Here is a 144179-nt window from a genome sequence, read left to right on the forward strand (position 1 = left end):
TCCAGGGCTGGGGCATCCACAGCTTCTCTGGGCAGCCTGTTCAGTGCCTCACAACCCTCTGAGTGAAGAATTCCCTCCTAACATCTCATCTAAATCTCCCCTCTTCTAGTGTAAAACCATTCCCCCTTGTCCTGTCACTACAACCCCTGACAGGCTCCCTCTTCGGCTTCCCAGTAGGCCCCCTGTAGGTACTGGAAGGCCTCCCATGAGGCCTCCCCAGGGCCTACTCCAGGCTGAACAAACCCAGAGTAATGGGCCAATTACCAAAGTTTATCACAGAGAAATTTGGGACTAAATCAAGAGAAGTAACCTAATTACACGACATGCCAGAATGTCTGCAGATTCCAGGGCTTAGATTGAAAGCCCTTCCAATAGGGATTATCTCTCAATTTCTGTTGTCTAGAATTTACAGAGACCCCAACTTGGTTCAAAGCTTCTAGTCACTATAAATAACTATATTAACTTCCATTACTACAAGTAATGAAAAAATAGCAGGTGCCCTTTGGCCAGTTAGAAAAAAAGTCATAATGAAATCAGCAACAGCAGTCAGCAACAATACTCAGTATTTAGGATGCTACCACACATCATGTTTGCTCTGGTAGGACTTCTGGTCCAAAAAAACAGAGTGCCCTGAAACCTAAAATTTTACATTTAGTGATGGCAGCCTAATGATGATGCTGAGCCTACAAGAAAGAAAAGATTTCCCTGAAATAAAGGAAAAAATGGCTCAAATGGTCTGAGGCTGTTCTCATGGAAACAAACAAACAAACAAACAAACAAACAAACAAAAAAAAACAACCAGGCTTTTAGTACGGATTTGACTGCAGTATTATAAACATTTTGTAATTCATTACTGCAAGTATGTGATTATGAAGATGATTAACGTTAGGCATAGTCATCTACTTGCCTTAAAATCTAATTAAAGTACTGTGGTTCTAATATTGAAGAACCTCTTGTTCTGCAAAAATAAAAAAAATGTTTTACAGCGACTCTAAAAACTAGTATAATTCAACATGTTCCTATACTTCTGGCATCTGGTGAGGCTACTATGGCCCTCACTCCATGAGAATAAATATTTTTTCCAGTCTGTATTGGTAATGTGTGGGCTAATTTCTCAAGGGGTTGGCATTTTCCTCAATTTGAATCTTCAGGGTTATCCGTATAGAGTAAAAACAACAAATTAGTAATTTCTAAGTAAGAAAAGTAACTATACTGAAAACGCAGACCATTATTCTGGGACATCCTACTAAAATATTATTTAAGTTTTTAAGGGATGTTCTTTACTATGAACAGAGATGGCCTCAAGAAATCTTCTATAAAAACAAATTGCTTTAGACACAACTGACTGAAATATAAAACACATCTTTCAAATAAATAATCTAAATCTTTATCTGGTCCATAGTGTATACTCATATTTTTTTCCCCTTTTTCATTTGTATTCTCTATTTCCTGAAGAGAAAATAATCAAAAGTAAAAGGTTTCAGCATCACAGGCAATATTTATGCAAGCCAGGAAGAATGTAGTTGCCTAAAAATTCCATATATTTTTCACAATCTGAGAAATAGCTCTATTTAAGTAGCAGAAATTCACATCAATCAAAACTCACTTCACATCATACCAAAGCAAGATTATTTCTTTAAGGATCTTAGACATATTATGACACAGCAAGTTTAGGTCCTTAACATTGTAATAGGAATATGAATACTTAATCTTATAAATTCTTGTCATACCACATTATTAATACATTCATTAGCAATGATTTTCACAAATGCCATTGCTTTGTTGAGGTTCTGATACTTTTCCAAATGAAGCAGATTGTTTATAGAGGTCATAAGGTATTTTTACAGTGACCAACTTACAAGTTTTGATGTCTAAATCATGCGCTTTGATAACACAAAACCCCAAACTTCTAGCCTCAATACACAGAATAACTGGAAGATAAGAAAACATAGCAGAAAAGAAAAATAATGACAATAAGGACAGTAATGCTTGTGAAACGTTTTACCTTCTACACAAGTGAGTTCTTTCTTTTCTGTTAAGGTTAACCAATTTAAAGTTCAGCTTAAAATAAAATTCAGAATCAGTCAATTGTACTGTAAACCAAAACTAACAATTCCCTTGGTGACATGACAACATTGAAGTAATTTTTTTACTTTGAAATACTTTTCACTGTAGATGGAATTTTACAATGATGGTACTTGAGCTACAGAAAGTAATTAAACTTTGAGCAGAAAATTGCACTCTGTATCTTTGTTAACACAAACTGGATGTAGAGAGATTGTCTTATTTACTATATTCACCCTTTTCTTTAAAATGGAACGAACAAAATTGTTCTTAGAATAGGTTGAGTAGTCTGTATTTAAAAAAAAAAAAAAAAAAAAAGGCAAAACCAAACAACAACAAAAAAGTAGTTTACTGATTTCAAGTACCTCACCTCTCCATGCTTTTTATTTGCTTTTTGTGGAAGGACCTGTAGCCTCTACACTATGGATCTTAACTGATCACAGAGCAATTCCATTTGTTTGAGTATCTGTGTTACTCCTGTATTTTATTTTCAGATAAATTGAGAAAAAAAAATGAACTTAAATCTTACAGATATGAAAAGAATTTTTACAGAATCATAGAATATACCTGGTTGGAAGTGACCCACAAGGATCATTGAGTCCAACTCCTGGGTCCCCACAGGCAAACTCAACAAATGGTAGACCCTATGTCTGACAGTGCTGTCCAAATGCTTCTTGAACTCCAGCAGGCTTGGGACTGTGACCACTGCCCTGGGAAGTCTGTCCCAGTGCCCGACCCTCCCCTGTCCTGGCTCCATGCCATTCCCTCGGGTCCTGTCACTGTCCCCAGAGAGCAGAGCTCAGTGCCTGTCCCTCTGCTCCCCTCGTAAGGAGGCTGCAGGCCACCATGAGGCTGCACCTCATTAATGAATAACCGATAAATAACAGATGCCTGAAAGCTATGTTTTTCATCTGAATTTCATCCAATGTTCTTGCTGCCCTTGGAATCACAGAATCACAGAATCACAGAATTTCTAGGTTGGAAGAGACCTCAAGATCATCGAGTCCAACCTCTAACCTAACACTAACAGTCCCCACTAAACCATATCCCTAAGCTCTACATCTAAACGTCTTTTGAAGACTTCCAGGGATGGTGACTCCACCACCTCCCTGGGCAGCCCGTTCCAGTGCCTCACAACCCTTTCAGTAAAGAAATTCTTCCTAACATCTAACCTAAAACTCCCCTGGCGTAACTTTAGCCCATTCCCCCTCGTCCTGTCACCAGGCACATGGGAGAACAGGCCAACCCCCACCTCTCTACAGCCTCCTTTAATGTACTTATACAGAGCAATAAGGTCACCCCTGAGCCTCCTCTTCTCTAGGCTGAACAAGCCCAGCTCCTTCAGCCGCTCCTCATAGGACTTGCTCTCCAGGCCCCTCACCATCTTCGTCGCCCTTCTTTGGACCCGCTCAAGCACCTCGATGTCCTTCTTGTAGCGAGGGGCCCAAAACTGAACACAGTACTCGAGGTGCGGCCTCACCAGAGCCGAGTACAGGGGGACGATCACCTCCCTAGCCCTGCTGGTCACACTGTTTCTGATACAAGCCAGGATGCCGTTGGCCTTCTTGGCCACCTGAGCACACTGCTGGCTCATATTCAGCCGACTGTCCACCATCACTCCCAGGTCCTTCTCTGCCTGGCAGCTCTCCAACCATTCCTCTCCCAGCCTGTAGTTCTGCTTGGGGTTATTGCGCCCCAGGTGCAGGACCCGGCACTTGGCCTTGTTGAACTTCATGCAGTTGACCTCAGCCCATCGGTGCAGCCTATCCAGATCCTCCTGCAGAGCCTTCCTACCCTCGAGCAGATCGACACACGCACCTAGCTTGGTGTCATCTGCAAACTTACTGAGGGTGCACTCAATGCCATCATCCAGATCATTGATGAAGATGTTAAAGAGGACCGGCCCCAGCACCGAGCCCTGGGGGACGCCACTAGTGACTGGCCTCCAACTGGACTTGGCTCCATTCACCACAACTCTTTGGGCCCGGCTATCCAGCCAGTTTCTAACCCAACGAAGCGTGCGCCAGTCCAAGCCAAGAGCAGCCAGTTTCTTGAGGAGAATGCTGTGGGAGACGGTGTCAAAAGCCTTGCTGAAGTCAAGGTAGACCACATCCACAGCCTTTCCCTCGTCCACCCAGCGCGTCACTTTGTCGTAGAAGGAGATCAGGTTCGTCAAGCAGGACCTGCCTTCCATAAACCCATGCTGGCTGGGCCTGATCGCCTGCTTGCCCTTCAAGTGCCGCATGATGACTCCCAAGAGGATCTGCTCCATGAGCTTCCCTGGTACTGAGGTCAAACTGACCGGCCTGTAGTTCCCCGGGTCTGCCCTCCGGCCCTTCTTGTAGATGGGCGTCACATTTGCTAGTCGCCAGTCAGCTGGGACCTCCCCCGATAGCCAGGACTGCTGATAAATGATGGATAGGGGCTTGGCCAGCTCCTCTGCCAGTTCTCTCAGTACCCTCGGGTGGATCCCATCCGGCCCCATCGATTTGTGCACATCCAAGTGCCGTAGCAGGTCACCAACCAGTTCTTTGTGGATGGTGAGGGCCACATCCTGCTCCCCATCCCCTTCCATCAGTTCTGGGTACTGGGTATCCAGAGAGCAACCGGTTTTGCCACTAAAGACTGAGGCAAAGAAGGCATTAAGCACCTCTGCCTTTTCCTCATCTCTTGTAACTAAGTTTCCCCCTGCATCCAGTAAAGGATGGAGATTCTCCCTAGTCCTCCTTTTTGTGTTGATGTATTTATAAAAGCGTTTTTTGTTATCTTTAACAGCAGTAGCCAGATTGAGCTCCAGATGAGCTTTGGCCTTCCTAATCTTGTCCCTGCACAGCCTCGCTACATCCTTATAGTCCTCCTTAGTGGCCTGCCCAATTTTCCAAAGATTATAAACCCTCTTTTTCCTCCTAAGCTCAAGCCACAATTCTCTGTTCAGCCAGGCTGGTCTTCTTCCCCGCTGGCTCATCTTTGGGCACATGGGGACAGACCGCTCCTGCGCCATTAGGATTTGCCTCTTAAAGAGCGCCCAGCCTTCCTGGACCCCTCTGCCCTTCAGAACCGCCTCCCATGGGACTCCACCAACTAGTGTCCTGAGCAGCCCAAAGTCAGCCCTCCGAAAGTCCAATACAGTGGTTTTACTGGTTCCCTTCCTGGCCCCGCCAAGAATAGTGAACTCCACCATTTCGTGGTCACTCTGCCCAAGACTGTTCCCGACAATCACATCCTCCACCAGTCCTTCTCTGTTTGTGAAGAGAAGGTCTAGCAGGGCACCACCCCTGGTAGGTTCACTAATCAGCTGCGTCAGGAAGCTATCTTCCACTTTCTCCAGAAACCTCCTAGACTGCTTCCTCTGGGCTGTGTTGTGCTTCCAGGATACGTCAGGGAAGTTGAAGTCCCCCACGAGTACAAGCGCCGACGATTTTGCAACTTCTGTCAGCTGCCTGTAGAACTCCTCATCTGTCTCCTCATCCTGGTTCGGCGGTCTATAGCAGACCCCGACCAGGACACTAGCCTTGTTGTCCCTGCCGATCCTAACCCAAAGGGACTCAATCTTGTCATTCCTAGCCTCGAGTTCTACAACATCGAAAGACTCTCTAATATAGAGAGCCACGCCGCCACCCCTTCTGTGCTGCCTGTCCCTTCTGAAGAGCCTATAGCCAGGCATCGCAGCACTCCAGTCATGAGACTGGTCCCACCACGTTTCCGTGATGGCAACCAAGTCGTAGCCTGCCCGCTGCACGATGGCTTCCAGCTCCTCCTGTTTGTTACCCATGCTGCGTGCATTGGTGTAGATGCACTTCAGCTGGGCCTTTACCTTATCCTCCGGCCTTGCCATTGCTCCCCCTGGCACAGCCCCAACAATCCTTGCTTCAGCCCCATCCCCCTTCTTACCTAGTTTAAAGCCCTATCAATGAGCCCCGCCAGCTCCTGGCCCAGGATCCTTTTTCCCCTAAAGGATAGGGACCCGTCTACGGCCATCAGACCAGGTGCTGAAAGAGGAGACTGGAAGAGGAGACTGGAAGAGGAGTGCTGGAAGAGGAGACACAGTTGTTTGATGGGAATATGAAAGTCTTACACTTTTGTTGGTTGGTCCACAGAAAATGAAATCCGCTTCTCTCTTCCAGAAGTGTGTAATGTCCATTCCTTTTATCCACAGCACTTCTTTATTTCCTTTCATCAGCAAATGATAAACATCATTCTCATTACATTTTAATTAAGGTACTAGAAAAGTCCAAAGGACTCGAGGTAATCAGGGGTATCATCATACTAAAGCAGGAAAAATTGAAAAACATGATGAGCCTTTTCAATTTCAGGAATAAAGTCTTAAGCTGGACAAACTTTCCTGTAACTCCTAAACCCACTGCTGATCAGACAGTGCAATAAAATATCCTTCTAATTAAAATTAAAAACATGAAATAAAGGTGGTGGTACTTAATCCATTAATATATGCTCTATGGAAAAGCTAGCATTTAAGCAAGGAAAAACAAACATCTTTTAATGTTTAGATATACTGCTATCTGGAACTACTTTCAAGTTCACTTGCATCTGATGTCAACTCAGGAAGAAACACAGAGTATTTACTTTCTTTCACAATTCACTGAGCAGGTGAGCAAAGATAAATGCCAAACAGAGAGGATAAAATTGTAAACATGCAACAACCGATTTATTTTAGTCCTGTTTGAACTGATTAATGCAAGCAATAATTATCTAGAGCTGGGACTTTGGACTTAGCAAGCAAGTGGCGTATGGCCACACACATGGTTTTCTATTCATGATTCCTTCATGCTGCAATATTAGTGCTGGTTTACAGGTATTGTATAATTCAGTGCTACTATAACTAGAAAATTGCCACATTCAAGGCAGCACATACTATCCTGATGGAAGAAAAGAGGGAGAGAGGAGTGAAGAGGAATACTACAGTTAATAAACATGTCTCTTTCAGTTGATCAGTCTGGTCATTCATTTTTTCCACATCCTATTGATGATGTCTGATAATTTTTGTATATGAGGGAAACTCGGAAACTCGAGATGACTGTCCAAATCTTAGCAGAGCAATTTTTTTTTCTAGTCCTTAAATGCTTTATATTGCTGCTTAAGTAGGTAGCTAAAAATATATTATTCACATATCAAAGGCAGTGGTATTTAATAAGTATATGCTGCCTTTGGACTCTGGTCAGAATCAAAGCAGCAGAGGGAAAAAGCAGTGGAGCAGAACAGAGAAGCAATAGAGACTGCTTTCCAGTGTAGGACTGAGAAAAAGGAATCAGGACCGACAGTTTCAGAAACAGCTTCTTTGCCTAACAGTCTGCAAACACCAAGTTTAGAAATTCATGTTTTCTCTTACATGATTATCATTAGGCACAGACACACTTCCATTTTAACATACCTGATATCTGGGGTACACAACCCAAATGAGTGCATGGACCATGTTGATAAGAGTTTGACTTACCAAATTTAGGGTTGACCTTCAAACCTTCACATTCTCTCAATGCACTAATACCCTTAGCTCTCACAGTAAACCTGCATGAGGTAACTACAGTGTTCAGACTTTTACCTAATCATGTATGCCAGGGTGTAAGTGCCTGTGAACTTCAGCAACAGCCACACCAAAGAGCTCTTGCAAGCCACAGTTGCTGCCCACTCAATGGCAAGCAGAGCCTGTTGTTCACAGCCTTTGGCCCCCCACGCTTCCTGCAGCATGCAGCCAACCCTCCCCAGATGCTCCAGTCATCTGGAGTCTTTTCTGGACACATCCCAGATGAGGGACAGAAGCACAAGCTGTAAGCACTGCTGCCCCAGAGCTGCTCAGACCAGCACGGCCACTGCCATGCCAGAAGCCTCACGTATGGGATTGCAGGCTAATTATGTGCTGAAGTTAGCAAACAGGTATTGTCAGTAAACGAAAGTGCATTAAATCAAATGCAATGTTCTGTGGGATGTATCTTACCTAAAAAGGGCAATGATGCAGGGCCATCCCGAATAATACCCTGCTATGAGACAACCCAGCAAGTAATGAGGAGCTGCAAGGTCAGGAATAGCAGTTTTGCAGGTTTACGCTGCCTTTCTGCAGCAGTGGAGCCAGGTAATGCTGCAAGACCCTCAACTGCCTTACTTGATGCTGTCACTGCTCAGCTTACAAAACTTGCAAAATGCCAAGGTTTTCCATATATCCATACTCCCAGTACTAATATCTGAGATTCTATTAATAGACTTTGATACAGCCATTGCTAGGCAGATGTATGTGCTAGAAGACAGAATGTATCTTAAAGCATTTACAGTTCTTCCATTGTGCCTTCTTTTCTCAAAGCAGGCAGGCAGGCAGGCATCTATTCTCTCAATTGTTCCAGCACAGGCTGTGAGCACAGCCCACCAGAACAGCTCATCTCCATCCTTCAGAGAAACCACAGCAGTTACTGCCTTGCAGATCTCCGTTTTGCCACTAACATTTTACCATTTGGTGAGACTGTGATTAAAGGGACAGTTCTCTTTTTTTCCTGTATTTGTAGATTTCTCAGCTCTTCAAAGCTGATGCTGAAACAGCTGATTAGAAAAAGAACAACACTCCAAAAAGCAACACTCTTCAAAGCAGAGTTACATGTATTCACTCTGATCAGAAAGAAACACATTTTGAGGTAGAGTGAAGTATATTGTCAAGTAAATAACTGTTCTAATGCCTACCAAACACAGTCTCAATCACAGGTTGGATGATTAATTGCTCTAGGGATTGCTCACAGCATCGTTTTTAATAAACTAAACCACTTTCTCACAGGCATTGTGTAGAACAGAGCTTAAGTAGTATTTCTACCCTCCATTCTCCATCAGCAGGTGCATGAACAAAAAGGTTAAGTGGAACAAAACCATTCCAAAACCTGGACCAGGCTGATAGGGTTTGGATATCGAACCTAAATCTATGGCTGGCTGATACTGAGTATGGCTATGAAAAAAAACAGAAGTTACAACATCTATTTGGCAGTCACTTATGTGAGAATGTTTCTCTTTTCAATTGCCTAGCTGAATAGAAACAGACAGTACTAGATAATGTTTAGGACTCTTGTCTAAACAGCATTTACCAAATGGAAATCATCTGGAAAATGTGGAAACATGCCTTCTCTGTACCCTTGTTCTTCTGTGTGAGAAATTAGGAAATGTTCCCAGAAAAAGAACAGGAACGATCATTGAACTATGACTAATAAATACATAAATAATAGTAAAAAAAAAAAAAAAAAAAAAAAAAAAAAAAAAACATAAAACACATATATTTCAGGAATTTAGAGTAATTAATTCTTACATGTACATGATACAAAAGCCCAGCATTAAAGGCAATTTCATTCCAGTCACTCTTTAAACGGCTGTGCAAGAAAAGTAAAACATTCAGCTGTTTACCCCTTAGAGCAGATAATAAAGTTGTGCCTTGTCACACAGATTCATGCAGTAGGTTCATACAGAAGAAACAAGCTGTTCAGACATTTTCTTTCTTATGCTTTTGTACATTTTACAGCTCTCCTAATTGGCATCTGTAGTATTTATTTAGAAAACCAAGAACATACACATTTTTATAAGATTAAATTAACACTATTTTTATCCTATGTATAATACACTACATAATACACTGCACAATACACTACACCTTTGAAAACCTTATAGTTGTAGTTAAGCTAAATAATAACCTACTGCTATCCAGCTGTTACCATAGTGCCCAACTGAGGCATTTTCTTTAATGAAATTGGGACAAAACATTCTGATTGTTTCTTTATTCAGGCACGAGGCACAGTAGGTGACTTAAGACTGCAGCTTGACGTACCATGGCTTTGCAGTCATAATTTTCTTCCTTTCTTCCTTCCTTCCTTCCTTCCTTCCTTCCTTCCTTCCTTCCTTCCTTCCTTCCTTCCTTCCTTCCTTCCTTCCTTCCTTCCTTCCTTCCTTCCTTCCTTCCTTCCTTCCTTCCTTCCTTCCTTCCTTCCTTCCTTCCTTCCTTCCTTCCTTCCTTCCTTCCTTCCTTCCTTCCTTCCTTCCTTCCTTCCTTCCTTCCTTCCTTTCTTTCTTTCTTTCTTTCTTTCTTTCTTTCTTTCTTTCTTTCTTTCTTTCTTTCTTTCTTTCTTTCTTTCTTTCTTTCTTTCTTTCTTTCTTTCTTTCTTTCTTTCCTATCTATCTATCTATCTATCTATCTATCTATCTATCTTTATTTTAATTTTACTTTATTTGCATATTTAGAAAGGTAAATGCCAACTTCTAAAAATAACAGAAGGAAACAAAATGCCAAAGGAAAACTTTGTGAATATACCTATTCTGATTGAGATGGAAATCTCTCTGTAATTTTTGGAAATGAGAGAAACATCCTAGCTTTTAAAAGGGTCTCTGACTCATTTATAGGAATTGTAGGATGCTCATGACACTTTTTCAAGCACACAAAAGCCTCATGAAGGGGTGAAGAATAAACTTTAAAAGAAGTTGTGTAGGACTGCAATATAGATATTACTCTTCAGCCCAGGAATTTGTCACACTTCAGCTAATAACAGGTATTACTAACAAAGATGAGCACCAAATAAGCAAGGATAAGGCAAAATTAAGTATGACTTTATAGCCCATGATTGAGGACTATTATTTGTTGATAATATATTAATCTGAAGAGGAAAATGTGCATGGTTATTTTTAAAACCACAGAATCACAGAATGGTTGGGGTTGGAAGGGACTTCTGGAGATCATCTGCTCCAACTCTCCTTCTGAGCAAGGTCACCCAGAGCACGTTGCACACGATTGCATCTGAGTTTGTGCCCATTGCCTCTTGTCCTGTTGCTGAACACCGCTGAGAAGAGTCTGGCCCCATCCTATTGACACCCTCCCTTCAGGTATTTATACAGATTGATCAGATCCCTTCTTAGTCTTCTCTTCTCCAGACTAAACAGGCCCAGCTCTCAGCCTCTCCTTGTATGACGGATGCTCCAGTCCCCTAATCATCCCAGTATTCCTAAATATTTTGCTTTGCCTCCATTAACTCATCATAATGTATGAATGATTATGTTTTAGGGGTTATATGTCATGCATCTTTGATAAGTAGAACATATTTTATGTAAATTCTATCACAAGGAGCTTTCTTGAGTACTTCAGAAATACTGTGGAACCAGGCCACTCTCAGAGAGGTACTGCAAAGGGACAGGAGGGAACAGACGCAAGTTGCAGCAAGGGATATTCCAATTTGACTGAAGGAAAAAACTCCTTGATGCTCAAGCACTGGGATGGGGTCCCAGAACAGTTGTGAAATCACCTCCTTGGAATAATTAAAAACTCTGTCACATAAGGCTTTGAGCACCCTGCTTGAACTTTTAGGCCTAACTTAGAGTGGGGCCTTGGAGCAGATTGCCATCAAACGTCCTTTCTGAATGAATGATTCTGTGACTATAAAAACTGTAAAAATGTAAATGGCTGATATAAATGTATACATATTTATATATAATAGATACTAGAAAATCTGCAATAGCTAACTTGTTCACAAGAGAATTTCTAAAATATATCTAAAATATATTTTAGCCAACTGTGAAACAGCTTAGATCTTTTTTTGTTTGACTTTTTCCTCATATCTATTTTAAACTGGAAAAAAAACAACAATAGCTTTGGTAAAGTTAATGGAAGTAATGGAAAGCAGATTGAGTCTAGAACAAATATATCTCTAGAACACAAGCATACTTTTATATACACTTTTCACTCCTTGATGATGTAGGTATAAATCTCTCTACATATATATATATCTATTTAAACATATAACTATATGTAAGTTATATCTATATAGATATATAGATATATTACCTGGTGGATGAGGGAAAGGCTGTTGGTATAGTCTGCCTAGACTTCATGAAGGCCTTTGATACGATCTCACACTGTATTCTGGAGAAGCTGGCAGCCCATGGCTTGGACATGTACACTTTTTGCTGGGTTAACAACTGGCTGGACAGCTGGGCCCAGAGAGTGGTGGTGAACGGAGTGAAATCCAGCTGGTGACTGGTCACCAGGGGCTAGTGTTGGGGCCCATCCTCTTTAATATCTTTATTGATGACTTGGATGAGGGAATTGAGCGCACCCTCAGTAAGTTTAGAGATGACACCAAGTTGTGGGGAACAGTCAGTCTGCTGGAGGGTAACAAGGCCCTGCAGAGGGACCTGTACAGGATGGGTCGATGAGCAGAGGCCAGTGGGATGAGGTTCAACATGGCTCAGTGCTGGGTCCTGCAACTTGGCCACAACAACCCCATGCAGTGCTACAGGCTTGGGGAAGAGTGGCTCAAAAGCTGTGCAGAGGAAAAGGACCTGGGGGTGCTTATTGATGCTTGCCTGAACACGAAGAGGCCGTGAGCCCAGGTGGCCAAGAAGGCCGACAGCATCCTGGCTTGTACCAGGAATAGCGTAGCCAGCAGGACCAGGGAGGTGATTGTCCCCCTATACTCTGCTCTGGTGAGGCCACACCTCGAGTGCTGGGTTCAGTTTTGGGCCCCTCACTACAAGAAAGACATTGAGTTTCTGGATGGAGTGTGTCCTGAGAAGGGCTATGAAGCTGGTGAAGGGCATGGAACACAAGTCCTATGAGGACCAGCTGAGGGAACTGGGGTTGTTTAGTCTGGAGAAGAGGAGGCTCAGGGGAGACTTTATTCTCTCTTCAACTACCTAAAAGGAAGCTGTGGGGAGCTGGGGGTCGGTCTCTTTTTGCAGATAACTAGTGATAGGACTACAAGGAATGGCCACAAGTTGCACTAGGGAAGATATAGGTTGCAAATTAGGAGACATTTCTTCTCAGAAAGAGTAGTCAGGCATTGGAATGGGTTGCCCAGGGAGGTAGTAGAGTTACCATCCCTTGGGGTGTTTAAGGAAAAGTTGGACATGGTGCTTTAGAGACATGATTTAGTGGGTAATATTTGTGGTAGGGGGATGGTTGGACCAGATGATCTTAGAAGTCTTTCCCAACCTGAGTGATTCTATGATTCTATATGAAACAAGAAAAATATACTGCTTCATCTGATGATAATTTCTGAGAAAAGACTTCATTTTTTGTGGATTTATAAGAAAACTTTACATAATACACTACCTATGCTCAGTTAGTATTCTTAATTATTTTTATTTAAAAAATGTAAAAAAAAAGACATTTGGAACTGAGAATTGCAATGCTTTGAAAATTGTTAATAATTCTGAGATACGTATTAATATATTTACAGAATAAAAACAAAATCTCAGGACCTGACTTTGCAATTCTTTACATAAAAGGATAATTTCACTTATGTCTAGTCCTCAAGTTTCAGCAGATAAAATCACTCACCAGCATAAATGTTCACAAATGGGGTTTATAAATGGATTATAAGTATATTACAAACTATTTACCACTGAAGAGAATTCCAGTACAGCAGCACCTACAGATAATGCATTTCATTTACTGTAAATGTTGCACCATTCATCACAACTTAATTACCCCACTTATGGCAAATGAAATGTATAGAAAACATAGCAAATATAGTGATGCTGACATGGTATATTTTTTTAATATAATTGGCTGTACTTTAATCCCAGGCCTAGTTATTTAATTATTTAAGCATTTAATAAGCTACTTAAGTAACAGCCCAAACTTTACAATAATGAAATGCTCTTTTAATGAGTCACCATTGAATGGCTGATCTACAAGACTCTTATGGTTTTGTTGTTGTTGTTGTCTGTTTGTTTGTTTGTTTGTTTTTTAATTCTTTTCGGTGACATTCACATTGCGAAATTTTAGAAACCATGAAATCACATAAAACTCTCATCCTTCGAAAGCTGCATCATACTTTAATGATATTTTAATTGTGTATATCCTAAGATTCAGATATCCAAAGATATTTCTAGGTCTAAAGTTGCAGACATGACTGTGGGACAAACGTACTAAAACCATATAGTTATGAGACCATCAATGCCCATGGGAGCCAGCTAAATGATCTGCTTTTGCAAAATCTTTTTATAGTTCCAACTGCACTTTAATATCTTTTAAAATTGGCTTTAATGTCACTAACCGCTGTGATCACTAGCTAAACTGTAAATGTTATATAATACTACTCATTTATTAGGGCTACATGGCATCGTACTACTCTTACAGACCTAGTCCATGGGCCATTTGCTACAAAAGTCCACAGACCTTGAATCACTAAAAATTGGCACTGCACTGAAGTCTCTGCATGAAGTAAACATACATATATATATATTTATATATAGATTGTTAAAAAGTAAGTTCATAGCCCTGGCTGAGAGGGAAGATGGCATTTTTAGAGAAATTCTCTTCTATTCATCACTATCTGTCAAGGGATCTAAGGTAGAGGTCAACAGATGTAAGCATTTGCAGAAGCAACAGTCATTATTTTGCATGACTATGCAATACTGAACATTTGTCTCTTCTCTACAACTGAATAATTTGTATGCTTTAAAGCCATATTCAGTTATGCAAGCCTTTATTTCAGTTTCCAATTATTTGTCTGTTAGGTTGTTCCCTTGTCAAATTACAAAATCCAAGTAAAAGAGAAGTTGGAGTTTCGAAATCTATAGTTGTGACACTGCTGCTGTGATATTTGCATTAGTATTGGAAGACAAAAACTTGTTAATATGAAACACTGTTATAATGAAAATAAGCGTAAGGCTGCTATACTGACCTGAAATGGCTTTTCTTATAACCCATAACCAATGATCTTGATAATGAAGTGATCAGCTTCTAACAAGAAATATATCAGCAAGCATGAGTATACACTTTCCATAGATTTTATAGCTATTACTTATTACTAGTATAAGCTCAGTTAGATTTTCAAATTGTTTCTGTCACATATATTTCTACATTGTGTGTAATAACTACATTTATCTTCAACCCATTCTGTGATGAATATCCTTTACAAAAATAGTTTGGTTTCCTTGGATGAACTTGGGATGTAATCTTTTTGCTCCTGCAATGACTAGATGTCTTTAGTCTTCTGTTATTTTCTCAATAGTCTCCTTTCATCCTCATCATGAAGGTAAAATTCAACTTGTTCACATTCAGTCCTTGCACAGTTTTGGGAAGACATAATGTGCTGCCTGTCCAAATTAAGTATTTCTTAACTTATATATCTTTGTTAGCAACTGAAAGAAATTAAGAAAAGCTTGGGGAGACTTGCAGGGATGTAAAACATCTAAGATGGGCATGCGTATTAGGGATCATCTATGTAGTTGTTTGCTGTACATTTAATGAATATCATAATTTATTAAAATATTTTATCCCCAATCTTGTCAAGGGGTAATGAAAAATATTTTAATTTTCAAAATAGTGCCCAAACAGGAATTGAAAAGCTAATTTGGTCATTTATTGGTAAAAAAGCTGTGTCAACAGATGAAGACTATCTGCATTTTATTTTGAAAGACAAAACCTCTACATCTTGCAACATGGTTTACAAAGGATGTAGAGATGGTTCATCATTTTGGACAAGGGTCCCTGCATTTTGAGTAACTAGGGTTTTAATTTTTTGCAGTTCCAAATAATTAGGAAAACTGAACACATGCACACACACACGTACTCTTTTGTTCAGTGCTTTCCAAATATGTAGAACTTGAATGACAAGTAAAATACCCTGAAAGACTCGTTGAGGGTGACTTAAGCTTCAGGTGCATTGCATTCTGAAAATTTTATCATCATCTTTGTTTCTGTTATATTCTTTCCTTTAAGTTTCAGTTCTGTGTGTTGGCCCTCAGTTGGTCGGCCATTCTAACTTTGTCCGTTTTGCTCGTGTGACAGTGGCTCACAGATCTGTACAAAGCTATGTGGTACTTGCACAGCACCTCGCTTTGGGTCACTGTCAATTAGACGAGTAAATTGCTTATGCGGAAAGCCACATCTGAAAAACGTTTAATCTATTTGTTGGAATAAAAGGCACGAGCAGATTGTTTGCGTGTGCTTGTTAACTCGCACCCTTAAATTGAGTCTCTTCTCTGTGACTCCAGGTGAAGAGTTACCCCCAGTGCTGTGATGATTTTGGGGAACAGCAGTTCAAAACAACGGTTTTGGGGAGCACAAAGGAGTCGTTCATACCCTTTCCATAACATGCTTTACTTTCTGAAGAAAATTGAATGTGTTACTGCCATCAATGAATCTGGAATCTGAATTGAGAGCCTACGATACAGGACACAGCCCACAAATTACGTTTCGCGTGCATTTAACGCTTCTAACCAGCCATCTCCGCACGATCCCTTAGCTCCGTCTCTAGGAGACCATGGCCTACATTAATTTCCACAGAATTACCGAGGGGCCCGCCCCATCCGTCCTGAGCCCCCCTTAGGGCCGGGGACGGCTGAGCAGTGCCCGCAGCCGCGGACTGGAGGAGGCGGCCTGAGCGGCCTGCAACCCGCGGGACGAGCGCTGGGGGACGGGGCCACAGCCGCAGGGGGGCGAGGCCGCCCGCTCAGGGCGCGGCTTCGCAACCGCGCATGCGTCAGTGGCTGCGAACGCGCCGTCTCCCAGGGCACAGCTCGAGCGGCTCCCGTCGTGCCCCGCGGCTCGCCGCGTCCCCTCTGACCCGCGGGCGCTGCTCCCCCATCCGGGCTCTCGGCGGCACACGGGGAAGATGGCGGCCGCGCTCCCCGCCGAGTGGATAAAGAACTGGGAGAAAGCGGGCAAGAACGAGTTGTGAGTGCGGGGCCGCGGGCCTGGGGGGGCAGGGGGGAGAAAAAAAGGGGGGGCCTGGGCCTGAGTGCGGCTGCGGGGGGCGCTGTGGGCTTCCTGGGGCCGGAGGGCCCGGCCGCTGCCCCCCTGGGCCCGGCTCCGCCGCTCGCTGCCGGGCCTCGCCGAAGCTCGCCCCCGCCGGCCGGGCCCGGCCCGCCTGTTGCCCGAGCGCCCTCTTCCTGCGCTGGGCCGGGTGAGCGGGTGCCAGCTCCTACCCCCCCCCCCTGAAGGAGCCTTGTCACCGCCACGGCCTGTCAGGCCCGGGCCTCGGCCCCCGTTCCGTTTTACTGCCCGTTGGCAGGTGGCCGGCGCTGCGTTCTGCGGCTCGCTCTAGGTGGGGTCAGTTGGCCGGCCCCAGTCATCCTGCGAGGTAACGCCTGGATGCCAGAGGGTCTGGCTGCAGCTTCCCAGAGCGATCTGGGTGTGCTAGGGGCTTCCTTTTCAGGGCTTTCCTTCTGTTTGTCTTAAGCAATCGCTGTTCGGCAGGTTTGCTAGCCATGTTGCCTGCTGTGTTCAAGGGTCGGGGGGTTGTTCACCACTTCGTCAATTTCTTGTTATTACCTTACCTTGGACGAGAGTGTTCTATTTACCAACCACATAGCCGTAAATGCTCAGTTTTTTGTTTTTTTTTTTTTTTTTTAAATTCGTGTTGTAACTAAAAAAACATCAAGTTTCAATCATAGGCATTTGGAGGATCACTATATGAGATACACTTTTGGATATTCACTACTTATGTTATTTTCTTTTGTTCATCTATTTTAGAAGGTTGTACAGCTAGGGTAATGATCTTAAAGAAAGAGGTAGCGTTGTAGGGAATAAACAACACAGAGGCTCTCTGCACAAAACTGTATTTTCCTTAGACCCTCCATTTTGTAATGAAGGGATGCCCCTCTCTAGCCATTGTTGTATTTGAATTGTGCTAGAACAGTTATGGTGTTGTCATGTCACTTTAATGTGTTTTGATATAAATGATGCAAGGTGAACGGAAGTCCGTTCAATAGCTGGATTTCTGACAGCAATAACTTACGTGTTCAGGAGCCCCCAGATGATGCTGAAGTTCATATTGATACCCTTTCAGTCTCTCTCATAAAACTCATAGGTTTTATGGCAATAGCTGAACGATATTTAGGCAACAAGTAGAGCCTTTTGATTGAATTTGAGTGAATGAACAACAAAGAATGAAGTATATAAATGGATACATCTCTTAAAAATGCACAAGTGGCTATAATAAAACAGACCCTGGTTTTGTATGGTGTTATTTTGTGAAATCCACTTGCTAGTCTCCTTCTATAATGGTTAAGTCATTTTTTGCCCTATGTATTTCAAATATGGTGATGATTTTTGTAGCTTCATTGTTATGGATATGGAAACTGTATGAAGATCGCATGAGGACAGAAATTTTATAGTTGATTTGGTAATGACGGTTGCACTGTTTGAATTGAATTCTTGGAACTTCAACAGTGGAAGGAACTTTAGGCCATGCTAACGCCTTCCATTTCCCCTCCAGTGGTACTCTGTACGGATGAACAGGGAGAAAATGATAACCTGTTGTGGGCCAATAAAATAGGCTAGATTCCTGTATTTGTGGCATTTATTCCAAAGTATTTATTCCAGATACTGCTTAAATGCAGTTCCAGACGTGATTTTATCAGTAGTTGGCAGAAGAAGCCATCCATTTTAAAGGAAATGTGATTACTTGGATAAGGGCTACCAATTTTTACAGTGTTCGTTTTATAAATGTGGAATATGCATGAAAGTATTTTCTGGAAGCAAAACAATGTATCTGTAGCTTTATATCTTAGACAACTTTTTACTAAACTAAGTTTTCTTGAGAGTGCTTCTTAGTGTTTAACTTTGTCTTTCTTTTTCCAAAGCTTTTAATCTCCCGTTTTGCTGGAGGAAAATAAAACTGTGATCTTTCTAAAATGAACCATTTAATAAGGCAGCGTTCTGGAAGCGAAGTAGTAGTGACCATTTACTTTGTAGGAATTGTTCTAATTCTTTTTTTCAAAGCTGTAAATGCTTTCAATTTAATTAACCCAGCTACCAATGTGTAATAATATCTAATACAGATACATGAATGCAGATCATGTGCTAGGTTCAAGCATTCTTTGTTACCAAAATGAAAAATTGGTCAGGATGTGGTCACCTTGTATCTTTTTTTCAGACCCTTCTCTGTCTAAGTACACTTTATTAAATTATCTGTATTAGTTTTGCTATTGCAAAAGAGAGATGGAGTTGACATCCGTGTGATTGCTTTATTATTCTCATCAGTCTAGACTTCTAGACCTATTTGTGTACCCATCTACTGTCCTTTTGTATTTAAATCACATCACTTTCTCCAGTGGCTTCCACAATAAGGTGTTCATCTATGACTGTAGGCCATTGATAATGCGCACACAATCATGCAATGGCAAACACTTACTGCTACAGGGATATATATATATATATAATTTTTTTTTGTGATGGATCAAATGCATCGAGGACCCCCTTCAAAGGGGAAGTCCAGCCAAGCACACCACTGAGCTTGCAGTTTCTGCACTATCTTAAGTTGCAAGATAAACTGGAGAAGCTCAACATTCTGCGAATGTGAAATTTGGAGACCTCTTTGAGGCACTCCCGGTGTGTTACTTTGCTTGCATGAGGAATGTCATAGCATGAGGAGCAATTAAAGGGCTGAGAGTCAGGAACACAGACCTTGGTTGTAGTTGTGCCATTCTGACTGCAAAATGCACTTGATTGTGCACAACAAAAGAACTACCCACATCAGTTAAGTTATGCATATACTTCCATATTTGCAGGCACATGCGCTTCATGATAATTACTGCCGTAGACCATGCGTGGGAGTGTAACTGAGTATATAGGACGTTGCGTGTGAGTTGGGAGGCTTAGGTTGGGTTTCTGGCTCTGCTATGCCATCTTGTTCTATAGGTGATCGACACAGCTTCATAGTTCCTGTTTAAACAAATCTACCCAATCTTAGTCCAAAACAAATTTGCTTTTGAGACTGATTTTTCAGAAGTGATTGTTTTTTTTTTTTTTTAATGTTTAGTTTCTAGGTTATCCTGTTATCTATTGCATTTCAAATTTATTACATAATTTTATATTCAAAAGGGATTTAGGTTGTGGTAGAATGGAGAAGTTCTGTGTCCTAAACATGTAGAAATAAGCTCCAAGGTTAGAATAATAAAATTTTCAAGGGAGCTTTTTATGTTTGGGATATTAAACTGAAAACAAACGGACAATTTTCCATTTTCTGGGCATTGTTTAGGTGGAAAAATACTGTAGTGCCTTTTTTTTGCTTGAGTTTGTTAATCATACTAATATTGATGGGTTTTATTCTACTAAGAAGACAAATGTTCTGGTTTTTAACTTAGGTAGTTGGCTAAGACTAGATGTCATGGTTTGATGGTACTGGATGGGAGGGCTTTGGCCTGGTCTTCATACCTCACTGCATCATTGACTTTGGTGTTTATCTGACCTCTTGGTGAGCTGATTCAGCTTGCAAAGTGGCAGACGACTTGTTTCTTAACTAGTTTTCCACCGGGTTTGTCAGTTGAGTTAACTGATTTAACTGAAATGAGAGCTAGAACTGTGTGACCAAGGACAGAAAGGAAAGGATGAAGGAGCTGCAAACGTGTGCTCTCGTTTCTCCCCAGCGAGCTACAAAAGAGCTGCACTGCCTGCCGGTACCTTCAGGGAAGGTCATCCACCTGTAGAGATTGTCTACCTGTATGGGAGAATATAAGCACAAATATTAATTTATATCCAAATATGAATACCAGCGCATTCTTTTCTACCACCAAAGTTCCCATGTAGACCTAAGGAAATTTATTATCTCCATCTCCCAAATTTTTAAGTTATTTCTTCAAATGTAATTAAAAATGGAAAGCAGATTGCTTTACAGGCTGATCTTTAGTGTGACTTTTTACATTGATCAAACAGGTCCTGTGTTACTATGAAGTTTATATGCTAGTATTTTGGTATTGCTGGAAATGGGATTGGAAGAGGGTTACAATTTGTATTTTGTATTAACATGTACTTCAGTGAAATCTTCAGTCCAAGCAGTCAGGGCTGTTGCTACTGTAACCTATGTGATGGTATCATCTTAAGTCATAGGGGTCATGATATGCATCTCGGAAGATAATTTTGTAGAATCAGTTGTTTTACATACCTGTTATTTGCATACAGAGCTTAGAAATGAGAGCAGGGTAACTTCATGGAGGAGTAGTCATTAAGATGTAGAAAAATCTGACTCTGAATTAATACTCCCAAGAACAGCAGGGAAAATCCATCCACACTTGAAAAGTAAGTGCATTTACAATTCATGAAGAATAAAATAAACGTACAGTCCTCTATTTTGCTGTGTCTGTTCAGGTTATTTCAAAACATGTTGCATTTTGTTCAGTAGCGTTAAGAACATCTTAGCCATACCCTCACTTTTGCTGAGCTTGCATGTTTCTGCTGATTACATTATACCTATACGTAAAACTGCACATTTTCCAGTTGTTTTTAAAAGGTGCATTTACCTTGTAGTTGCTAAATTCTGTCCTTTGATTCGTGGAACGGCTGTTCACTCCTGCTAGAGGGGTAATAATCTATACAGGATGCAAATAGAATGAGTGATGGATTGCTACAGAATCCTTTACAATTTATTTTTCCATGATAAGCCTCTATAATAATTGTACATACCTGCTTTATTAGATAATGTTGTTTTATAAATCGCTCACACAGGAAACTGTAGACTTACATAGCATCTTACATAGGAACACTAGCTCGGATACTGTCTTCTGTTTTTGCATGTGAAAGACTTACGATGAAAAATGTGAAGCTTGATTGAAAACTTGCAAATATGAAGGAAAATCTTATGATTTCCCTTAGTGTCTGTAATTTGGTAGGCAAACTGCTACCTCTTTTGAATGCTGTTGCTTTTTAAATGTGAAATTGTTTCTGAAGCCTCATCCTGTAGTGAAAGTGTAATGGGAGAGAGAAAATCCTCAGCAGCTTGGGTTGTACGTCTATTTCTATGCCTTCTGTGTAGTGAAGCCTACTGCTATAGAAGCATTTATTTTATAATGCAATGGACTATTATTTTATTGCAGTCTGTGTGGTGCTTAGTGTAATTTTTACATGGCTGACATTTTTGAGGGAGACCTTGATGGTAGCCAAGAAATCATCACAACAGGTCTTTGCAGCCTATGGTGGCTTCCCTTGGTGATGAGAATTTGCACTTACAGGTAATGTTCTGTCTCATCAGTGCAAAGACTGCATTTGGAAGACATGCAGGTGGTTTAACATTAACAATTTTGCAGGTCAGAGATCAGAAGCGACGGCAAGTCATAGAAATAGATGAACATTTCCTCACTGTCTAACAGTAGGTTAGTGCTAGCACTTCTGTGGCTCCTTAGGCTTACTAATATCACCTAGCTTTCTGACTTTTCTATGTGTAAGCACATGTAATGTTAGGAAGCATGTTTTTTTGAAGTATAAAGGCCCTATTCCATATCTGATATATTAGAAGTCTTATATTTCTTTGCTGTGTAACTCCTCTGAATAAATGTTTATGAAAACTAAAATGTAGTCAGGTATTTAAACTGCCAGAGTTAAAATTATTTTAGCCAGAATAACAAGAGCCCTGAAACATATGCTGGTTATTCAGTGCTAATATCCTAATATCTATATTTTTTATGTTTTCTTTTACTGCAGTTTGCAACTGTGTCGCACTCTCAGTGAAAACAAAAGCCATGATAATGTCAGTTTCAGAGGTAAGTTGAGTTTTTTTTTTTTTTTTTTTTTTCCTTCAAGTTAAATGAAAAGAAAGCCTGGAAACAGTTGATTATGATACCCATGTATGTATCTGCTTTGAATGTTCGTATACGTTGACAATTAATGCATGCTAAAGGAGAATCCACACCTAGATTTGTCTTCAGATGTCCAAGTGATCTCTCATCAGGACAGTAGTAACCAGTGTTAAGGTCAGCTAGTATTTGGTTTAAGTTGTAGAAAATACAATTCCATTTTGCAAACTCAATATACCACTAGATTTTGTTCTAAAAGCAAATTATGTAAGTACTGATACCTGCAAATATGATTGAGGACTGCAGAAAGTAATTCTAACAATACCTGTGTTATAGACGCTATCCCCTTTGTTAATGAAAAGCAATATTGTCCTCAAATTTTAAATTCTCACTTCAGGAAGTCTTTTTGAAGTTTTAAAGAAAAACTACATTTCGATTTGCTCTGCAGATTATACTGGGAGAAAAGCTTCCATGTTGCTAAGACAGCAAATGTTGCTGTACTGTTTAGGTGGTGGTTTGAGTTCTTGCTAAAGTAGTCATAGATGACAGTAATAGTGGAGAAGATAATTTATATTGAAATGTTTTGGTTTACAAGTAACAGTAAGAAAAATTTGTTTAGTAAAGCAAACTGGCTATTCCCAAAGCTTTCTAAGAATGTTCACCAGATGTTCATTATTCTAGACCAAGGTTGGCAATTCCTATGTTTTTTCTCTTTCTTGCACTTGCTGTCAGAATCTAAGATTCAGTGGGAATGGCTAGATACACACAGTAGCTGTTTTGAAGAAATTAATAAGACAGTAGAAAGGGTTGAAATCCTTCTGGTGATGGGCAGAAAAAAAAAAACAAACAAAAAAATCAACTGAAAATATTTGTAGTTTGAAGTACAGAGTTGCTGACTGCTGAGAACTTGAGTCCACGTAACTAGGATCCTGTTGAAGAGTACACTGACGCTTGCACTTCTGCCTTTTAGTTCCAGAAAGACATCTGTTTAAGTCCAGTATACCACAGGCCTGTGAGGCAAGGTCAGGGTTGGCAGTGTACCTGCATAACAAATTCTCCCCACTATGCGAAGCCGCTTGCAGAGAGACGACTAAGGCCGTGATTATGGCTGCTTTGGATTCATTGTAAATCTTTTGAATTTGGTACTGCCCTAAGCTGTGCTGTTGAATTGGCCTTCAAAGTGGTAAGGGTATTTTATATAGAACTGATGTAGGAACCAATCCTACTATATTCAGGTCTTGTGCATCTACTGTTCTTTGCCAAAAGCATTGTTATAAGTACAAGTAACATGTCTCTTTTTATTATCATCTATATATAGGGAAATGACAATAGTCTGCAGGCCCCAAGTTATTAATTAGTTGGTTTAAATGATTATGATAATTTAAAATACTAATGACTTCAACTATTATGACCATTGAAAATACTATCTGTTGAGGAAAATGTGGTACAATTGTAAATTGAAAGCGTGGGACTTTAATTTTTTCATATATTAAGAAGTAGATCAACATTGCTGTTTGTTAAAGAACAATCCTTTGTAAGTTTACCATAGCTGTTTTTGCAAACACCATATTTAACTTTGCAAGATTTTTCTCAAATGCACCTGTGTTTAGTATTTCAGTGTAATATAAGCTTTTGTAAAACACTGTACTTTGGTTGTGAGGGATTTCCATAAGTGGTAGTAGTAATAAATCCTGGTTAGACATTTTTCCCCAGTTAAATTGTGTTTTCTGCTAGAGAAATGGCTTTTGAAAGTATATATACAAGACGATGAAGAAAAAATTCTGAGCTGAAATATATAATCACGTGAATTGTAAGTTGTGTGTTAAATCAACTGCAAAGACTCAAGTTGTTATGCTCAGGACTGTAGTTTTCCATCCCATTTTACTGTTTTCGTAAGCTCTCAGGAAAGTAGATCATCTCTTACTGCCTGATTATGCGAAGTCTTACACATTGATGCTCAGATTTAATCTGTCAGCATCAGTAAAATAATCCCTATCTTCAAGTCCTCTTTACCTGTCAAGCGTCTGAAGACTACAGCATTCTTGTACACATGGTTTTGAAAGTTAAACCAAGGATTACCTACTGCCTTCTTTAATCATCTGCTTTGTTTTTGTTTCAACAGATATCCAACAGGTTTTGTATGAGCTTGCATATCATGTTATCAGAGGAAACCTAAAGCATGATCAAGCCTCTAATGTTCTTGGTGATGTTATAGTAAGTTAATATTTGTTTTAATTTTAGACTTAATATTTAGTTAAAAAGTCAGAATGAAAATCAAGCAGGATGATATTTGAGAAACTTGTTTTTTACATCTAAGAAGTTGTCCTTGTCAAGTCCTTTTCCTTCATTTCTGGGTGCTTGAAGTGTCTGTAGGCTGTCAGGGTTTCTGTTTATTCCCTCCTTTTTGTGGTGAGGAGTAGTTCTGTTCATTTTAGCATAAATGAATGAATTTTTAAGGGCATATGAAGACTGAAGTTTTTCATAAATGCTAAAAATAGATTTAACTTGCTTATGCAGCATGGCAGTGATGCCACCTACTGGTTTTCGTAATTTATATTTCTTGTTTACCATTTTACTATTGAGATGTTCAAGTCCCATGACCATGGTTAAAATAATGCTCCTATTTGATGCTGTTGTTTTTTATTATTGATGTATACTATATGCAACATATTGGGGTGCAGATATTTATATAGTATAAATATACTTTTAAATGTAATTTAAGTTCCTTTCATACATCTAGAATTCTAATCCTTTCATCTTCTGCATTTGTCCTATTTAATGTAGAAGGATACTGGAAATTACAGGAAGGAATAACAGCTTTTCTAGAGAAGCTTTAGTGTTGTAATTTTTTTTCTTATAAGCTGATTCTAATTTATCTGCATCTTGCTGTGAAATTTTTGAGGGTTTTTGCTTAATATAGAGGCTTTGACAAGGGCAAATATACCTAAGAACTTGTTCTCCCAATTAGTTATTCCTGGATGAGTGCAGACCTGTGATAAGGGTTAACTAACTATCCATTTATAATTTAAGAAAAAAGCCTGTTACTGGTTTGATGCCAGGTTTAATGCTATAAATCGATTACCCTTCCATATTAAGCAGAAAGGTATTCAACAGTAGGATGCCTCCTCTAGAGTCACTGTTTTCTTTTAAGTGTAGTCACTGGAATTATTGTATTTATTATGTATGTTCTTTTTTCCTTGTTAGGAGCTTCGGGAAGACATGCCTTCCATCTTAGCCGATGTATTCTGCATATTAGGTGAGTTGTGTTCCCTTCCTTTTCAGCATTGTGATAGATTTGGAAAAATACATGCTTTGTGAATTTAATAGCTCACTTCTTCAGGAAAACTCGTTAGATCTGTAAAGCATTCCTTCCCTTTACAAAATGTTTGTTGGTTCTTTCTCGGTGTATCTGTATCAAAGTTCTTAGTGTCTTTTCTGCTTTGTTCTGATACAGTTCCTATATGTTCACCTACTAAAGGCAGTGGAAATTGATCAGACAAGAAAAGTTGAAGTAGATAGTTAAGAAGAATGTTGGATGCTAGCTAATGGAGTCAGTGATTTAATGTAGTTATCGTTCTTATAAATATTTTAAATAAATCGGTGCATAGTCTTCTGTTCTCAGAATGCATTCTGTAAATATTCTATCTGCATTGTCATCATTAGTGAAATGGAGCTTGTACTAGCTGTCCAGAAACCTAAAGGCAGCTGGAATTGCTTGCCAAGTTATCTGCAAATGGAGCAGGCTTTAAAGATGTATGCCTCTTGTTCTGGTAATAACTTCCAGATTTTTGTGTTGTATAATGTTGATCCAAAGCTGTTTCTGGCGCGTTTTTAGAATTTCAATCCCAAATACTTTTTCAGATCATACTTTTAATTCCTTGTTCTATGTCCTTTTGTTCTTTTCAGCACATATCAGTGAATTTTGCTGTCAGGCTTCATCACAGGCACTGGTTTGAAGGTGTCTAGGGTCCTCTGGGCTGTCACAGACTATCAGATTTGTATGTGCAGCCTCAGTTCTGTAATACTGAACTGATACGTTTTTGACTACTTCATTCACAATGTTTCACTCTGTGTTTGTATCTTTTTTTCTTTGTAATAGTTTTTATCGTGCAGTATTGTAGTATCCTACTGATATCCTTTGCTGGGTTATAATAGGTTAGAGCTGGATTAGAAAACTTAATGGGTTGCTCCTTGAACTTAAACTGTTTGAATAACTGAAACTAGTGTGTGTCTGCTTTCCCCCCCTCAAATTATATAGACAGCTGCCCTGCATTTACTAGATTTACTAGCAGCAGAGAAATAGTATGACTGGGAGCTAAGTTTACTCTGGGGACAAATAAAATTTGGTATAATTTGCTTATTTTTCCATGAGTTTCCTCTAACACTTCTTCCACTCTAAGCTCTGTCTGCTGCTACCAGGATCCATTTTTTCTCCCTTTAATGGAGCCTTCTCTGTTACTGTGTCTCAATATATAAGAACTTTGGTTCTTGTTTTTATCCTCTAATCTGTATTCCTTTAAACTAATTTTTTTCCTTCAGATTCTTCATGGCTGAGATGCTTGGGTGCAGGGGTCTGGACTGATTTGGCATGTCTGTTTCCTCTGCTGCTACCCTGCTACATCATTGTTTTCTAGTCTGTTCGGGGGTCTCTTCCTCTGATTTTTGTTGTTGTCACTTTGTGGGTCTAGTTTTCCTGTGTATTTTTGTGCTCGTGTCTGTACGTACTTATTTTTGGTGATGTCTGCCTTTAATTCTTTGTTTATGGAGTTTTCTGCTCCTTTTGCAGCTCCCTGTTTCCTGTAATGAAATGTTTTCTGTTTTTCTTTTTTAAGCTACTTTAGACAGGCATGCTTCCTTTGTTTTATGGCCTCTCTTCCCACAGGAATGAATTTCTGAATTGCATTCAGTTGTTGACAATGCAAAAAGAATGGAAATACAGAATTACAGCTAGTAAAAGACTGCAGACTGGGCAATAAACAGCAGTTACTCTGAAGACAAGGGAAAAGAGACTAGAACAATGTGATATTAAGGCTAGGGTCACCCAGTTCTCTTCAGCAATTTGTATTTCTATTCTTTCCTGCTTATTATTCATTCTTAATATTTGCCATAAACCTCATTCCAACAAAGAAAGGAAAAAGAATTATGATTATGATATTCCTCTGGTTTCTATTCTACCTTTTTGTGGGATTTGTGCATGTGTGATGTTGGTCATTGAAATATTACGGGGATCTCAAGGTGAATAGGTAGCTGCATTGTTACAGGCGGCTACTGTGTTAAAAACAAGCTACTTCGCATTGTGTCGTCATGAGCATTTAACACAATAGTTAAGAACAGAATAAACTTCTAAATTCCGTGAAGATAACAGAGGCAAATTTCCACAAATATCATGGTTTTTTCCCCTCTTCCTTTATTCTAGATATTGAAACAAGTTGTTTAGAAGAAAAAAGTAAGAGGGATCATTTTACTCAACTGGTCTTAGCCTGTTTGGTAAGTTCAGTTGCACTTACAAATTCTTTTGGTAAAAGTATATGGCAAAATCTGTTTTTTTTTTTTTTTTTTTTTTAAATAGATATTCTTAAAACTACATTGTTGTAGTTCTGTTTTTTGAGGGAGTCTGTTAAAATGTTTTAACAGCTTGAGAAATTATACACGAATAAGTACTTTTTTAGCTGTTTTGTATTGCTGACAAGATAGTTCAGGCTGAACATGTTTTTAATTTTTTAGACAATGGTGTAGGTAGACCTGTTGTTTCACCAGATAGACCAACCTTTGGGTTCTTGTTTAAAGGAATTAACTCACTGAGCTTGTTATTTTCTCAGCTGATTTCAGGAGAAAATTGTATATGTACTGTTTCTTATTGACTACAGTTCATAACAGATGGCTAAGCAGTTTGAATGCTGATAATACTCTTTTATTGCAGTCAGTCTGTTCCTTCCTGTGATTGAAACTTTTCATTTGTATCTTCCATATTGTTAATCTGGTCAGGGAGGTCTCCTTAGGTTAGCTTTATCCATCATAAGAAAATAAATTACATTTTTATTTTTTTTATATTTATACATACATACATTTTATATATATATATATATATATATATATATATAGTGTATGTATGTATCTTGGTAACTTTTGTTCTTGCTGTTGACCTTGAGTTCTGATGCAGCTCAACCAGAAAAATTTACTTTGCCATTTTCAAAAAACATCGTTTCAGTTTTGATGTTACAGCCATTTGGATCTACAAATTTACTGTAGCTCAGGATTGTAAGATGCAAAGTATGTGAGTAGTTCGTTTAGTTTCCTGTTTTTAATGCAGTGCAAAATATTTAGGGACATCCAGGAATTCTGTGACCAAACAAACTCATGCAGTAAGGCTACTGCATTGTTTGTTTAATGAATACTTGTTGGACTGGGGAAGAATTATAGCATGGAGACAAGAAATGGTGAAGTGAGCACTTGCAGATATGATACATGCCATCAGAAACAAACACTGTGTTTCCAGGAATGAGATGTAACACAAGTAACTTCAATCCAGAGTTCTGTCCTGCAATGTGAATTTAAACTTTAAATGTTCCTAAAAGCATGTATGCTGATTTTCTTCTTGTTTCCTTAATGAAAACTTAAAAAAAAAAAAAAAAATAATAATAATCATAAAATATGTATAAGAGAAGTATTGGCAGAACGTTGGGAATCAGGTATCTTACTAGACTAATTAATCAGGAAGTGGTTAAAGTTCTCTTCTTTCTGTATTTTTCAGCTGCATTAGCTGACTTGGTACTTCTTTCTACATACCTTTATCACATGTGTTATGGGTAGAGTAATGTAGTCTCATTGTTTGAATCATTTAAGGAAGTAGTTTTGAGAGAGTGTAAGTTTCCTCTCCTCTCGGTTAAACAAATTTTGCTCCTGAAGTACATTTTGTTAAATTTCTCCTTTATGCAACCTACTTGTGCCTTTTGAAGTGGCATTCCTAGCCATCTGGAATAAGCTTGACTTGTAGGAAAAATCAGTGTAAGAAAATAAGGCATTTTTTCAGAGTATGAGAGAGTGGGTTTAAGCTTTGTAATATGCAGTTCTTGTAATAACATCCCTAGATGTTAAGCAGTGTATACTTTGTAACCAGCAGTTAGACTTTACAGCTTGTTTATTCAAGGTGTTCTCTATATAAAATGTACCTCTGTAAAATCCTAGTTTTAGTTCAGTTTCTCAGTTGTATTCACTTGTAAATGCATTCTGTTTCAAACTTACTATAAGGGTATATATGTATGTTTCTAGGTGTTCATAACTAGCAAATCTGATGTGTATTTTTGGTCTTTTTTTTTTTTTTTAGTATCTTGTATCTGATACTGTCCTAAAGGAGCGTTTAGATCCAGAAACACTGGAATCACTAGGACTTATCAAGCAGTCTCAACAGTTCAATCAGAAATCTGTTAAAATAAAGACAAAGCTATTGTAAGTTTTGGGGTAAGGGTTTTCTAGAGGGTGGGTGGGGAAGGGCAATGCTAATTAATCTGGTAACAATGTTTACTTTAAAAAAAATGTTTACTGTAATAAAATACTGTCTTTTCTTTAGGAAAAATGTTTCATTGCACTCTAACCAGTCACTGACAATAATAGAACATCATTAGCCCTCTTACGTTTCTCAAGCATGTGAATGCTAAAACCTGTTTTAACTTCACTTATTGCTATGACCTTTTCTTTGCTACAGGTATCCTGTATGTACAGATTAAATACTTTTTAATTTTATTTGTAATAAATGTAAATTTGTTAAGTATGAGCAAATATTTTTTTTACTGTTACATCAGTTAAGCATAGGTAGATGTATTTGATGTTCTCATAAATAAGCAAATGGAGTTAAGTTAATTTTGGCAACACTATAGATTTTTGTGAATGTATATTTTTTGCCTTTGCATCCAATGTTTCAGTCTCTATATTAAAGAAGAGCATTTAAAACTAGAATAGGTCCTTACTCACAGACTGATAAGGTGCTGAGCAGTTCTTCAGTATAGCATGTAAGAACAAGCTTTATTGTTAGTGCTAACAATCTAGCTTTTAAATGGTCTGAATTTGAAATAAAAGAGATTTATTTGAAGAATACTTGCTGCCTTGCAGATATTTGTTGTACTGCATTATCTCATTTTTGCAATAGCTGATATAAATTGCAAGTTCTTGAAAATATATTTGAAGTTATCATTTTGTATAGCAAGTTTAATATTCATAAGAATGTGAATAAGCTTTCACTGTGGATGTATTAATAGTGTTTAATTTCTGTTTATTTGCAGTTATAAGCAACAGAAATTTAATTTGTTAAGAGAGGAGAATGAAGGTTATGCAAAGCTGATTGCAGAGCTGGGGCAAGACTTATCTGGAAATATCACTAGTGATTTAATCCTTGAAAATATCAAATCTTTAATAGGTAAGGAATTTGTTGGAGAAATATGGGCACTGATTTTCTTAAATAGTTGTGCAACTCCGGAGGATGACCTTCGACTGCTGTTTGAGATCATCTGGGAATCAAATAACATGATACAGGCATGTAGTGTGGTAGTAACATATTGGCAGACGATCTTTGATTGGATTATGAAATTTGGATGCTCCTGATTCTTTGGCAAAGTTGATTTTTGGGAATGATGTGTAGTTAAAAATTAGTTGCTAAATGTATAGTACAGTCCCAAATGTGACTATGATCAACTTCAGCAGCCACTCGAAGAGTAGTGTTTTTTGAGGATGTTCTGACATCTGTTAGCAGGAAGATTAGAAAGTAACAAGTTAATGTCTTTTGCTATTTTAAGGTACTGAACTCAATGCGTGAATATCCTTTTAATCTTGAAGGAGCTGAACAACTGGTTCTCTATAAAGTGACAGTAGTAGTAAATATTTCTCCTTTGTCTAGTTCAATTTGTTTTTTTTCCATATATCTAAATTTAGTAGTAATAGGGTTGCAATAAAATTGCAAAATATGTTTGAAATAGGAGATGTTGGTAATTCTCCATATTTTAGACATCCTTTTTGCACAAAGTTTTATAATATTAATGTTTGCACTATTTCCTGTTCTATACAGTGCCAGTGCAGTCATGGTCCAAACGATGTGCTAGTATTTTATAAGGATAATTCTCCATCTATCACAGAATTTTGTTTGAGACTGGCAAATCCCTGTAGTAATACTACTTGCTTTGGAAGAGAGATAGATAATAAGATGGTTTTTGGTGGTTATTACAGTAAAAAATACACATTCAGTTTGAGGAGTTTTATAACAGCATTTTTCTGTCTTCTGGAATTTTAGGATTTGCAGATAGACTTCCCATAAAACATCAAATTTTCTAAAGTACTGATTTGCAGGAGGTCCTGACATAGTAGAAACAGCCTCTGGGGAAAGAAAGACCAATGTAATTACATAGCTGCGTAGTGGATGTGCATGGATGACATTTTTTTCTTATGGTACAAAGAAGAAAGTAGTGTAGATATGGATTCTTCTGATATAAATAATAGTATTTATTTTGTGGCAGAGAAAGTTTAGTGAGATACAGATACTATTTCAACACTGGCTTAAGTTGATCTATATCCTTGCTCTAAAATAAACAAGCGGTTCTCATTGCTAGCAGCAGTGCTGAGTTGGCATGACAGTGTAACCAGATGGGTCAGAATTTAGCTGCAAACTTGAACACTCCTGGGGGTGTAAAATAATGTTTTGGGTTTACATGGTTCATTTATGCAGCTGCATGAATACGTGTGGCAACACAAGGGGAGAAGTCTGTGCATTCTGCTGGCACTATGGGATTAGTGAGATTTGTTTTGTACTTTTCAAATGTTGACTATAAGAGGGTAACTTAAAATTTCTGTGTAAACTGAATTGAAAGTCCCATTGAATGTCATTGCCTGGTTTAGTACTAGACACAAGTCAAAATGATTGGTGTATTTGGAGGTGATCCAAATTATTTTGTTGTATGTAGTTCTTTTCTGTTAAAATTTCGCCTTGATTAAACTTCAAAAAGTAATGCATTTATAGATTAGTAACAGAATGAAAATGAAAAGTAGTGATATTAAGGTTTTCTGCTCTGTTCTTTTCCACTAGGATGTTTTAACCTTGATCCTAACAGAGTTTTGGACATTATCCTAGAAGTCTATGAGTGCAGGCCTGAGTATGATGATTTCTTTGTACCACTGATAGAGTCATACATGTACATGTGTGAACCACAAACTCTATGCCATATTCTTGGGTTCAAATTCAAATTTTATCAGGTAATGTATTTATTAATTGTTTTCATCATTGGTTGGTTAAGTGATGAACTGCAGCCAGTGACAACAGACATCTGCTGTAATTTTTTTTTAGTATGGAAATTAATATATGTTGTAGAGTTCCAGTTTTAAAAACAATTTCATGATTTGAATAGAATTTCATGATGTATTTTTGAGGAAGATGCTTTCAGCTGCCTGTCTGAGTTATGGTCAGCAATCTTGATCATCACACCTTCCATTTGAAGGTGTATAGTTATATAAGGACTGGCATTAACAAAGAAACTGTGCCTTATAAACAAAAGACTTGTCCACAGGAGTAAAGAGCATGTTTACAAGGTGGTTAATATTTAAGAGAATATTCAAGTAAGTTTTTGAAATATAGTATAGAACTGCATACAAGCACTATAAGATGCGGAGATGATTAAACCTTAAAATTTCTGAAAAATCTGTTTGCTTATTGCAGTTAAGTCTAGCCATAAGGCAGTATGGCTTTGGAGTAGTAGCAGGTAACTGACATGGCAGCAAGGAGAACTGTGTTGATGAACTGAGCTTCAAGTAATTTCATTTGTTTTCATGTCTTTTCCTTTCTTTTTAATTTGTAATCTTGCCGCCTTTAGGATCCAAGTGGTGAGACGCCTCCTTCCTTATACCGAGTTGCTGCTGTCCTGTTGCAACATAATCTGATAGATTTGGAAGATCTTTATGTCCATGTAAGTGACAGTGCTACTTGGTCAAATGCCAAAAACAAAGAAAAATTTTTTTTAAGTGTGCTAGATATCTTGTCCTATTCCTAAAGCTTAAGACTCATGACATACATGTACCTTGTAGTAGCTGTGTATGTACATTTAATAGCTGTTAAATTTCCCAACACTTTGTAATGTCACATATTCAGACAAGCACACACTGAAGTATTAAAGCTGATAGGCCTTCTTTGAATGATCTGTGTAGTATCCTCCAGGTTTGTTTAACCTCCTGCCTGAGTTAGGAGATGGGAGGTAATTGATAAGAGATTGGTTTTAAATGCCTTGAGTAACATTCCTTAAGAACTAGACTCTTGGAGTGTTTTCACTTGGGAAATTTTTTGAAAAAAGTGGTAGGATGATTAACTGCTTACCTTTTTCTTAATAGTATATTTTTTAAAAAACTCATATATACATATTCCCAAATCAGTCTGTAATCTAACCTACAAGAATTCTGAATTGTTATCCTGCAAGAGCAAAATGGAGTTGCAGGCTCAGATGTAATCTGAGAGATTTATCCTCTCCAGTCTGGCACTCTGTCAACCAACCAGCATACTAATTTGACAGATGGTAAACAGAATGTTACAGTTATCAAAATATTTTTACATTATGCACCAATTTTTAATTTCAGAATATCCATATATTTCAAGGCTCTTAAGTCTTCCACTGAAATCAAGGAAATGAGCTTTAATTACAGCTATGGAAATTTTGGAATGTAGTTCTGCTGTTAATTTGTGTGGCAGTTAATAGTGTCACTCACAATCTGACTTGTCAATTACTGTCTCTGGCATCATTATTTTTTTGGCTAAAAATACCTCAGGTGGAGGAGGAGTGGGAATGAGTATCTCAATCAGCATGGAGGAAGAGATGTGTGATGGTAATGCTAGTTTGTTAAGGAATGTTGGTGAGGTTACAAAAAGTGCCTCTATTCCCACCTGTGCAATCTCAGCCGGATCCTGTATAGGTATTTGTGTTTTCTGCCAGTTTCGCGGTGGGAACGGCCTCTGCATCTATTTGTACTGCTCACCCTTAGTCACATTGATTCTCAGCCTCATTTGCAATCTGCTTTCATTCCAGAATTTTCTCTGCCAGTCTCTGTCTAACTTTGTGTGTTCTGCATGGCATTTTCCTCTTTTCAGTCAGGCTTAATTTCACTTGATATGAGAGTTTCATGAAGATAATTAACATAGACGTTCTGAGCATTGTGGTATATATTATACAGTGTATTATTATATGGTATGTATTACATGGTGTATGGTGTGTATGTACATTATATATATGTGGTGGTATGTATTGTGCAGCTTCTGTACAACAGCAGCTGTCAGGCTTACACTTCACATCAAGAATGTCCTTGCTCCCCTGCCCCACAGTCGTGCAAGAACCGTTCTTTGCTTTTATTTATGCACAAATACATGTACGTAGCAGGCATTAGGTCCTAAAGATGTGATTTGTTACTTCTCATTCTACTTCACGTATTTCTTGGTGAATCTTAATAGATTTGTGTTATTAAATGAGGAGGGTGTAACTCTTTAAACCTTTCCAAGTGGGAGAAGAAAGAATCCCAAGTTCTATGTTGTTGGTGGAAAAGGGGAGCTTATGCAACCAATTGTTGTGAGGAAGGTGTGAATGATGTTATTCTTCATCTGTCTTTGATTTCAGAAGTCTGTTAATACCATGCTTCCTTGTTGGTATTAGGATAACGAGAAAAATCTCCCAAGGAATGTTTTATCTGATTAGTATCGAGGAAGGACACAAGTGCTGCTTGGGTCTCTGGTTATGAAAAACAGGAGTGAGTAGCTAACTCTCATTTTCAGAAATCATGTTTGTTCTGTTTTCTTAGCTTCTTCCAGGGGATAATGCCATCATTGAAGAACACAAGCGAGAGATAGTGGAAGCTAAGCAAATTGTCAGAAAACTTACAATGGTTGTCTTATCCTCTGAAAAGACTGAGGAAAAGGAGAAGGAAAAAGAAAAAGAGGAGGAGAAGACTGAAAAGGTTAGTGTGTGTGAGTAGCTTCTTTTCCAAGAAAACAACTTTAAACTGAACATAGTCATTGTTACGAAAATGTATTTTTTCAAACAAATATACAGGTATCCAAGTATCTGTTCTTGGAAGGCTTTGTTTATCTTCTGATAGCACTTCATTTATGCTAAAAGTGCAAGCATGTTCTTTGGGATTTGTTCTGGATTTCTGTACATTTTAGGCTTTTGGTTCCTTGACTAATTAATATGACTCCTCTTCGTTGTATCAGCTCCCCAGTGTGAGTACTGGCATTCACGTACTTCAGAGTCTTTTAAAAACTGTGTCTTCTAGGTTTTACGTTATAATCATAGTCGATACCTTCGGGATGCAGACGTAAAATGCATTTGTTATTCCTCTCAGTCAAGAATTGGGATGAAAAAAATTGCTAAACTTAAGAATGCCAGTATAATTAGCCTCCAGTGTAGAAAACACATTTTAATTGTACATATTGTATAGAAACTGTCCTTTGTGCTTTCCATTAGACCTGTATCTTTGTGTCAATGTGTACTTCTTACTTAAGGTGCTACTGTGTCATGTCTTGTCTGTGTTGCCCTAGGTATAGCTTGCTTCATTGTTTTTAAGCGTAGTTGAAAAACAGAAATTTTATTTCTGGGTAGCTTGTTTTCCTCTTCATTTCAGAGTTGTAACCATGGCTGAAGTATCTTTTTTTTTACCTTAAAAAAAATTTGCTACTTTCATTTGATAGTTTGAGTAATGGAAAGGGTGGACAAGTCCATCAGTATTGGTAACTACTGCTTTTAATTTTCTGTATCCTTCTGGGTTCATTATATCCAGCTGTTTTGTCTACTTACTCCCATTTGTTCTACCTTACTTTGATTATCTGTCTCTTTGACCTTCCTTCCTCCTCTTTTTTTTCTGCCTAGCTTGAAAAATCTAATTTCTTTGTTCCTTAGGCAGCTGATAAAGTCACCTCTCTCTGGTGCTCAACTGCAGTCACATCTGCTGCTTAAACTGATTCCTTTCACTAGCGTTAATTTTTGACCTCTTTTCCCATTCATTATTTCTGTATTGCTTTTTATTAAATGACATTGCTTTGGTCTCTTTTCTACAATTAGATGAGCTGCCTGGCATTTTCTGAAGCTCACATGTCATAATGTTCTGATGGAAGATTGAACTCTTGATTGGACATAGGGAGCATATACGTTGCTCAGTAATGTCAGAAGAATTAAGACAGTGTTCTTTTAGCTGAGCTTTATATTTAAGAACTAGGGAATTTTAAGCTGTACCAAAAACTGCAACATTTTTTTTGAAGGATTAGAGTGACGAGTAATGAAGTCTGAGTCTGTGGTGGGAAAATAAAGAGCTGTACTTAAGCAGTGTCTCTGACTGAATTTCTCTGAATGCATGCTGTTTCTCAAAAGGCTTGGTTCTGTAATAGTTTTGTATGTTAGCTATGCAATTTGTAGCAATGAGGAATGACAGGTTCCAACACTGGCAGTCCCATTATGAGTGATTTTTATCCAGTATGCAGTCTTAACATACTATTTTTGATATGGTACTGTGAAATATATGCCTGGATAAGGGAGAAAAATGTTTAACAATTTATGGCTTAACTATTTTAAATTCATGAAGTTCTGTCCTTTGAGTAAAATTTTTTATTGTCTCATGACTCTTAATATGAATAGTGTTGTCAAATGCATTATCTACTCTTGCCTTTTGGGATGCATTTGGTGTAACCAAATAATAGTGAAAACAGATGGAGAGGGAGATAAAAAAAAAAAAAAATCTTAAGGTCACAACTCAACAGCATGATGAGATTTGACAGCAAGTCTAGACTGACTCTTTTCTGTTGTGTGCTTTTGCTGTTGGAGAGTATGTTATGGAAGAGCACGCTTAAATTTAAGGACAGACCCAGTCAAGCAGTGTGTATGTGTAAGCAGTGCCTGCTTTGGAAATGAAGCAATATTCATTTCCATAGAAAGACTGTGTGGCTTGAAACATGGTTTCCAGCACAGTGGTAATCGCCCAACAAGGCAATTTGGTAGTATCAAACTTTATTATGGTAATACAAATTAAATAATTATGACTCTACTATATTTTAAACAACATGACTTCTAAGAAGTAATATTGAATGTGGATTTCAAGCTTCCTGCTTATACTGAACAAGGCAAAGTGTTGACGTGTTTCAGTGAAGGATCAGTGTACCCTTTTATTAACACAGTATAGAATGATTTTAAAAATACAAGCCCTGGCATCAGAGGAACTTTGGTATTGCATGGTAAGGAGTTGCATGGTGAAGTAATACTAGTGTATGCATTTCTGTTTGCGCCTGTACCTTTTTCATCTTCAAGAGGCTGATCTTGTTCTGATGTATGGATATATATTTTTCCTGAAGAAAAAGTGAAGCTACGTTACTGTGTGATTTCAATATGAGTATTGTGAAGACCTCTACGTTTTTTGCTCTGAAAACTTCCTCTGTTTGTTATATACTATACTGTTTGATGTTTTGGTAACTATCAGAAAAACAGTTGTTTATAACACTTGCAAGTAAGTTTTATAAATAGTTTTAAAAGGAAACGAAGTTCATGCAAACAATATGTGGTTTAAATTTTTCTGTAGTCTTGCACTTACTCTAGAAGAATCTAGTTTTAAGTGGCAGTGTGAAACTTAGGATATGAGCAAACTAAGAGACATGGAAGTTTGTTTTTAAATCTAGTTGTGCTAATTAAATTGTTTGGAAAAAGTTAAATTCATACTTTCAATCCAGGGTAACATACTATGCCAAGGATTTTGACATGCTTGCTTTGTTCTTAAAATGTCATGTGAAGAACCAAGCTGTAATAGATTATGACATATTGAAAAGTACATAATCACACGTATTTCGGAGCTCAGTGTCTTTAACTTCATTTTCAACCTTTTTTTTTAAGATGTTAGATTCCAGGTGGACTGGTTTATTATTGCTTTTGAACTGTTCTTGTTGTGTAAATGTCTAAAATTTGTTTTTACTTTTTACTTTATATATAAATATATATATATATATATATGTATGAACTAGTATTTTATCTGCATAATATTTTTGTGGAATTTCTTGTGGACTACAGCTGTGTGCTACCTAAGGAAAAAGATTTTATGGAAAGACTTTCATTGTATGTCTTGCAGCCGCCAGATAATCAGAAGCTTGGTTTATTGGAAGCTTTATTAAAGATTGGTGATTGGCAGCATGCACAAAGTATTATGGATCAGATGCCTCCGTTTTATTCTACTTCACATAAGCCTATTGCAATTGCCCTTTGCCAGCTCGTGCATGTGACAATTGAACCTTTGTACCGCAGGTAAAGTAAAAGCTAGTTTTCTGTTGCTAAAGAGTGCGAAAACTACATAAAGCTTACAACCATGAATTCATTAGTGAGCCTAACTGTATTTATATGTCTAAATACTTCTCATGCAAAATGCCTTACATCTTATTTTCAGGGTTGGTGTACCAAAAGGGGCAAAAGGGTCACCAATTTCTTCTTTGCCAAACAAGAGAGCACCAAAACAAGCAGACAGCTTTGAAGACCTGAGAAAGGAAGTGTTCAACATGCTGTGCTACCTTGGTCCTCACCTGTCCCACGATCCCATTTTATTCGCTAAAGTGGTGCGCCTCGGAAAAGCATTTATGAAAGAGGTTAGTAAGACAAAAAAACAAACATTCCCGCATACAAGTTCAAGAATTGGTCATATGACCTGTTTTAAAAGGCTGCTAGGTTGTTCTGAACTCCATTGGAATATAATTAAAAGCTCAGACAGAGGCTAGTGAATTTAGCTACCTTTCTGGCAACTTGCTCTTCGGTTAACCATTTTGTCTTATTTTCCAAGTCAACAGTAGAGGTTTCTCTCTGTTTGCTAATTAATAGCAGTTCTGAGAAACTTCAGAATTCAAAGTCTTTGAAATACTTTTTTATTATTAAAAACAAAACAAAATACCTTAAAAATCACTGTATTTCCCAGCTTTTTATTTTAACTTAAAATAGTGAAACACTTGATGATTGGTTGGTTTAAATAGTATTCAAGGGGGGAAACTTTCAGTTCTATAAGTTCAAATAAAAATATTGTTGACTTTGGCTACAGCTAACAAACATTAGAATGTCCTGAGTGTACATTGTCAACGTACCTAGCTGAGGGGTAGCTGTACTTGGTGTCCAGCTGTATTTGGAGGTGTACAAGTAAGAATTCAGATGTTAGGATTGAAGATGTTTTTATTTAACTTAACAGATTTTGGTGAGTTCTCTTATGTTCAGTTCCCAAAATTCAAGGATGGGGTGACAGAACCTACACTAAGTTGGACTTCCTAGTAGTCTTTCTTGTAAATCATGGTAACTTAAAGCACTTTAATCTTTTTCCTACTTCTCTATCTTTCTATGTGGTATAATTTCCAGCATCTTCTCTTCCAGAACTATGAGATTCCCTAGTGGCTAATATTCCTGTTTATTTCTTGCTGGCCTGTGAGAAGAGTGGTGTTTGAATGATATGCTGTATTGCAATTGTAGTGCAGTTAATATAGAAATCATATTTTCAAGGGAGTAATTCATATTACGGCTGTCAGCAGATGTTTAGGATGACTTTGTAATTAAGTTCAAGTACTGAAGATCTGTAAGACCTTGTTTCTCTGCGGATGTAGGCAATAGAATGGAGATTACTTGATTATAGTTTGGTTTATATATTTATATATATATACTTGGTTTACAATTAATATAAATATGGTAGTTCAATGTGTTCATGACAAAGATGAGCAACATCTTAGCTATTTGCTTTAGGTTGGAACTACGAAGAAATTCATCAGTGACAGAATGGTTAAGGTAACATAGGGAAAGTTATTTTTAATGCACTACTGCCATCAGCATGTTCTGGTTAAGAAACCTATATGTAACACAGATATATTTATAACTGGAGGTGATTTGACTAAGTTAACTCAGTAGTTTAAAATTGAAACTACTAACACTGCACTACAGCTTTTGTGCTCAAGTGTAGCTTTAAAATAATCATGCACTTACTGGTGTGTTAGCTTATGTGTTTTATGGTGAGTGGAACAAAAAAGGAAATATATAATGATGATTAAAATCTTGAGAGGGTATTGTGAGAGAATGACGGGGAAAATAATCTATAGCTGTTGGTAATTTGTGTTGGAAGTCCTGTTCTTCTTTAGGTAGAAGTTGAGTTGCATTTATTTTTTATTTCCAGTAAGAAAACAGTATTTCATATGTATTACTAAATTTCCTTGATGCTTGAGTTATCTTTTTCAACGTAAGCATTCAGTGTCACCACATATGTAAGCAATATATTTCATTTACGCATTTGAATTTTTGTTCAAAATAATGAAAATGCTTTGCTATTTCTCTGCTGATTCTGCTCACAAAAACTAAGTAGCTCTCAAATATATTAATTTTCTTTAGAAGCTTTTGGTAAACTCCATTAGTAATTACCAGTTTCACCAAGGAGTTTGTGTAGCTAATCTTTGGGTATACTTTTTATATTTCTTATTGACAATAAATCCTATCAACTGATAAAATATTGTGCTTTAATTTGTATGCCAGAAACTATAAATTTATACCGCAGCATAGTACAACATACTGCTGCTGACCTGCTCACTAGACTGGGGTTCAGGCATTTTCTGTTCCATAGTGGACTTCAAGATAGATATCTAAATGATTCACTTGCAAACAAGTACAACTAAATACAGCAAGCTTCCATATGAAGCTAAAACTTCTTTTGGTTACCTCCGTAGATCCTGTAAAGTTGTAGTTGCTGACCTTGAATTGTAGATCAGTATTCATTTTTCAGGGTTTTGGGGGAGACAAGAACACATGGTATCAGTGAGGTAATTTCATGAGCCATGTATGTGTAGTGCTGAGAATACTCTAATTCACTCTGAGTTGCTTTTTAAAAGCTGTTGAAAATACTAGAAAAAATATTTTTTTTTCTCGCAGGATGGCATCTGATTTTGAATTGTTAGAATGTTTCTAAATAAGCAATTCATTTCATGTTGTATATTTTGCAGTGTTTTCTAGAACAAATACTGATATTGACAGTCAAACACAATTTTAGTACCTAGTAACGAATTTAGATAAAAGTATGCTTTAGAGAAGGTGAGATCTTGATCGAGTGTAAATGTGTAAGTTAGAGTCAAAATTTTACATTATGGTGATAGACAAGATAGTAATGAATCTTATGTTCATGGTAGGTATTAAATGAAGCAAAAGTAACTTTATAACCCTGATGTTTTTTCCCCAAATGGATCAAATATTAGTGGTTTCAACTCTTCCCTGTATTATATATTTTTTTCTAAAAGAACTATTAAGTCTTTATCCTATGGATTTTTAGGTGTGTTTTAAAGCTTCGGGGGCTGCAAATGCTGCATGCACGAACAGCAGAGTAGATCAATGGGAGGATTTCTGCATGGGGCTTAGCTGTGTCCTATACACAATTCAGAGATGATGAAAGTAGGTATGAAGAGATTTGGATGGAAGAGGCCTTATCTGAACAGATGAAAGCGCTGCAGCGTGTAACATTGAGAGCATACACTGCAGCAGATGGTGCTAATGAAGATTGGGGAGGATATGTGTAGGTCTTTATATGTCCTTCCACCCACTAGGCCTGCAACTATTTTCATGCTAACCATTCTGGAAAAGTAAACATTTACTAGGCATGTGGCCCATTGGGTGTGTGCTTTTGCTGAGGTAACCTTGTTCTGAAACAGTAACTGTTATGTTAATTTTTCTGAAATTAACATCGTCTTTGTTTATAGTTTCAGTCTGATGGAAGTAAGCAAGAAGATAGAGAGAAAATGGTGAGTTTCTTAAAGACCTTTGATCTGAAAATGAACGTAACATTTCTAGTATAGCTAATTCTTACTTATTTCTTGGCAGAGCTTTAAATGTTATAATGATCTCATTCTTCCTGCACACTGCTTTTATTACATATTTTAGTTTAGTAAAATGGCAGTCTATTTTTATTTGTGGAGGTGAACTTGTGTTGTCAATTTTACTTCTTTCATCTTCTGAGGAGGAAGGAGTTCTTCTGAGAGTTGAACTGAGACTCAGTTTTAAATAAATGTGCAGCCTTTCTTCCTCTGTAGAATTTAATTCTTTACCAAATGTATGCTGAAGACTTGTCTTGACTTTATAGGCAGGTTTGAGCCAGTCACAATCTTTTGTATTGCTTTGGGTTTTCCTCTCTCCCCACAGATGCCTCACAATTAATATTGTTCTAATAGCCTAGTGCATTTTACTACCTGTCAGCTTAGAATCAGAGCTTCTCTGTCCTATAAATACCACTGTCATGGTGGCATCTTGTATTTTAAATCATTTATGCCTAAGAGCATAGAAAAATGAGAAATTAAAAATAGGGTAGGTATTTCCACTACAGTTGGTAATTTTGGTTTATTGGCTAACTCGAGATGGGCCACAGTGAAATCCGGGTATCCCACTGAGATCAGTCTTTTTATGAACAGGCAAGTTTTCAGTATGAAGTCTGTGTAGTTTTCAGCAGGTTCTTATTACTTCAGTTTCTCACTTGTCATGATTTCATGACTTCTCGAATCATGGCAGAGAGGGAAAAAAAAATCTGAACTGTTTCTAAAAGTACTAATAATTAGAACTAATTGAACTAAGAGTTCAATTTGATCTGAATAACTTAAAATTTTGAAGAACTTATTAACTGTGATCATCAGCTGTGATCCATGGTCTGCAGATGAGTCATGCAGTCTTCTGCAGATGTTTGCTGTTCTGTAGGCTTTGTTTATCCCATTCTTTCTTACCTCTGAGAAAGTTTCTGTGGGTTAAAAAAGATAAGTGTGTTTGAGGGAGTTAGTTGCAGACTGAGTCTGTCCATTTTCTGCAGGAGATTGTCATGTGGGTAAAGTGAGAGTCAAAAGAAACTGCTAAGTAGTGCATAAACGGTTTGGTTATGCCTCACTAGAAGGGAACTGCAGCGTAGAAGTGAATAGAGTGCATAGTTGAGAATTAGTTCTTACTACTAAGGCTGTTGGATCCATGACTGAGTTAAATGTTGCAAAAAAATCTTGGCTGGAGACATGGATAGCTGCTCATACATGGAAGTGTGAATTATGTGTGTGAAAAAACACAAGGACTTTTTTTTAGTCTTTATGTATTATATTGTAGCATGTGATACCATATTAAGATGATGCTCTTTTGAAATAATTTTTTTTAAAACTTTTGTTTCCCGTTGGGCTATTAGAACAACCACTATGTAAAAAAAAAGTTTATATTGAAAAATATGGAAACTGTTACTGTGTGCCTTGGGAACACGTAATGCCTTTAGATTTTTAACCCAGAATTCTGAAAATTTAAGTAAAAGCAAGGAGTACCTTCATCCATTGAAGTTACTTGCCAAAATCTATTTCCTGATGTTGTGTTTCCTACAAGTCCCTTATTTATCCATTTTTATGTATTTGATTCTGTAGTATGAATATAACACTTGGAAAAATGTCAGCTAAATGTCAGCAAAAGATTTTATACAGGCAAATAAAATACTGACAGTGTATGTGGTCCTTGATTTAATAATATCTCACATCATAAGTCTTTTATTAGCTAAGTCATTTTAGATTTTGTTCTTGTTAAACAAGTCATAATTTTGTGGCAAATGTGAAATTCATGTTGTTTTTGATACACATGGTAGTAACCCTGAAGTTTTTGTCTTTATCTCAGGAGATACTGTTTAGCTGTTTGCTGAGTATTACCGATCAAGTTTTGCTTCCATCTCTTTCTTTGATGGACTGCAATGCGTGCATGTCTGAGGAATTATGGGGAATGTTCAAAACTTTTCCATACCAGTACCGGTGAGTAGAATAACTTGTTTCTGTTCTTTGGAAGTGGCCTCTTATAAACCATGAATACTAAAAATAGTTTTCCTTTTATTTTTCAAGGTACCGTCTTTATGGGCAATGGAAGAACGAAACCTACAATAGTCATCCACTTCTGGTGAAAGTTAAAGCTCAAACCATAGACCGAGCCAAATATATTATGAAGTAAGTTATGTAATTCCATAAGTTATCAACTGTGATGCAGTGTATTGCATCTCACCAGCTGAAGGAAAAAAATACCTTGACATATACATTCCTTTTCTAATAACTCAATTTCATTGATGATCCTTGTTTGTAAAATATTTAATGTAGTATGCTTAAAAACTGTAAAGTAAGTAGTGAAATGGACTAATTTGTCACCAATAAGGGTATTTCATCTGCAAAATGACCCATAAAATGTTTTTTAAAAAGATTTCTATGCATATGCTGCTGTTGATGAACTGCTTTGCTTATGGGAATGTCTGAGCGCAACAAATTTTCTCTACGTATGCAGGCTCTTCAATCCCAACAGACTGAAAAGTCTTGTCCCAGTTTCTTTCTCTGTAGTTTTCATAGTAGAGCAGTAAATTGAATTAAATGGAAAGGTTTGTTTTCATCTTAAATTGTTTGAAGTTGCATGAAGATTTACTTTAAATGTGACATCTCAGGGATATGGATTCTCTTTGTATAGCTTGGGCTAAAAGCAAACTTGTTCTTTAATGACAAGACAGTAATTGCTACCTGGGCAAGACAGAATAATAGTTACTGGCTAAGAGACTTTAGTCTTGCAGATGTGAAATCTAGATAGGGTTATGATTCTCTTTTCTGACTTGGAGCATAGCTAGAGAAGACTGGAAGTTTGTTCCTTCTTGTACAGTGGATTTCTATTGGCAGGTGAGCCACACTGCTGGCAGTTAAGATTGCTATGAAAAGCCAATGAAACTAAGGTACAATTGTTTGTGTATGATCGTTTTGGCCAAACTCTTTAAAGGTGTTATCCAATTTAAAGTAATGTTCCTTTTCTGGGTAGAGAATTGAGACAGGGAACTCAGATAATTTGGAAGTTTGAAGTACAATTTCTATAGAACAAATAGAACAGTGTAGTTCCCAAAAACCTTGCTACATACCAAAATCTCTGCAGATTCAGTTACAATGGATTTCTTCATGTTGGAGCTGTTCTTGGAAGATGTGTACAGAACAAAGACCACTTTGAAAAATTTTGACAGAGTACTAGAAGTTGTGATAGTGTTGTACTGTTGTGATCACTGAGGCAGAAATGGTGCTTAAACATCTGTCGGGTGTGTACTGGAGACAAGTGAAGCTGAAATTGCTGAGGTGTTGCCTTTCTACTTCAATATTGATGTGTACAATTTACACTCATGGATCAACCTCAGATTTAGTGTTAAGCTTTTATCTTTATTAAGGAATGATGTGGAAGGCGTGGGGGGCTTTTTTGTTTTCAATAAATAGGGTGATGAATGCTAAGTGACTAATCTGTGGCTAATTTAAATTTGCATGAGAAACTAACAGTGTCAAGGGCTATTTTTGTAAGCTGTATCCGTCCTGCTGACAACTTCAAAATGCAAGGTGCTCAAACTTGAAACTAGACTTCAGTCCATAGCAACACGGGGACAATAGATTTGTTTTTATTTTCTACGCATTCTAGGACTATAGGCTTCAGATTACTAGAGGAATAATATTTCTACGTTTAGATTTCTTAAAAGTGCATCTTCTGGTGAGGATTTAATCACTGCAGCTAATAAAGCTCTTCATTGGATCTAGCCTGTTCTAATATTCTTTTAACTTTTCCATTGCAATAAAAACGTTCTCTTTTACAGGCGTCTAACTAAGGAAAATGTGAAACCCTCCGGAAGACAAATTGGAAAGCTCAGTCACAGCAATCCTACGATTTTATTTGATTATGTATGTAGTTAACATGTGTCTTAAAGACTTTTATCTGAACTCTAGATATTAGAGCATTGGAAAGCACCTGTGGTCTTAATGAGAAGGCAGTTCTATTTTCAACTTTTTTTACTTTTCTGATGCAAATTTTAATCACAGAATCACAGAATTTCTAGGTTGGAAGAGACCTCAAGATCATCGAGTCCAACCTCTAACCTAACACTAACAGTCCCCACTAAACCATATCCCTAAGCTCTACATCTAAACGTCTTTTGAAGACTTCCAGGGATGGTGACTCCACCACCTCCCTGGGCAGCCCGTTCCAGTGCCTAACAACCCTTTCAGTAAAGAAATTCCTCCTAACATCTAACCTAAAACTCCCCTGGCGCAACTTTAGCCCATTCCCCCTCGTCCTGTCACCAGGCACGTGGGAGAACAGGCCAACCCCCACCTCACTACAGCCTCCTTTAATGTACTTATACAGAGCAATAAGGTCACCCCTGAGCCTCCTCTTCTCTAGGCTGAACAAGCCCAGCTCCTTCAGCCGCTCCTCATAGGACTTGCTCTCCAAGCCCCTCACCAGCTTCGTCGCCCTTCTTTGGACCCGCTCAAGCACCTCGATGTCCTTCTTGTAGCGAGGGGCCCAAAACTGAACACAGTACTCGAGGTGCAGCCTCACCAGAGCCGAGTACAGGGGGACGATCACCTCCCTAGCCCTGCTGGTCACAGTGTTTCTGATACAAGCCAGGATGCCGTTGGCCTTCTTGGCCACCTGAGCACACTGCTGGCTCATATTCAGCCGACTGTCCACCATCACTCCCAGGTCCTTCTCTGCCTGGCAGCTCTCCAACCATTCCTCTCCCAGCCTGTAGTTCTGCTTGGGGTTATTGCGCCCCAGGTGCAGGACCCGTCACTTGGCCTTGTTGAATTTCATACAGTTGACCTCAGCCCATCGGTGCAGCCTATCCAGATCCTCCTGCAGAGCCTTCCTACCCTCGAGCAGATCGACACACGCACCTAGCTTGGTGTCATCTGCAAACTTACTGAGGGTGCACTCAATGCCCTCGTCCAGATCATTGATGAAGATGTTAAAGAGGACCGGCCCCAGCACCGAGCCCTGGGGGACGCCACTAGTGACTGGCCTCCAACTGGACTTGGCTCCATTTACCACAACTCTTTGGGCCCGGCTATCCAGCCAGTTTCTAACCCAACGAAGCGTGCGCCAGTCCAAGCCAAGAGCAGCCAGTTTCTTGAGGAGAATGCTGTGGGAGACGGTGTCAAAAGCCTTACTGAAGTCAAGGTAGACCACATCCACAGCCTTTCCCTCATCCACCCAGCGCGTCACTTTGTCGTAGAAGGAGATCAGGTTCGTCAAGCAGGACCTGCCTTCCATAAACCCATGCTGGCTGGGCCTGATCGCCTGCTTGCCCTTCAAGTGCCGCATGATGACTCCCAAGAGGATCTGCTCCATGAGCTTCCCTGGTACTGAGGTCAAACTGACCGGCCTGTAGTTCCCCGGGTCTGCCCTCCGGCCCTTCTTGTAGATGGGAGTCACATTTGCTAGTCGCCAGTCAGCTGGGACCTCCCCCGATAGCCAGGACTGCTGATAAATGATGGATAGGGGCTTGGCCAGCTCCTCTGCCAGTTCTCTCAGTACCCTTGGGTGGATCCCATCCGGCCCCATCGATTTGTGGACATCCAAGTGCCGTAGCAGGTCACCAACCATTTCTTCATGTATAGTGAGGGCCACATCCTGCTCCCCGTCCCCTTCCACCAGTTCTGGGTACTGGGTATCCAGAGAGCAACCGGTTTTGCCACTAAAGACTGAGGCAAAGAAGGCATTAAGCACCTCCGCCTTTTCCTCATCTCTTGTAACTAAGTTTCCCCCTGCATCCAGTAAAGGATGGAGATTCTCCCTAGTCCTCCTTTTTGTGTTGATGTATTTATAAAAGCGTTTTTTGTTATCTTTAACAGCAGTAGCCAGATTGAGCTCCAGATGAGCTTTGGCCTTCCTAATCTTGTCCCTGCACAGCCTCGCTACATCCTTATAGTCCTCCTTAGTGGCCTGCCCAATTTTCCAAAGATTATAAACCCTCTTTTTCCTCCTAAGCTCAAGCCACAATTCTCTGTTCAGCCAGGCTGGTCTTCTTCCCCGCTGGCTCATCTTTGGGCGCATGGGAATAGACCGCTCCTGCGCCATTAGGATTTGCCTCTTAAAGAGCGCCCAGCCTTTCTGGACCCCTCTGCCCTTCAGAACCGCCTCCCATGGGACTCCACCAACTAGTGTCCTGAGCAGCCCAAAGTCAGCCCTCCGAAAGTCCAATACAGTGGTTTTACTGGTTCCCTTCCTGGCCCCGCCAAGAATAGTGAACTCCACCATTTCGTGGTCGCTCTGCCCAAGACTGTTCCCGACAATCACATCCTCCACCAGTCCTTCTCTGTTTGTGAAGAGAAGGTCTAGCAGGGCACCACCCCTGGTAGGTTCACTAATCAGCTGCGTCAGGAAGCTGTCTTCCACTTTCTCCAGAAACCTCCTAGACTGCTTCCTCTGGGCTGTGTTGTGCTTCCAGGATACGTCAGGGAAGTTGAAGTCCCCCACGAGTACAAGCGCCGACGATTTCGCAACTTCTGCCAGCTGCCTGTAGAACTCCTCATCTGTCTCCTCATCCTGGTTCGGCGGTCTATAGCAGACCCCGACCAGGACACTAGCCTTGTTGTCCCTGCCGATCCTAACCCAAAGGGACTCAATCTTGTCATTCCTAGCCTCGAGTTCTACAACATCGAAAGACTCTCTAATATAGAGAGCCACACCGCCACCCCTTCTGTGCTGCCTGTCCCTTCTGAAGAGCCTATAGCCAGGCATCGCAGCACTCCAGTCATGAGACTGGTCCCACCACGTTTCCGTGATGGCAACCAAGTCGTAGCCTGCCCGCTGCACGATGGCTTCCAGCTCCTCCTATCACTTAAAGTGTGATAGTTTCTATAGTACAGCAAATTGAGATATTAAATGTTGAGAATAGCCCTTAACTAAAACTGCACTGAAATTTTCATTGCTTCTGTATATGAGTGAAATATCTGAGACAGCTGAGGTAGGTCTGAGGTACACAGGTGTGCTGATCAGGTTATTCAGGAATGATGCATCAGATTATTTATCTACCAGTTATTTGTAAGTTTAAGTATTAATTGTTTGTATTTAAGTATTAAGTATTTAACTTGAAGTTGTTTGTGTATAAATCATGTAGCAAAGAGCATTCTAAAATTTGATTAGTACAATTGGTGTTGTTTCATGAATTATTTTTTTTGGTAGTCTTAAAATAGCAGTAAGTTTCTATTGCTGCTTTCAACGTCTAGCATTTTGAGAGGTCTCAGAAAAAACAATCAGTGAAATGTTTTTGTGGTTTAAATGTTTTTTGTGGTTTGTTGGATTAAAAGTTAAAATTGTCCAATTTTAAAGAAAATGCTAATAGAAAATTGTTTTTTAGAATTTAGAGATGCTTTATCTCGTATTTTTAAGTATTTTGAGTAGGTTTTGAAGATGGGTGTCATTAAATGGTTTTGGTTTATTATGTGAAAGAAGGTATGCTGTTTGTTTTCCAGCTCAATGTGTCTTTTTCAAATTTTCAGATTTTATCACAAATACAAAAATACGATAACTTAATAACCCCAGTTGTTGATTCACTGAAATACCTCACTTCACTGAATTACGATGTGTTGGCATGTATCCTTTTATGTAAATTAATACATCTAGTACTGATTCAGTTGCAGTTATAGATGAATTAAATCTTTGTCAGTAAATACTGTTTGGTTACTGCTTTTTTCTGGAAATTTTAGTGAAGTTTTGGAATACCTTTTTTACACTTACAGGGTTACAGAAGACTTTCTACTTGCTCTTCACTACTTTCATACTCTGAAAATTATACTTTGAAGTTGATTTACTGTTTTTGCACTGTTCTTGAAGGCACAGCAAACCTGTAAATAATGGGTTAAAGATCTTAAGTCACCTTTTTCATGATTTTTTTTTCCCACCAGAACTATATTTTAGTGGATCCCTTGTATCATGCTTGCTGTACTTATATATCATATTCATACGTTACAAATTGTGGAGCTGGAAAAAATGTCTGTATAGCTTTTGTTTTGACAAAATGAGAAAAAATATTTTCTTTAACTCCACTAAAGACTGTATCATTGAAGCACTGGCAAATCCCGAGAAGGAGAGAATGAAGCATGACGACACCACTATTTCAAGCTGGCTTCAGAGTTAGTATTTTTATTACATTAACATTTAATACTTCACTGTCACTATGATCTGCTATGCCGTTGATCATTGTGATTAGTCTTTCACTTGAATCTGCCAGCTATTTTTTTGAACGGAAAGCTGGCAAGTTTAATCAATGGAAAAATATTTTTATTTGTATTACAAAAAATTATATATGTGCATTAAGCAAATACACATAGAACATCAGCAATGTATAACAAGATTCATTCACAGCTTCTGCTTCTCTTTGCTTTAGGTCTGGCTAGCTTTTGTGGTGCCGTTTTCAGGAAATACCCAATTGAACTTGCTGGCCTACTTCAATACGTAGCCAACCAGCTGAAAGCTGGGAAAAGGCAAGTCTTGCACAACTGATCTTCATATACTCCATTTTCACAATGTCTTTTTTGGATGTTTCTTCTGCTGATATACGGCACTCAATTAGTAGTTACTCTAGTAGTGGTAATGCTCCATTTATATTACCAGAAGTGTTAAGAAGTTTCAGTAGAGAAAATAATACGTTTGCTGGATTTTTCCGGTAATTGTATAGCTGTGCTGTGTTACTATTTGAAGCACTGGTCTTTTATCTGTAACTTACTTTAATAGTTTTCTTGCCTAACCAGGCAAAAAAAAAAAAAAGCCCTCCTGGTCTGCAATACTGTTGTAGAAATTATTGTACATAAAAAAAGGGAAAATGAAAACTAGCTATGATATAGAGGGATGCGATTGTTCAGACTTCAGATTTTTCTTTCCTGTAACGTCTTGTCTGTAGGGATCTTTAAAGATTTTTATAGTGTTTTAAATACTTTGATTTATGTAATGACTGTTCAATTGCTTCTTGGTATATCTATATTTATCAGTCAAATTTTTTTAAGGTTTGCAATTTGAGTCTTCCTTTATGTTCTTCTGTCCTTCTGCCATCATCACTTAGTATTACTGCTTCCTTGTTTAATTTTAATGGATTATTTCTCATTGCATAGGTGAATATTGACTTATATTCTATTATGAATCCCCATATGCTTACTGAAAGACAGCAGGAGATAACGCAGCATGTTATTTTAGGGTATTTATATCGAGAACTCTAGTTTTTTCCCTTCCCTGCAAAGTAGATGCTTTTTCTCGTGCTTCCCTGTCCCCAATTTGTTTTGTGTTCTGATGGTGATACAATCACATTGAGCTACAGAAGGAGGGTAAGTATTATTTCTTGTCTTTACCAAGACTTATATATTAAGACTAAGTATTTAAAAAACAAACGCAAACCCAGAATATTTAAAAAAAAATAAAAACAACAAACAAACGTATTTATATATTAGTACTTCTGATGTTAGAAATAAAATGGATTTACCACTGTGACCAGTTCCATAGGACTGCAGTATCCAAGTGTTTGGATTAGAGTATATGCAGGTATTGCACAGTTCCTAAACAGAACATGTATTTTTACTTGTTTCTCCAGCTATAAACAGTGTAAATTATTTAAATGCACAACTTTAAGACTGCATGGGTCAATGCATTTTTTCTAAGTAGGTCACAAATTTCAGAAGATAAAAAATACTGCTTATTTGAATGATTCTGAAATACCTGAACTGTACTTCTGTTGAGGATTAGTCATCGTCCTTAGAATTCATAGCATGGAATGAAGCCTGGTTGCTGGAGGGCATAATTATTGGAGTGTTTTGTACTTTCTTGTCTTAAATATCAGTTTCCTGTGTTCCACATCAGCTCCATTGACTAATTGTGCCAGTAAATTTCAAAACCCGTGTCATGTTGCAGAAATTTGAAAAAGAAAAATATCTGTGAATTCCGTGTTCACAGTAGGTGAAACAATATAGATACAGTATGAAGCATGTAAAACAACAGAAAGAGAACAATGCATTTTTGAGTAATCTGTTGATACTTAAAGCTAATAGAACTACACTCAATATTTTCAAAAACAATGAAATCCCTTTTTCTTAAGGGACTGTAAAATTCAGCTCTTGAATGTTTGTGCTGCTTTAAAATAACTTTTAACCTGAATAGAGAAATCTTTGTGTGCTCATCATGCTTTTTCCCCACAAAAAACAGTTAAGATGTCATTTGGTTTAACATGCATCATTGTTGCTTTCTACTGTGTATTGAATGTCACAGCTTCCATTTCTTAAGCAATTTTTCTTGTTTTTATCCCACTTTTCTGTGCAGCTTTGATTTGCTTATTTTAAAAGAGGTAGTACAAAAAATGGCAGGGATAGAAATCACAGAAGAAATGACGATGGAGCAATTGGAAGCCATGACTGGTGGAGAACAACTAAAAGCTGAGGTGTGTTCATGTTAGGTTTAATTAATAATAGCTGTTGCTTGTTAATGGTGTTCCTGAAGACTCTTGATTCATGATCTCTGGCAGTGTAGCTGAGAAAGGTGTTACTGCTGTTGTCTGAGACCTTCCTTCTCTATTGAGCTTACAGACCTTGCAGACAGGCAGCCAAGATAAAGTATATACAAGCCTCAGTTGCTGTGCTTCACAGCATCCCTGTATTAATGAAAGCAGCCTTCATTGTCTGCTGTTACAAGACAGACTGCAAATTACAGCAGCCAGTGAGCTTGTATGTTGTGCAGTCCTGCTGTTTTAGCCCAGTTCTGAGTGTGGCAACTCCCTGTTGAGTGGAGTAGTATCTTAAGCCATCTTAATGGTTCAAGCTGTTGCAGCCTCGGCTTCGAAGACCTAGTTGAGTCTGACCTAGACTCAACTCCCTAGGCAGATGAATATCTAGAATAATAAATAAATTCTGAAGTTTCTGAATTGAATAATAGCTGTATTGAATCATAGGAGACAAACCTAGGTCTGCAACGATCTGCTCAAAGATGCTGTGTCATGATGCCCATGACAAAGTGGCATTTACTGTGTAGAAAACTAACAGCATGCAAGACATGTTGCTTACGTTTGTTTCTTATTCCAATACTATATTACATCCTGCAACACAGGATCCAGGGAGAATTTTTTATTGACACACAAGAAATTGTATCAATGTTAATTCACCAGTAATTTCATGATCAGAAGCATGTATGGTTTAAAATTGTAATTCGCTGCTTCAAAATTTAGGCAACTTTTTTTCCTGTACTGTGCAGGGTGGATACTTTGGCCAAATCAGGAATACAAAAAAATCCTCTCAGAGATTGAAAGACGCATTATTGGACCATGACCTTGCCCTTCCACTGTGCCTGCTTATGGCTCAGCAGAGAAATGGTGTAATCTTTCAAGAGGGAGGGGAAAAACATCTGAAGCTGGTGGGAAAACTGTATGACCAGGTAAGTTAAAAACATTTATAAGCCTTTTCTTTGGTAACCTCTAGTGTGTCAGCATTTGGTATCAGCACAATATATAAACATTTTCAAAATTTGCAGTGATTTCATTGTTATAACACTAATGCCAACATAATTTATAATCTTTCTGAGTGAAAGATTGAAGTGTCCTTTGTCGTAGAAAGTAAGGACTTACATTTTAAAGTAGGTTATAGAGTTTTTCTATCTTATTTTGTTAGAGGGATTTATTTTTTTTTAAGAATCAGCCTGATTCCTTTGCTGCCTTAGGCAGTGGGAATGAGTTTCATTCTAGTAGAACAGAATGCTCTTACAGATCTGCTGACTCTTGTAAGGCTTTCCTTTAGGTGCAGAAAGAGTTGAGTCAGCATTGAGTGATAGAAGTATGTAGCATGGAAAGTTAAGCAGTTCTTCCCCCATGAGAAACTTCTTGGTGTAGTATGTGGTTGTAATCCTTGAAAAAGAAAAAGCAACCAAAAAAGCAAACAGACTTTCAAGACCTCCCTAGATTCATTTCCAAACAAAATCAAATTGTTCTCTCTTTGTGTCTCTCACATAGTGCCATGACACCCTGGTACAATTTGGTGGGTTTCTAGCATCCAATCTAAGCACAGAGGATTATATTAAGCGAGTGCCTTCAATTGACGTTCTCTGTAATGAATTTCACACACCTCATGATGCTGCGTTTTTTCTCTCGAGACCTATGTATGCACACCATATTTCAGTAAGTAAAGCTCTTTTTAATTTGTCTGCTGTTAGAGAGGCTATTCTACATTTTATTACTTTGTGTTAGGTTCCTGTGAAAGTTTGCTAAATAAAATATGCAAAAGCCTTATGAGGAATTATTTCTCTAAGAACAGATGAGTTGAAAGATGGTAACTTCATTGAAGAATGATAAATCCAGTAAAGGTCCAGTATGATATTCTTCACTTCTTTATGCACATAAATAAAATCTATTATGTAAATCTTTCTTACATAGAAGAGCTTTTGTGAAGTTGGATGATTTTTGTGTACAGAGACTACAAATATTTACCTTTTTATTTCTATCCACAGTCCAAGTATGATGAACTAAAAAAAGCTGAAAAAGGAAATAAACAGCAGCACAAGGTTCACAAATACATTACATCATGCGAGCTGGTAATGGCACCTGTTCATGATGCTGTGATCTCTCTGCACCTTCCCAAGGTCTGGGATGATATCAGTCCTCAGTTCTATGCTACGTTCTGGTCTTTGACAATGTATGACCTTGCTGTCCCACATAGTAGCTATGACAGAGAAGTCAATAAACTTAAAGTCCAGATGAAAGCCATAGATGACAATCAGGAAATGGTATGTTTTGTACATTTTTATGCTTGTTTAACCTTGAAAGACTTTTTTCATGAAATGCTATATTGAGACTTTTTTAATGACCAATCCCGTATATAAACAAAGAGCAACAGTCTGTTTACTGATACTGTTTCAAACTAGTACTTTTCAAAATGGCGTTCCGAAGACATGATTATTCCACCTTGGGTAGTGTTGGATATTAGTTTTTGTAGCAAATACAGAATTAAAAGTTATATTTCTGCATGCATGTGTCAGTGCTAAGGAGGAGGGTGTTACTTGCTTGTGATGATACCATTATTGATTGTCTGCCAGCAGGGACAAAACTTTTCCTGGAACTGCAAGTTATGCATGCACGTTATAATTTGTGGTCTAAATTTTACTTTCTTCCATGGAGTGAGGTAGACTGCGTGGAGGTGTGTGGGCTTTTTTTTTTTTTTTAAGATAAAAATCTCTGAAAAATCAACTACTGATTTGCAGTAAATGACAGGATATTGAAGTACCATATTGAGTTAAATCATTTAACTGTTGTTTCATCTATTTTATGTAAATAGATTTTTATGTTAAGCTTACCAAAGTGTAAACTTAATTCTGAGTAAGTTGGTCCATTTGGAGAGTTTTATTGTCACCCGACTCACCATTCTGATTTCTCAGTCATCTAATTTGACTCTTCCCTATAATTTCCATTTAAAAACACAAGAGTGGCTCCACTGAGTGAAAATTACTGGAAAAATCAGTCTTCTGGAAAACAATCAGTGACACCTGTATATGTAGTTTAGGTGATCACTTTTGTCACTAGCTATCCAGTGTTCATAAATACAATCAGGTGATTGTTAGAGCAGAACATTACTTAGTGAAACAGCTTTTTCACATTTTTTAGCACTACCAGGAATGTCATTGTTCTGTCTACAGCAAGAGTTAGTATAATATTAGATGAGTTTATTGATGTTTTATAGCCTCCAAATAAAAAGAAAAAAGAAAAAGAACGTTGCACAGCTCTTCAAGACAAGCTCCTTGAAGAGGAGAAGAAGCAGTTGGAGCATGTGCAAAGGGTTCTACAGAGACTGAAACTGGAGAAGGATAACTGGCTTCTGGCAAGTAAGTGTGTGTGGGGGACACGTGACACATTCTGGATATTTTTGTAGTCAGCACTGCCCCTAGAACTGAAAGCTTAGCTTGCACTAGTACTCTAAATGTTGATCTCTCTCTTTATGTTGAGGTCTGCCAGCAAGATAAACTTTTAGTTAGCATGTAGTATCTCTGTGTCCTTGCAAATGCTGAGTAGATGGTTTCAAGAAGATATTTTATTTCTTGCAATGTTGAGATGTCTTTTAATTTTGTGGTGGCTTAGAAAATATGAGCTGGACTGACTAGGTGTGATCGTATAGCTACAAGATGGTTTGCAGGTCAGTTTCTGCAGGTAGAATTCTACAGACTTAGTAGTATTGCAGGGAATAGGAACGTGAACTCCCAATGATTTAACTAACTTTGAGTGCTATGTTTAAGAACAATGTGTCAGTATTTGGCCAACAATATATATCCTATTCGGATGACAAGATAAATATTGTGTCAGTCTACTGGCAACATCAGATAAAATACCACCTGAATGTTTCATAAGGAGGCAGAACAAACTTATTTCTCTGAGAGCGCTTTGGTAGTGTTTCTTATGGATGAGGCATTACTAGTATGATTAACCCCAAATGTTTTCTGGTCATTTTTCTTCTCTGGAGGAACTTTTCATTTTTAAGCAAAAATGGTTGTCTGTCTGTCCCAAGGAGCCCAAGGATCCAGTGGAAAAGTATTTTATTGTCTAACTCATGCCAGATACACCTAAGCAATATAATAAGGAACTGTTGATGGTTACATCAAGAGAGATTCTTCTGTATAAATATTTAACATAGTGGTACAGAGAACTAATCAGCTACGTAAAATTGCTAGTTGAAAAATTACTACCTGACTGTGGCTTGGTCTAGAGTTGACTGCTACATTTGTCAATTTAAGGAAGTACCCAAAAGCATGTAGAAAACTGCACATGTAGGTACCGTGTATGTATATATAAACAGGTACTCTTAAAGCTAATGACTTCTGGGAGAGTAGATGTATACCTTATTGTTGGCTCTTGATTGCTCAAGCTTCAGCTGCAAGTTGTTTTCTGAGATTAAGTGTGAGGATAGATAATTTATTTCAATGTGGAAACTATTGAAAAAAGGTATTTGTAATTGTGCTATATGAGGAAATTGAAAAATACATACGCTGTAGTACTATCACTTATTGACATTTGAAATCGTGTTTGTGTCAAGACTGACTCTTGTAGACATGTCTGATACAGTGGTTACATCACTAACATTAATTTTGGCAGAATAACTAGGCTTTTGTAGTTCTAATAATTAAACTAGCTATTCTGCTGTGGCTGCTTGCTTAACTTGCATTTAGATTAAAATTTATAGCTCATAGAACAATCAATTGTGACTTGTGATTTTTATTGAAAAAGCATCAAAGGTACTAAAATTTAATAAAATCAACTTTTTTTTTAGTTCCATAAAAGCTGACAGTTCTTTTTGAACAAGCTTTATTCCATGAGCACCACAGAATTGAAGCAAGTAATTTCTGGTTGTTAATGACTTTGGTTGTTATGATTTGTTACCAACATGCAAAAACTTTGTCACGGTGAGGGTGATGGAGCACAGGAACCCTGTATCTCCTTCTCTGGAAGGAGAGAAGAACTGGTATCTCCTTCTCTGGAGATACTCAAGGCCCATCTGGACACCTACCTGGACAGCCTGCTCTAAGGAACCTGCTTTGGCAGGGGGCTTGGACCTGATGATCTTTCGAGGTCCCTTACAACCCCTTCAATTCTGTGATTCTGGTGAATCTGTGACTTTGGTGCTCTGCAGCCTGTGCAGGATCACAGCATAGTGACATCAGTTGCCCTTACAAAGATCATGACTATTCTTCCTCTGAAGGCATTCTTTTAAAGTCTTCAGTCTTCCATATGTTTATTTTCAGAAGATCTGCTGTAACAGCTTTTCTACACTTTCACATGTACATCAAACAATTAAAACCTTTTTTTTCTGAGTAGTGTTGAAAATGTAGTTATTTGGAGAATATGGATGTGCAATACTGAATTTACTGGGAAGAGTAGTTGTGCTAACCCATTAATCTACTGTTTTTCTTCCTTTTTCTCTCAATTTCATTTTTGAAGAGTCTACCAAAAATGAGACTATCACAAAATTTTTGCAGTTATGTATATTTCCTCGCTGCATTTTTTCGGCAATCGATGCGGTTTATTGCGCTCACTTTGTAGAATTGGTGCATCAGCAAAAAACACCCAACTTCTCCACACTTCTCTGCTATGATAGAGTAAGTAGCTAGAACTTCGTGTATGTGTATATATATTTTTGTTATAAGTATGGAAGACTAGAGTCCCACCTGTCTCCCAAAAGAGATCTCAACAAAATCTTTACGTTCATTTAATTCCAAAATCTATGTGAAAATCAAAAGTTTATCTTTGTGCTTCCTATTCTACAAACAAAGCTTTACTAGCACTTCAGAAGATTTTCAATATGTTTTGTTCCTGGTTTATCCTAACGAATCTAGACTTTAAGAGCAAAGTCATTAGTCAAACACGTTGCGTACATTTTGCAGTCTTGCATTGATCTGCATTTCTACAGCCTTGTCCAACCTTCCTGTTTGAGCTCTGTGGCCGTACTGTTGCAGCTTTATTAAGCTTGCCCCAGGAAGTAGCATCCTTAAGAGCCTTCTGACAGACCCTCGTGACAGACATGGGAGTAATTTGTATCACTGCTGAAACATAGGAATACAATGCCATAGGGAGCACTTCTGATAGCCACAGCAGCCTGACTCTCTTGAGTCAAGCAGGGTGCTCAGGGGAGGTGCTTGTTCAGACATGTCTCACAGTTCATGTAGCCATTTTTTTCTCTTGTAGAGAAAAAAGGTGGTGAATTTAAATGGGTTAATCTTGCAGGATGCATTCAGCTCCAGTGGTACCAGCTGACTCTACTGTTTGCAGATATCAGAACCTTTCTGGCACTTCCTGCTGTTAAGAAGCCAGATAATTAAGCTAGTGCATCATCTGTGTATTTACAATAGATTGGACTATGAGCTTCGATTAAGAGGATTTCTATGGGACTGTATAGTAAAAGACTGGTGAAGATAACTTTTTTATATGAGCATTCAATTAAAAAGTCTGTTTCTCTTTGAGTTGAGACTTGAAGTTGGGATCAGCTCTGATGTCATGGGTCCAAAAGAGCATTCTTATTCTGCTTGTGTTCTGTGTGTTTATTTTTTGCCTGTTCAACTCAATTAACAGTTTGAAACCGACACAGTTCCATGTCAGTGAAGACACTTTCCATGTGGAAAACTGTATCAGTAGCAGATGTATGCAGAGCTTAAACTCTGGACTTAAGTATAAAGGTCTAATAATTAAAATCTTGGGGGAAAAAAAAATAATACTTGATAAGCATCTGTAGACAAACCTACCTTTAATTTCTGAGTAGAACGTAATTTGGTTCAATCAAATAGCCATGGTTTCCAGATATTTCTGTAATATTTCTGTTATTTGACCTCCTTTATATTTAGGAAACAATTTAACAGTGGATTAAACGAGGGGAATTTGAATTTCTTGATGGTTCTTACTCCTTTGTAATTCAGTAAAGTCAAAGTAACTTTTCATTGCTACTATTTGCAGGTTTTCTCTGATATTATATATACAGTAGCAAGTTGCACTGAAAATGAAGCTAGTAGATATGGCAGGTTTTTATGCTGTATGCTGGAGACTGTAACTAGATGGCACAGTGACAGAGTCATATATGAAAAGGTATGTAAAGTTACTAAAACATTTTCACTTGTGAAAAGTGTTATATAACAATCGCTTCTATAATTTGGCCCAATAAAAATGGATTTAGTGAAATCATTAACTTGCTTTAAAAACATTGAACAAAACAAACATATTTTGATGACCTCATGTAAGAACAGTTTCTGTAATTAATGTCATGAAGTTATTTTTGTGTAGTGTCAAAAGTGAAGTTCCAACTTTCTCAAAGCCTGTCTTGAATTTAGGTAGCATATGGGAAACCCTCATAATATTTCTTACAAAAGCTAGATAAAGTCCAGGTAACACTTTCTCTTGCCTACAAGTAAAGTAAATAAATATTTCAACATAAATAAGCTTTTTTTAAAAAAGTATGCAAGCCTTGTAAAAAGTTTGTTCACGTCTTTAGCAGAATCAATAATCAAGAGCTCCAGTTATGTTAATTTCTGCAGAATTCCGGTTTTTATGCTTACTGGAAAAAATAATATTTTTAATTTTTATTTTGTCTCTTGTGTGCGTGCAGGAATGCGGTAACTATCCAGGCTTCCTAACTATATTACGGGCAACTGGATTTGATGGTGGAAATAAAGCTGATCAATTGGATTATGAGAATTTTAGACACGTGGTACACAAATGGCATTATAAATTAACTAAGGTAAATAAGGATGCTGAGAATCTCATGTTTTTTGGAAGTTTTAATGAAAAATATTGATTGCATTTAATTCGTCTTCTAGGCTTCTGTACACTGCCTTGAAACAGGTGAATATACGCATATCAGAAACATCCTGATTGTGCTGACCAAAATCCTCCCATGGTATCCGAAAGTGTTGAACCTGGGTCAAGCCTTGGAAAGAAGAGTACATAAGATATGTCAGGAAGAGAAAGAGAAGAGACCTGATCTATATGCATTGGCTATGGGGTAACAACACCTTACTTTAAGAAAGTGGTTAAAAGTGGATCATGAAAGGCTTCTAAAGACTTGGAACTGTTACAGTCCTAACACATTTGATTTTTTACCTTATCACAGAAGATTTTGCTATCCTGCATCTCAGGGCTGGCAGTGTGAATGAGAATTTTAATTTTGTGCTGGATGATCACTAATTCCTTTACAAGACTCTAGTAAAACACATATTATAGTAAAGATTTCCACTCACAAGAGCATAGTTTAATTGTAGAGAAATAATATAGCAGCAAGTAGATGTAAGGGAGAGTAAAATGAAGAAAGTCAAGGGTTGTTGTTGCAAAACTGCATAGATTTTGGAAGTTTACACAATTTGGAAGTGTTAAACTAAAATGCTTAATGATGGTTTTCATCTTTCTGTGATGAATACAGAATCATCCATGGATGCTTGAGGGACAGTTCAGGTTGCCCTTCTGGTGTTGTCAGTAGGCCATTTTTTGTGTTTGACAGCTGTATGTGTGCATGTGTGGTGGTGGTAGCAGCAAAGAGGGCTTGGAGGTAGGGCTTCTGTTGTGTGAGGGTTTTTCATTCCTATTCTTATTTTTTTGAGCTGATTGATAAAGGGGAAAAACTGCGTATCAGTTAAGAAAAACTGTGAAAAATAACAGACGAACTGTTAGATTAAATCCTCATTTAAAATTCAACCCATATTTTGCTTTGTTTGTGCATATTTAACAATCTGTGCGACTTGCAGCTATTCTGGGCAGTTGAAAAGTAGGAAGCCTTTCATGATACCTGAAAACGAATTCCACCACAAAGACCCACCTGCCAGGAATGCTGTAGCTGCAACAGTACAAAATGGGCCAGGTGGTGCTGGTATGCCTACATCTCTCACAATAAACACAGCTAAACTGGAGGAAAGCACTGCTGAAGAGACTGGTAAACAAACCTGATTTTTAGTAGAATTCCTTTTGATGTTTGCAAACCTATTCTCTCAAAACTTGGCTTTTTAAAATGAAAGAAAAAAATTATGTGATGCTAAATAGGGTCAATGTGTGTTCTTTGGTTGGTTGGAGGTTGGTTTTGCGGGGGAGTTTTGCATCTAATTACCTATTTTGGCTATTAGCTACATGGCTTTTGCATGACTATGCTTAGACAGTTGTTTCATTCAGTTAGACGTATATTGTTGAAATAAAATTGTTCTCTTCAAACAGAAAAACTAAAGGAGAAGTCTCAGGGTGCTGTGAAAGTTATTAATAAAGCTGCCAACACTACACCAAAGGTGACAACGAGCAATGGAAACAGTGCTTCTAATAGGTGAGAAATCCACTCCTTGATATTATCTGTCTTTAAACTCACAAACCTTTTCTTTCACGTACCATTTCTGCCAAAATATGTAGCTGTCCTGAGCTGATGCAATTGCTCAATGCATTCCATTTTAGTTTAATAAGGATAAACGGAGTAGTTACGCTTGCATGATGATTTTCTAATAGAGTGATAAAATAATGTGATTGACTGCTTTGGGTAATTCTATCAAATCATCAGGAGTAAAACATGATTACAAAACAAAAGCTTTCTATGTACCAATTGGTCTTTTTATTTTTGATGCAGCAAAATTATTAAGGAGAAAGATGATAAAGAAAAAAGTGGGAAGGAAAAAGATAAAGAAAAAAAAGAAAAGATTACAGCAGCCACTCCAGAGACAAAGGCACTTGGGAAGGATGGGAAAGACAAACCTAAGGAAGAACGGGCGAACAAAGATGATAAAGCAAGAGAGATCAAGGAGAAAACACCAAAATCTGACAAGGAGAAGGAAAAAGCCAAGAAAGAAGAAAAAGCTTCGAAGGAAGAAAAATCCAAGACAGTTGTTACCACTGTTGAGTCAAAGTCAGCTGCAGAAAAGGAGAGAGAAAAGGAGCCATCCAGAGAAAAAGATGTAGTGAAGGATATGAAATCCAAGGAAATTACTAAAGGAGGAGAAAAGATTCCAGTAGCTGGGTCCTTGAAGTCTCCTGTTCCCCGATCAGAAACATCAGAATCTGAGAGGGGTGAGTCTGTTGGTATAACTTCTCTCATTTTCTAGAACAGTAAGGACATGTCATTGGAAAATCACTGAAAGCCAACACCTCACACCCACCATGGTGAGAGAAAGTGCTAGCTATTATGTAGCCATGCTAGCAATGACTTGCAGACATCTTCAGTGCCTGAAGTACCTATTCAGGATATCTCCAAAATGAGAACTGCATGAATGTGTGAAGTTTCCCTTCAGTGATTGCTGATTTTCATTAAGCCTATCAGTTTGTAAATGTTTTGTACTGACATTCACGATATTTTTGATATAATTCTAGATGGCCTTTTATTAAAATATATTTTATAACTATGACGTTAGAAATTTTGCATATATCCTGAAGAGTGTACTCAGGGTTTGATCTTAACTTCTGAACCGAAAAAAAGGGATGTAGAAGGTTTCCCTCCTTAAGAAGGACTCAGTAAGCCTTATTGATTCTTTCATATATTAAGGATTAATAAGATAAATGTTGGTATTTTAAGTTCCTCATAAACAGAGGCTGATGTTGAGTTTTATAATTGTATTGCTTTAGGCAAAGCAAGTAAAGGAGGACTGGAATGCCTTCTATTTTGCTCAACTCTTCAGATAAAAATTTATGCAAAATTAAAAGCTTGAAATAAATGTAATTTTGTGGCAGTTTCTTCACATTTAACTTTTCCTGCAAGCTTGCATAACGAGGTCAAAGCATGCTGGTATCCCTAGGTAGCTTAAGAAAAAACTGCGCAGTTGAAAAGCTTGAACTGTAACTTAGATTTTGGTACTTCAGAGAGCCGTATTATTAGTTGTTTCCTTTTAAATGTGTTTAAATAATGTTGTTCTCTTCTTTTCTCAGAACAAAAACGCCGCAAAGTTGATACCCATTCTTCTCCATCACATTCCTCAACAGTAAAGGTTAGTATAGCCTGAGGAAGGCAGCGCCTATGTTAGGCTCACAAGTTTGGGATGCCAATGTCCGACTTCCTTCAAGTTTTGTGCCAAGTATACACTGGAGCCACTGGAGGTTTTATGTTGCATTAGAAAATGCATTCCTTTTCTTTATTGGCGGACTGTCTTTTTTCTATTAAAAAATATGTTTTTAATTAACCAAAGTAAAGCTTCAAGGACCTAGCACAAATTTTGTAAATAGTGTTTGGAAATGGCAAGAGAATTTTTACACAGAAGTGCCTCACTGTTTTAAGCAGTCAGTTTTTTTGGAGTGCAATGGTAGCTACAAGCAAAAGAGTCTTTGCAGCAGAATGGAGCATATTTTTCTGCACTTCTATTGAAGAATCTCTAGCACTGAAGATTCCTGGATGATACGGGATGTACGATACTTCTGAATTCATCAGGCTTCTTGATGAGCATCTTACCGATATGTGCCTTCTAAGGAGGAGTCTTGAAAGGAGTTCCATTTTAAAGTCTCCTTGGTGATCAGTTCTCCTGTAGTTGTGTATAATCAGTGAGCATGCAGCTTCTGTTGTACCTTCCCTTCGAGGTTTGTTTATTTCCAATGGGTTCCCACCATGTTGAGCCCTGCAGTACGATAAAACCAGATGTGGCAACCAAGCCTACTACCCAGCAAAGAGAAACCCCAAGCATTCAAGCGCAGCACAATACCTTGGGCGTAGCCTACTTGAAGACTCAGGGTAGCCATTCCTTGCTCCATATTTGTTTTATTTCTAAACCATCTATGTTCATGGAATCTTTGAATTTGCAGTACGTTGAACATTTAAAACTGTAAGTTACTAATACTTCATCAAGAGCACTGTGATGAATTATGTGGGCTTTTAAATTTCACCATCTTATCAACTTTAGAACAAGCTTTTCTTTTTTCTTTTTTTCCCTGAAGAGTACATCTTTTTCAATGTAAGAATTACTTAAAAGATTTAGGCTAATTTTGGAGATCTCAAGTTGCTTTTATTAATTTTGAGGAAGCAGGTGACAGTGATAACTACTCAAAATGTAATTAGTTTTTCTTGTCTATTTTTATAAATGGGCAAGAAAAGTTGTTCTGGAGTAACTTCTGTCACATTTAACTGAATGTGGAGAATATGCAGGTTTAAAAACCTTTTAAGCCTATTTCAATTGTGGTTCAGCAGTATTAAAGCAGTAATTAAGACTTTTTTCTTAACATTTTGTCATGGTGGGAGAGTGGTTTTTCAGTGTTTTATGGAGAATTAGGTATAAATACATTTCGTATTTCACATAAGAATTGGGTCTAGAGAGTAGATATGTCTTTTTTTTCTTCTTCCTTTTTAAGAAAATATTTTAGTTCGTAGATTCATTTGGTGTGAAGTATTAACATGAGATTTATTCCAGAAGGAGTAGCTGTTTTTTGTTTCGAGGGTACGACCATGCTTCCCAAAGTTCCTCTGGTTTCTGAAAACTATTCCAGCTTACGTGTCATCTCCATTCATTTTCTACAGGACAACCTCAACGAACTCAAGGACTCTTCAGCAAAGGTTTGAACCTTTTAGACACCACCAAAGTTTACTTTCATGTTTTGTTGCATAGAAAACACAGCCTTGATCTTGGGGCAAACCATATCTGAAAACTCAAATTTCGTTCCTGTAAATACTAGTATAGTAGTGGAGGGAATTTTTTCCAGTTTGCTATGTAGAACTTCTGTACAGGAGAGAAGGAGAGTTATTGTGTGAAAGCAACATTAAGAAAAGTCCCTGAATTTAACATTCTCTCAATATTTCGAAGAGATTTTATTTCATAGCTGACAACTTCTTCAGTTTTAGTTTGTAGAAAGGAATGAAAAAGAAGCACAACTGTCTTTTGGCTTCACTTAATTCCAAACAAGTAAGCAAGATTACGCATCTGAATAGTCAGTTAAAACTGCAAAACAAAAATGTTGGCTATTTGGATATTCTGAACAGAACAAACGTGTTTTCTGGTCCTCACTGATACTTGCACATTTATAGAACCCTCCTTATGATTAAGCCTTTTATTTGTCTCGAGAGGTAATAGAATAGTTAGAATAGTATTTCTTTTTTATCAGTATTAAAAACAAACAAACAAACAGTTATTTTAAAACAAAAAATACTTGAGAATTATCTGTGGAATAACAGTACTCTTTTACCTTGCAACTGTTATGTTATGCTACTGTTATACTGTATTTCTAAGCATCATAGGCAACCTCTTAAATTATTATCATATCTGTTTGCTTCCTGTAAACACACTTCAGATTCAAAAACTTATGGGAACACATACTAAAAATGCTTTCAAGATTTGAATAATGTTTTAGAGTATTAAATTTTTAGGTAGATTCTGCAACTAATATGTTGCTTTTATTTTAAAACTCAACCACTTACGTAGTGACAGTAACAAATACTGTGAACTTGCCAATATATCGAGAGCTTTCTGCTGCTTCTTTTTGAACACGTTTAATACATGTTTGATTTTATCCGGCTAATGGTTGGAAATGGATCAAATCTTCCATAGTTGCTGTTAAGATTTTAGCTTATGAAGTCACTATCAGTATGTAAATAGCACAAATGCTTATCGGTTGGAAAACGTTGAACACTTGAGCTTTCTGGATAACATGTAGGTTTATCTAGAATTACATGTATTTACTTAATATGTGATTCTAGATAAATCCGTCACATTTTTATATTTAAAATTATCAGTTCTATTCTGTATTATACACTGAACTAATGTTTTAGTTGTAGCTCCCTTTTGTGAAACAAAGTGTTCAGAGCACTTTGTGTTTTAATTCAAAATAGCTCTGATTTTTATAACCAATACTTGCTAGCTTTTTAAAATTGAATCTTTCCAGTGCCATCTGCACCTGTTTATATGAGGAGTCCACCTAGGAGGCATCCTTTGATTCTTAGACTTTAAAGTTGATGAAATTATAGTGTCTATAGGTTAAATATATCATTGTATATTTATAACTTTAAAATTAGAAAAAAAATTGACATTTGTTTTGTACTCACATTTCTTGACTATGTTCCCCATATGTGGTGTAGGACAAGTGTTCTTTACTGCCACGTACCTGTCTGGGGAAAAGGATGTGATACTCAGAAGCTTGTAAGATTTCAGAGTTCTGCTAACTCTCAGTGGAAGCTGAAGTCAAGTGTACTTATAGGCTTTCTTTATTCCTATCTTTGCCTGACTTTTTGGGGGGCAGACCTTAAAGCGTTGTCTTACATTGCAGGTTATAAAATAAATGCTGCCAGACTTGAGTTAGGTTTGTGTTATTCTTGTTTTGGCCTTTGCCCAAGTTATACAACGCATGGCAGTGCCCCAGATTTGATGTGGTTTCAGCTAACAGCATTTCTAGAAGCAAACTGATAAAGCTTGACAAGCCAAATACATGTTTTTGTTGTAAGGAGAGGTGGAGGGAGTAAAATTTTCCAAAACTCTGCATTGGAACAGTAGAAGAGCAGTGGAATCTGACCTGAACAGCCGTGTGAATGTAAGAAGCAGAATAGGAGGAAAGATGAGTGTTTACTTACATGGAAAGTATCTGTGGTAGACAGCTAAGTGGGGCTGCTTAGAGAAAACGTATTTGCCAAGTTATGTTAAAAGGTGAAAGCAGACAAGGGAGCAAGGATAAATTTGTGGAATAAATATGGTGGGGAGGTGACAGGTAAAAAAAAAAAAAAAAAAAAAAGTAAGGGGAAAACACAGAAAGGGATACTGAAGGCTCAGTCACTGGCATAGAAAGGTGATAACATTCCAGTAAGTGATAAAAAGAAAAAGGATGCAACACTGTTGGTGTGCTTTTTACCAAAACTTAAGGTTACTGGTCTGAGGTTACTCATTTATCAGAACTGTAGAAGGACAGGATTAACTTAAAAACAAAATTATTTGAAATTGTGTGTTTTGGTTAGTTCTAATGGATTCTAGAGTGTTCAACTGATGCTACTGTGCTTCTTTTAAAGATGCTACTGTGATTTTTACTCTTCTCTCTGTCCCCCCTCTTGCCTCACTAAGTTAATGTTACTGTTAACATTACTTCTTTCATGAAGCTGAATATTTATACATTTTACAGTTTATTAAAATTGGTTAGAAGAGAGTGCAGTAACAATCTAGAACACATTACAGAGCTAACATAAAGAATTTTGTGTTCAGCTGCTTTTATCATTGGAAGTTTAAGGTGGAGTTTTGTATTACTTTAGCTGAAAAACACATTATTTAAAGTTGTTGTAAATACTTTCTGGTTTAAGTTTATTCTCTAAAAATGAATTAGAACCTGTCTAAGAAACTGACTCCATTCATTCATTCCAGACAGAATTGCAAGTGCTAAGTCAGTCCATGAATCTGCATATCCTGTATCAGCAGTACTGCTGATTTGTTTTGATGTATCAAACAATACTGGTAAACAACTTCGTGTCTATTTAATATATGTTCCAGTTAAGTGAAAGGTTTCTTGAATTTTCAGTGCTGAGAAAACAAAGCTGTAAATTAAATTACATATGACTGGTTTGAAAGTGTCTTCAATCACTTTTCTAATCAAAGTATTAAGTTTTGCTCTTTGAGCTATGAGTTATGTTAGAGTAAGACTTTGCGTTCCTATGCATCTAGGAATATATATATATATTAATATTTGGTGATATTGCCTTAATTTAACAGCACTACATTAACCACACTACTCCAACACTGTCCAAGAGTAAAGAGAGAGAAGTGGACAAGAAAGATTTGGACAAATCAAGGGAAAGATCCAGAGAGAGAGAGAAGAAAGAGGAAAAGGACAGGAAAGACCGAAAAAGGGTTGGTGAAACTTCTATGAACTAGTATAGAAAAAGTTGGTATATACTTGGAAAGCTTACTTATTTGGAGTTCTTGCGGTAATAATCGGTGGTGTAGCCTGTGCAAGTAGAAGTGGTCCATATTAGGGTTGTTTTCTTTTTCATTACATTTTCAAAGGTAGGCTTAGAGTAATGCATTCAAAACTTTTTCCCTTCAAAACTTATCTCAAGGTAGCTTAAACAAGCTGAAATAACTCCATTACTTTTTAACTATTCAAAAAATAGTACTTCAAAATAACACTATTAGCAAGTGCCTACTTTAGGAGTATGCATTGATCTACTAATATCTGTGTATTTGGTGCCAGGATCATTCAAACAGTGACCGAGAGGTACCACAGGATTCAACTAAACGACGCAAAGAGGAAAATGGGACAAGTAAGTATTCTGTTTTGTGTTTGTATGTGTATTAAGCTTTTTTATTTGTTGTGAATTAAAACTTTTTGTTGCGTTTTTAGCTGGTTCTTCAAAACATAGCAAAAGTGAAAGTCCTTCTGATTCTCCTCGCTCAAATGAAAAAGAGAAAGAGAAGAGCAAATCAAAATCTTCAGGAAAGGAAAAAGGTGATTCAATCAAAGCAGAAAAGATGGAGAAGAGCTCCTCTGGTAGCAAAAAGGTAAAACAAGCCACTATCATTTAGATTATTTGGTGGTGGTGGTGTTTCTTGCTTGTTTCATTTGGGATTTTTTTATTCTTCATTTTTTGTTGGTTTCGATGGAATAAGCTCATTCTTTTCACTCCATTATAATGCTGTTTTATGGCCTAATAAAATACAGTGTAAATATGTAGGAAAATGCTTCTGGAATTTCTGGTGCCTTTTTGGCTCTAAATATTTCAGTGGTCGCTCCTGATAGGATAAATTAGGGGAATAGTTCTTGATATTAGCCAGGAAAATTCAGAAATTGCTAGAGTATCCAAAACCTAAAGTGCATTTTCAGACTGGTTTGGTGAGCAACTATGTAAAAGCAAGTCTCATTTAAATATAAACTAGTTTGCTTGTATTCGTGTTGTCAAGTACGTGTATTAAGGCTTTATGAAATCAGGTAAGTATGTAGTCGTCGTATTTACATTAAATAATAGTTCCTAGTTGTAACTCTTCAGTGATAGAGATTATCATTGAGCTGTAAGACAGTTAAGTAAATCTCAAATTACAGAGGCTGACTATTGTCATTCTGACTGGTGATTTTTTAACCTATGTGACTAATTTAATCCTTTTAGTCAGACTGTCTAGTGTATATTCTAAACTACTTCCCATTTGTTTTTTTTAAGGAATCAAGACATGATAAAGAAAAAACAGAAAAGAAAGAAAAACGAGAGAGTGCTGGAGGGAAGGAAGAAAAGAAACAATATCCTTTTACATGTCAAAGTTACAGGAAGGATACAGAAAAGTAGCTTCCTTTTTATTATACGTAATGATAAATATATATATGTATATTTTTCCTTAATCCTGAATTTACTCATAAATCGTCAGACAAGCACAGATAATGAAGAATGTTCTAGTCAAGGTAAAAAAAAAAAAAAAAAGTTTACCATGTTTGACTTGATAGCTCCTGAGGCTCCTATTGATTGGTAAAGGATATACACACAAAACAGCCAGTGTGTGAAAGGGCTGAAACTACAGTTTTTAAAAAGTCTGTCCTAGAGAAATAGCTAAATAGCTTTCCCTGTCATCAGTGTAGAGATTGAATAGATGCTCAAACTCATTTGGCCCCCCAAAAAAGGGGTCAGGTGGGATGGTGTGTTTGACAGTGTTGGGTGCAGTTGCATGTTTGGCACTTTTTCCAAGACCAGTTGCCATACAAAAACAAGCATGAATCACTGTGATCCTGGTAGTCTTGCTAGTCTACTTGTTGATTAAGAAGATCTTTGCCTAATGTGTTGGAAACTTAATTTTTTTATTCTTTCATTCTTTCATTTTATCTATACGGAGAGCAATAACTATTAAACCAAATCGCTATATAGTATAGTAAGTCAGTTCTTCATCTCCAGTTAATCTTTGTTATTTGATCAGAACTGAGGAAGAATAACATTTTCACTTATTTGGGGAGGGAAGTGCCCCACTGAATTTAAAATTTGTTCACTTCTAATCTTTCTGCATAGACCAGTGGGTGACCAGTGTGTTTATGTTGGGTAAATCTGAAAATAATTACTCTTCAAAACTATGGATATGGCTTCTATTTCCAATTTGTCCAAATGCTTTATAATTCCTATTTGTTCTCTATTTAGAAGTGATGAATTGTTTCTACTTCATTTGTCCTTGTGTCTCCTTTGAATACTCAAGAACCTACAAACTAAATTTCACCTAAATTTTTAATTCACTTGCGTATCTTTTGCTATTTGAGCTATTTGCTATTTGAGCTATTTGCTCAGAGTAATATTGTTCTGATTAAAGAACAACATATAAGGCAGAGATTTTTCTTATTAAACAACCTTTTTATATTTAAAAAGTAAGCCGGGGAGATCTCTTGAGAGGGGTGAAATACTGGAACAGGTTGCTCAGAGAGGTACGGGATTGTCAGCTTGGAGGGTATTCAAAACCTGAATGATGAGGTCCCCTGCAGGAGAAGTACAGCTGTGCTTTGCTTGGGTCTTAAAAAATAAAACAACGCTACAACAAACAAAACCCCAAACCAAAACAGTTCAGAGCAGAAGCTGTGCAAGGATGGCAAATGAATTTTGCCTTAGACATGGAAATACAATGTTGCAGGAAAGCTGCTTTCTCTTCTCCAATATGCAGCTTTAGTAGGGGAAGAACCTTCGTGAAATCTTCTGATTGTCTAGAAGTGTCTTCTGAACTTGGCTCCACAGTTGGATTGTTGCCTCAAAGAGGGATTGGAGGGATAGATTATTTGGAGAAAGGATCTTGATCATTTGACATTCCTTTGCCACTGAAGTCCAAGGCAAATGTGTGGAGGAGTTTTGTGTAACAAAGTTTGTACCGATACTTTACACTCTTTGGAGGGGATCTCAGACGTAGTCATTTTCTTTAAATGTTATTTTTTGTTGTATTTATTAAAAAAAAAAAAAGGGGGGGGGAGTGCTTCTTGGCAGATGAAACTCATTACTGAGGACTTGCAGCTTCTTCAATAGAAACGTGAAGTTTTATCTTGTCCAGCAGTTCAGTGTAAAGGGAGGATTGTAGTTGCTTAAAAGCACAAGTGTTTTTTAAGTATTCGTGACTTAAACAAATGCTTAGGTGAATGCAATTGCACATTGAAATTCATGTCAAGCATGCAGTGGGCTAGCCTGGAGCATCTGGTAGAAAATACTGACAATACCCTGTAATTTGTATAGCGAAGTATGAAAAAACACTCTTTGTAGCAACATGGTTATGGAATCTAATCTCCTGCTCCTGTTTGTTAAATCTCTTATAATATTCTGCCTCATGTACAACATCTGATAAACTGCGTTTATTTTAATTTAGATATAGTAACGTTTTGAGGAGGTTGTACTTCTAGAACAGTTTTCACCTTGACAGATGACTACTTGTTTCTTATTCATCTTTAAATTAGTATTTACACTGTATTCAGTATTTACAATGCAATGCTTATATTAACATAGTTCTTCTTATGGAATAAACTGGAATCACGAAATATGTGACTGAAAATAGTTTCATTTTCTCCCTCATTCTTTGAATTGTGAATGGAACAAAATGTGAGATGGGTATTCATTTAAACAGCATCTAACTCCAATTGTGTTATTTTCACTTCATTGTAGGTGAGCTTAAAATGGCAAGATATCCAGCTGTGACCAGAAATGTATTTTCCAGAGTGTAGATTGCACAGAAATTTGTGAATGAAGAGGACCCATCTGCATCTCCTTAAATTATTCAGTTCTCTGCTTTATTACCCCATGCTGAAGATTTAATTGTTGAGTTGTACATTACTGTATTTTAACTTGTTGCTTAGTTTCTTACACATTTATTTTCAGTACCTGGCTGAAAGTGTTACCTATTCCATATTTTAGCACAATGTGCTGCAAACAAACAGTTGCCATAGTGCAAATGAGGTTTCATGTGTACAGAGTTCCACTTTAGGTTGTCTAAAATACTGCCTGAGTTTAGTAATTCTTTCGATCTGAAATGCATTCTTTTAGATGTTTGAAAACCACAAATAAACAGTTATTGAACCTTTTTGAATTTACCTCATTTAAATTCAGTTTTTATTTATTACTTGGCCTGTTTTTTAATATCAGTGACTAAAACAAATGAACCAAGTGGGAGCACTGTTTTCATGCAATGCTTAGGAATTATTTGTATATTATGTGTACAACGTTGACTTGTTTAAAAAGAAACAAAGAATGAACCCTATCCCCTCCATCTCAACCTAAACCTGTGCTCAGTTGTCCCTTGCCACACCTTTTGTTTGTCATGCTGTTTTTAGATTAATTGGAAATGCTCTATTCAAAACTGAAATAAATGAAATTTCAATTACAGCTACAGGAGCTTTTTATCGCTGAACTTTAGTCTGAAAAGTTTCACAATGACATTTTTAAAAAAAGAAAAAATGAAAAATTTTTTTATCTGCTGAATTCTACCAGTGTAACCTTTTTTCTAAATAAACAATAGTTTTCTCAATGGGTCGTAAATCATTGTGTGTGGTTGCTTTATTACTTTATGTACTCTTACAAAAATTTGATACTGGAGTTGGAATTGTGAGAGGGTATTTTCTGCCTTAGCTTGCAAGTCTTCTGTACTTGCTGGCTGATCATGTTGAAAGAGTTAATTATATAGTATGTCAACAAGCCAAGCATGTCTGCCTACTGTAAAATGACAAATGTGTTGAGCTTCCTGAAAGCATTGCAGAAGGCTAAGATTTGCTTTTGTGCCTTCAGTCAAGTTTGTATCTTTCTCTTGAGATGTTTGTCTGTGATCCAAAGCTCACTAAAATCTTTGGTGCTATTGTATTCTTTTCTAGGTTTCCTGATAGAGTCAAAGTATACTGGCTTTAATATGTCTTTAGTTTCAGCAGTTTAATTTAATACCCAACAAAAAAAAAAGGGGGGGGGGAATGTCGCCTGACTTCTGACATAGCATGGTAGGTCACTTTGATACTGCTCAGATTTTCACCTGGGTAAGAACCTTCATGTCTAGAAGTCTTCAACTTTGCTTTTGTAACTAATTTTTTGTTCCCTGAGGCTGTGGATTTTTCTTAAGTAAAAATGATGAATAGCTTGTTTAAACTAGGAAAATGTGGATTGCAAGATAAATATCAATTTGTATTATTTGGAGAAGAGGCAATTCCTATCACAGAATCACAGAATTTCTAGGTTGGAAGAGACCTCAAGATCATTGAGTCCAACCTCTAACCTAACACTAACAGTCCCCACTAAACCATATCCCTAAGCTCTACATCTAAACGTCTTTTGAAGACTTCCAGGGATGCTGACTCCACCACCTCCCTGGGCAGCCTGTTCCAGTGCCTAACAACCCTTTCAGTAAAGAAGTTCTTCCTAACATCTAACCTAAAACTATGTCTTTCCTGAATGCATTGCTCACTATTTAAAGTTTAAAAAGGTGTAACTGGAAGCTGAGCTTTTTTGCCCTGGGCACAGCAGTTTAAATACCCGATGAATGTGTATTCACTGACAAGCAGGAACTGCTGTCATAGCTAGATTCTTGGTAAATTTTGGAGGTGGTGCATCCATTTTACTTATTTTTACAGCAGATTCATGCATGGGACTGACTGAAACTGAATGCACTTCTGTTTGCAGGAGCATTGTGATGCAGCTTTATGTAAACCCTAGCAAAGTCCTTTGCTTCTGTAGTCAGTAGCTACGGTAGAACAAGATGTGCTGTCCTCTGCTCACAGTTTCACCTTTTGGTGACGCTTAAATATCACGTCAGTTGAACTGGAATACCACACTGCATGATGTAGTTCCTCTTCATCCTTTATGCTTACTGTATCTTCTGTCTCCTTTTAAAATCCTGCTTCTCATCCATTTGGTAAGGATCTGCTGCTGTCTTTTCAAAGTTTTTGCAATAAAAAGGTGTTGGGCGTGAAGGAGAAGATCTGCTGTTAGTGGGAGATACTCAACAAGACTGAAATATTAGCAGGACCATAAAACATGACAGTCTTTGTCCTCATGTAACTTCAGAAGATGAGTGGAAGCATCATGAGCTATCACAGTTGCTGCGCAGAGGATGGAGTGAATTTTTCACCTATTTTTAAAAGGCTTGTTTAAATTTTAGTAGTTATTTTTAGAAGATGTAGCTATGCCAGTTTAAGACCACTTCCTTAGAGGAGGTCTTGGAAACTAAGTAGCTTGTAAGATTTAAGTGTTATAGTTATAAAGAGGTGATCTTGACAAGACCGAAATTCCTCATGAGTACAACTTCCTCTGGGCCTGATACATCCTCTTGACAATTGTATCAATTGTATTGACAGTCCTTTATGGATTTCATAAGGAGTGTCTCCTTTTTATGATCTCTAACAAAAGGGTAAGGATGATCACATTTTTTAAGGTTACAGATTTGGACTGACGAGCAGAAGATATATTTGTGGGACTGCTGTGGTTTGTATTACTGCCAGCCATGCTCCATATCAATTTCTGCCTTTATTCTGCTTACCTTTGCTAAGCAGTATGTTTATGGCAGCAATGATTCTCATAACTGCTTCTGTTGGCCCTGTCCTCTGACAAAGAGGTTCCTTGATGCTTATTACTGAAAGTGATACAAAACAACTGAAGTTAATGCAGGGAAATGAATCCTTGCCGAACACCCTTGGAACACAGTTTGCTCACAGGAAGTGTATACAAGTCAACTCTATCAGAGTAAGCTACTTTTAATGATCTGTCTGAGAGCCATGCTTAATAGAATTAAATGCTCAATACTCTGTGAGCTGTTATATTAAAAGCTCATAAGGAATTATGAATGATATTAACTTGCAATTTTAAATGATTAAAGTTTTTTTTTTTCCTTTAAACTGTGGTCAACTGCAGTTATTCTGTATGTGGCATGTCACACCTGTAGTGTTTTTTTTCCTGCCCTGCTCTCCACCTTGTCCAAAAAAATCATATGAAGCTAGGTGAAAGTATTTAGAGCTCTAATTTCTGAGACACTACTTGTTCAAGGAACTACATTGGGAACTACATCGGATTGTGTTTGCTTACAGACAGGATTATGTCTGTGTGCCTTCAATAGCAGACCAAGTGGATGCAGGAGGTTTGTGTTACCTTGAGAGGCCAAGTTTCTGTGAAGTTCTGCCGGGGTGGTTCAGAATTTGCTTACATTGACAATTTGAAAGTAGTAAGAGATGTAAGGCATGTACTGTGCTAAAATAATACTATGTTTTACAGCATTGAGGCCAGTAAAACTGCCTTGTGAGTTAGTTGCTTTAACTGGTAAGCAACTATTGCTGATCATTCCCCTCATTCCGACAGGATCCTGCATGTGCAGGCCTTGGTTGTCGGTGGCCATTATGCTATGAAATACTTTCAGCAAATCATTAGTGTAACCTATTTTTCCCTTTCCTGAATCAAAGCATGCATTAACTTCTCTGAAGAGTGATTGCTACTGTTTTGTGTTTCACATATTGAAGCTCCATCAGAAGGACAAAGGGACAGGCAAGCCTTCCCTTTTGTGCCCAAGCCACAGTGCCACGTGGGCTGCAAGCTCCTGTGCTGCTGTTGTGCTTCAGGCTCATCGCACAGTGGCAGTCACTGCTCCTGACCTTTTAAAACAGGAAGAACATTTGCTTTTTCTCCATTAGTTCACAAAATGTGACACGTGTTGGGGGAAAATATTACACTGGCAACATAAGGACTGTTAAAATAGCTGCAAAATAGTAATTTTCCCCTTCTAGACTTTCTTTCCTTTTCAGTTTAAGTGTCTGTGCCCAAGTGGTGAACCTGGGTGTTTTCAGAGGTGATGGGAAGCTGGGATTTCCAGGCTGGAGTGCCTGCTACTGTTGATACAAAAGCAGATAGGAGTGAGAGGAGACTGAGTATGCACCTGCTTCAAACCACTGCTTTGCAAGGAGTTGTAACCTAGACGTATACTTATATTTTTCTTAATTGCAAAAGAAGATTTTGGCCTACAGGCACTGTCCACAAATAAAATTGTTTTATTCCTGAGAGTGTATAGAAATGCTTCTTACATTGATTTAACATTAAGAAAAACAAACCTATAGCTAATAGAATATTTGCTGACTGCAATGGTAAAAACCAGACCTTCTTGCAACAAATATTAATACTATTAAACCCAGGAGCTTACTTCTCTTTTAAATATTGCTTTGTTGTTTTTTGTTTGTTTTCAGTATAATCCATAGAACTTGAATCAAACGTGGTGCATCCCTGGCGTTCTGTGAAGGTCAGTTTGTGTCTTCAGTCACCTGGGATGTGGGACAGGCAGGTGGCATCTTTGTGGCTCTACTTGAAAGCAAAGATTAAGAAATTGCAGTGCTTATAGATATCATCAGTTAAAATTTAGTGGTTAGAATTGTCCTTATTAACTAGAGGTTATTTCCAAATGAATCGGAAAGACTATGAATCCTTGTCCCTTGTGCACAGAAGACACAAGCAAAGACACAAGCACATGGGAAAGGGAACCAGGTAAGGATTACTGGGCTAATTAGAGGTGAGGAGGAATTATTAAAAAAGAGAGTAACAGAACTAAATAGGCACTTTTAATTGACTCATTAGGGTGATATGAAATGAAATACTTCCATTGCTGTCACTCCACTCCTTGGGATGTGCACAAATGCAAACAGGGTCAGGATTTGGCCTGCTGGTTGTGTAAATGACACCAGCTGGGGATGTACCAGCTGCTGTGGGGAGCTTGTTGCACAGAAATGGGATTAAGGCTGTGAAGAGAGGTGACACCAGGGTCTGAGTGTACTGTGGTCTTCAGGAAAAACAGGAGGCTGCCTGTAAGCTCAGGCACTTAAAAATGAATTGGAACAGTTATTTATACTTCAAGCAGCCAATGTTTATCTTGCCACCTCTGGTACATTCTGACAGCAGTGGCAGTGAAGGCTGTGGGACAACAACACTGAACCTGCCCTTGGGTGCTGAGGACAACAGGACAGCAGCACCTAAAAGGGATGGGAACCACTGCGCTTCCTGAGTGGCGCACCCTACATTGTAGCTAGAGAAAACCTGAGGAAAAAGTTGTTAAAGCCCAGTTTCAGCGTGGCAGGTCTGATGTAATATTCTAATTGCACTGTGTAATCCATGGTGTCTGTGAGAGGTCACAGCTTCAGCTACTTTATAATAAGCCATTTTGCTGAAGATAGCAAACTTCCCTTGTTTAAAGGGCAGGAGAATATTAAATAAATACCATTTATATTTATTTGTCTCAGCTCATTAATTTTGTAGGTTTTTGGTAATTAGCCTGCTCAGCCCATATTTGGAATTCAAAACCAATATTTGCTGAAGAGCTTTGCATGACATTAAAATACGATCCCAGCATTTACACAACACTCACCTCGCACTTCCAGCTTCAGCCCTGGTCTGTGTGTTGTTGAGGCAGGGTGGGTGCAGTGACTTGGTGGAAGGGTGCTGAGAGCTTGATCAGGACAGCTCCCCCTGCCCTAAGGCCTCACTCCCCAGGGAGCTGCCCCCCTTGGGCTATGAGCTGGGTGAGGAACCCCAGCTCCTCCCAGCTCCTTTGGGGGCTACCTGGCCTTGTGAGTGGCGCTTCCCAGCCTGGGTGGCCACTGAATGTCAGTGTTGCTCCAAACAACTAGAGTGACCATATGCAGGCAAAGCCTCTCAGCTTCCTCAGTGTTTGTGATGTGGTGGCAGGGACCTGGCCACTGTCCCTCACTTGTGCTTGGGGCCTTGAATCCAAACCTGTCACTGCTGGTGAGCAGAGAGCAGGCAGTGGCTGTGTAATCAAATCCTTGCTTTGTATCATACATTTTTCTACTGTTTACAGCATACCAACCATTGTCTGTGTGCTTGTTAATTGGTCAATTACTTTATTTATATGCTGAACATTACCTACTGCACCAGTCATTACCAGCACTGTGTCTGGGGTTCGTATCACGTTTAAAAGTTTTATGTACCCTACCTGGGCCTGCTTTTGAGGCCACAGGTGCAAGTGCAGGCCTCACTGCCCCCTGCTGTGTCTTCTGTTTTCTGGGCCTTTCTTAGAGCTTTTTCCCTTTGGCCTTTTTTTTGGTTAGCACTGCTGACTTCAGCTCCTCACTCCTGTGAGGAAACCAGAATGAGGTAAAACCTGACCCTGCAGCAAAGCAAATGTCAGTTGTTTCCTGGGGCAGGCCTGGTGCCACAGCTCAGCTGTCTCATCGCACAGCTGTATTTCCAGCCTCAGCAGTTGCTACAACTTGGCCTTGGGTCACTGTGGGTGTCCCCACTGCCGCAGCCCCTTACCTCAGCTGGCAGCCACGCTCCCTGCACCTCAGGTCTCCTGCCCTGGCCCCTTTACCCCTCCAGGCCTAACTTCAGAAATGGCTGCACAGCTAGGCCACCGGCTCCAAGTTCATCCTGTCATCCTGAAATCCTGCACTCTAGTGGTGTTTAATGAAAATGCAATGTTGGTGTTGGATTTTGGATGTTGGAGGGGTCCCGCTGTGGTGTGTGTCACCAGTGCATGGCAAAATGCGGCTGCAGCCACCCCCGGGCCGGGTGTGGTAGCAGCTGTGGGTGATTTTTCCCCTGTAGTGGTTGTGGCTGTGTCATGTTCTCAATTAATAGCGCTTTGAAATTTATAGTATCTATGAAAATATTATCTCTGTACTTAAATTCCTTAGTTTAATTAAAAAGATCTATCATTACCCAGAGCTTGTTTATGTATTGCTGCCTGCAAAATAGACTCAATTTTCCAGACTGAGATGATGAATATGAATACCAAATAATTTTTGTAATTTTATTTTAATAATCATGCATTATTATTTTAATAAACACAAACAATAACTTTAAAAAAAACAAGTTGCAGTGCTCTGCACCCACCCGCGGCAAGGCAGCTGTGCACCTTTATAGCGCTGTGGGGTTTGTAGTGGTGAGGCCTAGCAGAGGGGTGCTGGAGGAATGCGGTGCGGCCATTATACAGGCTGGGGCACCAGCCTGCCCCCACCCCAGACTCCATCCCCACTGCTGCACGTTGACCATGCAGTGCGTGGAGGGGCTCAGTCTGTGTCTCATCTACAAGTACCACATCCCCAGCATACAAGCTACATGAATTAGGTGTGGATTTTTTTTTGGTCCCGTCCCCCTTGCCCCGAGCTTACTAGCTCTGAAGCAGCACTACCCACATGGGATGTTGGGATGTACCTTGATTTTTTTTTCCCCCTTTCCTTGGCCTGCCACTCCCAGCCATCCCCATGGGTTTTTGCTCAACCTCAAGGCTTAGCCATGTGGGAGCTGTTGGGGACTCTGATGGAGTCCCCCCCAGCAGCATTACCCTGGGCCTGCTGCAGGGAACACAGGCTGGTTTGTGCCACTGTTGGTTTGGTTCATCACTGCTGGCCCGGATCTGCCCCTTCCCGTGCTCCCACCCTCCATGCCTGCTGCCTGTTGCACTCTGCCAGAATGACACCAAGAAAAAACAGCTTGTTTTTAGGGTGCCAACCCCCACATTCTTATTTCCCAGAAGCATCGTGCCCCAAAGCTTTTCCCTAAACAAAATAATTGTTGGTCCTAAATAAAAAAAGAGACAGACTTGCCTGGCCACAGTGTTGCCCATAGGCAGACAGCAGCTCTCCTTGGGGGAAAACATCAGCCAGCTCTTTCTTTTCTTTACAGTTTTATTTACAAAATGTATTAAAACTCTTTGTACAACACCTCATTAAAATGAGGCTCAGTAATTGATGTCCACACATGCAGTTTATGCTTTTACAGCCATTAGTTTGCTTGGCAATTTTTCTGCTCACTGAAGTGCAGTTTCAACAACCAAAAATAGGAACTTAAATTACACACATATACACACACACACACACAAAGAAAAAAAAAAAAGAGAAAGAAAAGAAAAGAAAAGAAAAGAAAAGAAAAGAAAAGAAAAGAAAAGAAAAGAAAAGAAAAGAAAAGAAAAGAAAAGAAAAGAAAAGAAAAGAAAAGAAAGAAAAGAAAAGAAAAAGACGAGAAACCCCAAAGCAAAACAAAGGAAAAGAATATATCGAACCAGGTCATTGTGAGACTACTGCTGAACTTCCGATAGCTTGAAGTTGGTAGCTGGGATTTGTAAGCAATTAACACATTTTGTTTTAGCTTTACATGCAAGGTTAAAAAATACTGAACCATTTACCAAACTCCTTTCACTGGTCTGAAGCCTCCACTCTTTAAAAATTGATTTGATAAACATACATTTTTATACAGCTTTTAAGAAAAATGTTTGTTTTAAATGCAACTTATAACTGCACAGCTTCGGTTATCCCTTGCTGGGAACGTGATTGCATTCAGAAGTTGAAAAAAGTCACAGTTTCATAAAACAAAACAAAACAAAACCAAACATCTTTGTTGTTCAATAGCTTGTTAAAAACTTGAACAATAAATTATTCTCTGATGAGCTTTTAAAATGATTTTATATTACATTTTGTTGGAAATACTTATTTTTAACAAGACTTTGCCCATATAGTATTTTTTTTTTCCTTTTAAATCCTATTAAAAGTTCAACTTTATCATCAGCAAACTAAACACCTAAGGGTCAGACTGGTTTAAATGAGATTCTTTTTCATAGTATGTTACTGATGAAACAAAACCCTACAGTAAACTACAGAAAATACATATTGTCGTATTAGAGGTAATTAGTATGCAGATATTTCATTGAATATTTCCCATATGATTGACAATATGTTTAAAGGTGTTTTTTTTTTTTTGGTCTTTTTTTTTTTTTAATTATTTTTAAAGATGACATTATGCAGTTTCCAGACAGAGGGTTGAGGCTGAAAGGCTGCTGCAGCTGCCTGTGGGATGGAGGTGGGTACCAGCCAGCCCTGCAGCATGCGCTGGACTGCAGGAGGGAATGGGAGCATCCTCCCGCCAGCAGCCACGGAGCCAGAGCTGGCAGGAGCTGCTATAATCTACCAATGCTAGCAGTAGTCATCTTAGGTTGCTGAATAATACTTGGGAACTGCGGCTCTAATTGGAGCTACTACCTTTTTACCGTACTTCGGTTTTAAAATGACAACTGTTGAGAAGCATTAGCTGAGCACAGTGCTAGTTTTGAGAAAATTGGTGTGAAGCAGAAGCAGGCTTGGGAAAAACTAACCTGTGCTTCTCTTGCTTCATTGCTTGATATTAAACATAGAATTAAAATGCAAATGCACAGCAAGAAAAGAGATATATGATCTGAAACTAAACAGCACGTAGCTTTTTTTTTTTTTTTTTTTTTTTTTTTAAAGCCACCAATGTCATTTTAATAAAGCACCTGTAGGTATGCCTGATGATAGAAAAAAAAATAAATTATAAGTAATACAATATTTTCTGCCTGCACTTAGCTACCTTGTCAAGAAAATTAATTTACTGATCTGGAAGCAAGACATGCAGTTCCACAGATTACTTTCTTTTGGATTTACAGATTCACAGTCGGTGACCTTAATTGTTTTTAATGCACATATTCTTTTCTTCAGGTGTTATTCACTGATATACAGAATTGCTCAAATTAGCTGGAGAGTTTAAAGTGGATTGAAAAAATAAACTATCAATCACACCACCGGTAAGTAAATACTTCAACCACCTTGCCATCAGCCCAGGAAGCAGTGCCAGGCCAGGCCGTGCATGCACAGCAGGATCTGAGGCTGGGTGTCAGGAAGAGTTTCAGAATTTGATGTGGCTGATGGCACTGGCTGTGGTTTGCTTTCAGGACATGAGTTCAGTTACTGTGCAGTGGTATCAAAGAATGGCTTTTGTTGCACTGATTTTTTTTTACAAGATTTTTTTTTTTCTCCACATACTAATGTCTTATTACCAGTCTTTTCCTTTTCTTTTTTCTTTTTTTCCTTTCCTTTCCTTTCCTTTCCTTTCCTTTCCTTTCCTTTCCTTTCCTTTCCTTTCCTTTCCTTTCCTTTCCTTTCCTTTCCTTTCCTTTCCTTTCCTTTCCTTTCCTTTCCTTTCCTTTCCTTTCCTTTCCTTTCCTTTCCTTTCCTTTCCTTTCCTTTCCTTTCCTTTCCTTTCCTTTCCTTTCCTTTCCTTTCCTCTCTCTTCTTCTTTCTCTTCTCTTCTCTTCTCTTCTCTTCTCTTCTCTTCTCTTCTCTTCTCTTCTCTTCTCTTCTCTTCTCTTCTCTTCTCTTCTCTTCTCTTCTCTTCTCTTCTCTTCTCTTCTCTTCTCTTCTCTTCTCTTCTCTTCTCTTCTCTTCTCTTCTCTTCTCTTCTCTTCTCTTCTCTTCTCTTCTCTTCTCTTCTCTTCTCTTCTCTTCTCTTCTCTTCTCTTCTCTTCTCTTCTCTTCTCTTCTCTTCTCTTCTCTTCCCTCTTCCTCTTCTCTCCCTTTTTTTTTTTTTTTTTTTTTTCTTTCAAGCAAAGCAAGAATATTTCAGTGATGGTTTGCATTGTTGTGAGTCTCAGAATCTTCCATAAGGCACTGAAGGAAAAAAATCAGTTTTTCCTGTTAAAAGTTCATTGCACCATCATCAATGTGTGTCATGCCTGACACCTTGGCTAGAGTACGACTGACTGGCTCAGGTGGTCTGAATCCGTGAAGTAGCCACATTCTCTGCTGCTTCTCCTCCTGTGTGCTGTCAGAGCGAGGATCTGTAATAAAAACAATGAGATTTCATTTTTCTCCTCTGAAAGGGAGCCTTTCATTGGAAGGTAACGAACCAACCTGCACAGGAAAGGAGGCAGCATGAGCGGCACCGAGCTTTAATAATGTCCAGTGAGGCTGGGAACAACTTGTTCTGCTCCTTCGCTTGTGGCCCAGATGAGATGTTGTGCTGCTGGGGTGTTCCCAGGGACCTTTCTCCCCTGGGTGCCCACGGCCTGCTTGGCAGCAGCCTCCAAGCCCCATGCAGCCTGTAGGCAGCTGGTATATATAATATGTATTGAAAATGAGCCTCCAAACCAGCTCCCTGGTAGCCAGGCAGAAGCAGGATGCAGCCTGTGTGCTTTGTGGCGCTAGTGAGGGTGTCACAGCCACCTCTCACAATTCAGTTCTGCTTTGCATGCTTTACATATCATGATTTCTAAAAGCGCTTACCTGATCTGAGTATGGCTTTTAAAAATAATGGGGAAGAGGTCTCAAGAAAAAGAGGTGTGAATTTTGGATTGTTTTTAAATTAACAAAGTTGATTTTTTTTTTTTTTAAATTAACAAAATATTTGGATTCAGTGAGCTGCTGGAATAGCAGACTACTGGGGAGAGGAGTCCTCACTGCAGCATGACCCCACCATCGCCATTGGTAATGCAGGCTGGTGACAAGCCTGCTTCTGTGCAGGGGAGAACTTTAAATCGCCAATAGCCCACACCATGGAAAAGATACTGCCACTGGTCTGCATTTTTAAAGACCATTTACAGCAGCCCTCTAGTGCATACAACAAAAGACCACACAGAAGTTAAAGCATAAAGAAAAAAAAAAGATTTTTAGTTGACTGAACTGTACTCGTACCCCTAGATTTTCACGCTTTCTGTGCCATACACGTTGTAGCCTTCTCTGTACGTAGCGTAATTCTGGGTATTGGTGGCGGGAGCAGGTTTAAAGTTTTGGGTGTTCTTGGTGAGTTTCATTCGCTTGGACTCTGCCCGAGACTTGTAACAAAACTCGATTAAAGCCACCATCATGGCAAGCCCAAGGCCTCCAACAAGAATATAGAAAACCCCGGCCACATTGCTCAGGCTCAGAGCACTGGTCTTGTCCTAAGAGAAACGAACCACACCATTAGTTTTGCTGTGAGAAAAAGGCAGACAGAAGACAGGTTACTTTTCACTCAGTCGTAGCCACAATGACCACACATACACACTTTCTGATCCGGAGTTCAGATTCCCCAAACCCCCACATGACCCGACAGCCTTACCCACGGCGGTCACATTGTGTGACCCGCTCGTCGGTGCCACTGGCCCCATGGAGCAGGGCCGGCAGCAGGGGCTGCTCCATCCAGCAACTGTTTGCTGTATGAAATCTTGGCCGTGTGGAAGTCGATAAGATTTTTGCTATTGACTTCCCCAGGCCTCTGCTGTCCCACAGAAAAGTTGCCTACAGCTGGGCACCACTAGTGGCCATGGCACCTTCAGGACACTCTAACAGGCAGACTGGGCTACATAAAGTAGCAGGTTCTCACTTTATAAAACTAAAACCAGAAAAAAAATACAAGCCACTGGACACCTGGCTTTGGTGAAAGTGGATAAAATTAATGAGATGCTGCTATACTTTTCTACCTTTTTTCCAACAGGTTTTAAAAAAATAAAAATCAGCCTTAGGAAGATGGTCAGCTAGGTTAAGGTCCAGCTGGAGAGCCCTAAGCTAACCCAGCACCTGCAGCGACCAGCTGAACAAAACGTACTGCTTGGGGTTTGCATCCTTGAAGGACGTGACAGATGGGGGAGAAAGATTTTGGTTTTAAAAATGGGATTTTGCAATGAGCTTAAATAGAAGTTCAATCCTTTTGCTGCCACAGAAAAGGGTGTTAGTGGTTCTTATCTGAGCTGGGGCAAGGTGAGCCTCCTTGCTGCTGACAGCCCCACTCTGCCTGGGCTTACTGCAGATGCCTACTATGACTATCTCCAGGAGCATCCAAACTTCATGCACTCAGAATAAAAGAGGGTCTACCTTGTTAAGTGTCTGTGCATTTCACAGGCAGTTTAGATGCATGCAGTTTTAGCAAGCAGCCTGCTATGAGCTCTGAAAATACTGCTCATGTGTACCCCCTTACAATTATCTGGTTTGCTGCTGCAGCGGCTATGCTCAGACTTCCTGGGATTGTAGCTTTATCTCATGCAACAGGTGCGAGGCTGTGCCCCAGGCAGCTTCCAGCCCAGCTGACAGCAATGTGTTTCATTGCTGGCTGGGCTGGAACTTGAAATGGTGCCTGATACAAGGAGGAGACTTCAAATCAGAAGCATTTTCTGTGGGAATTGTTACAGTGAGTGCTTTCAAAGGCACCAGGGAGCTAGGCACTCGGTTGCAACTGATTTCAGCAAGAGAAATCCTATAGGTGCCTTTGAAAACATCCTTTACTCCAACAACAAGCACAGCACATCAGTGTTTTTATGCTCAATGCCTCTTTCAGTATAGAAAAAAACAAAACAAAACTCTGTTTTCTTTTAACTTAGCAGCATAAATAAATGTTTGCTGCAAATCCAGTGTGGTTGATGCAGCCACTGCCGCCCATGCTGGAGTAACAGGTCTGCCCTGTTACTTTCCACCCCTAACAAGCATGTGACTGTTTTCCTAACTGGCTTGTATAGGATCTAATTTACAATTTTGCAACAAAATGTGGGGGCATTCAATCAAACAAAAAATAATAATTAAAAAAAAAAAAAGATGCTGGTCTGAATAATACACACTGGCTGTGGTGGAACTTGGAAATTCAAATGAAGATAGCAGCTTTGAGGGCTTTGGGGGATTCTCCTTCCATGTGTGTCCAGCAAAATACTAAATAGAAAAACATACTTACAACTTAAGTTTGTTATTGCATGAAAGAAAAATGCTGTCATATTCAGAAACAGTATATATATATATATATTCTTTTCTTTCAGCCTTCAAAATGTAAATAGCATCTTTTGAAAGTCATTCTTTGTATACACAAACAGTGGGTCAAAATGTGATTTCTAATCAGTACGAAAAGACCTTCAGCGACTGACCTTACTTCCGGAGTCCTTGGCTCCACATTCACCCTTATCGTACCACCATTTGTTTTTCAGCTTGTCTAAGATGCCTTGTTCACTGAGTTTCAATACTGCAAGGTTTACAGGAGTTCTTCACGTGGGAAATAACATAAATAACATTATATTATGTTATTTTATGTTATTCAAGCTTTAAACTACTTTAAAACTATACAAAGCGATAAAGCAGGGTTCCTGGCCACAAAGTATTTACACTGCAGGCAACTGGATCATCCCCTTAAGTTAATGCTAGAGCAACACTATATTACCAGGTCCTGCCCATATCGCTTTGAGTAATCGGCACTCACTGTTAAATGAAGGTAGGAGAAACAAAGCAAGGCCAAATCCCCACTTTTGCACAGCACCAGGCATTGGCAGTAGCTTTGTGGCTGGTAGCGGCTCTGGTCCAGCAGGACACCCCTGTGGCACTAACAGAGAGTGAAGCCCCAGCAGACAGCAGTGTGTGGGTTTGAGCCGCAAGGCCCCAAGAATCCCAAACACAGCTGGCACCCTGGGGAGCTGCAGCAGAAAATCAGGATGTGCAGACCTGTATGAAACACCTTTGTGAATGTCAAAGTGCTGGGTTTGCATGTCCAGGGTGGGCCATTGGTCTGTAGCCTCGCCGATGCCGTGCCACCTTTTGGGATTGGCACCGGGTTTGCGCTGACAGGGACCGGCTGGGTCCCAGCCAAGCCCTCCCAGGAGCCCCCTGACCTGGCTGGGATGAGCACAAGGTCCAGGCATCATGTGCAGCCAGGGAGAGCCCGGCCCCTTTAGGCACCTGCTATGAGCCCCAGCAGAAAGAGCAGCGTGGATGATTGCTGAGAGAACAGCTCTCTAATTTTAAATTTCACTTAAAAGCTATCCAGTTTGGAGAGATTTTATGCAATACATCTCTCCGCTTTGAAAAAGCATTGTGCAGCTGAGAATACAGAAACAATAGGGAGAAGGTTATAAACACCTTTCATGCTCTCTGCATATTTTATCGTGCAAATGCTCCCTTCCCCCAGTCCTATTCCAAACACTATTTTTAATTTGCATGCCTTTATAAACCCCTTACGGAGCATGGAGAATTTGCATAACATCCAATACATTATAGATTAGCTTTCACAACATTATACAGTACTGGGAAATGAGGAGGCTTAACATACTAATTAGGGCGCTTTATTATTTTTTTAAAAGCCAAGATTGCAGTTAATTGTGCACACGCAACTGCCAAAAAAAAGAAAAAAAAAAAGAAAAAAAAAAGGTAAACTATCGTAACTAAAGAGAGGGGAATTTGCCTATGGTATAGCAGGTGGGCAGGCAACCTGGGCTCCAGCACCCTGGGGCCGGGGACACTAAGCACCCCCCTGAGCCAACAGCCCATCCCTGGGTGCTGGACAAGGAGCAAATTTGGGTGTCACAGAGCATGAGGTGCTTCTTGCTGGATCAATGTCCTGGTACTGAAGGCAAGGGAGGTTTTTTTCCGTGCTTGCTGCAGAAAGGTGACTTTTCAGAGCTTGCCCTGGCACTGTTTGTTTGAGGGCTTTTTTATGGACCAGCGAGTTGCCTGTGACCTGTGGGATGGCTTCATCCCAGTTGCTGACCCCCTGGCCACCCCACCAGCGGCTCTGGGGATCCTTTGTTCTGTTCCTGGGTCTATCTCTCAAAAGACTGACATTTCTTCATCTTTTTCCTGAGATAATTTTGCACTTTCCAGCTTCTTTTTAAAATTAGATTTCTGATCAGGGGCTATATGGGTTGCTCAGTGAGGTCCTTAGCCTTTTCCCTGGTGGCTTTGGCTGCTTTTCCTCTGCCTTTAATTTATGATGGGATTCTTTTTCATCTTCCCCTGCGTGATTTCGAGAACAGCTCCTGATTAGTTTGGTTGCTTTTATCACAGTGAAATGTTAAGGTGTTGAGATCTTGTGCTCTTGCTGTGCTTCATACTCCCAGCAAGGTGAGATGCGGTGAATGGGATAAGGCCAGCGGCGGTCCTGTGGTACAGGACAGTGCCCTGGGGCACAGACTTGCTGTGGTTTTCCTCCTCACCATAACCGAATGACTTTTTGTTCTGTTGTTTGTTATTTTAACCTAGATTTGTCTGATCCTGGTGTAACCACGTGAGGTTGGGTGTGTTGGGCATCTTTACAAAACGCCACTGAGATTTTGGTGGCTGATGTTTACATAGGACTGGAAGACTTAAGTCAAGGGAAATGGTACCAATACCCTAATACTGACTAATATTGCCCTCGATGGCAAATTAAGCCATTTGCTATGGCTGATTTATTTAAGGGAGGCATGCCATTAAGAAGATTGGTGCCTAGCAGTTCTCACAGCCTTCACTTTATTAGTGTGCTACAAACATTGTTTGACACCTGGGACAGAGAGGTTGTTCACTGGTGTTTCAGCAGCTTGGTTTCTCTCTTCTTGGTTAGAAGACCCCACTTGGGTGCTGTCAGTGTGGGCATCCATCCCTTACGGCCAGCGAACAAGAGGTGCCAGTTGCTGCTGCTTGCTCAGTAGATGGGACAATGCTGACGGTGTGATTTTTGAGAGGCGCCGAGCTTTCACTCATTGAAATCCCACACCAGAACCAGGTCCCCCAGGCTTTTGGTTCAGTTTAAAAATCCTGACTTCTTCTTCCTCTCAATGTAGGAATTGCTATGGCACTTCCTTGTCACGAAGGTGATCTTCCACAAGATACAGCATTGCTTCCAGGCTGAGGATGTTCCCCCTGCTTACATGTGAGATAATCCCTAAGAAGAAAGAGCTGCTATGTGCAATGTGCAGAGCTTCTATTGCATTTCTCTTTCATTATCTGATTATTTTCCATCCTTGCCATCAATACAGAAAAGAGGGAACACTTTGATGCAGAACCCATCTGGCTCTCTCATTCCTTCTCTTCATGACACTGTCACCCTGTCTGAGGGATTTCTCGCCTGGCCTCCTTTTGCTGCAGCAGCTCAACAACATTTCATGTTAGTTGCTGTAATTTTTATTCTGCTAAGAAAGGCTGTGGCATGATGATTTTTCTTTCTGGCCTGAATGAGTTTGAAGTAGAAGAAGAGTAAATTAATCACCAAAGAAACAGTTCTTTATCAGTCCCAGATGTTAGCAGGTATAACTCATGTGCCTCACGAATTATAAATCATAACAGGTTTTAAATCTGATTAATGACCTTTTGGGCTCATTTTCATGATTCCACCTGCACCTCTATAAAGCAGATACACAAAACCAGAGTTCATATGCAAAACCATTGCTCCAGCTTCTATAGGCTTCAGGAGGCCACAGCAGGCTGAAGGTCCTTGTATACCTGCCAAAGCTGTCACATTTGTGCTGTTTGTGACCAATTCCCACTACTTACTAATATTTTGATGTGCCATTGCTGCGAGCAGCCCGTGTCACTGAATAACCTGTGCAGGAGAGGCCAAGCAGGTTCTTGGCAGAAGTGCTGTTAATTGGCGAGAAGAGCATCTCCGGTGCCAGCCTTGCTAGGAAAGTACATTTTCCAGGAAGAAACTGGGACATACTGATGTTTGCAGCACTGTGCCCTTGTGCTTGGCTTGGCCCTCAGACACTGAAGTGTGAAGGAAGAGCTGCTGAGCATTCAGCAGCTTCAGGAGCAAAAGTCACTTTGGGACAGGAAAATCTCACTCACTAACCCCTAGGCTTTTGTCAGCTGCATGTAACCGGTGTCTGAGTACCATAAACTCTCTGTAACACTGTAGTTATGTTTATTACTTGCAATCAGTAAAGATTTAAGTGGTGACTGGAACAGCTTTGGATAATTCATATCCCATTCTATGTTCTAATGGATGTAATATAAATGTTATACCCCAAAATGATCATTGCCAAGGATAGCAAATGAACACTGCAGACAGCACTCTGCTCCCCCCAAACCTGATGAAACGTTGCTCAGAATTAATTCAGGATTTTCACACCCAATCATTCAGAAAAAGGAAGCTGTAAAGAAGAAGCACAACAACTAATGACACTCAATAAGGGATTCCTCGGTCCCATCAGCAGCCAGTTTCTGATGTTTCTCAGATTATTTGTGTTCAGGGCTGCATCCCCTGTGCCCACCTGGGCAGGACATCTGCTGTCTGACATGAGGACAGAGCATTAGCTCAGTGCTGAGGATGAGAAATTTGGGAGCAGCGGCGATGGGATCCTCCTCACAAGGCAGATGGACGCTGGCTCCAAATGTACGGTACACATGGCCACCAGAAGGAGCCTGTCCCCTAGCTGAAGGGCCAAAGACACAACTTCCTGGTGTTCTCAGAACCACATCTCCTACAACGTGAAGTCCTGAAGAGTCGATAGAAAGCCTTTTTATTTTTTATTTTTTTCCTTCCAGCAGTGTATTAGATGCCAAATACCTCTGGGTGGAGAAGTCCTCTGGAAGCACACATGCACATCAGGGATGTGGCTTTTGTAGAAAAACTGTTTGTGTACCCTGGCATTAGCTGTTTGGGGTGCGTTAGGGTAGGCAACATCACAGAGCCAAGGGCACCTCTGGGCTCCGGCTGTGTCACACCACGCTGGTTGTAAATCTGGTTTAATATCTGGCTAGGCCAGATTTATGGCTGATCTGTGGGCTCAGAGCAACAAGAAGCCACAGGAGGCTTCTGGCAAATCTGTTCCTCTGAAGACTGAGAGATTAACGAAGAATGACATCCTCGCTTGGCACTAATGTGCAAGCCTTGCTGAGCAACATGAAGGCAGACTGTGAGCCACAGCCTTGTAAAGGGCCTTCACCTCCTGTGCAAATCTCAGCGACATTAAGTAGGCAAAAGCCCAACGTTGCATCAGGTCTCCATGAGTACATTATAAAGTTTTTTTTCCCCCCACTGGTTTTATTTTTAATCCCTGTTATTCTTACCTAATCTCTTTAATTTAGGAATTTGACATAGTTAGAGCACTACTTCCTGCAGCATGATTTTTTTCTCTTGTTTCTTATGACCACAGCTGTCCTTGCTGGCTGAGGCATCACCAGAGTTGCTGATGTCAACACAACCCAGCCAACTGAGCTGTAACATCAAAGAGTTTAGACATTGAACATTTGGGTTTCTAAAATCCATCTCATAATGACAGAGGAAAGGGAAGCAGAATAAGGTGCAAGCAAACAAGCAAAGTGCTTAAGTCAGAAAGCTTCTTAAAACCCTTTGGGGCAGAACCACTGAAAACACTGAATTAATTGTTCTTGTTGGTGTCACTGGCAAATCTTCACTCACATCGGGGGACACGGGGTGAAGCTGGTTGCAGAGATGTGATAAGTTCTGCCTCTCACATGACCCAAGCAACAAATAGCTGACGGGGACAGGGCAAGACCCAGACAGCTGCCCCGAGATCTTGTTTGGGAACCTAATGACCCCAGGACCGTCCCAAGGGGAGCAGCCAGTGCCCCTGCCCCATACACCACGCCTGGCAGCTCCTGCACATCACAAAGAAGGGCACTGGTGAGAGCAGACGTCAAGCCCCAGCTCTCTGCTTGACTTGACAGGGCACCAAACTGATCTAACTAACAACCGCCTTGGCATCATTAAAATATAAAGATAGAAACAATCCAGGAAGAGATACCAAATCCAGCACTATTCTCCAGAGGGCATTGCTTGAGGTTAAAGACCTGTCTAAATCAAATACGGGACTTTATCCCCCCAAGCTCTATAAATCCCAACCTGATCTGTAACTATTGAATGGACTTTTTGTCAGATCTTATTTCTGAAATAATTTCTGACTAGATAGAAAGCTGGAGGGTGAATGTATTGCCCAAGAGTTCTGCTCTTTCCTAGATCAGATCTCTCTCAAGATATGTCCTGTCATAATTCATCAATTTAGTGAAGTCTCTTTGCCACAGCTTTGTGTCTTGCTTTGCACCTGTTTGTCAGGGACAGGGAAGATTTAGGATGGAAATGGACTCATCATTAAAACTCGCTGTATGTGTTTAAAGACTATAGTTGCATGGTACTTGAAGCAGGCGTAAACAGAGCCCTGAAATACAGTCACTTGCTATTCCTCTTTATTACCTTTTGCTTCAAGGAATGGTCTTCTGTATTTCATACTGAGCATTTCATATTCACAGAAACAGCAGCAGCAGCAGCAGGCTTTTTTTTTTTTTTTTTTTTTTTTTTAAAGAAATGAACACTTGGTTGCACTCTGCCACCATTTCCGACCTTTGTCACTTCTTTCTGCCCTGTGTTAACCAGCAGTCGCAGGTGTGCAAACATGTAACATGCTAGGAATTGGAATGCTCTGCGGGTGGGCAGAGGAAGGGGTAGAAGTGAAAGCCATCTTGTTTGCAAAGACGGAGAGCCTTCAATATCAGGAGACTAAAACTAGGCACCCTGAGCCCCATACATCCCCAAGCCACTAAAGAAATACACCACATGCTGATGGCTGGTGTTGCACTCAGAGGCATCAATCACAGCATTAAATCCTCCAACAGAAGGTTTTTTTCTCACTTTTTCTCTCAACGGCTCAACCAGATGCAGTTCCCCTTGCTGCAGGCGCTGGCTGCAGGCTCAGCCATGGCTGTTGCTGACTTGGGAGGTTCAGGGAGATTGCCGCATGTTTTGCCTGTTTTGTGTATTGAATGGTGTCATGGGATGACAAGACTCTTGCATTAAGATGTAAATGAATTTTTAACATTTTTTATGATGTCCTACTGCCAGCAGCAGAGCCAGGAGGTGAACACAGGCAGTGCCATGTTCTATCGTATTTACATGGTGCAGCAGCCTGCGAGGACTCCTCCTACTGAACAGGCACCCGTGAGCCTGGGACAGTTTGTTTCTTGCTTTTTTAGAGGAAGGTCAGAGCACCCACTGCATCCTTGTGGAATCCTGTAGGGATTTCCTTGCAGGAACTAGGTGTGCATTTTAAAAACAGGTTTTAGCTGGTGCTGTATTTGCTGCGACATGGAAGACGAGCACAGACGCATGGTGCCATCACACCACCTACACATATGCTGAACAGACCTGTGCAGAGCCAGACGTGTCACCGCCTGTGACCGCAGGTTCCTCCATGCTTTGCGGATAGTTTGCAGTCTGTGTACAGCAGCCACTGTCTCTAGGAAAGTATATTTATACATTTCATAAATGTAGCTCAAACAAATTAAAGTCTGTACTAACAGGATCATAATTTAATAGAAGTGCCAAGTGCTAATGCAATAATACATGCATATTGGATTAGGAAATGCAAGCTGTAACAAGTCATTGTAGTTCATTTGTAGCAGTGCCTGAGACTTGAGATAGGGCTGCGGCGAGGGCAGGTGGCGCAGCAGCCCAGGAGGGCTCAGCAGCAGGATGGCAGATGCTTAACGTTACGCTCTGGCCCACAGTGCCTCCAACAGCATTGTGGGCCCTTCCTGGGTTTACCTGGATCCTTCCTAGCCTGGGTGATAAAAGCAAGAGACTCAACTTACCTTGAGTGCAGGCTATCCCCTCACCTTCTCTTTCTCTTGCTAGACATATCCACTTTTCCCCCCGTCTTCTATGATCTATTTTCCTCCTGTGATGGCCTCTTCTGCAGCTCCTGCTCCCAGCTCCTCAGGCGACTGTGGGCAGGTGCTGCACAGTCGGAAGCCCACAAGGCCCTCACCGAACAGCCTCGTCGCTGGTGCAAACCAGACATGTCCCAAGCACGATTACAGCGCTGGTGAGCGCACAAGTGCCTGTGTCCATCTGAGCTCAGTGCTGTAAGGTTAGAATTACTTTGAAGAAGAAAAAGAAAGGCATTTATTTTTCCCTTTGTATTTTATATGACAGTCATTAACAATGGAGAGGAAACAGGCAAGCCTGGAAACCCATACAGATGCTCAGGGCAGGGGCCCTGCTCTCCACCTTGGAGAGGTTGCTGGTTTTCCCTTGTCCTTTCTGCAGTCCCAGGGAACCAAGCCTCAGCTCCTCTGATCCTGATGCTTACAGTGCAGGATAAATGACTCATGCAAGCAATTTATGGAAAATAACTCTTAAGCACCACAGGCATTATCAAAATGAAGGCATGAATCACAAGCCTTTCACTAAGGTTTCCTACGGCCGTGAAGGCAGGACGTGCAGTTGCTCTGCTGCAGTCAGCACCGCACAAGCACACTTCCATGTCAAGGGAGCAAAGCAAGTCCCCATGGCAGCTACACCAAAGTTACACAAGCAAAACGAAGCAGTTCCTAATCCTTAGATGCCAGCCTTGACTCCACTAGCTCCTTCCTAGCCTGGGAAACCTGCTTGTCCTTAGTCCTTGTCCTGAGTCTCCTAATTGCATCCTCCCAAAACCATCCTCAAAGGACAGACATTTCTGCAAACCAAGGCAGGCTGTCTGCCCTTCTTGGCAGTGCTCTAAATGAGATGCTCCACTGAGCTCTTAAAGTGTTAAGACTTCATTATTGGTACAAAACATACACAGTTTTATTTGCTAATTTGCTATGAAATAATAGCTGTCAATTGAACACATATTTCAATGCCTTCCTTTGAAAGCATTATTTCGCTTTTTAAACTATTATTTTGCTTTGTCACTCATTTGCACAATACAATAATTTCCTATTACTTTCCTAGGTCTGAGCATGAATTAGCTCTGTGCTACTACCATTGGCTCTGACCAGCCATTTTATTTTTTCCAGATCATAACCCAGGCCTATAGAACGAGTAACAAGTAAATTCATGCCGATGAACATAATTTCAAACAAATTGGTCAAATAAACTCTGCTGCATCTTTTTAAGCCCGCCATTTCCCCAGATGTTCTCTATAAAGCACTACACGTTTGGCGGTGGTGCTCTTTAGATGTTAGGTATCATCTAAATTGATGCCTAACAGATTTCTTCTAAAAATATGCCACTTAAAAAATTATGCCACAAATGCTAACTGCTGTACCGCAAATGTATCAAAGCAAAATACCATTGAGAAATGGGGAAAATGAATCCCATCTGCTAATGGCCCTGCTCTCATCTCGGAAGGACTCAGAAATGCGATGCTTTATGATGTGTGGCTCAGAGGACAGAATTCAACTAGCTCTCTGGAAAAGTCATCCTCTGATTAAAAAGAAACAGCCAAAAAATGTAGTGGTATTGCATCATGTATCATTTCACTGATGCCTTCCAAAAGAGATATCAACCTAAAAAAGAATACGTTAGAGAAATTAAGTCAAATAATTAGCAAGGGCCCCTGCCACGTGAAGTTGGTAAAATGCTACATTCCAACAATTTCCTCCTGTGTTGGCTGTCATTCAGTGTTCCTGTGAAGGTACGAGAATACAAGAAATGTATCAACAGCAGAAATGTAGCAATTAATCTTAGCAGAAAATTGTTCCTATGCAACTGAATAATTAGTTTCCCTAAAGTCACTCATCCTGCTGTCTACATCTCATTTTTTCTATTTCTTGTTAAATTCCTATTCAGCCATCACTCAGCTCTGGGATGATAGGATTGTATAATAAACAAAATAATTAGTTTCCAAACTGGTAATAAGCTGTAACGTATTTCCTGGAATATTTTTTTACTTTTATTTTTTTTTTAATAATAACTGCTATTCTGCATTCTCTCACAATATCAGACTCAGGTGACACCTATAAGAGATTGTGAATACAGTGTAATTGTGCCATGAAGCCAATGGATGAAACTAAATAACTAAATTCATGCTCATTTAAGAGAGAAAAATGGGCAAATTTTGATGCATGTACCAGGATGCCTGTGTCAGCAAAGTCACTCTACACGTATTAACGTCACATATGGATGGAGCATGGCTCCCTTTGGTTTTAAGCAAGACCCAGCACTGACAGAGGGAAGCCCGGATGCTGCGGGGCAGCCCCATGCCTGCTGTGCCCGCCTGAGCTGGCACATCGTGATGGCACTGAACTGTCATCTGAGAACTAGCTCAGTCTCTTTAGTCTTCAATTACAAGTGGCCACAGGAGTTTTGGATGCTCATAGGACTAACCTTACACAGTTCCTGTCATGGAGTAGGTTTAGAAACTTTCTGAAAGGCCATTCAATACCTTCTCCAATTCCTACCATAAGCCTCAAAATCCTTCTGAAATTTCAAGTCACTGGTGAATCTTCCAGTGGCCATGAACATGTAGCAGCAAGAAGAGAACTCACAAATACAGCTTGGCATTATTGATGCCCTGACACAGGTGAGCTGCACACCAAAGCTCAGGGAGGACACACAGAGGGACCGGGGTCCTTCATGCTTTGTTGGTGGGCACTGGCACAGGCCAACAGGTGGCATACTTACCCCTGGCTTCATAGCTCTGCTTAAGATGCTGGCACCACCATTCATTTCTGCATGCAGTTCGTTTGCAGGAAGCAGGCAGGGCTGATTGCCAGTTCAGGGCAGCTATTCCCCAAGCCTGGGCCTCTACTGGCTAAGCTGAGAGAGGGGCTCTGTCAGCTCAGTCGGTAGAGAGAGCTGCCCTGAGCAAGCAATGGACCCTCTGCATCACCTCCCCATGACGTGCACCCACCGAGCAGCGACTTGGTCCCCCAGGTGCCATCTCCTTCACTCAGTTCCCCCAGGTATAGCCTTCTCCCAGGGAAAAGGGAAAAAAGAACAGCCCTGAAGCAATTTACATGGAATTCTCTACTCATAAAGCCACGCTGGTATGAGCAATTAGCTGTGTGGATGGGATGAGATCAGTGCAGGATCTGGAGGGAGGATGGAAGGGAGAGGAGCAGGGTGGATGGAAGGGCTTGAGGATGGCATGGCCACGACACTGCGATGGCTGAGGACATCAGTGTGATCTGCCGGGAAGGCATCCATATGTCTGTCTGCCTGTCTGTCCAAGTGCTGCACAGCTTGAGCCTGCAGGATTGAGTGCCTACAGAACACTGCCTCAAAGGAAAAGCCATTTTGACATAAAAAAGCCCTTTGATATATGCCATTGCTAGAAATAACAACTAACCCCTTCCCTGCCTGCCCTTCATGTTCACTCTTCTATCCTTGCTGGGCACTCTGTCCTGGTGTACCTCTCCCAGCATCTACTGAGCAGGGCGAGAGCTTGCTGATAGGTGGTATTACTCTTTTTCAAAGGACTTTCAGCACAAGCAGAAGCAGAAGGATGACCCTTTCCTAATTTTGACCGTTTTCAAAATCCTTCTCAGTTTCCTCAGGGCTGTAAGCGTTAGTTGACTGCTTTTAATTCAATGAACTTGCAGCAATGAAGTTCATTGACGCTGCTTGGTACAAAGGGTTTGCTTTCATGGAGGTGGTATTAGACAACACAGTGCTGGATCCCAGGAGAATATTAAACATTTAATATACCAGCAAGTATAACATTATATAAACACGTTGCATGAAGGATGAGCTGCAGAGCTAAAAAACATGTAAGAGCTCGTACTCATCTGCAGGCTGCTGCTGAGCACTGCAACAGCAGGCACTGAACAAGCCTGAATGGGAGATTTTTTCCTTCCTTTTGCTAATATCAGAGATGAGGAGCTGAGTAACTTCAAAGGAACCAACTGTAAGCAACTCTTATTAATAGAACACAGCAGTAATTTGCAGTAATTGTCTGAAACTGCAGTTTACTGAAAATACTATTCTTATTGATCTTGGACCAAAGCTGAAGCATTTTTATAAGGGGGATCAGAAGTTACTGTTCCTTAAGGAACTGGATTTACTAGCTGTAAGAGTGTCACTGTGAAAACTAATCTCAGTACTTTTCAGTATAACAATGTATTTGAAATTAAATTCCTTAGTAATTCCTGTACCAAGGTGAGCAAGAAAGTCCAACCTGTCCTAGCTACAGCTTCTCTTCACCTGAAATTGCCTGTTAGCTCTACAGGGTAGGGCTGGCAGTACTAAAGTGCACTCAGCTTCTGCAACGGGCAAGATCTTAAATCAATTTCAGGAGCATGGCTCCGGCACAGCTGCTGGGTGCAGCAGGGGACCTCTGCCACAAAAGGCAATAGCGGTGTTGTCAGTGGTGCCACCAGAGCTGGGGTTTTAAACCATGCTTGAAAACCACAGCAAATGCAAGTGTATTGTTCCTGTGTACTGTGGCAGTTGTCATATAAAAGGTAACTCTAAGCAAAACTACCCAAACCTTTCCTTAAGATGAATTTCTACTTTACTGCATCATTTTAATACACTGCATTGCTGCAAACAACATCTCTTGTTTCAGCTTCACCCACTGTAAGTGCTAACTCCTTACACATTGCTGTTATTGCCAGTATTTTACCATTAATGGGTGACCACCATCACTGCTTAACTTTCAGCATTCCATAGTTGAAATTAAATTCATTGATAATTCCTGTACCCAAGAGGACTGATAATATCCAGCCTGCTCTAGCTAATGCCACTACTGTGATCAGTGCTGAGTGACCGCAGACTGCACATGATCTAGCAGCCACCTTGTCCTTCCCTGAGCTATGGCACACAGCCCAGCTCTGGAGACCATACTTCAGCCACAGAACCCACTGGCACCAGTCTTGCCACCAAATCCCAGGTTGGGCTCTCTGAGGACCTGTCTCCAGAAGAGTCCAGGGGAAGGGAGCCCCTTCCAACACACAAAGCCTCTCAGCAATGCTTCTAACCCACAGCTAAGTCACAGAGGAGGTCCCAAAGCCTCATCCTCAGGATTTGACACAACAGATGGGTGCAATCGCATCTCCTTGAGCAGCCAAAAGTGCTGGCTGCGCAGGTCCCACTGACACAGAGCTTCTTTCTGTTAGTTCAATGAGGTTTCCAAGCTCGACCAAAACTGCTGCCGACGATAAACAACATGGTTTCTTTGCAAGAGCTACTGGGCAAGCAAATGGCTTTTTTTTTTTTTTTTTTTTTTTTCCCACCACAATTATTCTGATGGTTTTGATCTGCGTTTTTTTTTCCTTGGCGAGTACAATAACAGCCTTGCCGATTACTCTCCACTAAGGTACCCGATTGTGGTGACATTGAGGCTGACCTTGGAGTCACCTCCCCCGCTGCCGCACTCTCCTTTGTCGTACCACCATTTGTTTTTCAATTTGTCCAAGAGGCCTTGCTCATTCAGTTTTAATACTGCCAGGTTAACAGCATTTCTTGAAACGATAAAACATAACTTGTAAGAAAAATGCACAAATGCTTAGGAAATCGTAACGTATAAAAAAAGGAGCACAAGAGGACAAATTGGCTAAAATTTCACAGAACGTGGAGCTATAAAAATGTTTGTACAGCAAATACAGGGTTAAATATTGGAAGGTGGCATGGAGGATAACATTTGCTCAAAACTGAAGTGTGCGGGATGGGGAAATCGTCTTTGAGAAAAAAAGTAACAAGAACACCACATCATGCAGCTAACATTTGTCACATATGACAGGTTAACTCGGCTTTTACCATTTAAATTGAAAAAGCCATCGAACTGTAAAATTAAAACAGCAACAAACAATCAGAAAGGACAACACGAAGAGAACACTAAAAAAATGGATGCATTAAATAAACAAAACCGTAATTTACCGTCTTATTTAACTCCATGGAATATTGAAGATTTTTAAACTTTAAAAGTTACCTCAAAATCCACAAGAAAGAAAATGACAACACAATACATCAGGGTAGGTGGAATACTATAACAACATGGATATTGTTATATTATTCCACCCACCTTAATGCTGAGCCTTTGGGGGTGGCTACACCATAGCCCTTGGAATCCAGGTTCCCGCCGACTTTCATGGTGTCGCAGGGCTTGCGCTGCTCGATGTACTCGTTCATCGTCGACTCCAGCAGGAAGGCGAACTTCCCCTTCGACTTGCGTACCCTCGCCACCCCATCCGCTGTGGTTTTGGTGAACACGGAGGGCTCAGCTGACTTCATGTACGACCACATTTTCTCATACACGGCAATTTTTGATCTCTGGGAGACAGGAAAGGGGGGAAATGAAGAGCAACGTGGACACCGGGGATGCGTGGTGTCACCTGGGGCTGCTGCACCAGCAAAACCACCTGGGCACTACAAAACCATGGAAGGGCTTGGGAGGGGGGACACATTTCAAGCATTTCTTTCACTAATTTCTGTCACAATGAAAAAAATGCTGTGGTTGCCTTCCTGAGGTGGGTTTGCCTTCACACATATTGCTCTGCCACCCAGCCAAGGGGACGATGCTCAGCCCTGGCCAACAGCTGCAGAAGCATCCTCTCCTTTCCACACATCTCCTCAGCAATGTTTTTTGTGCTCACTCACAGTTAGGAAACACTGCTGCTTGCTTATTAAATGTTCCCAGCAAAGCAGGAGCCTGCTTTTCACAGCAGCAGTGTAAGGTTTATGATACAGGAAGCAAGAACAGCTCTAATGGCCTCTTACAGTGGTGCTCGCATGAGGGATATAAATAGCAGTAACAAAAGCCTTTCTTATGTAATAATCAAACTTTCAAAATTCAGTTTCCCATTCTCCTAAAAGATGGCAAACACAAATATTAGCAATGAGCTGAAGTAATTGCTGATTAACTGCTTGTGTGCCATGTACATATTTTTTAAAATTTGTCCTGTTTTTTGAGACTGAGCCATTGCTAACAGCCTCTAGATCAGCACACAGGTTTTGTGACTGTGGAAATGCTGAGAAATGCATTACTTCCCCCTCTCCCACCTCCCCTCCAGTACGATTTAAACTACCCTTAGTTGTTAAAGCCACCTCAAGGCTCCAAGGTGTCCCTATCTGGCACTACCAGTTAAGCTTCCCTCCTTGGTCGATAGAAGGCAGTAACACTTACCGTATTGCTCTCCAGTCCAGAAATCCCAAGGATTTATATAAGGCTTTCAGCCCAGGCTGTGTTTATCTTGAATTTATGCCTCCTACTCCTTGCCAGTTTCCTGTCCACAGCCTTCCTCGCAGAATGGGAATGAAACATGCAGTAGCTAAATCTAGCTCAAATTTAACAAACTTGTGGCAGAAGACTGTTAATGTCCATCAGCTTGATGATCAAGACACGTTTCCTCCTCATTCAGGACAATTTAATGTGTTTTGAATAATGCAATGCTTAACAGCCAGCCTGCAAACATTTCATGGGAAGTAAATCCTGCCTTCACCATTCTTCAGATTAAAATACCCAGCTAGCGTCGCTATGACAGAGAGCAGATTTTATTTTAATTATCCTTCTTGATGAGCTGAAAAATGCAAACCAATTAGAATCAGCACCATTGACAATAGGAAATCGGAGAGACGGCAATGCAATGTGGCTTCATTAGGAGCTAGCTGGCTGGGCGGGATGCTAAGAGCAAGCCAGAGGGATTTGCATGGCAAACACCCCTTGGATGAAGACTGGCTATGTGGGGAGGAGGCGTGTCCCTGAGGGGCTCTGGGAGCTGTCCGCAGGTGGTGCATGTCACTGGTGTGGTGGCTGCCACCTTCTTTGTGCCCCATGGGCATCTGTGCACAGCTGTGTGAGGTGCAGAGCTCGCCACTGCCCCCAGCATGGGGCTGACCACGGCCGGAGCTGCCCGCTCTACTCATGCAATCTGCTCACGCAGAAACGTAATAGAAACAGATTGCTTGGCCAACACACGGACTGCATAAGCAATGCTAATTCTGCTGTGTCCTAGTTTCAAGGTGCTCGTCCCTACAACCTTAATCTTCTTTTAACATAAATAATACAAATGCACCTGCCCATTTATATTTGGAAATGGGCATCTAAAGGACAAAAGGAAGGTAAAAATTTTGGTTTTACTGGTTCTCTTAAATCTCTCAGCCAGCTAAAGTAGTTTGGCTTCAAAAATAGTGCAGATACTATGTATGCTTCTGCTTGTTTTCCTCTGTATAGCATGCCTTTAATTACACAGATAAACCATAATTTCTTTTCCTTTTCATCTTCTAACTCACACCGGAATGCGTCTTTAATAAGTTCTTTCATGCTCTTTCCAGCTGGCCTGCCTTCCTTAAAGCAATTGCCAATACATCTGTGCACTGTTAATAATAACAGTTATCTGATGAGTGCCAAGCACACTCAGAGCTGCAAATGGTCTGAGCAAAGCATGGTCCCTGCTTCAAGGGCAAAGAATGAACATCATCATCCATCATTCAAAAACCCAAATTCCATGATTCAAAAATATAAAGCCACAGATTTATTTTAAACTTCAACAAATAAACTAGGTTTTAGAGTTTGCTACCTTCATTTTACTCTTCTGAATGATCTAGTTAATAAAAATCAGGACACTTCTATATGATCACTGCCCACACCTCTTTCTGCCAAGTGGGACTTTTGCAGTACTTTGTTATTAGCAAATTAACTAAATGAATACAGCAGTCTGGTCTGATCTAAGTAGACAAAAATGTGCAAGCTAGGAAGTTTAAAAAAAATGCATAAGGCAAGTTGGTTTTGGAGGGGCCAGAGTCCATGAAGGAGGGCCTGGCTGAGGTCCCGGGAGCGGGGACGGGATCTGTGCAGGATCCATGCTGCTGTGTTCTGTGAGGCTGGTGCTGCTTCTCACAGCCTGAGGCTGGGCTTGGCATCTGGGAAAGCACCAGGGTGTTTTTGCCTGCCCTAGGGACCATATTTTGCACCTGCTCCACTCAATGAAACAGCTGTTTGGCTAAAGGTGGTCAAACACACAAAGAGATGAAATGATAGATGGTGTTTGGAGTAAATGCTTATCCAATTTTCTAGCTGCCTCAAAAAGAAAAACACAAACAACACCCAAAAAACAACCCAACCAAACAAAACACACACAAAAAAACAAACAAACCAAACCAGAAGCCCCTAATAGTCACAGCTGCAAGGGGGTCTGGCCACAGAGGTGCCTGGTACACAAAGGATTTATGCTCCCACACAGAGTAAGGTTGGACAGATCTACACCACTGGTAGAGTTCAGTGTCAGTAAAACATTTTCCCTCTCATTAAAGTGTTACTTTTAAGGAGATATTTAGGAAAAAAAAAAAAAAAGAAAAAGCTTAAAAGCAAAGATTTAAGCCAATTCAAAGCCCCTAACTGCAATAACTCCCTGTGCTCTGCACCTCCTATTTCTTTGATATTGCTCTCAAGAAGTACATCACACACATTTCCTTGGGATTTCAAGGGTATATATTTTTTTTCTGAAAAGCAACACTTTCAGTGTTTCATCTAGGCCTCAGGACACATTAAAGCGCCTTTCTATGATTAGACCCTTGCTGCAGACATAAATAGAGCCTCTCTCCCCCCCCCCAGGCGATGCACCCACAGGGCAGTGCTTGATGCCACCAGGCCACGGTGTCACCATCAGGCTGGCAGCTCCTGCTGGGCCTGTCACCACCCAACGCCCAAACACCTGCCTCCTCCAGGTGGCAGTGGGCTTATCATCAAAGGAAGTGCCAAGTCAAGCCATCCACATTTTTAATTTAATTTTGCCTTGCAATTCTCCCTTTTTTTGAGCAGGTTTGGCTCCAGCACCTCAACAGATAACCAAACCAAGAACCAGCGTCAAGATGTGTGGCATGACCTAGGCCGGGCCTGTGTGCCCTGCGTGGCTGCATGGCAGCAGGACAGCAGAAGGATGGTGGCAGGTTGGTGGCAGAACAGTGGCAGAATGGCATTAGAGCAACCTACTACTTCCACCCTCCAGCATCAGCAGCTCAGTGCTGTCAGACCCAGCCCCACAGCGCTATGACCAGACACCTTGGTTCCTCATTTGCATACTCAAAACTGCCTGAAGAGATACCACAAAAGCCAGCACCTCTCACAGGGTTATTTGACATTGGTTAAATTTACCTCTAAAGAATATTTGTGGCGGAAGCCTTATCCTATTGACTGCATTACCTTCCACCCTTGTAGACATCTGTCTCACACTTTGGCTAAAAGTGACGTTGTGTCAGCTCCTCCACTGCTGAGTGTCATGAAGCTGTTGTATTTGAAAGCAACAGTGCTTTTCCTCCAGAGCTGAAGGCTGTTACAGAGCTGCCCTTTGCCTGTTTCAGATAGTTTAGCCCTTTCTGCCCCCTCCTCCGCTACATGCAGGTCTTCTTCAAAATTCCCTCCTCTAGCATGCTAATGGAATATTTTGTTAAAAGGATCAAAACTGGACCTTTGTTTCTTCTGATGGGCACCAGGAAATCATTTCATGGCAGTCAAGCACAAAAATGTTCTCTTAACAGATGATTACCGGTGATAATCCAGTCATGAGCCAAATTCACCTAAATCAATTTTACTTTTAAAATAAACTGCACATTCTTTCTTTTTTCAGTCTGTACATTTAACATTTCAGACCATACTGATTCACATTTTTTACGTCTGTCTTCAAAACAGAGAGAGAGGAACAAAGAAACAAGAGACTTGAGAAAGAGAAAAGATGCCCACGGTAACCAAGGACAAGTGGGAGAACATTTCATGACCACAGTGCTAATGTAACAAATGGGACTGATGGGCTGAAGAGGGAGAAGACTCAGAAGAATGCCAGTTACTATTGCCTGGTCTCAGGGCTGGGTCCAGGCTATATATAGGCTTTATATACTTTTGAGTAGGTCAGTATCCACTGAAATGTAGTAAATGCAACATGGACACGCAGCAGATGTCAGATAGACTGCTGCAAACTGGACGGTGCATCCTGACCACAGGGATAGGCAGGGACATCTATAAAGGACCTGCAGCAGCAGAGGTCACATGCTCTTCTACTATACCAGCCCTGTCACCACATTATAGCTCTCTAACAAGGGAAATTAATAGCCCTAAGTCAGACAGACTGACACAAAAACACAAAGGTCCATACTAAAAACAGTGCAGGTATTTAATCTGAATAATGCATGCTGCCTTTATATAGATTCACACCTCACTGATATGAACCGGAGTAGTTAAGTGTGAACCTGAGCTTCATTATCATCCGTCACCGCTTTTTTTCCACATGCACAATTAGCTCTTCTACAGCAGGTAATGAATCCAGCAGCTTATGAACCGTTAAAAAGCAAGTTACTCAACAGGAGTGAAAAGGGACCGGGAGACTGCCCTGCTACCACATCTGCTGGCTGGCTTTGGGATCACTTCAAGACCCACTGGTTCTGGGAGCCGCTCCCAGTGTGGCAAACTACAACCAAGTGGCTACCACTGTCCTGGTCTTCTGGACAAGATTTGATCGGATGGATGCCTGTCTGCTCCTGCAAGCGTGGTGCAGAGCAGCCTCAGGAAGGAGTGCAAGGCAGGGGCCGGTGCCCCTGGCCAAATGCCATCTCTGAAGCAGGCGGAGCCTGGCCTAACACTGCTGCTTTGACAACATCAATGTGATAATATTATTATTAAGGTGCCTTTGCCTGAGATTTCCAAGCTCTTTACTGTGAAGGAAAAAGTAGGTCTCAGAGAAGGCCCGAGGGCACATTAGTCTCCTTTCCCAGCTGTGGACATGAAGGCAGGGATGTCATTTACTGAAGGTCGTAGGGCACAGTCTAATAGATCGATGTCACAGCTTTTAGCCACAGATAACTTGTGATGCCAGCAATTTACTTACCTATATGGACAGAAAAATCAATCCCATCATTACATGAACCTCTTGTTTTTATTACATTCTGGGAAGAAGAAAGTAGGTCAGAAGCCACGAGTGAACACATGGTGCTTCTCTTTCAGCAAGCCCAGCCCCCACATCTGCCAAACCCTATCCACAGCATATGGATCTGGGGGACACTGCTGATAAGCAAGGCTAAAGCACGTGTATGTGAACTAGTCCTTATATTTGCAGGAATATACAAAATGTACGCATAAATGTAAAGGAAAGGGTGAATAGTTCACAGTCAAGTTTGGGATGGGAGACACTGTCACGGTGGTTTGTTGCCAATGCTAATGAAGTTCTAACTTCTGCTTAGAAGTAGTAATCTCCTTTCCCAGTTGAGGCAAACGAAGCTCAGAGAGCTGGTGGATCAGGCCCACAAGCCCAGGGCCTTCTGTTTCCTTCTAGGGTCCCCTAAGCGAAGGCTTGGCCAGGCCCTGTACAGGGGCTGTCAGGACAGTGAGCACTTTCTGGAGCAGTCACCCCTGAGCCCCCGGCTGCTTCCACCCCTGGGCAGAGCCTGGCTGGAGCCTGGGAGGGAGCTGGAGGTGGAGGAGGTGTGCAGGGAGGCCCATCATCAGCACTGCACATGCAAGGGATGGGGACGAAGCCTGCAAAAAATCCTTCAGGCTCCAGCAGCATTCCTGCTTTACCACACCTGACACTCAGTGTCCCAATTACAAGAGAAAAGTCCATCTTGTAAAAATAGCATGTAAGAATTTTCTTTTGAGGCTTTCTTCCTGTGCTTCATGGTCATTTTGAAAACATGGGCTTTAGCAGTGGGCAGCTGCTGTAACAGACACCTTGTCTCAGATGCACTCCGCTCACACAGACAGGCGAGCAAACAGTCACTCTGGCTGCAACGAGACTTCGCTGACATGTCAGTAACAGTCTGAGGAGCAGTATGTAAATCAAGATTTAAAACTTCCCTTCCTGGCACAATATTTAACTTCAGCCTGTGCCTAGATTCATCTCTTCGCTTTATTGCTGCCATCCATTCCTGCACATTGCAACACTGATCAGAAAATTAAAATGAAAGTCTTTACCAGGAGACAAGCTGTCTTTGTGAATCCTCCTGTGATTCATGGTCGGAGCCGTGCACGTTGAGCGCTCACCACGAGGAAGAGGCGACAAACGGGGCTGGTGGCACCACTGCAGACCAGTACGGTTGTGCTGTGTGAACGTCCGTCCATCTGTCTGTCTGTCTGCCCCAGGAGCAGGAGGCTGGTGTATGAATGGCTGGAGGGCAGGATTACGTCAGGCGGAGGGGCATCCTTCCAGCCGTGACACATTTAGCAGACTTGTCTTGCCTGGGCAACCAAGCAAGCCCCCAGCCCTGCACTGGGTTCAGCCCTTAATAAATTAACAGAGAACAGTGTTTCCAGCATAGTATCTGAACACTGTCAGACCTAATGAGTTTTCAGCTCCAGACAAAACAGGCCAATATACAGGCAATGAGGGAGAAACCTCAGCGGACTGCAAGAGGGGATGTTTCATATTCTCGTCATTAGAGTTTCTAAACCTCCATGTATTTTCTAATTATGCAAAAATAACAGTAGCAGCATTATAAGTAATTTATCAGCACCCATGTATTTTAAATGAATCCCTAACAAGCATGTATTAATGTGACATGGTCACATTACATAAGGTAGGAGAGACTTGAAAACCCAGGGTCCTCACTGTCTTGAGCAATGTCATTATCATTATCAGATAGCTGTTCTCCAAGAAGTAGAGCGTTCAAACAGCAAGTGATTTTCCCCCGAGGCACTCCCTGCTTCCTCCTCTAGTGCAGACATGATTATTTGATTAACCCTCTGCTATCCACTGCACTCATCCTGACTGTGGGCTTGGCTCCATGCTCACTGCTGGACCCGAGCACAAAATTCCCCTGTGCAATGCAGTTGGCAACCCTGGACTTGGAGAAATCAATTTCTGAACAGGATCAAGATGTATGTGAGCTGGAAAGCCTTAATAAGGAACACAAGTAGAGCTGATAGGAAAATGCCATCTGTTATTGAAGATAAGGAGAGATTTATTCAAATATTTGTTACTAAATGTTGATTGAAAGCTTCACTGAAGCCTGGCTTGTCTTTTGAAGTTAGTAGAATGGCTCGGGTACCTTAACCCCTGCTTACACACAAACACATCCTTTGCCAAGGAGCGGATGATGGATGAGCTGCTAATTTTACTTCCCATAAGGATACATTTTCCTTTCCAATCCATAGGCTTAAGGACATTAGATCACTTCATGGGAAACCATTTCTTTTATAATTATGTCACATTTGATTTCCTGTCATCTTTAAAACTGCCTGTTATCCATGTGGCAGAAGAGAGGCTCGACAAATTAAGAGAAAATAACCTACAAGTAGACCGTGCTTCACTGTGCAATGGAGAGCTGGTGAACTCCCTGCACACATGCTTTCATTTCAGTATCCATTCACACACTCACCTATGTCAAACAGGGAAGGGAGAGAAGAATATATGGGTGAATAAGCTTTTCATATTTTCTGTGTTGAAAAGCAGTTAAAACATAGCTCTTTTTCTGATTAATTGCTGCCACGTTGCGCATCAAAGATCAACGCAGCTCATATTTGAAGCTATCACTTTTCTGTGATGTTCTATTCTTTAAAGTCCATAAATAACAACCACACTTCAATATTTTTGTCAGGCATTTGTTATGATCACTGTGTTGTTTTGTTCGGTGCCAGGAATACTGAAAGCTTGAAAGTGCTAATCATAGTTTTATCCAAAGGCAAAAGGAAAATGTGTATGAATTCTGTGTTAGAAACAAGTCCTTCATCTTCACTGGCAAAATAAATTTTGAAATTAAAAATCAAGGAGTTTAACTACAATGAAACCCTTTGCACTGCAGGTACAGAATTCACAATGGTGGCTTTAATAGGCTTTAATGATGGTCTCAGTACTGTTGATTGCACAAAATGCACAAAAATCACATGGCAACTGTTGGGTCGTAATTTATGGCTTTCCCTCAACTAAACTGTTTGCTGGTAGAATTTATTTCCCTTGCCTCTCGTCTTCCTACAACCTTATCAGAGGAAAGCAATGAGCTCTTTATCTTCTAACTGGTGCATAATATGCTAGTGCTTCAGAGCCTATTAGAGTCATTATTTCTCCCTCTCTCCCTAATGAATTTGGGATTGTGCTGTGCCCCTGCCTACCTGACTTTCCTCCCTGAGGGACTGGCCTCACTGGCCACAGCTCACCCTCATGCTGAGGGCCTCAGGGTCTCAGGGTCTTCTCACTCTTTTGGCTGGGTTGGGATCACCGTAGGCAGTTGGCTCTTTGCATCCAGCAGGGACCCATGGGTGTCACCACAGCTGTACCTTGTTCATCTCATTACAAAGCACTGCCTGAAGAAAAGACACCCAAAGGGCTTTTAATGGAAGGTATTTCAAAATCCTTTTGATGAGTTTAAGTGTTTTTTTATTTGTTTGTTTGTTTTTTCCAAGGAATTTGGGGTTGATCTGTTAATTTGTTCTCTTGCTATTTTTTCAGATAAATGTTTACTTTCTGCTTTGGCACTAATCTTTTGAATATATATATTTTTATATCAGATTTAGTTTTATCAGATAAACAAGTTATATTTAAAGTTCTTTTTAAAAGAAACACAAAGCATCTTGCCAGGACATGGCATGCTTTTCTGTCTGCTCTTGCTGATTCATACTTCATGAAACCAAGAAGAGAGGAAAAGTGAAAGTGGGGACCATCTTAGGCCCATTCTTAGTATGACTTTTCATATCTTAAAAATGTTTTTATATCATATATTTGTGTATGTATGAGGTCCAGAAAGGGCTTGGATTTGAGCCTGACTCAGAATGAACAACTTTTTGAGAAAACTGCTGAAAAGGAATTTTAAGTGCTGAGTATTCCTGCAAAGAAGTAAGAGAACAGTATCGCTTCCTAGCACAACATTAATTAAGAGAAAGATACTACTAAGTGTCTGGGTAGGGTATCCAAATGCAATGAGAAGTGAAGTCTTCCCAAAGGAGGCACCAGAAAAACATGTTTCATTGGCTCTTTGATGTCCTCAACTCAACTATTGCTCCCGTGTGTCCTGAAGTAACAGAGAGTTTAATTTAAGCTGTGAGTTTCATACAATGTTGAAAACAAATCCTAAAAATAGTATCTCAAGTATCTAAGCTGTGCTTGAAGGCTGTCATCCTGTTTGACTTCTCCAGGCACTGAGCCTGAAGTCTTTAAGAAGAGATTGGACTGTGCACTTAGTCACATGGTCTGAACTTTTGGGTAGACCTGTGCGGTGTCAAGAGTTGGACTTGATGATCCTTAAGGGTCCCTTCCAACTCAGGATGTTCTATGATTCTATGATTCTCTTTATCAACAGCACAAGCAATTTCAGTGTCAAATTCTCTGTCCCCTACTAATGAACATCAGTGCCAGGCAGGAGTAACCAGCTGTAGCAGAACAACCATCATATCCAAAGGATCTTTGGCCTTTCTGCTGAAACTCCTAACAGTCCCAAGAAATGATGCCATTTCCAGGAAAAAAAAAAAAAAAGGAACTGACTTGAGAACAGCAAGTCATTTCATCTGAGGCACTGGCGAACTGTTGGATAGCAGTTGTTTTGTCAGGGACATCCTTAAAACCATTGTTGAGGAAAATACAAAGTTGTACAATAAAATATCAGTCCTTTGAGGCCTCCTTTTTTTTTTCTCTGAGTTTTAGTTAACAGTAATTAACTACATTGGCAATGGTATGATATGAGATGCTTCAGTTTCCCACAAAAAAAGAAAAAGACCTAATGGAAGATCTTGCTAAATGTCACCTATCTCAATATTTCATCCTGTCATATTACATAAAATTCAAGGATACCTTCTGAAATTTCAGGTTTTCAGTGAAGTGTACTGGTTGGTCAGCTGTTTACTAATGACCAAACATCTACCATATGAGTTATTTTAAAGAAACCTTTCAAAAGCCTCTTAATACAGATATCTGTTATAGAATGTTAGCACGTTATAGAATGTGTTATATAAAAGAAACCACAATAAACTGAAGAGCAATTTCTATTTCTAAATGTCTAGAAACATGTTCTTCTACAGAAATTTAAATACAGCTAAGTTTACATAAGAATTATTAATTAGTTGTAAAGTTCACGCCTTTTGAATAAATGCATCCTGGAGGTCAGAAACCTATTAGACTGTGGTATTAAACTTAGGCTCAGTGCTGAATTTGGATTAAATGATGTTATATTGATTTGATGAGCTGCTCATATATGCTGAAGCTTTAATTGAATGTATTAGAAAATATTAATTTTAAAAGATATGTCCTTAAAGGAGCAATGTTGCTATTTGTAACTGCTTTCTAGTACAGTCCTTCGTTGGTTTTCAAGAAAAAGAAAGTTATTTTTGAGCCTTTAATCTGAGACTTTATGCAAGTAAATATCTAAGAAGAGGTTCTTCTCATTTTCAGTATGGATGAATGCCCTTTGAAAGCCAAAAGGGAATTGGTGTAATGTATTGATTGCCATTTAAATGCTTTTATAAGCTAATTAGTGCAAAACATAAAATGTTTCTGAGCAGAAATGAGCAACAAACATAAAAACATAGGAAGGCTCATTTGTTTCTTATATATACTGGGCGGACAAATACCCTGATGCAGAGAGTCACCAACCACTGAGGAGAGTGAACAGAGCCTGCTGTGAAAATGTTACAAAAAATATGCTCTAATGTTTTAACTGTAAGAGCAACGTCACACTGACAAGTGTTCATCATGCATGCTCGAAACAGCAATGTTGTATCTAGCTTTAATCTACATTGCTGGGTTAGCATCTATCTGGGAGACACTGTGACATTTAGGGAAACAGCCAACACTACAAAATAGGTCACTAGCTGGAATCTGACCAGTTGTGAAGCGGCTAGAAGTCATTACCATCTGTTCATGTGAAATGAGGGGCTGGTATCGGTCCAGTTCCATGTAGATAGGTATCCACACTGTAAAAGAAACATTCCAAAGTGATCCTAGTTGGAAATGCAGCTGGCAGAAAGGAGCCATGGACTGAAGGATCTAAAGAAGCTATTTCTAAAACTGTGTAGATGAGATGGTGGGTACATGAAGCTCTTTTATGTGATATCCTTCTGTGATGCATTAGGAGATTTTCCCTCACTGTGGTCAGTCTAGCACCTTTCACTGGCCAACAAAAGGCATGAAGATCAATATCTGATCAGTATCTTTGTTTAAGAAATGCCTTAGCATTACACCTCTATTAAGAGATAAACCCAGAAAAGCTTCTCGATGGGATCTTAGTATCACAGAATGGTTTGGGTTGGAAGCCACTAGACCAGATTGCTCAAAGCCCCATCTAACCTGGCCTTGAACACCTCCAGGGATGGGGCATCCACATCTTCTCTGGGCAACCTGTTCCAGTGCCTCACCACCTTCACCATTCTACTGAAAAATTTCTTGTATTTGATCTAAACCTATCCTCTTTTAGTTTAAAACTGTTCCCCCTTGTCCTGTCACTACACTCCCTGACACAGAATCCCTCCCCAGCTTTCCTTGAGGCCCCCTTTAACTCCTGGAAGGCTGCTTTAAGGCTTCCCCAGAGCCTTCTCTTCTCCAGGCTCCTGGGACAGCCTTTGCCCTGTGCCTCCTGTGTGAAGCCAAGGCCCAGCTGCAAAGCCAAGTTACTGTTTTTGGTGCCTCTATGCACGTGCTCGCATCCAGGTATCTTCTCCCATCACCTGGGAAGATTTAGCAACCTCTCACGTGTCACAGCCACAGTGTGCATACATATGTACGGGAAATTAGAATAAGCACTGCACTAACTTGCCCATGTAGCTATCCCCTCAGTTATAATCGTCCTTTCTCGCTGAATAGTTATGATCCTGACCCACTCAGCCAGCTGTTCTCAAATTGGTTAAATGCTGGTGGGGAATGGCAGGATGAGGATATTCCCCTTGCAAGGGGAATAAACATTACAGTAAACCCAGCAGAACCCAAGGCTTTTTCTGGCTCAGACCACTATCACTCCCAGTGGTGCTCCAGAAGCGGTGCAAAAAGAGCTCAGAGGGAGAAAAACAGCCCAAAGCACAGACTGAGCATCCTCTGTGCAGCAGGCACTCAGAAACCAAGTGTCCTCCAAGAGTTATTTCAAGTTACAGCCATTATTACCACCTTACTAGGTAGCTAATAAAGACTATACAATGAAGTATTTATGTGAGTGTATGTATTTAATATATGGCAAAGTTTTTGCCCTTCTTAAATCAACTGAAGAAGATTAATTACAACAGTTTTGTGGCTGCATCACTCCGCTCAAATTAATTACTCTGCAAAAGTTAATACAACTGAAATGATATTGGGTGCCTTGAGACTGTCAAGAAGAAACAATCACAGTTTGAATATAATTTTAAAAGTAATGAAAAAAAAAGTAAGCACAACTTGGGGCCCATTCTCCTCCCCATTTTGGCCCCCCTGGACCTCACTGAATGGGCATTATGCCCGGATCTGCTGCACCAGGGCTCTGCTCTCTTCTCTCCCCACCTCATCCTCCTCTGCCCTGATGGAGCTGGCAGCTCCTGACAGATCATCCTCATGTAGAGCCCCACTTTCTCCAAGCACCATGATAGTCACAGCTCATTCCAAGACTATTACCAGCACAACAAAGCATTCACACATTCACTAGACTTTGTATCCTTTCACAAGAAACATTCATTCCTTTGATCTCCAGGTGAGAAGAGATTTCCATGTTATGTCAAACTATTACGGAAATGAAGAAACACCCTCAGACAATCACTCTTCCTGTATTAATGTAACGAGATACTCCTAGGAAGATCTTTTTCCCCTAAGCACACGACGGTGCCTGTAAACAGCACCAATATTTCTAAGCAAATTTTACCACCTTTTTTGACAGGTCCACTCAACTCATTTTCCTGTACAGATAATACTGCCGGAGGATGACAATTAATCCGGATACAAAATTTTATACACTTATGTCACCCTTAGCAAGGTCACTGTTTATCTTACAGGTTTTTAATACAAAAGAGAAGCTGTTGTAATGCATCTGCCACCATGGCTAAACAAGAACTAGCAAGTACCCATTTTTATAGGAAGACATTACATATAGGTAAGGCTGAGTACAAAAAAATTCATAAAATATCTTTGTATTCACTGCTGGCTTTTTTTTTTTTTTTTTGTCAGATTTATACACACCTGCCTATGTGTGTGTAGTCTTGTATCTCTGATGATGTTATTTATCTTACAAGAGTCTCAGTTTTTCCAGTCTTTGATCGCTACTTCCTTTTTTATGTGTAGCCTAAACATTCAACATCTTAAGCAAATTCAAAGAGCCATCAATATTTAACCAGCCTACAGCAGCAAGGGTATTACTGCTCCCTCTTCCCTCACAATTGCATTTGACCAGGATATGTGATAGGCACTAATTAGTGCTGGCTAATAATTAGACTGACCACTTTTCTATACAAATAAATGCTGGCTTGAATGGCATTTGATTGGCACTGTTGAGAGAGAGCTGGGAGCTTCCTGAAAGGGCTGAGCATTTCAGTTCACCATTGGAAAGACCAGAAATAAAAGGTCTGGAGGCATTTTTAGATACAAAAAAGTAGTCTGAGGGCTTATTTAGAAGTTCTAATAACCTCCTATGAAGTTTTTAATGACCTCCTATGCAGCTTGTGGTTTGGCAAGTGGAGAAAGAAAGGACGATCTTAAATAAATGTACATACTCCCCCCCATCCTCAAATACTGCAAACCCAGCATTTCTATCAGCAAAGTGAACACACGATAGCATGCTGAGGTACAATTATTTCACTCCTGGCTGTTTGATACAGCCACAGCCAGACACTCATGAGCAATGAAGACACAGCAACAGCAGCAATCAGTGCCCCACACAGAAATGGCAACATATGCTTCCCACCCCCTTCTCATTCTGGCAAGTAAACACCGATGCTGGATGACATTAATGGCTGCCAGCTAGGCAAACAGAACAAGTAGGTCAGGAGAGTCATTTCTCCAAGAGTTTTCTTTGTTAAATATTGTGCTAATGACTGCATTATTGCTCATCAGAGCAAGGCTTGGAAACTGGTGTTAGAAACCTTTCCCACAATAGCAGAGGTCAGGTTTTTCATCTTAGGATGTTTCAGGTTGAGCAAAACAACCAATTCTTGATAAAATGCCTTTTAAAAAGCATCTTTAAAATCTGAACACAGGCTTGATTGCACAAAGCAGATTTCATCAGAACAGCTTTACTGGTAGGTAGAAACAAATGACTGAAAACTATGACCCTGTGTGTCAGGCACATACAGTTTAGAAAAGCTCTAATGGAGATTTAACAGAACTGCTTTAAAGCATGCAACTTACTCTAAAGAATTCTTTGGTTGAGCCTGAATCCAAAGTTCCATAGGCTATCTCCGTTTGTTTAGCCAGATCCTCTGCGCTCTCTATGGGAGACACCATCCTTTCCACCGTAAGGAAGGCAGCAAGATTAGCAGTGTAGGAAGAGATAATGATGAGAGTGAAGAACCACCAGACTCCTCCGACAATTCGCCCTGAGAGAGATCTATGGAAAAACACATATCATCAAATTTTGTCGAAGATATTACTTGATTTATTTTTGTTGTTGAAGAGAAATTCACATGCACAACCCTGTTGTCCTCATCCTTCAGACATCTGTGGAGAGGCTCCTGATAGCCTTCCTCAGGAGAGCAAGCTCAGCATGTACCTATTCTTAATTAGTTAAACCCTCTTAAGTCTTTCAGTGGAAACAAGGACAAAGAAACAATGGTTCTTCTGAGCCCACTCCATCTGGAGGCTCAGGCAGCAAGAAGTTCTTCTGACTTCTACAGACTCTTTGCTGGGGACGTCTTTTGCCAGAAGACTTTTGTTTTCTCTGTTTGGCCAGCCTTTCCCCTTGACTGATTTGCCTGCTGTGGCATATCAGCATCACTGCCTCTTTGGGGTCTGACCAGCCATAAGGAAAAAAATACCTTTTACTCTTAAAATGTAAGATGTGGTGAACAGCAAAAAGGCATGAGCAAACACCCAATTTAATATAATAAAAATGATCCAGTATGATCGAGCATCATGGCCTAGCAGGGATTACACACTGAATCTGCATATTGAAGTGGGGAAAGAAACTGATTTGCTTTATATTAATTGAAATTTGCATGCCTAAAGCCCACTGTTCCAGATCAAGCATATTCCAGATTTTTAACCACCAGAGCAATGTCATAGTAAGTTGTAAAAATAATATATATATGTATTTTTTCAAAGAAGAAAACCGGAAGGAATAAAACCCTCCTATGTATTAATGCACAATTACAAAACACCTATGAGTTAGGAGATCTAGACTGTGTGTCTATAAAAGCTCTTTGCTGCTTTAAAGCAATTGAACATCAGGCTCAAAATGTTTTTTGGGGGCTGAAGGACACCAGCACCACTCTGCTCAGCTGGGTGGGGAATTTGCTTGCCATGCACAGTGCACATTCTTCAAACACAGCGTGTTGATCAGGAATCATTTCAGGAGCTGAGACAGAACTATTTCATATGTTTTCCCTTAATTCTTTATCCATATCAATGGAGGAAGATTCAATCCAAAATGTATAAAATCCACGGAACCTGGGTGTTGCACTCCTCAATTTGTGTGAAGGGAAGAAATAGAAAACAAGAAAACTCTTACCTGTTTGTTTGTTTCCTTCAAGCCCCTCAGTGCCATCCCCAGACAGTGGGTACAAGTTGTCCTACCAACAGATGGAGATGGGAAAAAAGCAAAAGTCTGGTGCTGGGTCCCCACCCTGCCCACACAAGGGGGGTTGGCCAGTAATCTGCCTAGTCTTGGCCAGAGCCTGAGATCGCCTGGGCCATGAAAAGATCTCATTAAATTAATATGAAAAGAAGGAAAGAAGGAAAGAAGGAAAGAAGGAAAGAAAGAAGGAAAGAAAGAAGGAAAGAAAGAAGGAAAGAAAGAAGGAAAGAAAGAAAGAAAGAAAGAAAGAAAGAAAGAAAGAAAGAAAGAAAGAAAGAAAGAAAGAAAGAAAGAAAGAAAGAAAGAGAAAGGAAGAAAGGAAGAAAGGAAGGAAGGAAGGAAGGAAGGAAGGAAGGAAGGAAGGAAGGAAGGAAGGAAGGAAGGAAGGAAGGAAAGAAAAAGAAAGAAAGAAAGAAAGAAAAAAAAGAAAGAAAGAAAGAAAGAAAGAAAGAAAGAAAGAAAGAAAGAAAGAAAGAAAGAAAGAAAAAGAAAGAAAGAAAGAAAGAAAGAAAGAAAGAAAGAAAGAAAGAAAGAAAGAAAGAAAGAAAGAAAGAAAGAAAGATCCATCCAACATTAAAGAGCACACCAAAGAAAATTATTGCCAACACCACCAAAACAAAGTGCTGTCTGGAATAGACCAGAGGAATGTGGATCTAAGCTAAGCGGTGAAACACAACTGCTCTCCACTCTCCTCTCCCCAGGACACAGAACCTCTGCTCCCACTGGAGGGGCAGGCTCTGGCTGGCTCCTATGGGTTACCAGCCCCAGGGACTGCTGCACTAGCTCCATACCGATAGGCCAGGTGGTTCAGATGGTTACATGGCTTAAGGAAGCTTAAGGAGCAAAGCATCACCTCTATGTCCATCAGGAAGCAATGACTTTCAAGGTATGAACTCTTAGAGAACTCGCCATCACTCTGGCCTGTGTGTGCTTCCTCAGGGCAGGCACACGTCCGATGGATCACCAACATGCAGAGGAAGCATTTCTGCCCTTCCCAAGGGCCTCCCAAGAGGTTAAAAGGCTTCCAAGTTTTGAGCTGGGGCTGTGCTGCAGCAGTGTTCAACAGAGGGCTACTGAATGGTTGCAAAAGTAAATTCCAGAAATATAACACCAGAATAATGGAGCAAGTCAAGAAATCTACCTCGCCCTACATTCTTTGTAGGTGTCAAGTGAGCATCTTCTGGGATTTTACAGAATCACAGAATCACAGAATTTCTAGGTTGGAAGAGACCTCAAGATCTTTGAGTCCAACCTCTGACCTAACACTAACAAGTCCTCCACTAAACCATATCACTAAGCTCTACATCTAAACATCTTTTAAAGACCTCCAGGGATTGTGACTCAACCACTTCCTGGGCAGCCTGTTCCAATGCCTAACAACCCTTTTGGTAAAGAAGTTCTTCCTAACATCCAACCTAAAACTCCCCTGGCGCAACTTTAGCCCATTCCCTCTCGTCCTGTCACCAGGTACGTGGGAGAACAGGCCAACCCCCACCTCGCTACCTGTAGAGAGTGATACGGTCGCCCCTGAGCCTCCTCTTCTCCAGGCTGAACAAGCCCAGCTCCCTCAGCAGCTCCTCATAAGATTTGTTCTCCAGACCCCTCACCAGCTTGGTTGCCCTTCTCTGGACTCGCTCGAGCACTTTCATGTCCTTCTTGTAGCGAGGGGCCCAAAACTGAACACAGTACTCGAGGTGCGGCCTCACCAGAGCCGAGTACAGGGGGACAATCACTTCCCTAGCCCTGCTGGCCACACTGTTTCTGATACAAGCCAGGATGCTGTTGGCCTTCTTGGCCACCTGAGTACACTGCTGGCTTGTATTCAGCTGACTATCAACCATCACTCCCAGGTCCTTCTCTGCCTGGCAGCTCTCCAACCACTCATCTCCCAGCCTGTAGCTCTGCTTGGGGTTGTTGTGCCCCAGGTGCAGGACCCGGCACTTGGCCTTGTTGAACTTCATGCAGTTGACCTCAGCCCATCGGTGCAGCCTATCCAGATCCTCCTGCAGAGCCTTCCTGCCCTCGAGCAGATTGACACACGCACCTAACTTGGTGTCATCTGCAAACTTACTGAGGGTGCACTTGATCCCCTCATCCAGATCATCAATAAAGATATTAAAGAGTACTGGCCCCAGTACCGAGCCTTGGGGGATGCCACCAGTGACTGGCCTCCAACTGGATTTTACTCCATTCACCACAGCTCTTTGGGCCCGGCCAATTTCTAACCCAACAAAGCATACGCCAGTCCAAGCCATGAGCAACCAGTTTCTTGAGGAAAATGTTGTGGGAAATGGTGTCAAAAGCCTTACTGAAGTCAAGGTAGACCACATCCACAGCCTTTCCCTCATCCACCAAACGCGTCACTTTGTCATAGAAGGAGATCAGGTTCGTCAAGCAGGACCTGCCTTTCATAAACCCATGCTGACTGGGCCTGATGGTTAAGGCCCTTGTTGGCCAACTCCCTTACTAGTTAGGGTCTTGCTTTAGCTGCTTTGTGAAACTTGATAACCTACACACCAAATCAAACTCTCACATCAGCTAAAACTTAATTTTAGCCATCTACAAAGCAGTGCCAACTGAACTCGTTGAATAAGGCTCCCTTTGGAGCCATCGCAGAGACAGAAAGGAGACAGACACCCTCGAACAAGATTTACCTCACTTGCTATAGTGTGGGACAGATCTGAAGATGCCCATCTGTCTCCAACAAGTATGGAGAGAAGTGAGATGTGCTCCTGACTGGAGCACACTGTACTGCTTTTACATGGCTATGTCAGGTGAAATTCATTCCTCTTTCATTCATTCTTTCAATACATACTTTCCATCTTTGAGATGAAGATAGGCCTGGATTTGAATTCCTCCTCCCTGCAGTGAGGTTGACAGCTTCAGAGCCAGACTAAGGAGATTAAACATTCACTTGCACACACTACAACTAGCTTTATCTTGCTGCTCTAGGGTCCCATGGCCCTCTTGCTTTACAGCACCTCTTGAAATAGGAAGATGAATAAAAGACTTGACAGGGTCTTTGGACAAATTTCATGGAACAAAATGGTGTGTGCTCATTCTCCCTACAGTTTTCCTTAGGAAATGTCTTACTTGTATCAGAAGCTGCCCCTTCTGCTTGCAGGACAGATGCATTGCTGAGGTGAAGATGTGCAGGAGGAGAAGCATTTTCCAAACCAGTGAAACCTCAGTCCCACATTGCTGCAATAACAAAACGTATGTGTCGAGCTGCCTGTTCATACAGTGTATTATGCACAGAGAACAGTAAAAATATCTTGCCCCTGAGATCTTGCAACCTGCATGACCTAAGCAGACAGATACAGGACAAAAAATGGAGAACAGCTGAGAGCAGGGGGAGGTGAGCATGACTGGATTCATTGAAGAGGAATGCACTTCCCCAGGCAAAGGTCCTACATGCAAGAGAGGGGTCTTGCTAGAGGAGGACCAGAGCAGTTATCAGAAGAGTTGAGGTCACTTGAAAGAGAAACGGATGTCACTACTGAGTTGTTTTTCCCAGAGACTTCCAATGAGCATGACAGGGAAGATTAAACAGCTGCTACCATGAAGTGCTCTGGGATAACATAGCTGTAGTTGATGTCAAGCACAGGACGGAGCAAAAGAAAAACAAAACAAACCACAAAGCTGATGCCAAAGGACAGACAGACAGACAAAATCAAAGAACAAGAACGCAGTTGAGCATGGCCTGGCAACCTCCTTTTCCAAAAGCACCCCAGATCCTCCCAGTCCATCTGCTGATGCGAAGACTCCTTATACCCACTGCAGGGGCTGGTGTAGAGGGATGAGGGAGAAAAAGGGTTAGTATATAAACACCAGGCTGGTAATAAGAGAATATTTGTTTGTTTTGTACTGCGAACCACAGAAATGTTTCTCCATTACTCAGATAACAATTACAGAAAAATCAATCACAGCTTTTAATACCAATACCACTTTTTCTGATGAAGATGTACCTGTCCAAGTGTGCAGTGTTGTAATTTGAAAACAAACAACTAATGCTTTATCCTAATGTGTTGTTTTCCAAACTGTTTCAATAAATCAATACATTGCACAACATCATTTTAAAGTGAATTAGTGTTAACAAACAAGAGAGAGCAGAATTATTACACAATTATCAAAACAAGGTCAGATGGTGTTTTCAAAAGGAAGTAAACAGGAAGAGTGCATACCTTGAGAGGAAATTTAAAAGGAAGCATGGAGTCAAATGAGAGCAAATTAGTAACAAGAGAAAGAAATTAGTAACAAGAAAAAGAAAATAAATACTCAATTTCACATTCAGTTGCTACATTCAAACAAAATCCCATTTTTTAACAAAATAGCTTAAAGTTTCTACTCATGGCCATAAAACATATTTGATTTCCTATAACAAACAGAAATAATACACTTTTCACACTACTTAATTTTTAATAGGGCTCTTATGATCGATACAAGATAGCTGGTATATTGATGAAAAGCCCTGAACAACCTAGTGTAAAATCTGCTTGCCTAGACCCCCCCTTTCCACTCTGAGCTCATGCTACAGGGTACCTGCCAAGCATGGAGCTCAGTCCTTTGCTCATAAGCCCAGCAAAACCTCTGCCTTTCCTGCTGGCCTCATTTGGCCAGGAGGCACTCACCTAGGCTGTTGAGACAGAACACAATAAATAAAAGCATCTAAAGCTCTGCCTTCAGATGCTCCATTCTCTCGTCATAGGAACCAGCAGTGGGAGTTTCAGGAACATCAAGTTACCCAGCTCTCATCGCTGTTTTGAAACTCCCACTAAGTCATTCCCATGGCCTTTAATAGGAGTCTCTTGAGACCTGCTGCAAAAATATGGGTCTAGAAATATAGCCTCTTAAATGACCAAGCTCTTGTGATAACTTTTAATGACCCCCCTGTCTTTTTCCATCAGCTATTAATTAATCTAGCCTCTTTGTTCCACAAGAATAAAGAACAAAATTAAAACATGCAGTCTCATACAGATTTCAAAGATACTTTTGCTCGGAATGGTGTTACAAATGTGACTGTTTCCTCCTGATTCCATTAGCCATACACATCTTACATTAATCAAATTTAATAATCCACTTTTGATCCATCAAAAGCGAATTTTCAATACTTTAGCTCACTATGCAGAAAAATACAGCAGCCTTTGATAGCAGAACAAAACTACTGGAACAAGTGTCGGTTCCATCATAGGATGAACTAACCACCGTCCTCTGGCTGCTTTCTGATTCAGCTGAGATGACTCCTATTAAATACAGATTGGAGAGTATAGGGATATATCCTCTGGAATATCCACACAGCATACTCACCAAGGATAGATCTAACTAGTCATTAGATGTCACAGCTGTTCTGCACAAAGGCAGCTGAAAGAGCCTTTATCAGCAAGTATAAAAGTGATCTCTCCAGACTGCTTGTTGGCATCTCTCTACAAGTGCTGCATGCTCTCATATAAGACATTTATTCAGACAAAACTCACAATGGAAGAATGAAGCCCCTTTTAATGGCAATAGAATAGTATGAAACATTCATATAGTCGATGTATTGTGAATGGCATAACCTTACAAAGATACGGATTCAGGATGGAATACTTGGGAATAGTCCTTTCTATGGAAAAGAAATTTGGCATTAAATCAACTTAAACCAACATATCATTCAAAGGAATGGTGTTTCTGGAATTTAAACCAAGGTATTAAATTTCTCTCTCTTTCTCTCTCTCTCTCTCTCTTTCTCTCTCTCTGTGTCTTTCCTGTAGCAATGCACATAACTGCCTGGAATCTGTTATCATGAAAGATAACAAAACAGCCAGATAGTATCTTCTAACGAGGACCATGAATTAATATTGACCTAACAGCTTCTGATGGACAGATAAAATAAATAGTTTTACTGCTCTCTCTGTTTTTTGTAGGTATTTCCAAGGCACTTATCATAGTAATATTGAAAAAAATAGTGTTCCACTCGTTATATAATGTTATATATGGCTGAGCATGTCAGAGTCACACGAGAGCTTAACAAAAATCCTATGCACTGCTATTTGCTGTCAATAAACAGACCTAGCAGAAACTGTATAATGCCTACAGCTTTCCATGTGATGTCCCAGTGCTTATTTCCCGGTCCTTTGTATTAGGCACACACATGGTCAACAGCAATTTAAATGTTATAACTACCCATTACTTTTAACAGCAAGCAAAGTTTCATTACAGAATTTGGGAATAAAGCAGAGATTGAGCATATAAACAGGAGAAGGAGGCTGGCAGCTGTAGCAGGACAGTGAGACAGCACACTGAAACACTGAGAACTGTGATGTGGGGTCATAACCAGGCAAAAATATCACATGTATGTTTTATATGGGAGGTATATGCAACTGTCAGCTACATATGGTATCTACCTGCTGCTATCAAGACTTCTAAAACATATGAATTATGTGCATCAAATAATGACAGGCATCTCTGAAAATCCTGGACCTCACTGCAGTCATTAGCAGATTTGAATGTGCAATGACTGTGAGCTTAAAGGATCATTATTAGATTACGACAGGCAAGATCATGATCATTTCCATGAAACTTCCTTCCATGAGGTTTTGTCACTTTTTTCACTCTTAGACCAGGAAAACTTGTTAACTTTTGAATAATATAAGTCTTGCAAAAGGTACACAAATATGGAAATTACTAAGGTGTATTTTGAATATAAGTGCTTAGTCAGAAAATATCTGTCTCTCTTGATTTAATTAGCAACCTTGTTAAAGGGAAAAACTGCATCCTGTTTGTACTAAACAGGTATTTTAATAATTAAAATAGCTGTAAACTGGATTTTAAAATATTTTCATAAAAAATATAATTACTGTTCTATCACTAAGAAACTAGATAATTTTACCGCTTACCACAGGCACATCACTGAAGTATTTTAACAGTGTATAGGTGGGAACATAATATATGTATTACTAAAAAATATTTGAGGTATGCATTGTTCAAATAGAGAGAACTTTACTATTCTCTGGTGGTTTTCAAAATGCTTCTTTGAAAAAGAAATGCAATTCTACAATGGTTAATAGCAGTGCTTGCTGTTAAAATAGAACTAATACCAAGCACGTTTTACTAAAGCCTTATTCAGAAAGACTGCCTTCTTGAATGAAAAAAAAATCTTTATGGAAACCAGCAATGCTTATTAGACCATATTGACTATGAACACAGGGAAAATGCATTAGGCCAGATATAAATAACAATGCACACACAGGATACACACCATAACTTCTAGAGGAGCACACATGGAGACCTGAACGTATAGAACATGGTAGTAAGCAAATTACTAATAGATGAAAAGATAGTTCAAGAACAAAATTAGAGAAATGAAGGACAAAAAAAGCAGGCAAAAATAGCAGAAGCCATGGCAGGAGTGAAGGTGTTTTAAAGTGCTGTTGCATGTGGCTTTTTAAAAATAAATAATTCAGATTTTGCAAAGCATAATATGTTATATGCACCAAGGAGATGACCGTAAAATGAGATATGCAGCAAAAACACGGTAGCCCTCCAAGCATTGCTGAAAACAGAAAACCCCATGCATTTTACAGCCTCAACATGGTGTATATAAGTTTGGCAGAAATGCATAAGTGGCATTATAAGGCAATGACACTCACTTTTGAGGTGAATGTTAGCAAACATTGGATTGATGATGAAGCTTAGCATTGAATGGGATGTCAAAACAAAAATTTGCAATTGAAAAGAAAATTGAAAACGTAACATATATGCACCATGGCATCAAAAATGACCATAAAATGCAAAAAGGTAATGGAATGGTATGGAACAAACCTTGGAGAAATATCGCATCCTTGCTGCATAAAGGCACCCAGGGAAAACCAAAGGCTATTAAATATTCCAAACTCATTTGGAGGGTCAGGAGGATTCTGAGGGTCACGTGGCTCTTCAGTGCTGTCTTCCAAGTGCCATTCATAAGGGCTGAATCTGCTGACTAGGAAAAGAACTACGCTGACGCCAATGTAAGCAAAGACTATACACATCCAAATTTCATAAGCCAAAGGATCCAGGAAAGAGAATACACCCGGTTTAGATTTCTGAGGCTTCTTGATCATGATGGAGATTCCCAGGCTCATAAAGGGCTTGGAAAAGTCTATGACTTCTTCTCGCACCAATGTTATAGTGAGGGGGGCAACAGCTATATCTGCTCTCTGAAAAGGGAAAACAAAGCCAAGTTAGTTACAGAACAGTTGCAACATGACCACAATCTAGAGTCTGACGTTAATGAATCAGATGATGAATTACAAGAATGAGTAGGAAACATTATTTGCAGCCCATTTTGCTGTCATTGAAGTTGTTTTAGGACTACATGGACAGAAAATTTTTAACAAGAAAAAATACAAACATGTCTGTGCAAGGCCCTCAAGACAGAGGGAGATATATACCAACATGTATTTATGTTTCTGTTAAGTCAATGGATAAATAAACGTTACTTTCACTGGACCATTAAACTACAACTAAAGCTATATTTTCCGGGATAACATAGGAAGTCAATATAACTTGCATATAGAATGTCATTTCAAGTCCAGATCAGTAATGAACTGTATTTAATGTACAAATGTACTTAAATAATAGAAAAAAAAAACCACCAAAAAACACAAACAAAACACAATGAAACAACAAATGATTGTGTTTGGTGCTCAAGTTCAGGTGGATTACTGATGGCTTTTAAATCTCCTTTTTAGTCATTAAAAAGTTTTTTGACATTGTCAATTTTTAATTCCAGGAAGGGGAGTCATTAGGGGAGAAGGGGAATAATTCTAGGGCTAGTTTGTGAGCATGCCCTTTTCCCTTTTACATGGGTTTATCCTTGTATGCCTGATAGACACAGTGTGATGGCAAGTGCTTGCTTCTTGACTCCTACATCATTTTGTAGTAATAGCCTGTATCCATCCATCTGTCTTGAGGACATGGGGCAAATTATGGGTTTGTTATATCTGGATGTTCTCTTTTTCATTCTTAAAGCAAGTTCTTACTCCCTTACTGATTAGTCCAGGGTCCTTAAAAGGAACCTGAGAGAAGTGATTAGTCATTGAATTTCAGCTGGATTTGGGCACTACCCCTTATATATTGCTCTGGAACTCCACTGCAATAAGGGATAGATGATGGAAGAATAGTGGGCTGATAGAACCAGGCAGTTCATCCTTTCTGAGGTCACTGAAGAGCAGTAATACAGATCTGTGAGTCCATGAGAAGTAAATAGCCTGGATTATCTGAGCAAAATGCGAAACAGTAGTTTTGAGTATAATCTATGCCGTTTTATTATACAAAACCTCAACTCTATAGATCTGTAACATAGACCATTCTCTGAGGATGGGTCATATGGAAGCACAATCTCATCTCATTGCATCTACCATTCACCAGTGTGTCGGTATTTGCAATGAGGCAATACCTGGAACCCCTTCCTTTCAATCCTTACATCTCTGCTGGATTCCGAGGGAGGGTAAGAATGAGAAGTAAACAAAAAAATAAAAAAAATGCTTAGTTACTTTATTAGAAATAGCATTCCAGAATAGATTTTCAACATATTTAATTTTAATTTTATTTTGGTACCAGAAGGAGTCAAGTCATAACCTGATAACCTAACCTTGATTCAGCAAAGTACTCAAGCTGATGTCATCAATTAGAGGGGACTAGGATGTTTTTTGTTGTTGTTGTTGTTTTAAATTAAAAAAAGTCTTTTTGCACATTAAGAAAATGGTTTAATTATTCTGACTCTACATACCTTTTTTTTGTTTGTAATTTTCTGCCTCTTTTAAGCAGCCTATAATTATTTGTGATATTTGTCCTTTTCAAGATGGCCTTTCATTCATAATTAAGAATTTCATAAAGAAAAAGTGATTCTTAGGGAAAGTTCAACTTAGCAGTAACCAAGCCATTGTGCACCTTTAAATCAGTGTTCTATATCTAACTAGTAAGTATGTATCTGACAGAAAAATAAAACCTTATTAAGTAGAAGTTTGAATAAAAGTGAAACATTAAGGAAATGTCAAGAAGTGATGAAAATCTTTGCCATAAAATAATTGAATATGCCTTTATGTAAATCTGATGGTGATGTTCGTGACTTTCAATAATAACTGATTTTCTGATCTTCCTACTTTTTTTGTTTGTTTGCTTATTTATTTATTTTTTTGTGTAAGTTTAATAAGCAGCAATGGCAAGGGCTTCTTGGAAAGTTAACCTCAGCCTCACCACCCTGTACCAGATGGTGTCGCAGAGTCCCTGGGCAGTCATGCCCAAGGCACCTTCTCAGTGCCGTAAGGCTGGGGCTGACAGCAGCCCTGCCTGCCTTCTCTGTCTGCACACAACCTCCAGACTTGCTCCAGCCTCTCAGGAATGTCTCCTAACAGTTTGCACTTGTGTGTACAACCAAGAGGTTTGGAATAATTTCACTGCTTGGAATAATCAAATGAACCATGTCTGTGTACTTAAGGAAGCCATTTGGAAAACACAGCCCATGGTGTACATCACTACAGCCCCCCTCAGCACCTTTAGACATTCATGCATGCTGGGACACTGCCTTTCCCCTTGAGTGAATGTTTTCCTCAAAGAGAAAACCCTCCAAATGATCATGCTGCAAAAATCTAGTTTAACATAGCGTGCATCTAGAGACTGAAAGTACTGGTTGCTGTTGAATGGCTGGGTGTTTACTGGCTTTGCAGATGAACATGTTAATTGTCCAAGTATTAGGGAGACTTGGGGGCACATGGGTAGAGTGTGGTAAAGGGACTGGATGGTTCTGGAAGTTGCTCACTGATGAATTCCTCCCAAATGTGTATTTGTCTTTTAGGCACTGCTTATTGAACTACTATTAAATATTAAACGTGTGCAGTCAGTAGGTATGAGATGCACACAGAATATCAGTTCTAAATGTAGAGTCCACTGCTGGCTGGAAGACTAAGCACTTTGACCATGGCTACCGTGTTTCATGTTGAACTAATGAGGTACTTACAAATTAATCCCTATTAGAGCAAGCTGAATGAATCAGGACACCTGCAGAGACTTGGCAATGACTCCACAAGAAGTGGAGCTGAGGTGGGAGGTGGGAGCCTTACCACCTGTCCTTGTGCACATGGACAGCCAGCTTGTCAAGGCAGGAAGAGGCTGGATCAGCTATAAGCATGTTTACTTTTTGTAGCATTTTCCTGGACTTGGAGAAATTTAATTCTCCCAAAGTAATATTTTAATTGCCAAAGTGGAGCTCTTCCTAAGTGCTGATGCAGCATGCAATAAAGCCTGTATCTCTTTCATGAGCAGCTGAGCTCATGTGGGATGTTCCTGTGGGGTCTTTCAGAGGATGAAGCTGATGCTCTGTTTAGCACTGACAAATTAGTTTTTAAATGCCCAATTGTTACCATGTTCTCATTTGTATCATGCATGCATTTCTTTGTAAATGATTTTAAGTTGTGTTTTAATATTACTAGGGATAGAAACATTTATTTTTCTAAAACACTTCAGTCTTCCTGCTTTCCTACCATATTTGATGGGACTTCTACATATTGGGAACACCAAGAAACATCCTCATGTCTTAAATGAATATGCTGGCAATTGTTTCAGCAAAGGGAACAAGATGAAAATGAAATTAAGTCAGGTATAGGGTCTCAGGAAACCATCAACAACATGGGCTCTGAAAGTGGCCCAGCAAAAATCCAGCACTTGAGCCCCATTCCCCACCACTTCCTTGAGTGTTAGTTACACTGGAGAGGTTAAAATCAGACCACTCTTTGCTTAATTATTTAGATATATAATATTTGAAATGGAGAGAGCTTATGGAGAGCTCTAAGCACCCCTAACGGATTATTAATAATTGCAGCATGGTTGTGAATCTCTTTCCTTGTTATGGCTGCAGATAAGCTGAACCCATAAAAATTGAACTAGATTAAAAAAAAATAATTGCACAACACAACCACAAACATGCCCTTCCCTGTGCAGAGGTGGAGGGGGGGCAGTTAAGAACCTCAACAACTAAGCTTTGCTAATCACTCATGACTAATGGTGTTTCAAACATCATATTCACTGCATTTAAGCCGGGAGAGAAATGCCATGGATTCCTCTGAGGCTCGTTCTGTCTCTGCCTACCAGTGTGGGAAGACGGATTTAGGGAGGACATGCAGCACAGAGGCACTGCCCACTCTGTTCAAAGCTGACCCCAGGGGGCTGCAAATCTCAAGACTCTTAAGAGGAGGGAAAAAGAAAAAAAAAGTAAATGGAAATATCCCTCTGCGTGGAGAAAGAAAAATGATAAGATGTTCCACCTCTGTAATCCAAAAGGAGGGATGGAATTCTTCTGCTTACAGACCTAAAGATGAGCCTTACTATCTTTAAAGGCATGCACTAGAGGTAGCAAGAGATACCAGCTAGGCTCCTGCCGGTACGTGTTTTCTGGTTGTTCATGTCTGCAGGGCTGAAGAATTTCTTTGCTAGTGCATCACTTTTCAAGAAGTGGGTCTGGGCTATGGTCACTCTGCAAGAGGTTTGTGCTACAGGGTGCCCCCCAGCATGCACCTATGTTCAGACTGAAGCAGAGGGACACCATGCCAGGTGCTGACTGCCCGATTTCCATCAGGCACCCCAAAAGTGAATGCAGGCACACAGTGGCATCAAAGAGACCATGTTGGGGTGACAACTGACTCTGAGCAGTGTATGACTCATTTGGGCACTAAGGTCTTCAGGTGCCAGGACAGGGTGTCAGACAGAGCAACACATCACCTGCAGTGCCTGCCGGTAAAAGCTACCTTGAGAATGGAGTCCACTATACCCAGGGATATCAGGGTGTGTTGAGGGGCCAGATTATGAGGATATTGTGCTTTTAACACTTATTTACAAACAACAGGTGAAATTGGAGCAGCAACAAGCCACATTGAAGTATTACTGTGTATTAGTTGGGTAACATAAAAAAATGATTTTGGTATTAAAACTGCAGTTGGCCTCATCTGCTGTTAAGTACTTTCCATGTCCAAAGGATGCCCACAGTTCCTCCCAAGATACTACTGTTGTTTTTGGAAAATGGAAAAAAGCAGCACACATCTGCTTTTTCATCTCACGCCTCCCTCTCGGGGTGCACAGTGGCTGAACCCTGGTAGCGCCACTGGTGTGACACCTCCTAGTGCCTTTTGGTGTTTGTACCTGGCCTTTGCTACTGCCTGAACCAGCGGCAAGGGGTGGGTGGAGGGCTTCTCCTGCCTGCTGTGCAGGGAATGCTGCCATTGACTGAGAGCATGAGGAAATATTTTTGAGGAGTGGAATTAGTCTTCTCAGCTACTACTCAAAAGCTGTCCACGTGGTCTTTTTGCTTCTGCTTTGAGGGCTGTGGCAGCTGGTCAGCCCGTTCAGGGCAGGGATATGTGTACGTGGTCTCACTCGGACCGACTGTGGAGGCTGCGCACAGCTGGGGGACTGCCTTCCCTTTACACCCTTGCTTTGTTCCTTCACAGTGTTTTACATATTCCGAGGTTTTTATAAAGGCCTTTTTGTACCTGAGGAGAGTTTTAAAGGCTGTAAGGTCCGTCTGCTCTTCCCACTCCCAAAGCACTTGTAGTTACAATTAAGATACATGTTAAACCTACTGCCAATTAGCCTCAGCAATGTGAAAAGCATCAGGCCCCGGGGAGGGAAGCCTTTCCCTGGCTGCACACTGAAGGAAGAGCAACGGCTTAGTTTGAGAGGGGAAGAAGCAATAAAAGCCTGCACAGGAGAGCAGCCCATTGTTTGGAGCACAGCAGCGGCAGGCACAAAGTCCCATGCATGCCTCTGCCTGCTCAGTGCTGGAGGCATGCAGGTCGTTAGCGGGTGGATCACAGAAGGGGAGTGCTTGCCATGCTGCTGAGGTTTAAATAGCAATTCACTCGTGCAAACTGAGGAGAGTTTAACTGCTTTAACTACACAGAAGGCAAGTGTCTGTCTGATCAGTCCCCAGTCCTTGGGTGAGCTTCACTGTGTTGCATCAGTATAGGCTGGCTTCCCTATTTCATCTCAGGATATTAGAAGGAGCATAAATCAATTTATGTATTAATAACATGGCTATTTAGCTTCCTCAACATGTGTGCACCTTAAATCTTAATGGGGAATATGGCTCATGTGTAAGTCAAGTTTTAGGCTTGCACAGCAGTGAGAAAAAGTGGCACCCTGGTTATGCAGAAGCATGAACTTGGTGATGACAGCAACGAGAAACCACTTTTCACCAGGAAAGTCTAAAACAAAAGAAATTACTGATCTGGAAACAGAAGTATTTAATAAACTTATTCTGATACTTCTAAGTCTCAGTTAAGAATGAAAAATACTCTTCTAAATAGAAATGTGCAGGAAAAAGCTCTAACTACTTGCTTTGTTACTGTTAAAAGTTTCTACTGTGTTTTACAAATTTCTCTGAGTTTGAACTTTCTCTTATTTTTTGCAGTGTCCTGAGGCTGTGAGGACCTGGCTGCACTGCATCCTACAGGAAGCAAGAGTGACAGTAGCAAAGAACTGGCACACACTAAACGTTAATTACAGTTAATGAGGGTTTTGGCACTGAAATGCCACGCCATTCACTTCCTGTGATTGTGCTAAGAGTAGTTTTAGGTAAGTGTTGTGTGCATGGGGCTATGCAAAAAAGGGCACAGCATTAAAAAAAAATTGGTAAGACTTCCCAGCAGAACCAGGTGGTGGTTACAAGCTCGTCGGACCACGAATATGCTGCATTTAACATAGGAAACACTTGAGACAAATGCAATCTAGAAGATGTGTGTTTGCTGCCACAGCTCGGTTCAGCTGCTGGATAACTGGTACCAAAACCTATCAGGCCCCTTTTATTCCCCCATGTCTGTCTTCCACACATGCTAATAAAGGCATTTAAATCTAATCTCCCTCTTGTCTTCCCAAAATGGAATCCGAAGGAGTCAAATACGACAGTCATTTTGCAGACAAGGCTCACAGGGGCATTAGGGGAAATGTACAGTTTTCATTTCCTAATAGAGTTTTGAGCCCCTGAGAGATAAAGGAAAGTCAGAACATGAATGAAGCACTTGTTCCAAATAATTACCACTTCTAGAGCATTTTTCATCTTCAAAGGGCTTTGTGCACATCCTTGTGAGTTGTGTACATAGCCCCCTCTCAACAGCTGGAGAAAGAGGCCATGGTGTTGGCAAACAGGGCTGGGGAGTTCTGTGCTGAGTTCAGGGGCTGTTCCCCTGCTTACGGAAAGCCGGGTGGATCTCTGCGCAGCTCAGCAGGATGGGGAGCTAGCCCAGCAGTGCCAATCTGCAAGCATTAACCCGGGCTTCCAGTCAAACCTTGAGGGATGCAGCTGACCTTTGAATAATTGAGCCTGCAGTTAAGAGGCTGGGTAAACAAGCTCACAGTGTGCAGAGAGGAGCTGTTGGAGGCCAGGGAGGGAAACGTTCCTCAATTTTTCATTAATGAGAAAACACAGATGAAAACTCTGGGACAGGATACAAAAGAACAGACCTTTTTTTTTGTGGGGAAAAATGACAATGGCGGGGGTGTTTCAAGGTATGGCGGATGGTGCCCTGAGGCTGTACTTTGCTGGTGTGGAAAGGTCACAGGTGTGGCTGGGTTGAGAAGTGGCCTGGGCTCAGTCTGGTGCTATGGAGGCAGAGATTCCTGAGTGAGGCTCATCCCAAGTGGCTGTAGAAAAGGCAGCTGCTACCAACCTGCTTATCCAAGCAAAGGCTGGGCTGAAATAGGAATATGGCTCAGGTCTGCGAGCCCTTAATACAGATGGATTCTGCATCATTCAGCAGCTGCACAGCCTAGTCTTACTTGGCTCACGTCATGGAGGCAGTGGCCTGTATCACACCTTTCCTCCTCTGGCATAGATGGTCCCTGTGCCCTGGCTGTTAGTAGTAATTTCATATTCCCTTTGTTAATTTCTATTTAATTTATTTTTTGGCGTATGATATGACTTTTCTTTTAAGTGAATAAACTGTTTCATTGCTTGTCACTCGCAAATATATCAAAAGGACCCAATTACAGCTAATACCCTTGATATTGCTTGAGCTACACACTGAGAAACTGAGGATTTATGTTTTCATTGCAATGCAATCATGCTCGAAACTAAACTAAACATTCCCTTCAGAAGTTCTCAACAGACTTGTGTTCTCTAAGAGAGGTAACACTTTTCCCGAATCACAGAATTGAGGCACTGGATGTTCAAAAAACTTTCATAATGTCAAATCTCAATGCAACAGGAAAGTGAAGATACAAACCAGGGTTCCAGACCCCTGTTTACTTTCATCGGGAGATTTCCCTCCCTCCCCTTAGCACAACACCACAAAAGCATTGTTGCTTGTATAAAATCTTTTGAAATTGAATAGGCTACAGAGTATGTAAAAAGGGATTAGGACTGACTGCTCCAGAGGAGGAAAAAAAAAAAACTTTTTGAAAATCCAGCAACTACTTTTAAAAACGACTGATTTGAAAAGACTTATCCCACCACACAGTTTGCAAGAGATGATGATATGATGTTATCACAGAGGAATTTTGAGGTGACTTTTAGAAACTACACTCAGCAAGGGAACAAAAGGAGGCAATGGAAACATCACTTCTGCTCAGATATTCTTAATAAAGGAAAGCTTGTTAAAAATAAACCTTAAAGTTTGGGCGGAATCACAAATCACCTTATTAGCATTTGTGGGGAAAAAAAAAGAAAGCAAAGATGACATATCAGCTTGTAAAGTCTTTTCTGCAAAGCCAGCTTTCTCCCCCTTCCATCTGCTTTATTGTATCAGCAGTCCAAAATTCACATTTCCAAAGAAGTTTCTAAAATGGCAATTCTGGACTGTTTTTGCTGTTTTTGTTCTTACTAAAGAAAGCAATGTACACCTGATATAGAAATATAAAGAGGAATGTAATGATTTAGACTTTTTTTTTTTTTTTTTGTCTGACAGCTCATTTTAAAAGACAAATCCAGGGTTTAAAGAGAAAAAGTTGTGGGTGATTTCAGGCCTGCATTGCTTCCTATCCTGAAAAGCACGCATGGGGATAACTGAGCCTTTAGTCAAACACAATCTGACATCAGTGATCCGGTGAGGCTCAACATCATAGGATCAGACCTTTAATAGCAGGGGCAACCCTCATCACTTACAGGACTGAGAGAGAAAAAGGAGACATTGCAACTAAAAAAGCAGCACATGAAGGGAAAACTGGAAAATCTGCTGTACATAAGGAATTTGAATTTTTCCCAGTGCTACTTCTCAACATTTTGTGGATTCTGGTTTGGAGAACAGTGACAGAATGTGACACTTTCCAACAAAGAAATGGTTAGAAAAACTGTGCTATAAAAGCAGAATTACAAAGAAATACCTATAATTTTAAATGTGGTATTCAAACAGACGATCTTTATTTTGCAGTTTATTAACTTTGAGCATAACTTTTTATAATAGAGAACATGAAAATGAAGGTTAAGAGAAACTTACCCCATAGACCAGTTCACCCACCATGCCATTCCATATCTTAGTCTCAGGGTCCCTAGCTCCGTATTTCCCATCTCCAACAATTGACAGTTTGTATTTTATTCCAACATGTTTTGCTATTTCAGAAGCTAAGTCTACACAATATCCTTCATATCTCTCATTCCCTTCTAGTTGTTCATGGTTTTTCTTATACATTACATATGGTGATTCCTTTGAAACAAAAGATCAAAAGTCTATGAATTAAAATACAACTTTAAAACACACAAAACGAGAGCTGTTATTATCCTTACTTTATACAACTGGTAAACATTTACAATATTTCTTTACTTTGGTACAGAGATCAGGAAGACAGACTTTTTTAGGCTGAAAATCCTTGGCATGGTCCTACAGTCACACATACTACAGATTTTATTCCTACTGTGGACCCATTGAAGACAACAGGACTATTCAACTTTAACAGTTACATTATTGTCTGTAAGATTAAGCCTAATTTTTACGTTATTAGACAGTTGATTGGCATCACTGCAGTAATAATTCTGTTTTTAGTGTTTAAAGAACTGACATACCCAACACCTGCAGCATCAAAATAATTTTCTAAGGCCCCCATGGCATAGAAAGGGGCACTGATGGGGATATTTTCAAAGCAGCCTAAGATAAGCTAGGCTAAAATCCTTGGCAGTGGTTTTTTGTCACTAAATTCCCTTAGCCTTCTTAGAAAATTCTGGCTGAAATGCTGATTATATCTCACTAAATTCATAGGAGCATAAAATACAGTGCTTCAGGAAATAGCAAAAATCAGCTCATGCTTAATAGAATTGTAACAGGCATAAAAGTCACAAATAATGCTGCACAGAACACATTTGGTAGAGGCACTGGGTCTGACACAGGTGCTGCTGTTTATGAGACACAGGAAGAGCACTACTCCTTTGGAAGTGCATGGGTATAGATAGCTTTACTCCCAGTGCTAGAGCATTTCCTGTTCTCTACAGGCTTCCTTGTGCCTCCCTTCCTCAGTCCACAGGGGTTGAGTTTACAGAAGCTGTACCTGAGTGAGGTGTGCAAGATGTGACCTTAGAGCAGGGAGGCCAGACCCTGCAATAATCATTTACATACAGGCATAACTTCACTTATGTGAGGCATTTGACTGAGTTCAAGTGTCTGAGAAGCAGAGAAGCACACTGCTGAGCTCAGTGGGACTCCTCTGAGTAAAGTTACTGATACGCATAGAAGCTTACACTGTCAAGCCTTCAGCACGTATCTTGAAGATACCAAACTTTTCAGTCACTTGAAGACATTTAGCGTTCAACATTTGCCTCTTGATGAGGTGTCTAACACATCTCAGGAGCCATGCATCTTATTTCCTAAACACAAACACACTAAGAACATGAAACTTACCAAGATAGTAGTGACTACTATAGTTCTGTTCTCCACGGATGAAGTGTCATTAGAGGGCAGCTGATCTAATGCTGGCACAAATCTTTCATATTCATTCCAATAACCAGACTATAAAAAGGGAGATTGTTAATCTCATTACATATTTTTACAAGGACTCTGGTGCATTAATTTATAACAAGAACTGTCAAAATATATGATTTTGTAAAATTTATGCAGGGCTACATGAGCTTTAATAAATACAAGCTGAATCTAAGTGAAAATACATATTAAATTCTCACTATCTACGTTCACATTGTTATGGTGCCTGTAGAATAAGTTCCTCTCTATCCACAGGATAAGGATTAACTATAAATGGGAAAATAAACTCCATAGCACTTTGAGTAAAATTATTTGATTTTGAAACATTTATCCATATTCTGCTGCAGTTTAGACAGTGCATACAGTACCTGTAGATGTGTCTGAACTAACTTTCGAGTAGATGCACAGCCACTGTTAGCAATGCAGGCACAGTAGCTTAATCTTCGAGGTGGGTTACAAAACCCTTGGTTAGTATGAGGTGACTATTTGTCATCTGACTTGTGCTGACCTTCATAGTGCTGTGGCTACATTGCTATGCTATTACACCATTTTTTATATTTCTGCACAATATAGCAGTAACACTTATGTCTGCGCTGTAAACCTTGCTGAATGGCTGGGCCATGTCCAGAGGTATTTTGTTATCAAGTATGTGCAGAATTGATTAAGGAGTCGCACTGGTGACTAAACAGGTTAGGTACCTATCATCAGGTGTCTATCATCAGGACTTTTCTGTCTCATACACTCAGACTCATCTCTCGATACTCCTGAGAGCTTGCCTATCTAGTTATTTTTGAAAATTTGCCCTAAATTGCTTTTATAACAGGGACCTAGCCAACCACACCACTTACAATCTATACTTTATTTAGGAGACAAGAACAAGTAGTGACAATCCTAATTAAAACTCAAATTATGTTCTATTAATTTCAGAAGGTTTCTAAAATACACTTACTCTGTCTTCCCTATTGCTCTGATGCCTCTTATGGAGAGGAAGGGGAAGATGGAGAGGAATTTACGATATTGGGCTGAGCACAGGGACATGACAACAGGTAGCATGCTCAGCAGTGGAAAAGCTCCACGTGGCTTCTAATGGAAGAAGTGGGGCTGGAAGTTGAAATGGAAACCTATGAAGATATTAAGCAGGATGAGTGATTTGGTTCAGGAACAAAATAGAACAAGGTTCCTGGAGGACAGCAAGAAGGTAAGGATTCCCCTGGGTCCTTTTTTTTACAGAGGCTGCATAGTATTTTTGAGTTCCATTAATTTGTTGGAATAAATATTTCTGAAGGTATGGAATTTAAATGCCTATCATGAAACTCACCTTCCTTGATCCAGCAGCCTTCATTTCATACACATCAATTGTGTAATTTGTTCTCCGCCCATAGGTGTCGAACTGGATGTTCCCTGTCATTCCTTGAACCTGCACCTTAAGGCAATAAACAGAAAAAATCAACCAGCAAAACATTTTAATAACAGAATCACTCTATTTTTTTTTTCCTCTGTTACATTTTACAGGAACTCACTAGCTCCAGCACAATTTTTATCTATATGAGAGACGTGTAGCAGTTCTGACACAGCCAGTGGTATTCTTTGTAATAAAAAAGCCCCAATTCTCTCAGTTTCAGCTGTACATATTCTTTGTTAGTTAGTACTCAGCTGGTGACTCACTACTGCAGAGTGAGCTGCACTTAAGTGTAAGTGAAATTATCCCTGCATGTATGTTAAATGTAAGAAAGACTGTTTCTGCCATGCTTAGTCACACTGGGTTTGCTGATACAGAATGGAGTATCAGTGATGCACCTGAAACAACTCAATGCCATTAAACCCCTCACAGTATGGCATAGAGTGATTTGTGATATGGACCAGACTCTCGTATCGTTGCTCATTCTGGGAAGTGCTTTATTTTAAGATCAGTCCCAGCGTAGGAGAAAGGAATGAATGTCTTCTCTGAATGAACACAGACAATTGTCTCTACTGCTTATGGAGCTTTGGTCTCAATCTGGATGGAAGAGTATATAGATGGTAAGTCATTATCATTACCTAGTCACATGAATCATTTTAAGGGGAAGTATGAAATACTTTGTTTCAAAGAAAATAATCTTTCTTATTTCCCAGTATAAAAGGGTAAGATATTTCCATTTATCCCTTATCAACACTGACAAGCTGTCATCTTAGGCAAAGGGGTAACAGTCTGAAACTGCAGTAGGGGTAAATTATCTTTAATATTCAGCAAAATGCTGTAGAAGGTACAGAATGACTAATGGAAAATTGGTCAAAGGGAAACTCTGAAATCATGGTCCCTGGAGATGTTCAGGGCTGGTTACTGATCTGCTAATTATATGGTTAAGAGATGGTGCAATGAAATTTGTAATGATGGATAGGGATGGACTCCCTAAAACAGTCAAAATTCCTTGGACCCCAAATTATCCAGTGAGACAAATTAAGAATGACATTTAAGTAGTGTAGTAGTGTATTTTTTTTAAATTATTATTAGTAAGTGGATCTGAACCCTTTGTAAAACAGTTTATGATTTCAAGAGTCTGGAAGAATATGTAAGTTAATCCCATCTCCAAAAACCTAAAGATGTGCAAGGGACTTTGAAAGCCAAATCTGTCCCTAAAAAGGTTTTATCAACTGTGGACTGAGTAAATGCATTTGCAGGGTCGCTGACATATAATTTGCAGCCAGATTGGAGTTGCTGTGCCTGCTTTTGGCATTTGCTGGAAGCTGTCTTGCTACCTTAATACAACAATGACTGTATGTCTCAGCAGAGCTTGTTAGGTCAGGTTCATCCTGGTGTGTATTGAGACATGAGCACTGTGCATTTGACACCTTTTGACTTCATATTTAATTTATTTCTATCTTTGGTGGGAAAATGCAGCTCTTTTTAAGACGCTTTTCAATGTCTCACTTGCCATAAAGTTCAAACAGATGGTACAAATTCTTTAACTACTGTGAATGTTGAACTTAATAAACATCTCTACATGTGTGGGCAATGCTACATTAGTGAATATATCCCACAGCCACAATATGTTTGCCCTTACCATTTTCAGCGCTCTTTCTATATCAATTCCTTGGCTCCACGGTACTGCAGGGTTAGCCAGGCAGTCTCCAGCACTACCTCTCCTGGAGACATCAACACGCTGCCTTCGCAGGTAACGGAAAGCCTCTGCTATGACTAGGACTGCATCGTGGGTCAGTGCAGATGTATACTAAAATTGATCCAAATAAAACATGGTGACAAACTGCAATCTTAGAATCATCCTAGATTTATCAGGTCTGGTCCTTCTCTAGTTAAAATGCTCTTAGAAGAACTGTGCATACAAGCCCTTTTGCTTGCACTCTGTCTGGCCACAGATGCTTTACATTGTTAAACCATTCCACTTATCTCAAATAACAAATAAAAAATATTTTCATTTTGCATAGTACAGAACAGCAAAATAACAAAACTAGTTTGCAGCTGCATGAAGTTTAAGTGGAAGCTTGCTCATCTAAATGAGGTCACTACAAAAATCTGCAATTCCGTGCTGGACCCTGCTGCTACTAATAGCAAAGGAGAGCTCATATTTGTTATTTGCTTGGAAAACTTTTTTTTTTTTTTTAACAAGATTGCCAAGACAGTTTTGAATCGAAGGTAACATAAATCATTTCTGTTTGGACCACAATCCTGATTAGGTAGCATCTGTGGCTGGAAATAGATCAAATAACTTTTTTTAGTAGACGGATATACAAGCAAGTAATCACGAAAAACATGTTAGGCATTACATTTCTTTGGCCCATCTGACATTGCCCATCTGACTTCTCTCACACAGTAAATCTGAGGAAGGTGACAAGCTTTGTGTAGCAACAAGTCTTCAACAAAACCCCAAGACTCCTTTACAACCTGTTTATGCTGCTGTCAACTTCATCCATTGCTTGACATGTGTATCTGGTGACATCTCCCAATGCCATAAATTTAATAGCACCTACAAAATATCATAGGGGTGCTTTTTTTTTTTTCTTTCTATTTCTTCCACATCTTTCTATGAGAATGAAGAGGGGAAATAAAAGATGAGTGGAAGAGTTATCTGTGTGTACTGGTGTGCTTGCTCTTCTGCCTATGTATGTACTCAGCCACTCTCTTTGTGGATAAGACTTAAATTCTGAGGCAGTTAGTTCTGTCCTGTAGGGCAGGTCGGCATGAGTAGTGGTCTGAATTTCTTAAAAATGTGTATCATCGTATTGCAAGATCTTCAGTTTGATACAAAGCTTCAGGAAATCTGAACAGAACAAAGCATACCTGTGTGTGCAGATCAAGACAAGCAGATCTGATAAAAAGGAGCACAAAGGTAGCATTATGAAGGCTTTACAGGAGCCTTCCTTACAGAGTTTTAAATGACAACAGTTTATAAACCCTTACTCAGTGTGTGAGGGGTGTTCTTGCTCTGACTGTACCTAGTACTCATGGTGCTGGCCTTGCAACGCTCACCCTCTCCTCTTTAATAAGTTATCAAAGACTGTATGTCACATCCCACACAACAATATGGAATCAGATAGTGATTTTAACAGCTATTTGTTCTTGTCTTAAAAAAAATCTTGTAATAGCTGTCCAATCTAGGATTACATAAAACTTAGACAGTGATAATTTTTTTCAGCAGACCGCATCAATTGTCAGTAACCTTAATGCAGTCCCTTCCAAGTCATGCCAAGAGAGCTATCTGATTTTCTACTTTATTTGAATTCTACTTATAAATGCATGAGCATGCAAAGAGAAAAAAGAGAGAGGGAAGGGAAAGGCTGATAAAATACAGAATAAATTAAACATCAGGGCTTTAATCTCTAGGCAATTTTATTTCCTAATCAAAAATATTGTACATCAATTTTTAAGTATGCTTTTTGTCTGATTGACAAATACTGTGCACATTTCTATAATGAGTGGTACATCTGTGGAAAGGTAATGTAATCTCTGTGTTTGTACCATATATTTAAGATTATTTTTTTAAGGATAGAGAATAATTTTTCCCTTAAGGTAAATTGCTTTCGAGTGGAACAAAATCTTCCCAGGATAACTTTATATATTTCCAAGCTTTAAAGATTAGTGCAATACTTATCTTTGCTTCTGCCTCACTGTTAGGAAGCTTTAGAAAGCAAGACTAGCTCCTAATCAACAGGGAACAATACACTGAGTATTATGGGCCTTCGTTTGCCTTTCTGAGCTTTCTCTGAAATGCCAGCAAGGCTGTGGGATGGCGTGGGATTAAGATAATTTGCCTTCCCCAACGAACTCACATCCGCCTCTAGGATGGAAAAGACTGCAGTGAAGTAGCCGGTCCAACACTTCTGAAATAGGACCACTCAAAATAGACTATCCCTAACATGCTTTTTAAATATGTCGCTTTTAAACTCACCATCAAAGGGGTCCATTTACCTCCCACGGTACATTTTACTGTGCTTAACGCCCCCCCCTCCCTTTTTTTTTTTCTTCTTCTGTGCTTGTTACAAATCATCTTGATTGCAATTTCAGCTGACTGCTTCCTGTCCCTGTCTTGGCAGACATTTGAGTTATGCCTACATTACAGAATTGAACTCTGCCAAGACTTGGGTGAGGGCAGTTGAACTCAACTGACCACAGTTTTTCGGTGACCAGAACCATCCTGGAGTGGTTTGGGCCAGCCCAGCCTGCATCCCACCGCTTCCCATGCATGGGACAGGACTCGCCAACAGGTAGTTTGGATGCAGCCACCCTTTATAGATGCTAAGACACTTTAACAGCTTGGGTATAGCTAGACCAGTTTAACAGCTTGGGCATAGACACACCATGTTTCTTGGTGGCAGGACTGGAGAACAGTCTTGTTCTCCAGTGAGAAGGCTAATGCTAAACCAGCATTGTTTAGCTTATGGTAGTGATGAAATTCTGGAAAGTAGCTGATTATTTTCTTTTCTCTACCAACCTTCTATTTACTGGAAGACTATTACCACATACCATTCATCAATTCCTTCTAAAACTAACTAAAACTAAAAAGAGGGATTTTTACCCTTTTTCATAGTGACACTTTTTTTTCCTATCTTTTTCAATTCTCTCTCAGCTTGTTCTCCCTGGTTTACTTCTTCCAAGAAGCTGGTGCTACCAGCTGTACAGGCTTTCTGTTGAAAACCCACCAGGTCCTCTGAGGTCCTCTTATCCCCTACCAGTTCCTGGTTTAGTTCAACTATTTGTATTGGTGCAAAAGAACAGGTCTAATCAAAAGAAAAAGAGAAGGAAAGGATGTAATAGGAATATTAATAATATGCAGTGATCCTAAAAGATATTACGACTTGAAATATTGGCCAGAGCATCCTTGATGCACTCCTTGATTGGACAGTGAATAACATACCCCCTTTACCATATAGCTGCTGAGGGAGATATTAACATGTTGCATGTCTCCTAATAATAGTAACCTTTAGTTCATCCAATCTAGGACAGTTTCAGTGAACTTGGGACTTAACAAATTTGGAAAATATTACTGGTTGTATTGGAAAATGTTATTGGTTAAATGCTTTAATATCCAGAGCATTTCTGTAAAGGACAGCAGTGAAGACACATATTTAGATTATGAGAGCAACAGTCAGCAGTGACTAGCAGGCAGCAGAGGCCCTTCAGTGAATCCAGAGCTATTTAATTTTTTTACAAAAAATTTTCTGTTAGCATTAAAATTGACCAGCAGCCCACAGTTTGCATTGAAAAACTAACCTAATTACTAACACCTGCACCCCAAGACTGGTTCAAAATGTTCAAGTTATAAGTTTTTATCCCCACTGCACAAAATTAGATTTGCAAGATCAAGCCTTTTACTTTTTGCTCTCATGAGGTGGGCACTTGTGTCTGACTGACAACTTTTGCTTCTTTCTCACTTCTGGAATTGCCGTGAGCAATGCAACATATTCCAGTCAGGGATGTGTATCACACACATTTACACACCTGGGGTTAAAAAACCCTAAATAATTATTAAAAGCAACCCATTTCATCTCGTCCAAGTAAAATAAATACCTTTAATGGTGAGTTTTTGGCTTCTGGGAATTCCCTTTCATCAAGCCTCACCCAGCGTTGTAGAAACTGTTGAACCATTGGGTTTTCATTATTAACTATTTGAAATCCAGTAACATTGGCACCTCCGTGCATTACTCTCTCCAGCACAATGTCTGTGAAACCCTGGGAGGACACATGTAGTAAAAAGGAATCATTGTCATCCAAAGCCTCTTTTATTTAGTTCAGTTTTACCTGCTAAAAACTTAGCAAAAAATAATTTGATGAATTTATTTCTTGTTAGCTGAAAATGTTCTACCAAGGAGACAATTGCTATCATGACAGCACGTGGGATTGTGATAATGGCATAGGAAAGAATTTTAAAATGTCTTCTTGTTCAGACCTTTGCGATGGAAAACTGCCCTGTTGTAGTGTGGCATATAACATTCACTGGTCAGAAAGAAAGCATTGGGGAAGCTTGAAGTACTACTTCCACTTCTCTCATCATGGTGAAAACCTGTCCAAGAGCTTTGTATGGCAAAGGTTCAATGTTGGGAGCAGAAAACCACTGAACACACGTATTGTTCTGGGGAGGCAAAGAACGCACTTCCTTGGCAAGCAGCTGTCAGTCACAGCATCATTTAGCATTTCACTTTCAAACATAATGGTGTGATTCTCTCCCACTCTGTTGTTATTTATACTTGTGGCAGTAAATTGGTGTCTTTTTGATTAGCATGACTTGATTGCAGTCATGTTTATCTCAGTATCAGTGCTTACACATGCTAAAAGACAACCCAGAATAAGAATGCCTGTATTTCTATGCACACTCTGCAGCCTAATCAGTGAGATCATGACTGCTTCTTGTAATGCAAAATGACACATTTTAAAGTTGTACAGTACTTATACTAAATAAGGGGATTTAAAAATTAGTCTTTTCTGTTTTAATCACACCAAAACGTGAATATAGAGAATATTCTGCTAAGTGGGATTGCTAAGGTCAGTGTGTGATCTTTGGAAAAGTATTTTTCTACTCACCGTAGACACAGAAATCAAAAAATTAGTCTTTCTGCAAGTATTGATTACAATATAATACTTATTCTATGGAAATCTAGCAGATGTTGTTTCAAAGGCATTATAAACATCCTTGAAAGTAAATTTCAGATTCAATGCCAGAAGTTCTGTTACAAATAAAAATTTGCTGTCTTGCCCTGGAAGGTCAGTACATACACTGTTACCACCCTACACACTATAATACAAAAGAATGGCTAAATCCATCCAGCCATTTTACTTGATGGAATTATTGTTTTCATTTGCAGCTTTTCAACACTTATATTATACATACATATTTTACAATTATTTTTCCTGGAGTGCCTCATTTTCAAATGTTGTAAAGAAGACTACAATTACCAAGTGCCTTATTTATGAGGACACAAATTAGTTGAAAACATATAATTAAATTATTATTTTAAAATTAGTGGAGGATATGAGCTGCTTAGATAAAATGAAGACCATAATTGAGTACAAGTAACTATAACATACCAGTTCCAGTATTTACTGAAGCCATTTCTCAAAATCCAAGAACTCATTCATGCATTTACTCTTTTGCTGATTAAGGTTGACACAAACTGAGCAGCATATATTACCCTCTCAACCTCAGCTATATTTGTAATGAAGAAAAATTCTTACCAGGTTAGCTAACATGTAGTGATAACCTCGAGAATGTTTGCCAAGGATTACAACCTGTGTGAAGAAAAAAGTTACATGTTACTCAGTGTATGAGGATGATTCTCAACTAGTGGAAAATAAGCCTGAGAATGAAAATTTT

At 39.8% G+C, this 144179-nt stretch overlaps 2 protein-coding genes across 9 annotated transcripts in view; one reads left to right on the forward strand and one right to left on the reverse strand.

Annotated features, from left to right (window-relative positions):
• The first annotated feature begins 16536 nt into the window (after positions 1-16536).
• Positions 16537-73231, forward strand: THOC2 (THO complex subunit 2). 2 transcript variants are annotated; one of them, XM_038184144.2, is made up of 40 exons: positions 16537-16711; positions 22454-22512; positions 24668-24759; positions 25750-25801; positions 27962-28032; positions 29870-29991; positions 30822-30955; positions 32612-32778; positions 33393-33485; positions 35356-35511; positions 38659-38831; positions 38971-39166; positions 40296-40337; positions 42284-42325; positions 44205-44335; positions 44423-44524; positions 46177-46261; positions 49865-49958; positions 50417-50497; positions 50752-50848; positions 52668-52785; positions 53592-53771; positions 54343-54507; positions 54837-55112; positions 56063-56204; positions 58309-58466; positions 59815-59943; positions 60461-60592; positions 60672-60856; positions 61593-61777; positions 62053-62155; positions 62450-62886; positions 63739-63797; positions 65312-65347; positions 68472-68609; positions 68953-69022; positions 69103-69260; positions 69914-69990; positions 70102-70149; positions 72362-72523. In XM_038184144.2, the coding sequence occupies exons 1-39, from the start codon at positions 16650-16652 to the stop codon at positions 70127-70129; spliced, it is 4827 nt and encodes a 1608-aa protein (XP_038040072.1). In that variant the 5' UTR covers positions 16537-16649; the 3' UTR covers positions 70130-70149; positions 72362-72523. The 2 variants fall into 2 exon arrangements, with proteins under 2 accessions (XP_038040072.1, XP_038040073.1); XM_038184145.1 differs by lacking the exon at positions 40296-40337 and having other exon boundaries at positions 72362-73231.
• An 8762-nt stretch (positions 73232-81993) lies between these two features.
• The window catches only part of GRIA3 (glutamate ionotropic receptor AMPA type subunit 3), a 151143-nt gene continuing 88957 nt past the window's right edge, over positions 81994-144179 (reverse strand). For 3 of the 7 annotated variants that reach the window (XM_072042897.1, XM_027465322.3, XM_027465323.3), the window contains 12 exons: positions 144041-144094; positions 142379-142540; positions 138417-138584; positions 136694-136798; positions 135298-135405; positions 133906-134112; positions 124265-124641; positions 115081-115279; positions 99903-100150; positions 86337-86451; positions 84145-84392; positions 81994-83291 (listed from right to left, as the gene is read on the reverse strand). In XM_072042897.1, the coding sequence (XP_071898998.1) occupies positions 84147-84392; positions 86337-86451; positions 99903-100150; positions 115081-115279; positions 124265-124641; positions 133906-134112; positions 135298-135405; positions 136694-136798; positions 138417-138584; positions 142379-142540; positions 144041-144094 (1989 nt within the window). In that variant the 3' untranslated portion in view covers positions 81994-83291; positions 84145-84146. Of the gene's footprint in view, positions 83292-84144; positions 84393-86336; positions 86452-99227; positions 99343-99902; positions 100151-111549; positions 111699-115080; positions 115280-124264; positions 124642-133905; positions 134113-135297; positions 135406-136693; positions 136799-138416; positions 138585-142378; positions 142541-144040; positions 144095-144179 lie in introns of those variants that run through there. The other 4 variants (XM_013102054.5, XM_027465325.3, XR_011811650.1 and 1 more) reach the window with 3 other exon arrangements.

Source organism: Anas platyrhynchos, chromosome 10, assembly GCF_047663525.1.
Source record: "Anas platyrhynchos isolate ZD024472 breed Pekin duck chromosome 10, IASCAAS_PekinDuck_T2T, whole genome shotgun sequence".
Taxonomy (NCBI): Eukaryota; Metazoa; Chordata; class Aves; order Anseriformes; family Anatidae; genus Anas; species Anas platyrhynchos.

What these genes read in the sequence shown, in the direction of transcription:
- THOC2 (XM_038184144.2), top strand. Translation starts at nt 16,650, where the DNA reads ATGGCGGCCGCGCTCCCCGCCGAGTGGATAAAGAACTGGGAGAAAGCG. An exon ending in TGGAAGATCTTTATGTCCAT is followed by an intron (nt 33,486 to 35,355) that starts GTAAGTGACAGT and finishes CTGTTTTCTTAG; the next exon opens with CTTCTTCCAGGGGATAATGC. An exon ending in GGAAACAGTGCTTCTAATAG is followed by an intron (nt 62,156 to 62,449) that starts GTGAGAAATCCA and finishes TTTTTGATGCAG; the next exon opens with CAAAATTATTAAGGAGAAAG.